At 41.3% G+C, this 144,179-nt stretch overlaps 2 protein-coding genes and 1 non-coding gene across 3 annotated transcripts; all 3 read right to left on the bottom strand.

Annotated features, from left to right (window-relative positions):
• Positions 1–769: 769 nt before the first annotated feature.
• Positions 770–13,007, bottom strand: LOC139658699 (endothelin-3). The gene is made up of 4 exons (XM_071536851.1): positions 12,932–13,007; positions 11,832–11,994; positions 1,038–1,160; positions 770–878 (listed from the first exon to the last, which is right to left on the bottom strand). Exons 1-4 carry the CDS (start codon positions 13,005–13,007, stop codon positions 770–772), a joined length of 471 nt encoding a protein of 156 aa, XP_071392952.1.
• Positions 13,008–65,897: 52,890 nt separating this feature from the next.
• On the bottom strand, positions 65,898–143,844 carry adgrg6 (adhesion G protein-coupled receptor G6; the record flags this gene model as incomplete). The annotated part of the gene is made up of 25 exons (XM_071536852.1): positions 65,898–66,432; positions 80,691–80,846; positions 86,221–86,322; positions 87,495–87,627; positions 88,304–88,454; positions 89,331–89,433; positions 91,402–91,670; positions 92,368–92,495; positions 93,204–93,310; positions 93,753–93,798; positions 93,947–94,063; positions 94,320–94,466; positions 94,936–95,101; positions 97,235–97,371; positions 97,494–97,558; positions 98,312–98,400; positions 102,509–102,620; positions 103,890–104,038; positions 104,663–104,695; positions 105,305–105,357; positions 106,541–106,629; positions 122,339–122,455; positions 128,457–128,537; positions 137,524–137,571; positions 143,671–143,844. Coding segments are annotated over 25 exons (2,984 nt in total), but the record flags the coding sequence as incomplete, so codon positions are not given.
• On the bottom strand, positions 100,823–100,895 carry trnar-ccg (transfer RNA arginine (anticodon CCG)). The gene has a single exon. It is a non-coding gene; the product is annotated as a tRNA-Arg (tRNA).
• Positions 143,845–144,179: the final 335 nt, after the last annotated feature.

The following is a 144,179-nucleotide window of genomic DNA, read 5'->3' as shown; positions in this document are numbered from 1 at the left end:
AAATGCACGGAAATCAAGCTAAAAAATAAAGCTGCTTTTCTCCTGAAAAGCGGACAGTATGGAGATGTGAGGTTTTCACAAGACAGCAAACGGTAAGTGCCTTGTTTTGACTGCGGATTAGAAGCAGAATTCACTGCAACTGTATAGGAAGAATTTATTATTATTATTGTCATTTAATACCAGAAGTAGTACATTTCTGGCGCCTCTTCCCCCAAGGCTGTAGAAGTATTTTGGCTGCAGCTTCAGCTCAAGTGTTTTCCATGCCTCAACTCTACAAATCAATTGGAAAACAGCTGCAGGGAGGCAGGGGGGCCGACCGGTTAGAGGGATCATCCAGTAACAGAAAGGTCACAGGTTCAATTCCCACAGCAGCCACTCTGTCCCTCCCTGCTCAAGTGTCTATGAGCAAGACAGTGATTTGTTATATGTAGCTCTGGATCAGAGAATCAGCTGAAAGACTGAATTAAAAGAGGTGAACTGGTCGCGGGTCAGCACTCCTATTCTAAAATACTTCATGATTACACACCAATGCAGCCACATTCACCATCAGCATCATTTACATAACACACACACACACGTTTTATATTTCCAAACCGCCATCAGAGCAGCCAAACAACCAAAAAGGGTCCATTTTTGTTATTCCTGATGCATAAAGGACATCCATTCAAAATAGCCGACACTATTTTTCTGCCTCCTCTGCCTCTCTCTCTCTCTCTCTCTCTCTCTCTCTCTCTCTCTCCTTTTCTTTATCTCTCTCTCCCTCTCGCTCTCAGGTCTGGTGTTTGTTGAGTGTGTGTCGGTTCCTTTTTTCCCAGAATGCAGCGTTGTATCTCCTCTGCTGTTTGGTGGTCTTCCTCTTGACTGATGCATTCTCCCCTCTGGCAGGAAAAGAGATGGAAAAACAATATCAAAGTTAGTGAAATAATCTGTGTCTGTGTGTCTTCTCTGCATTTCTAGGTCTTACTATGTGTGTGTATGCATTCTTGTCTCTGTATGTGTGTGTGAGTGTGTGTGTGTGTGTGTGTGTGTGTCCTTACTCTGTGTGTGTTTGAAGGGCAGAGCAGAAGTGGATACACTCGGCGTCCTGTGTGTCTATGCAGAGACATCGGCCCAGTTCCCTCCTCAGTCGGACAGAACCGACTCCATAAGGAACCACCTGGCTGGAAGACAGAAGAAGAAGAAAAAAACACCTCCTTACACTCTTATATATCGTCAATCTGTGAGTTATGTTGTGAGTGATTGTTTTGGTGAACCCATTGTCCCTCAACCTGTCTCGTCTACTTCTACTTCATCTAGTGATTTCCTACATTTCCCAGAATGCCCTGCTCCAACTCTCAGAGAACGTTCCTGGACTTGTTGTATCCAGCTGTGGGCTATACATGTAGGTGGAGAGAGCGATAACCCTAACCCTGAGAAAAAGTGAGAGTTGTCCCCCTTACTCAAAACCCAACCCGTCTCTCTGCTGCATTGCATTCTGGTCTCTCTCCTGCTCTTGTGGGTGTAGAAATTGGTCTCTCTTCCTCTTCTACGATGGATTTCTCCCTGTATGATTGTTGAACGTCTCTTGGTGCAAAATGGCGGCTCTAGAAAGACGCCGTCGCTCTTTGATTCTGAGGGACTGACACCAAAACCTGACGTTTACCGCTGATGTTTTACATCCTGAAACATTTTCTGATATCAAACCTCATTGTAGCTGCTGGAAACATCTGGAGGTGACGTCATCTCGTCTACGATTGGCCGGTTATCCACAGGAATAAGAAGAATATACTAAACAAAATGGACCCAGGAATGCAAGGTACATTGCAAATAGCTGTTTATGTGTTTCAGGGTAGATTTTCCCGTAAACTCCTCTTGCTTCAAACCACTTGTCACAACTATTTATATATAGAAATTGATGCAGTGTTTGTTGTTTGCCCCTAAAATGCAGCCTGAAGCCAGTTTTCTTCACAGTACTTCCATGTTGTCAAAACCACTCTGCTGCAGCTTGTTCCTGTCACACTGGTGGCATTTGAGGCATGAGAGTCCCCAAGAGCCTGCAGTCAGCTCCACCAATCTGAAGTAGTCAAACCTAATGTAATGTATTGTTTTAATATAATTTTTAATAATTCTCCACCTTTTTATCATGCAAAAATACAGCTGTTTGCACATCGTGTTAATCCAGGAATACATACTTTTTTGCACATTTTCATTCATACATTTTAACGCCCGATGTGTTACCTTAATGCTTTTATGTTATATAAAATATAAAATATAAAATTACGTAATTCTCCTATTTTTAATTTATTTTTTACTTATTTTTCTCTCTTGTTTTTGTAAAGCAATTTGTAACTGCATTTTGATAAGTGCTATATAATGTTTATATAGCCCCCATTTGCTATATCCTACTCTATTTTGATGTATCCTATTACTACTTGCTGCTGTAACAATCCAGTTTCCCCGTGGGGATCATTAAAGTTTAATGTAATCTAATGTAATCTAATGTAATCTAATACAAGCCTTTAGTAAATTCGACCAATCATGCAGCACACTAGCAAAAATTAAAGTCTAATCTGCCCAATTTTACATTTACATTGGATCATTTCTAGAATACGAGAAACCCAAATAGGATCAAATCAAAACATTATAGTCGAATCTTTACAACCAAGGCGATTAATTAGCTAATTAGATGTGCATTAGTGTGTGTTGGGTCTGGCCACTGCTGTACCATTACTGCAACACTAATGTACGGTGGCCGAGAGAGCTCAACGCACTGCAACTTAAGAAAACACTTGCAAATAGACAAAACACAAGCAAATTAAGAAAACATCTTCATCAATTTGACAACACATGCGCTGCAAATACACACAACACAACCAAATATAGAAACGTGCTGCAAGTAGCACAGACGACAACGGATCTGTTTCCAGGGGACACAAAAAAGTGATGAACCCGGCTGGGACACGCTTGTTGTTCAATGCTTTGTGACTTTAGTTATTGAAGTTATTGAAGTTACTGAAGTCGGCTACTCGTCAGTGGTGTTGGAAAATGAGCTAAAATGTACGTTTTTTTGGTTTATTCTAACATCATGATCGCATGATTCATTGAACAACAAGCGTGTCCCAGCCGGGTTCATCACTTTTTTGTGTCCCCTGGAAACAGATCCGTTGTCATCTGTGCTACTTGCAGCACATTTCTGTATTTGATTGTGTTTTGTGTATTTGCAGCGCGTTTGTGTATTTGCAGCGCATGTGTTGCCAAATTGATGAAGATGTTTTCTTAATTTGCTTGTGTTTTGTCTATTTGCATGTTTTTTCTTAAGTTGCAGTGCGTTGAGCTCTCTCGGCCACCGTACTAATGAAATGTGAACAGCCAGATGAGCGTTTCTTTTACTGCAGCCATAACGGCTCTGCAGTCGCTGCGAAGCGGCCGGCTCCTGATGCCAACTGGTGCCAGTGTGACCGCCGTAATGGCTCCCAGCCAGCCTGCTGCCTGCTGCAGGTTAAAGGGGGATACCGCTGGATTTGCAGGGGAGGTTAACTAGACCACAGGGAGAACTGCGAGCAGATGCCAGTGGCTTAACAGAAACTACATTTATGTCGAAACGGGGGTATACCTTCAAATAAAAAAAAAAAAAGGTTTATATCTCGACTGTTTGAAGAATCATTGTTTGTGTTGCATATTTAAACTAGGCAACGCTATTCCCACTTCAGAAAAGATGAGCAGTTTGATTTTTTAGTTTCCATCCAATTCTGACAGATCACAATGTTGCAAGGCTCTGTTTCTGAGAATATTTATTTTATTTTAAATCAAACGGCCACACATCTGGGTCCCATACACACTTTGTGGCTGTCTTCCTCCCCGTTCTTCTCTCTCTTTCTATCTCTTTATATATTACTCATGTATCTAAGGGTCGGTGGGAATACCATTTCATGCAAAGTTGCTGTTTTAAATTTACAGTGTGTGTTTTTAATGTGTGTGTGGTGTACCTGCCCTTGTCATATAGGTAAACTTATCCGCAGAGGGGAAATATTGTTTGGTTATTTCCAGTAAAAAGACAATGGACACATGAAAACATGAAAAAAAAAACACAATATACACAGTAATAAACGACCACTATATCATAAAATACACAGGTTAGTGAGGCAATGTTATGGTTCCATTGCACCAAACCCCTACTGCCCAATTCTATTCTATTTACCTGCTGTGGCAAGTTTTATTGCTGAGTTTTTATTGAGTGAAGAAAATTAGGTTTTATATCTTGCCATATAATTCTGCAATGCAAAAATCAAAATTCAAGCATGTGAGATTGCTCAAATGAAATGCAGGGGGTGGGAGGGTCTGTTTTTTAAATAATGATGTCTGTATACAGCTGTGCAAACCTGTTAACTCTGCCTGCCATATTAATAATTCTCAATATTTTCCCCTGGTACTTTCCGCACATGTTTCAGATGACACCAATTATTCCAAATAACATAAAAGCAGTGCGTGACAGATCTATAAAACAACTCCAGAGGACAGCAGTCATTAAAACCTTTTAAGTTTTCCTGAGTAAAACATCCTGCACTTTGTTGTCTGGCTCAGTGTGTAGCACTGGAAGGAACTTTGGGTAAAAGTCCCTTCAAATGGCAGATGTTCTGTATGAATTGAGTTGAGACTCCAGTGGATGTTTTGATATCCAGGAAGAGACTTGATGTTGCCTGTCAACCACATTAAATGACATTGCCTTTTTGGAAGGAAGAAATCCCTCATTTAACGTGACTCAGAATGAAACCTATTAAAATCATGCTGATAGAATGTGGCTCTGCAACAACATTATTTGTGTACCATAACAGGAATGCTCTGGTAATACATTTGCTAGGACAAATCGTGTTTGCAGTCATATTTTGTGGTTTGTTTTACAACTACTCAGGTCTCAGGCGAGTGGGGTTTACCACAGTGCACAACACAATGAGTGTGGAAAAGTTAGAGCTGCAACAAGCAAAATTTTCTGACCACTAGAGGGCGACAGAAACCGCAGCACATTTGTAAATAACACACAGCAAAGTCACTACACTATGGAGGGCTACTAAGGACAAACCTTGCAAAGCACCATGCATAAAGGCTAACAGCTAAGCTAACTGTACCTATGGAGAAGTGTCACCGGTTAGCAGTCTTTGACAGATCTTTCTCCTGCTGAAGGTTACATGGCCAACAATGACAAGTGAAGAGGCAGGAAGCAAGTTTACGCAAAAAAGTTTACTCAATCGCTTCATCGATTCCGCCATTATGAGAACCTTAACATAGGGAGGAGCCAAGCTACTTTAAAAAAATGAAAAGCTACTGAATGGAGCGGGAGGAGCTTAGGTAAGGTTAGGTAGTAAGATTAAGTTAGGTAAGGTAAGGTAAAGTTAGGTACGGTAAGGTAAGGCAAAGTTAGGTAAGGTAAGGTAAAGCTAGGTAAGGTAAGGCAAAGTTACGTAAGGTAAGGTAAAGTACAGTTAAGTAAGGTCAAGAAAGGTAAGGTAAAGTAAGGTAAGGTAAGGTAAAGTTAGGTAAGGTAAGGTAAGGTAAGGTAAGGTAAAGTTAGGTAAGGTAAGGTAAGGCAAAGTTAGGTAAGGTAAGGTAAGGTAAAGTAAAGTTAAGTAAGGTCAAGGCAGGTAAGGTAAAGTAAGGTAAGGTAAGGTAAAGTTAGGTAAGGTAAGGTAAGGCAAAGTTAGGTAAGGTAAAGTAAGGTAAAGTTAGGTAAGGTAAGGTTAGGTAAGGTAAGGTAAAGTTAGGTAAGGTAAGGTAAGGTAAAGTTAAGTAAGGTGAAGAAAGGTAAGGTAAAGTTAGGTAAGGTATGGTATGGTAAGGTAAAGTAAGGTAAGGTAAAGTTAGGTAAGGTAAACTTAGGTAAGGTGAGGTAAGGTAAAGTAAGGTAAGGTAAAGTATAAGGTAAGGTAAAGTTAGGTAAGGTAAAGTAAGGTAACGTAAAGTTAGGTAAGGTAACAAAGTTAGGTAAGGTAAAGTTAGGTAAGGTAAACTTAGGTAAGGTGAGGTAAGGTAAGGCCAAGTTATGTAAGGTAAGGTAAGGTAAGGTAAAGAAAGGTAGGGTAAAGTTAGGTAAGGTAAGGTAAGGTAGGGTTAGGGTTAGGGTTAGTTAGGTAAGGTAAGGTAAGGTAAGGTAAAGTTAGGTAAGGTAAAGTTAGGTAAGGTAAGGTAAAGTTAGGTAAGGTAAGGTAAGGTAAAGTTAGGTAAGGTAAGGTAAGGTAAAGTTAGATAAGGTAAGGTAAACTTTATTATCCCATGGGAAATTTGAGCTTTCAAGGTGCGATACAGACAAACAATGGATTAAGACACAAGTTAAAACACAAGCAGCACGTTAAAACAGTAAAGTAAATCAATAGATAATCTGTAGAGATGCAGCAGATGGGCAGTCACACTTGAACATCTACTTTTTGTCACCTGATAGTTGAGTATCAACATTGGACTATCCACATAATGTGTTGCAAATATTTTTTATGCTTGATATGTCAATGCTCTTCCAAACAAGTAACGTCAACAAGTAACACTAGAAGGGTCAAAAGATTTCAACAGATTCTACAGATTCTCGGTCTAACAGAAGGCAAACACACCATCAATTGAAGCGGGTAAATATAGCTATAACTTTCCTTGTGTGATTTTGAATCTAATAGAAAGTGTCTACAAAAAGTCACAGAGAAACTTTCAAAGCAGAGATATTTTGACGCTAAAGTTCAAAGTAGCAGTTTATAGTGTCTGTCCATATCCAGCGCTCCTCACCTCCCATGTTTGAAACAAATAACTTTATTTTTAGTCGGGTCTGCTGCCAAACAACACACAGCACAGAGGATGCTGTCGCCCACACAGTTTAGTGGGCAGTTAGTCATGGTAGGCATCGCCACTGCTGTTTAAAACTCCTTTATGATGAGGCAGGAAGGTTGCATTTTACCACACTGCTAAGTTTAGACTAAACCAACAATCTGAGACTTAGTGAGAGGGTCCCACCGCTGCAGGAGCTGTTTTTGGCTAATCTCTGGAAGCTATTTTGGTGACACCTCTCTCTCTCTCTCTGCCTCTCTCCCCATCTGTCTCTCTTTCTCTAGCCCTCAATTTAATTCAATTCAAATGCGCTTTATTAGCATGACAGGAAGGAAACCTATGTTGCCAAAGAGCAATATAGTCTATCAATTGAGGTAATATTATAGATATTAACAGATGACAAGACAAAAAATAATAAATAGCAGCGTTATCAGCATTGATATAATACATTAGCATTAAAAAACAATTTAATTCAACTTTTCTGAGTATCTCTCTCTTGCTATTCCTCAACTCGCACCATTTCAAATCTTATATTAATTGTATCTTTAACCTGTCTATCTTTATAACTGTATTTGCATGGAACTAGTATTGTGTGGGAACTTCATGTAATTAATGAATTACCCCCCAAACTCTGCTTTGTGACACGCAGTTACAAAGGATAATGAAATTCGCTGAAATCACCGGTGCACCAAATACAATTATATGAGGTCAGAATTTAGCAATTTGTCACTTTAGCCAAGCAAAACTTGAAGTTTCATCCATACGTTCTGCTACTGTCTCCACTTTTCATGAAGATAGAAAGTTAGAAATTGGGTGTTTACAAGAGGCAGAGGAAAAATAAATCACACACCAAAAACGATTACTGAAATTACTTAAAGTTCGATTTGCACAAGATTATTATTATCAAGGGACGTTTCTCTTGACCAATCTACGGAAGGTATTTTACACTGGAATTTTTACTTTTCAAACTGCAAACATAGCAGATTCGCACTGGATTAAAATCACTTCACGTTCCCAGGTGACATTAGTCCCGTGTCAACTGGGCTTATGACGTACTTCTAAGGTAAAGTGTTGTACTAACTGCTTTGCTTTGGCAATACTGATTCTCTTCCATTCATGGCATAAAAGGCTTACTTGGATTGAAGAAGCTGAATTGAAGTGACAGATTTAAGGAGTTAATTGGTTGTGGGAAGATCAGGGAACGACCACAGTGATTTCAGACCCAGCTCCTTGTGGTCTCCTTTGGTGGGTTCATGTTGAAGGGTTAGACAGGCTATTTAGAAACAGCAAGAGGAAACATGGCAGAAATTACCCTTCGTTAGGAAAGGTGCGCTTTCTTATTAGCTGCACCACATCTAACTGCTTACTCATTGCTTGTGCATACTGAACTAAAATGAAGTTAATTGCTGCCAATTGTGAAGGTAGCTATGTGCCTGTTTCCTATTTGAGGCTAGGCACTAAAGAATATAAAGAGTTTCGCTGGATAATGAGAAAGTGGCTCCTGCCCTACATAATGACTGCTGAGATGGATTTAAAGGAATAGTTCACCCAAAACTGAAAATTCTGTCATCATCTCCTCCCCCTCATGCCAGTTGAAACACAGGTGAAGTTTGTCCATATAACACACAGAGAGGCTGCAGCACAACTCCATAGCAGCCTTCTCCAAAACAACTGAAGTCAGTGGGGACCAGTTCTTCAGAGTTCCAAAAAGACCTACAGTATATTTACACCATCATTTAGTGCAAATCTTAACTACAGCTGATTGATTTGCAACAAATAATGGTGTATAGGTCTTTCTATTCACAGTGTGACTGTTTGGCTGTTTTTGTTTTGGAACTCTAAAGAACAGGTCCCCATTGACTTCAGTTGTTTTGGAGAAGGCTGCTACCAAGTTGTGCTGGCAACCTCCCTGTGTGTTATATGGACTAACAAATTTCACCTGTGTTTCATTTTCATTTTTGGGTGAACTATTCCTTTAAGACACATATTGGAGAAACATTCGAGTTTAGAGCTACTTTGAAATAATAATCCGCAACATTTTCTTATAAATTAATGTCTCTTCAGCTACTTTCTGCCACTGATAGATATATCTATATATATAACAACAGTGATTCAATTTATATCCAGTTAATGAAAGCTTTTACATTTGCTGTTCTAAACACCTGGTGTCTGGTAGCTCTTTCCCTGAAAAATCAGGTGACAGTTTTTCAGGTAACAATTTTGTTTTTACTAAAATGGATAGATGGCATGTTGAAATCTTTTAATTAAACCTCTCATATACAGTGTGCAAACAGCATGTCAATCAATACATTTTTTACACAACACTATTACTAGTGTGTTGTGTGATGAAACGATTATCAATATAACACTTTTACCCTGAAAATACTCAGTGTAGTGCACAAACATTCTGGAAAAAATTCCATGATTCTGTTTCTTCTGCATAAACCATGATGAAAAAAAAACTATTTTGTTAAATGAAACCCTCTCCCATCTGTGGCTCTGCTTTCCGCAAATCAAACCCATCCCTGTGTGCTTTGAACTCATCGCCATATTGTTTTTCCATGACTTCCTCCACTCACTGCTTCAACAAACCCTGGCTTCATTTAGTGGCATTACAACACTGCATATTTTATCATACAGCATATTTTATCATACATCCCATATGAGGGGAGGCATTTTCACATTGGTTTCATTCCACAGGCTAACTAACGCTACATTTCTATTTTGAAAATGATGTTCGTTGCTTAGTAATTTACACATGTAACAGATTATGTCATCTAACAAAAGGAGAATCCTGGCACTCCAAATATAAAAATATAACGAGGAAGGAAATATTTAAAAAGCCTTTATTGTAGTGGCTAAATCATTAAAAGGCTTTAAAGGTTTAAAGCCCTGAAGAAGACCTACGGTGGTTGAAACATGTTGGCTTTTTTAACGATTTAGCCACTACAATGAGGGCTTTTTAAATATTTCCTTATATTTTGAGTGCCTGGATTGTCCTTTTGTTTGTAGCACTCTTTTTTCCCCGTTTTCCAAGAGCACCCGACACATTTCTGATCCTAGTTTGACAATATAGAGCAACCAGTCATTTCCTTTTTTTCAGATTATGTCATCTATTTTGTAAGCAGAAGTCTTAAGATAATCAATATTCATTGGAAATCATGCTGATTGCTCAATATATATACATGTTTACATTTTTTTTCTTAACCTATTTTATTACTGTTAATTGCTTAGCTTTGTATGTCTACCATTTTGGTCTTTGTTTTTATTATATTTTTTTATGTAAATCACTTTGGTCTACATTTTGTATGAGAGGTGCTATACAAATACAGTTATACAGTTATTATTTTAACAATGGAACTAATTATATTATCTAAAATGTCAGCAACTTCTAAGCACTGGTATTAAGCTAACTAATAAGTTAAGTTAATGTCCATTTGAAAATTATGTTCATTGTTGAATAACTTAAATAATAATCCATAATGAGTCTAACATTCATGCTAGCAGTGTCAGGATCCACCAGGTTGGTGGATGTCTTACTTTAGCCTTGGTGGACCAGCAGTATGGTAAGAGCCTGGAACTGAAACCCTTGCATCACCACATGGGTTCAAGGAAGAAAAACGATGGGAAAATACCACCAACCACCAGACAAATTGTGGCTGTGGCTGGAGAGTTTGGGCTTTATCTGCCTCTTTGACAGGTAGCCAACAAGTCTGTTTTCTAGTCACATTTTAGGCATTTAGCTGATGTCATCCAGACCAATCAAGCACACTTCAACTGGAAAGTAAAACCACAGTTGCACTGACTGTTAATGGGCACACACTGGATGCTGGCTGTCTTTTCCATTGGAGCACAGCAGCTCCATTAAGATTGAAGATGCCAAAAATCCAGTGGCTGTGATCAGACAAGACGATTTATTCTCCTCATCGCTAGTAACACAGAGAGCAATAACTCAGAGGACACAAGCAACGTTGCATCATTCTCATTTTTATGCAACACAAAGTTTGACAAGGACTTTCAAGCTAGTGTTAGCTAGCTAACTTGAAGTAACAAAGCAGATAACGGTGTTGAAAATAAAAATGAACAAGAGAGCGTGGGTACATGACATGCACTTGGGGAGAACAGAGCATGGAGAGTTGAATCATCTTGTTCAAGAGCTCCGCTAAGATCGAAACTGTTTCACGGCCTTTTTTGCATTGACATGACGCACTGTGCGGCTGAAGTTGAGACTTATTTAACTTGGAGCGCCCAGGACAATGCTGCAAAACACCCTATGTCCACAACGCACAGTGCATAGTTCAGAGGAGACGCGAGCCTGCTGCGACCTAACCATTGAAAACAACTGTAAAAAGGTGCAGGCGCCTCAACAAGGTCTCTCTTGGCCCAGGACAGGGGCAATGTAAATTTTCTTTGAAAACAAAGAGAGGCCCTTTGGATCTTTCAGTTCAAAGCTCTTTACCCAGATGGAATAAATGAGGAATTTCATTTTAAATATTTCCATTAGATGTTTTCAAATGCCATACTGTTTCTGACTGTGAGATGGGATTTATGTGGAACCCTATTGTGCCTCCAACAGCAGCTGATAGCAATTATATATATTTTTTAAATACTGTCTGACTGATTGGTCCATGGGTCCTAAAGAAGACATTTTGGATGTCACTGAACATACTTATTGTTGCCATGGCTATTGCAGCTGGAACGCGTTTAATATTGAAGCTTTATCAATTGTTCTCCAAGAGTAGAGTAATTGTTTTTCCAATTGCTTTTGTTTTTTTCTATTCTAAAAACTGAAATAGTGAAAGTTGCTTTTAGTTTGGAATCCAGCCACTGTGTCTGAGTGCCTCCCAGCTACTGTTGCAGAGAAAAAGTTAGAAATTCCTTGGGGGATTTTTCTCTCTCTTGCACAGATTATTGATTGCCTCGCTTCTTTCTACAGTGTAAATCATCATATTTTATCTCTGTGACTGTTATTTTTATCACTATGCTCCCATGTTGTTATCACTGTCTAAATAAACCTCCTCTCCTCTCCATGGATCTGTTAGCAGGAAGCTCACCTGGGGGTGTTCACCCAGACGATGCCGATGTGGCAGAAGTAGACACACTCCTTGTCTTTGTGGTTCTCACAAGAGCACCGCTTCTCCCGCCGGTGGGCCTTGTGGGTGAGCTGCGCCAGGGGGCCCTCCTCCACCGTGGGGCCCATCACAGAGCTGGTGTAGGCTGGAAAGCACAGGTGGGAAAAGAGTCAATTTGATATTGATTTTTATTGCTTTAGTATTGATTATTAGCTATAGAATTATATTGCTCTTGTTGCTTCAAAACGTTAAACTGCCATTAAGTCAAATTTTCAGGAATTTTGTAAATAGCCTTCTTTTCTGATAGACAACAATGTAGTTCTTCAAATTATGTTATGGGGTTTGAATGGATTTCATGGCCGTGGGACTTGCTCTACCTATAAAGAACTACAAAACCCTAAAATTGTCTTTATCCCATGTGGTTTTGATTGGGTTTTGCTTTTTGTACACTGTTGTACATTATCTGTTGACAAATGCTATGTTTGTCTTGATGCTGCTTTCCTGACCATTTTCCTTTAAAAATAAATTCTTAATGTCAGCAGAATCTATTTTTAAAGGAAAATGGCCAGGAAAGCAGCATCAAGCAGCATACTTCTTTACATAAAGGTGAAATATAAAAATAAAGTAAGTAAGTAAATAAAGTAAAGATAGGAAAATCATTAAAAGTGTAGTTAGGAGGTTTTTCTGTGACAGCAGCAATATTATATCAACATTCCAGTAGGACCTTTTGGAAAAAAACGGGATCCAAAAGTCCCATTAGTAGAAAAAAAATGGATCCAGATAGAAAGTCCTGACAAAACTTGAAAGGTCTATTGTCCTACATGGTAAACTCCGCCCCTCTGGCACCTAACATGAAACAAACCAAGTGGTGCCAAATACTACTTGACTCAAGTCTGCCCTCCAACACCTGTGTCTGGCCTGCAGCTGGACACACACACACACACACTCTCACAGAAAGACAGAGATTAGATTTACACACCAGGCATGCCTGCACACATGTACATATGTATGCATCTAAAACTGCGTCCGTACACACACACACACACACACACACACACACACACAGAGGCCATAAACCTCACAGAGCCCACAGAGACCGCCTTTGATCCAGTTCTCAGACATGGAGTACACATAGGGGAATGTTGGGGTGTCTACCATGGGATTAGCACACACACATAAACAACACCTCAACACCTTTTTCTCACCATAAATGGTAAAAGTCTGTTCTTTATGTTGCTGCATTAACATCCCAGAGTATCAAGGCTGTTATTTGTCTTAAATCTCCTAAGACGCTGTTATTTGTCCAAGATGTTTGTATCTCAGCTTTCCCCATCCAGGATGTCATGTTGCACCGGCTTCATTCAGTATTAACATTTTGGGCATTGTTCTTATCCAGAGTGACTGGATAAACACTGTAAAGCTTCAATTCCTAGATCATCAGTGTTACAAGCAAGCAGTGGTGAAGAGGTAAAAGGTCAGAGGTCAGAAAATAAACCAAAATGATAAGAAATACAGTATGTAGTTTATAACAAATGAGTGTCTGCCACATATTGACAGTCAACACATTTCAAGCATTCAGTTCATCCTCTTATCTGAACCGTCTCTCAGTGAGTGAGTGGACAGGGGGTTAAGTGCCTTGCTAAAGGGCTCTTTGGCAGCTGGTTGCTGACGGACACACACCTGCGGAGGTTTTCTAAGCACCAGACCGATGTGTTCACCCGTCTGTTCCGGCGCCAGACAGACGAATCTATCAGCGGCTCTGACTCCTGCCAGACAGACATCATTACTCTCTAAAGCAAGATCATGAGTGAAAATAATGTAGCTACTGTTCTCCTTGGCCTCAAATTCACTGTGAATTTTTTTAGGCGACTTGACATTGACTGATGAGGGAAAGCCCGCTGACATTATTTTTCCCCCCTTTTATCAGTGCAGCTGTCTTTGTTATCTACAAAAACGGTGTAAGAAAGTGAGAATTTACCTACTTACCATCCATATTGTTAAATATAATCTTACTAATCTTACTGTGATTTGTTGCCAAGGAAACTACCTGGCTATACTGCTTTTACTGAGGTATTTCCCTAAACCTTGAATAATTTCAATTTTTAAAAAAGCATTAAATTTGAGCAAACAAAATTGAACAAATTCAAAACAATACGCGCTATTCTCTCACGTTTTGCCCCAAAAATGAATCTAGACATCAGTTTCATGAAGTTATGAAAAGGGCGGTGAGCTGGATAAAGGGGAATCTGTTGACACATCAGCTGAGACGGGCCAGGAATGTCAGCCAAACACAATTACTGTCTAAAGATACAAGATAGCTGTCGGTAATAACATACCGTCCTCTATGTCTCCCCTGAAAATGAAGTTTCCTCCCAAAATCATACCTACAATTAAAAAAAAATGAGACCTACTCTTGCAAAATGATTGATGTCGTCCTTTACATACTTGATTTTCTATATTTTGGAGATATGAGATCAACTTTGTAGAGATTTCTCCCCCACAACTGGACACATAGTTCTTGTGGAAATGAACTCTTAGATTACAGATCAGAGGTTATTGCCCTAACCTCACACAACCTCCTGGTCTGGAGGTCTTCTTGCAGCACGATTCATCTAGAGCAAACAAAGCCTTCCAGATGGTTTGTAAGGTTACTCTCTGCACCGCCAAGCCAAACTCAGACTGAACTGAGGTGTTTTGTGCTGATGCAGAGGAGAATGCTATGGGTTTTAATCCATTTGGCACAGAAATGCTACGGTTTTCATCCACGGTCCTCATATATCCTCCAAAATACACACACACACTCCTGCAGTATCATAATTCTCACAGGATGGTCAGAGCGCTGGGGGGTTTGCCTGTACTGCAGCCTTGCTAGAGGGCACACTGGACTAAAGAATCACGCTTGTGAGTGGAACAGTGCTGGTTCGAATCCCCAGACTGGCTCAGAAAATGTAGTTGGGGGAAATGAGTGAGTGACACTCTCTCCTCCATCCAGTTACCTTATAAATGCCTTGGAGCAAGGCACTTAAAGGTCCCATATTTTACACTTGCCAGTGTTTTATTTTCTGTCTTGAGGTCCATTCAAAGCTGTATGTGTGGTCTCATGTACCAAAACACTCTTAATCCATTTTCACACATTCATTTTCCAGCATCTCTCTGAGCCTTACCAAGAACAGGCTGTTTCTGTCTGTAAGGCTCATTCTGTGTCTTTAAGGCTCATTAATATTAACGACCCCTCTGTTCTGATTGGCTAACCGTTTCAAGAGTGAAACGTGAGACACCGCGGCCAGGCAGCTACAGGTAGGGAAAACTCTCCGGTAAATAAACAATGACAACCGCTCAACCGCTTTGAAAAAAACACTTTGTTAGTCTATTATTTCTTACAAAAGTGATAATGAGCGAACCTTTGTGACGCCACAAAGTTACGGAAGTCCAAACGGCTCGTTTAGAGGCTCGCTTTTCTAATATGGATTGTGTGGATTTAGTTGGCGACCGTGCGTTTTGATACTTTCACCATGTTTAGATAGACCATCCAACTCCTTTATCATCACAGAGGCAAGGGACATGTCGTTTTCTACAATATGGGACCTTTAAAGTCACAATGAAATTAAAATTACTTTTTTCAGGGACGTCCTAGTGGATCAGTAGTCTAAGGCGCAAAAGTAACCACAACATCCTGGGTTCAAATCTGAGCTGGGACCTTTGTCACAAGTCATCCCTTTCTCTCCTATAGTCATTCCTGTCTCTCTGACCTTTAAATCGTCTATGGCAAAAATGCCCCCCAAAAAAATCATTAAAAATGACTTTTCCACCTTGCGAGCTAATTCTCCATATCATAACGTACACCTATTTAACAATAATTGACAAAAAGACTTACAAATTTTTGTAAAATTACTTTTACTTCCTGGATTAATTTTTATTTTTAGTGGTACATACATTTCCAATCCTGCAACTTCCAGCCACTGTGTCCCAGTGTCCAACAGTAAGACTGTTGCAGCTCCCAGGTGTGACTATGTGGTACTGTGTGACTTTGTAAACTGTGTAAACGAACTGGTAAAGCAGGGTGATGATGAAGAAAGAGCATGCATGCTCAGTCAACTTCCTGTAAAATTAAAGTTATGGGAAAAAAGAAAGGTTAAAAAAATTTAGCATTCGCCTCTCTCCTGCTGTTAACTAACTCACAAAGTTAGCCACCTGAAAATTTTGCAGCCATCACCCGTCAGAATCAACTTGCATGCTTCCTTGTTTCCCTACCGATGTGATTTTGTATCATGAGAAACAGCTTCCCCTGGCAAGTGCAAAATGGATGAGAACTTGAATGGATAGAACGGTCCTTCCACTGTTTGCCATGGTAATTTGGCTACTACAGCATTATTATTGGAATTTTATATGGAATTTTAAGGGTTAGTTGCTATGGTGACAACACAAGTCTAAGTTAAGGCCATAAAGTCTGTCACACTTGCTCGAGAACTGTACAGATGAGTCTGTTACGTTAGCAACGAGGCTAACGTAGCTTTATCAAAGACTGCGCTTCTCTCTCTAGCTCTTCTAATCAACTTTAGCATGTTAGCAATACATGGCAGCAAGGAGACAGAGAAGCTCCATTTGGTTCTTGCTGCAAAGCCTCTTGCCTCAGTGATTTGCTGTAAGTCATACGGAAGCTAGCCCAACGGCTGTTCAAAACCTTGTAGCTGCAGACCGGACCAGATAGAGCGACTCATCAACCAAGTCCCTCGCAGTGTGAACGCCCTGTGACTAAAGTATATGAGTATACAAATAGTCACTCTCATACACGTATGAGTTGGCTGGTTTAATCACCATTCACAGTGCGATACTCCTCTAAATAATTACACATGCAGCAGCAATTTACCGAACACGTTATTTTCAAAATGAAAACTGTCTGGCTGCAGCCCGTGGCTCGACTTTAGAGACTCCAGTCGAACGGCAAATGACCTCATTACAGCCTCCTGCATGTGTGTGTGTGTGTGTGGCTTGCATGCGCATGTGTTTGCGTGGGTGTACTTGTGTGTGTAACTCCTTAACAGCCACTTCCGACGGTTGGGCTTCAGAAGTTTAATGACAGCAGGTTTCTCCTGTATTCCCACACAAACCACACAACCCCATCTAATCTATCACAAGCAATTATTTAATTCCCTGTGCAGCTCAATGCAGAGCGAAGCCGTAACACTGCCAGGGTTGGGGGTTCAATTCCCTGTGTGGCTCAATGGGATGCGGTTTGATTCCCACTGCGGTCATCCATCCATGCTGTTACTGTAAGCCACTAACTATACAGCATCAGTCACTGACCATGGTAAAAAGTGCAGTATATGGTGTAGAAATGTAAACAACTAATGATCACCTTTGCCTGTAAACATACATATTAACCCAATCCCCCTATTCCGAGAATCCATCTGCCGTTATTATTATTTATTATTATTATTTGTGTGGCCCCCAAGGGTGACTGTTTAAACATAAACCCCCTATTATTTTTAAATGAGCTTGAGTCAATTACCTGAGTTTATGAGGCTCACTGTAATTTCCTGCCTGGTGTCCAGCCAGGTAGTATTCGTAGTCTTTAGCACTTTCTGAATTTGCATGCCGATTCATAGCGGTCTGGCCGCAAGCCTATCCATCGCCAGTTAATCCTGACCAGTGTTGGGCAAGTTACTGAAAATTAGTAATTAGTTACAGTTACTAGTTACTTCTCTCAAAAAGTAATTGAATTACTTTACCAATTACTGCATAATAAAAGTAATTAGTTACTAGGGAAATGTCTGCTTCAATTCTCTTATTACACATAGCTATATTATTTTAGTGTTGCTGTGGCACAGTGTGGGACAAGACAACTCAGATTTTATCTATCATGGTACCCATTATCACTATGATGAAAAGTAAGTAGTGGAACAATAAAACAAAATAGATATGTTTTGATAGGTGTATTCGACAGGCCTTCAGATCAGCATTAGTACACTGTGTGGGCTAAGTTACCGCACCGGTAGCAGTGTTGCCAACTCTTTTCCAAGGAAAGTAGCTATTGGCTGCTCAGAAAGTCACTAGAAGTCACCAGATGATGTCATACGATAATTTGCATATCAATATGTAATGCTGCACTTGTTATGCACGCCGCGGCGTAGCCCGTTTTAATATAAGTGCCAGTTTCGGTGTACGCCAGTAACGATTACAAGTGGAACCTATCCTACAGCCCCTGCTGTGGGAAGCGCTCTGATCATCAGACTCTCTGGATTAGACAAGCAAGTAGAGAAAACCGGCATCAGCTGTACCAATTTATTTCCAAATGCTTTGGGATTCAACACATTAACATTGCTTCCCATGGTCAGAAAAAGTCGGCAGATTTGTCGCTCATCGCTTTTGAGAAATAAAGTCTCCAGGGAGGTTTGTAGTCTTTTGATTCACTTGCACCACCGTAAAGTCGGATGATCATAAACCGGATAATCCAGTAACGAGTAACGAGCCCATTTAAATTTCAGTAACTGTAATTGCGTTATTAATTTGAAAAAGTAATTAGTTAGATTACTAGTTACTGCCAAAACGCATTACTTTGTAACGCGTTATTCCCAACACTGATCCTGACAGATACTGTCCGACATTCCTGATTGGATGGTCGATGTAGGCGGGACAAACCTATGACGCCATCACAGAGCGCGACAGCGACTACAAAACAACACGGCGATACGACACGACAATAACAATGGGATTTGGCGGTCCCATTTCTTTGGCCACCAGAGGAGCGAGCAGGTAAATCAAGCTCTTGCCAAAACCAGCGGAAAGAACCATGAAGACATCCTGACCTCTTAGGAAAATATGCAGATTTGTTTTAGTTTTTTTACAATTGCTTAAGCACGATTTTGAAAACACGGCTCAAAACACTAATAAAACACTTTATTCAAAACTATACAGTAATTTATAAAAACCCAATTTTGTCACCGTATGGCACACACAGTTCATACTTTTAGTACATACATACAAAAGTGTGAGGCTGAGAATGTGCTTGTAGTTGTGCAGATCTGGGCTGAGGTTTTGCTCATTGAGTGTCAGGTTTCACTAACTGTGTGTTATTTTGAAATTGTAGTGTGTAAGAAATCATAAAAAATTGTAATCAATGCCACAAAGTTTTTTAAGCACTGACAAAATCGCTAAATCTAGCTTGCTATTATCCAATTCCTTGCAGACGCTGCCATTTTATCGTAAGATATATGAGGTTCAATGGGAGGTTAGCATAGCAACATTAATCTTTTGTCGGCCACTCGCTCTGACCTTCGGATGATCTGTAACTCAAGACTAGAGAATGTGAGAACGATAATAAAACAAGAGTTAACAGTCTCTGTATCTAAGGATTGTGAGGTTCAAGGTTCAAGGCTGTTGGGGTGAAAATGGAGCTAACTAAAGCTAATATTATGCTAGCATCATTGTTCTTATTAACTTCCATTAGTAGGCCCATGCTAATTAAGCTAATCACCATTAGCCTTTTTCAGTGTATGGACCGTAGTATCCATAGTAAGTAAATGGTTTGTCTTTGCAAGAACATTAGGGTCTTTCAAAGTAAGAGTACACTTTATTAATGGTTATGGTTATATGTGAGAGATTTTTCGAAATAGTACATGGTGTTAAAATATAAAATTTTCATTTCATAAGCCGGTCGAGGCAGCAGTAGACCAGCAACTCCTGTGTTCTGCGAGGTAAAATTAAGCAATATTACACGAGAGGGTGTGCGTTACTTCAGTGATGCTTACGGACCTCGGCGCAAGCGCCTTGGTCCTGACCGCATCACTGTCGTGCCAATAATGACGGTAACGCACACCCTCGAGTGTAATATTGCGATTATACAACAGTTACCAACAAAATAAAAGATATAAACAAAATGTATCGCTCTCAAAATAAAAAACTTTTTGCTAGTGTTATCCCCGTTTCCCTGGAACTACATGGGGTCTGACTAATAACTGGAAAACAATCAGTCACGTCAGTAGACTCCTATGTAATGGAACCTAGTTTACTACTCCAGCAAGTAGGCGGAGCCTTAGTAACGACCTAGCAACAGAGACCATTTCTAGTCCCTGTTGAGTCAGCCAGCCAACTGGAGCTAATGCTTTCTAGAGATCGCGGGATTTCCCAAACTGAATAAATACCACACATATAAACACAAAACTTCCTTGCTAGCTCAATCTTGTTGTAACTAAGATATCTGCTGAAAAAAATAATTTTTCCATGGACAGATTTAGCTACTATGTCCGCGAACTTCACATGTATTTTTAAGCTAGTAGCGCCGTGTCACCGACTCACCGGCACAGCTGATGGAGGATGCAGAGCGTCTGGTAACATCAAGGCTGAACAGAGTTAGCGTAACGTTATATTTAAATATATTGTATGATAATATGGCGGAGTAATATTTGGTGATGAGCACGGCTAGGTGTGCTGTCATGCTGATTTGAGCACGTTCTAAATGTCTGGTTGACCAATCAGATCGCTTGGTTGGAACTACCTGTTGTATAATTACTGTTTTTGTCAAAAGAGTCTGGTGACGATCAGCTTCAGTTCCCTGTGGGAAAAGGCTGTCTGACAGCAAGGTAAAGAGGTGAAAATATTCTAAATATAGCGTACACTTAAACTGATTTTTTTAGGTGGCTACAATACGTTTCGCTGCTGCCCCTGTCCACAGCAGTATATTGCTTAGCTTCTGTGTCGGTACTCCTGCCTGCTTCTCCAAACTGGGGCACCGCCGACCGCCATCTACTGTAGTAATATACTGACTATGGGTAAGTACCTCATACAACCCCACTTCAATAAATCTGAAATATCCCTTTAACAGAAAGCTGCAACACAAGTTGACATGTTTGTTAAACTTACATCTCAGGTTTTTTCCCCCCACAATGCTGAAATAAATGTTGACAGTGGCAAGTGTGTTGTTAGATCGTTATACCATTATGCTGTTAAAAAAATGTAAAACTGCAAGCCTGTTGTATTGTTAGACCATAATATTGACAAAGGGATTTTTTGTTGGATTTTTATGCTGCATCAAGGCAGTTTACAACTGCTAGTGTTGGACCATGCTGCACCATAATGTTGCCAACTGAAAGTATAGTTTATTGTAGGGCTGCAACTAACGATTGTTTTCATTATTGATTAATCTGTTGATTATTTTTTCTATGAATCGATTAGTTGTTTGGGCTTTGTGAAACTGTGATTGACATTTTTGACCATTTTCTGACATTTTATACACCAAGGTGCAACCTAAAGTGTCTTATTTTGTCCTGACCAACAGTCCACAACCCAAACATATTCAGTTTACTGTCATAGAGGACTAAAGAAACCAGAAAATATTCTCATTTAATTATTATTATTATTATTATTTTACTACTACAAATAAGATACATGTTGAATGGACAAATGTAAAATATGTAGCCTGTAAATATATTCTTTAAGTCCATCTAACATAACTGACTTAATTTGGGTAAGCTTAAATATCTATTGTTGATCAGAAGTTATTTTTTTTTAGTTGGCTCAATTCACATCACATCATCATTGTGTTACTCTAATACAAGTTCATTAACTTAGATGACCATAACATTGTTGCTTTTAACTAACCTAATACAATTTTGTGGAACCTGTTGACAAAATAAATTTAATTAAAGTCAGTGTTTCAATTTTTTGAGTGTAAGAGCACAGTGGCTTTCAAAATTAGAGTAACAACAAGAGCACTTGTGATTTTTGTTGTGTTAAGAACAACAGCATGTAAGGTTTTATTGATAATAGGTTGATATTTATTTACACTTACCTTACACTTACCTGTTGGAATGCGATTAAGAAGGTTGATGTTTATTTACACTTACCTGATACTTACCTGTTGTGATTGAGATCAAGAGGGATGATTTTTACTTACATTCCAGCTAGTACAAGTTAATGATTTTCATACAGAATAGTTGTGTTCTTGCTTGCTGAGGAAGCAGGATAGAGTTTTGAGAACTTTAGTTGGAGCTGATGCTGAAGCTGACTCTGTAATTTTATGTTTTCCTCAGAATTTACACATTAAATGTGTTGCCCCAGATCAAACAATGAGCACGTTTACATGGACTGCAATATTCCGATATTTACCCGATTAAGACAATACTCTGAATAAGACACTGCCATGTAAACAGCATTTTCTGATTACCTTAACCCGAATAAGGTCATAGTCGGAGTAAGCAATAGTTGAATTAAGACATGTGGAGTATTCTGATCTTAGTCGCATTATTGAAGTGCATTGTAGACATGTAAACACCTTTATCGCCCTATGACGTCCTATCATAGTTTTCGCAGCATTTTGCGACACATACGGCAATCCAACTGCTTGACGCATGCTCTAGCTTCCAGTGAGTGTTGCGCAACTTGTTTACAGAAGAAAAGATGACTGCCACCGGTAAAAACAAGTACCAACATTTTGTCCCGACCACGGCAGCAACATGACAGAAAACAACATGACAGAAAACAACATGACAGAAAGGGTTTTAGGTTAAATTCCGGAGGGAAACTCGGACATAGCGACGTAATGTGGGCGTGCGTCTTCAGTCATTAATCGGACTATACTCTGTAGCATTTAATTGGAAGGTGAATGGAATATTCTTTAAGCAACTCATGTAAACACCTTAATCGAAATATTGTCTTATTTAGAATAAGGACAATAGTCACATTATTGCAGTCCATGTAAACGTATAGTCATTGTGATTCTGTCTGTGCGGGTAACATTCGCTTGATTAAAACAGACAGGCCACCACAAATCTTCAACTTGATCTCTCTGGTCTTTTAATGGATACCTAAAATGAAGTTATCTTATGTATGTTGCAAATCAACAAGACAAACGTCTTCTTTCTGTTGAGAGGATTTGAGGTAACTCAGTCCAGGGATAAAAAAACAGTTTCTCTTCTATTCTAACTGAAGTTCACAGGTTTCATCCCAATGTGTCCATTGACAGCCGTGGGTCTTGTCAAAGTGTCAAAACAGTGTCACCTAATAGTCTGTAAAATGTTTATATCATCTTCTGTACAAATGAGAAGTGTGGCTCACAGCCAAACTCTTTGTATGGGAGAGAGCGTCACGTCATGCATGCTGAAAGTTGACAGTTTTATTGTTTCCTTGCTAACGGGCAAACATACATACCTCGTAGAACAAGACTTACGACTTTTTCCAAATCGTTGGGATCCCCTCTTCATTGTGGCACACGTTTAAACCTCCAAGCAGCCTTTAATCCAGTAAAATGTCAAATGGATTGCAATGCTCGCTACCTTTTCCCATGGTGTCTTTTGGTTAACATAGTCACACAAAACTTTGAAATGATCGCAAACTCTGAAACGCATGTTGTGGACACAAATTATGTGAATTTAACGCTCCTCCACCACAAATTGGATTATGTAACAATATGTAATATTTGTAGGAAAGTTAAACAATTATCGTTAGGATTATGGTTAAGGTTAGGCAACTAAAACAATTTGGTTGAGATCAGTGTAAGGTTTTGGTCATGGTTAAATAAGAAAAACCTTCACTAAAACTTAAAACTACACAGTTGAAAAATGATATATATGAGTTGGGAGCTGAACCCAGAATTGAAGGTACATGTATCTGCCACCCTGACCACAATGACCTGACTTTGCACCGCTCTATTTCAGTGTCAAACTAGCATCTGTTTCTAGTCTTGTCTCCTCCATGTAATCCTTTCGTGGTGGAAAAACATTCAACATCTCATTTCCGTGTATGAAACATTTATTTGCATTTTGAGACAGAGACCAGGCTCCTTTTGGTGGAAGAAAACAAAGGAATGCCTGGCAAAGTGTTGAGATTAAACTGCCAAATTTTGACCAGCGGTGTGATGTGACATTCTCTCCCATAGAAAGATATAAATAGAGAAGTGCAAGAGCCATTGACATTTCACAAGTTTGATCCCTTCGACAGCTCATATGTTCATCTAGCCATGTGTCTTTTTGAAGTGTCCTTAACCCTTAAAGAAGGAACTAAATGTCCGCTAAATGTCTGAAGTGTAAAATGTAAATATTACAGTATAGAAAGATTTGGCCAGGTTGTACAATTGGTGCCATTTTGCTGCAACTGTAAATGTTGGTGACAAACACTGTATTCCTGATGACGCTCACTCCAGAGAAATCCCTATTTATTTTCCCCAGTGACAAAACTTTGTCACAGAAAATGAACTGCATGAACTTTCTACAGCAGTCATTGCAGAGACACGGGCATAGAATATAATCTACAATGAAGCTCCCTGCAATGAAATACTGTAAAAACCGGATTTTGTTCTTAGCAGCCCACATAAATTACAATCAATTCATAATTTTTACAGTCAATATTGTTCAATTCAATGTAGTTTATCCTAATTTTAGGTTAGTTTCCCTCCTGTTTCTCTAGTTTCTCAACAGCACCGTGGAACGACTTTGGCTGCCTCTAAAAACTACAATGTGTCCGAGCTACCAGGTTAAAAACCTAATTCTTCTAAATTCTTTAACCAAGGATCAGACTTTTTGTCTCTTATTTAAATTAGGATTAGGCATAACACCCCCACTGAGGTTAATGTTTCAATTTAGACTCAGGTCTCTAATCTGTGGTTAGGGTTAGAGATAAGATAAGGGTTAATCAGGTGAGGGTTATCACCGTAACCCTCACCTAACACTTTATAAACAGTGAGGTTAAGGTTAGAATTAGCCTTAAAATGAGTGAGGTCGAGGTTAGATCAGCTGTCTAGGTGACAATTTCACTGAGTTTTGGCTTTGCAGCACAGCCAACAAGTTTACAACCCTGCAGTGGCCAAAATGTAAATCCAGCCCAGGTTCTGCTGTAGACCGAAGCAGATTAAAAAAATCAAATGTTAAGATTACTTTGTGCAAAGTTGTCTTCATGAAAACAGACACAGTCAAATGAATGGATTCGTTTCATTTCGAGCGTGCCAGTTTGTTGTGTATCAATTTGACAATAAAGACTTTGGATTACACCAAGGTCAGACCGCCCAAGGACTGGTATGTACTGTTTGACTACTGTGTGTGTGTGTGTGTGTGTGTGTGTGTGTGTGTCTGTCTCCATGTGCCAGTAGCCAGTATCCATGTGTGCAGGCATGCGTGTATATTGGCACCTGCATCTTGTTGTGTGCGAGTGCAGGTCTGTGTGTACTTGCATAAATGTGTGTGTGTATCTTGTGTGTGCGTGTGTGTGTGCGTGCCTGCCTGCCTGCCTGCCTGCAGGTATCCATGCATATTTGTAGTTCTGTGTGCGTTTGTATCCGTGGCTCCAGAAGAAGGAGGAAAAACCGAAGAGACAAAACCCCTGGTCAGTCTCCCAAGATGTCTGGAGACTGCCAAGCTAAAGTTTAATTTCTGGGCCTGTTATGAGAAGGGAGGCTGCTCGGCTCTGCAGGGTTTGACAATATTTTACAATATACAGGGACGGATCAGCTCCCTAATCCGTGACCTGGCAGTTTGGTTTGGCAGGAGTCGCCCACCCCCAAAAAACAGAGAGATTCGGTTACACATTGGTTTACAATGGCCTTATTCCAGAGTACTGGCATGCTTATGAACCTATGGAAAAGTATTGTAGGGTCGCAATATTGTGAAAGTAGTTAATCAACACAATGGGGAATTCAAACGTTACTCAATGCTTGGTGCACTCAAGTTTATTAGGGAGGCAATAAGGACGGATGTCACGGCCAGTTTAATCTTATAGCCTCCCATTCACGATGCTAAATTAGAGCTTGTGAAGCCCAAAGTTGGCCAGTTTGACAGGGTGAAAACATCTGATTGGGGGAAAGAAAATAAGACACACCCCCCTCTCCATCAACAGCTACTGATAAGGAGCTCTTGAGTACAGAAGTTAACCACAAAATGCGAGCAGCAGGTTACAGGTGGCCAACATTAGTGGAGTGTGCACCAGGCAGCTCCCAGGTGTGTGTGTGTGTGTGCGTCTTCCTCCCTTCCCCTGAAACTACTCCCTTGAGGAGTTATTCTTTTCAAAAATGATAAAACATGACATCTACTCTTTGAGTAAGATTGGGAGCAAGAAATGAAAACACATTATGATAAGTTTTGATGGATAGTAGCTAACATAACTCCTCTGCTGACCAAATGATAACATGATATTTGACAGATATTGAATAATGAACTGTAATTTTTTTTCACCCAAAATGGATATATAATGTTTTGTAAATAAATTGAACAAATTCTCTACCTGCCAAGAAACTGCTGCTCAATTGGATTCAAGAGTGAGATCAAAATTAAGCCACTCAAGGCAATGTTTTTACAATGATTTTGAAACAACTTGTTTTAAAACAATGTTGTCCACAGTGTGCCTAACAATCACTGTAAAGCATGATGTTGAGTGGCTTATTGCTTTCATGAAATGGCTGTAACATAATAATAAAAGACCGCAAATGTTCAATATATACTTCATTTTTAGTCAATACTGCTACTACTTCAGCAAGCAAGTTCTGTATCAGTGGTGATTTCAGTTTGTGTGTTCATATTTAAACTATTATGCAGTTGAAATGTATTCAATATTACTGGTGTAAGTTTATCAGGTAAATTACATTATCAGAACAAGGACTTCCAACTTGCCTTGTTAAATAAGGGTTAAAAAACAAAGTGGCGCCTTCACGATGCATGAAGACTTAATGCACAGATTGTGTTTTAGTATAGATTTAACTAGCTCAGTCAGCCATTCCTCCTGTTATATGGGCTATTAGGTTTTATTTAGTCTCCTAGGTGCTTATGGAAAGACACTGTTGTGTTGTGTCTTGTGATTTAGACAAGTGGTGTTTTGTGCATGCAGCTCTAATAGGCATCAGATGTCTGGCTGTAACAAAACTAGAAAAAACAAGAAAATTAAGAGATTTAGAAAGAGGAGAAAGAAAAAAGAGAGACAAAGAAGAGTAGACAGAGAGGTGGAGGCACATTGAGAAAGAAAAGGAAGGGAAAAGAAAGATGGGCAGAGAAAAAGAGATGAATGAATGGAGGAAAGAACGAAGGAAGTCACACAGGAAAGAAGCGAAAGAGGAGAGACGGGGAGTTGACAGAGGTGGGTTTGAGGGTCCCCCTGACACCCCAAAAAATGCATGTTCAAATGGATGGAGGTGACATCTGCCTCGCAATTCAATATACACAAAAAAAGGTCAACATTTCATCTCTGTGATAAGTGGTTCTCTGTGACACTAATGAGCGTGCAGAGAGTTGAACAAGAGAAAATGAATGGATCTGGGGTTGGAAAGTCAGAACTCTGTGAACCGCAAGCCCTATTTCATAATGATGAGGTAGATTTATGAAGCAACACACCTTTTCTTAGGCAGCATTCCAGTCTACTCTAACTGTATGTGTTGCTATGTAAGTACACTCTTAAAACTACACTGTAAAAGGAGCTTTGATGTCCCTTTGAGGGGTTCTTTAAATTGCAGCCTAAGGGGGCCTTAGAGGGTTACTTGAAGAACTCCTTTATAAAGGGATAAACCCTCTTTTCTAGTGACAAACCCTAAGTGTACTCCCCAAAACAGTGGTTTTCAACCATGTACCATCAAGGCCAAGGGTATTGGAGTAGTGATGAAAACCTGCATACATAATCCAAAGGGAGCCAATAAGCATCTTAAGGTTTATCACTTTCTCAAAAAATATCCCTATATGGTTCTGTGAACAATCCCCAAACGCTAGAGGTTCATGGAATTACCATCAGGATTCATGAAGACTTTATGAAGGGTTTCTTCAAGGAACCTTCTGAATTCTTCTGCAATCTGAAGAGTTCCTAAAGCAGGGAGAGGCAACTATGTGCCATGAAGGGTCAAGAGTATGCAGGACGTAATTCCAACCAAACACTACATCAGGTGATTTTCAGATTAGTTGGTCTTTCTCTGGTTGAAGGTGCTAATCAGTTGGTTGGAACGAAAATCTGCAGAATCTCACCACTCCATGACAAATGGTGTGACACCCATTCTCTAAAGGATCCCTGAAGAACTATGTCTTCCAAAAAGGATTCTTCAAATATAAATGATTCTTTATTTGTCTAACAAAGAACTCTTTGTTAGACGAGGAATCTTTTCAACAATCAGGGTTCTTCAGAGGCAAATAGTTCTAGGTAGATCCCTACCTCTCCGTAAAGAACTCTTTTCGAACCCTGATTTCTAAGAGTGTACTCTTGGCCGTTCATTGGCGTTACCTTTCTCGAAGCCCTTTTTAAAATGTATGATACTGACATGTGAAGACTTAATGGCCAAGTCAAATTCCATGTGCATTCACCATCGTTGATGAATAAACTCAACTCTGAAACTGTTTTTTTTTTTTTTTTGTCCCGTGTTTTAGGACTTTGGCATAACTTGGAAAGAAATGAAGCCCCCAACTTGCCTGTCAGGAATCCAGCCGAGGTCCACTGATTTTTTCATTATGCATATTCAGGTCATTTTGTGTTTGCCTTTTGCCTGTCTTGCACTGCTCTGTGTGTCTGTGTCCAGTTCCCATACATCCAGCCCCTCCTGCTTCAGCTCCAATGATTGGTTTACCTGTTTCCCGCTTTCTTCCCGTTCCACCTTGTCTCCACCTCCTCTGCATCATCTACCAGCCAATCTTCTGCCAACCCATCAAAGCACACCTGTCTCCACTTATCGTTAGCTAGATGATGTATACCTTGTGTTGTCAGTCAGTCTTTGCCAGTTCGTCCCAGTGTTTTCTCCTGTGTGTCGTTCCAGCCTGTTTCCTGGTTTTCTATAGCCCATAACTTGTTATGACCTTTTGTCTGCCTACTGGATTCTGTCTCAGCTCACTGTTTTTCTACTGTTGCCTGGATTGTTTGAATTATCTGGTTCTGACTTGGATTTGGACGGTTTTCGGCTCAGTAAAGACCCTTGAACTTTTACCCCTGCCTCTGCCTGGTGTGTTCCGCTTTTGGGTCCTAACTACAAACCTGGCACCTCCCAGTCTCAGAGCATAAACTCTGTATGAGCTGTTGTAATCTGCTGGAACTGGAGACTGATTAGGTGGCGCTGGCAGAGCAATGTCTAAAGCAGAACATGTAATGAATGACATTAAACCACTCCAAGTACTGGGGGATAGATTCAGTTCAGGTTCAGATACATGATTTCAACATTCGCAGGCTGAGCCAACATGACCACATCCGTCATTCTTTAGAGTGACTGAGTGGATTCTATGCTAGGTTTAAAGACATTGACATCCTTTTTCTGTTTCATTCATTTGTCCACAGAAATGGACTGTAGGAATTCTTATTGTTCCATGAGGGTAGAATGGCTTGTTAAAGGTGTACAACAATTGGCTATACCTCAAAGACCATATTATCCAGGTCAACAAACACCACTATAACTGTTATTTGTTAGAATTATCAATTGTTTTCATAGTAATACAGTCAACCTTGCTTACAAAAAAGCGAGTTATTTCTGCCGCAGTTTGCTTATGCTCGATTTTTGGGGACTTCAACATGAATGAGGGGTTTTATCACACAGAACTGACCATGTTATTCTCACTAAATTAAATCCACACATTCCAGCAACAGCAGCTGGGCTCAGCCACATTGTCCAGGTCATGGCACCACTGGAACAAATCACCACTCGCCACTTGAAGGCGTTTCGTGTTCAGCATTTGCCCTTCGTCTGGCCCAGACCATCAACCCTTCGCTCACCAGCACCATCGATCCACAGAGGTTGAATATGTACTGTCTTACCTGATCCGCCACATGAAAAGGACGTGATTCAAATGGTGAAGCGGGAGGATTTCTACTAGACATGAGGGGCCAAAACACACAGAATCAACCTTGCTACTGCATAATGCCACTCATGCTGACATTTACCCAATTTCCCCTTGTGGAATCAATAGAAATAATTTATTTGTCTCTAACCTGATGGGTGAAATCACTACAAAGGGTTCCCTTTCATCCAAGAGCATCTTTTTGTTCTCCAGTAGGATCATATACAGCCAAGAGTCCACAGGTGAAGCCTCTGGCAGCGAGATGGAGTGAAACTATTCCTTTTAGAGATCTCTTCAATATCTTCCATATGCAATCCTCCTAAATCTTGAAATCCCCACATGTAATGCATTCCTGAAGTACACCTTAACTTTTTCCTGGCTCACACGGAGAAGACTATAATTTCACATGCAGGTACAGCTGCTCACAAACAATCGTGTTTTCTTTTTTAACAATTAAGCAAAGCGTTACAAACCATCTTCAACAAAGTTTAATCAGTATTACATTTTCACAAAGCTTTTCCCCTGGTTCTAGAATCTCAATTTACCTTGAATATAAAATGCAGTGATGTCAAAGATTAGACTCTATAAAATCTACCGTTAAATGAAGAGTTATATTTCAAAAAACAGTATGTCCATTTTGGGAAAAATTCATTACTTTAAGTTCTGCATTTAATACCACTATAATATAGAGCATCCAGACTGTAAAAGTTACAATTTTCTCAACCAAGGACTTAAATTACCCTCTAACTTGTGTAAAGTACCATCATTTGTTTTAATTTTGTGCCCTCAGTAATTTAGTCAGGGTACTTTGTGGAGATCTCATTTTGGAACAAAACTAAAATATCAAACCTCGTGCTCAGCCCCTGACTTGGTGCAGATCCTTCGCACAACTGCTAAAGAATAAAGGTAGGTTGCACACAAAACTATAAATTATGCTTATCTTCTTTATTTTTTGGCACAGGAGAAAAAAAGAGACATAAATGTTTTGGGCTGACTGCCTTCGTCAGTGTGTCTTGGAACAAAACTCTTCAAAGACAACTGCAACTATGTAAACTGTATAGAGAGATTGACGCCCAGATTTATTTGTTGCAAAGGTAATAATGTATGCACAACCATCATAACCTGCTTGGTTCAGAATGCAGACAGAGAGAACACTTACACCACTGCCTTTCTTTTACCATTTCAACTTCTGAGTAACAAGATGTCAGTGTTAAATAATACAATTAAAAATATAATCTTTTCCAAAACTCTGTGGAAACTTTCTTCTTATTTCAGCTCTGTTTTGCCACCAGGCAACACCTCACCAATCCAGGAGCAAACTCCCTCTGCCTCTCTTCCCATTTCAACCCTAACAAGATGAAACGGCAGAAGCAGACATTGCAGACGGATTTACCTTGATGCTCGTGGATCAACATCAGAGCGGTGGTGAGGAGCCAAAAGTAGGTGAGGTCCATCCTGCTTTGCCCGGATCCCACCTCAGTGTCCAGATGAGAGATCTGCCGAAACGCCTCAGTCTTCGCATAAAACTCCTCACACCGACTCCCGTCTCCCAGTCATAAAAAAAAACCAAAAAAAAAAACCCGCAAGCTGAACCAGAGAGAGAGAGCCCAGAGACTTAGAGGTTAAAACACCACGAGGCAGAGGGTCCCGTTAAATCTTGCTCAAACACCTCGGCTTTTAAACGTTCCCAATTAACACCTTTCCAAAAAAAAAAAGTTCTTGTTGAAGAGTGTGTTTCCCAACAAATTTCTGCTAACAAGATGTTCGATGTTCGCCAAAAAAAAAACAAAAAAAAAACATCCACTTGATCCAGTCGGTTTTAATGTTGCCCAGAAGTCTGCCGCACAACACCGGCCACCCAGGTGCACGCAGCACTAAGCTAAAGTTTGGCTGAGGGAGCGGAGCCGTATCCTGAGGGGCCCGACGCTGCGGTGTCCAGATGGAGGATAACCTGAACTGGGAAGGGAGCGCAGCCGCACCGAGCTGTATCACAGAGGAATTCACTGCAGGAGAGGAGGAGGAGGAGGAGGAGGAGGAGGAGGGAAGACAGAAGAGGAGACACATGGGAGGCTGTATGTGCAGTAACACACCTCCACTGCTTGAATGCCATTAATCAGCCTCCTCCTCCTCCTCCTCCAGTGGCCAGTGTCATGCTCTCTCGCTCGCTCGCTCACTCTCTCTCTCTCATTTTGGCTCTCTTTCGTTCTTTCACTAATGGTCTCTCTCTCTCTGCAGTTCCCCCGAGGTCTCTACCTGGGGTCTCTCTACCACCACCTCTTTCTCTCTCTTCAAGTCTTTCTCTCTCCTTCCCTTTCTCTACCTCCTCCTCTCTCTCTGTCTCTTTCACTGAGGGTTTATCTCTCTTTCTGTCTCTTCTGCATTTCCCATTCTCTTTGCAATCTGTTGTCTCTCTCCCTCTCTCTCTCTCTCTTTTAAGGTTAAAACACCAACTCCACTCCTGCTCTCTCGCTCTACCTGTAACACCCCCCTCTCTCTCTTTATCTGCAATCTGATGTCTCTCTCTCTCTCTCTCTCTCTCTCTGTCTCTCTCACTCTCTCAATTCGATTCAATTTGCTTTATTGGCATGAAAGTTTACAAACAATGTTGACAATGCTCTCTCTCTCTCTCTCCCCCCCAGTGGTTTTCTTGTTATCGTTCTTTGTAATCTCATGTTTCTCTTTCATTTAATTTTCTCTCTCTCCTTTACCGTTTTCTTCTCTTTTTGTGTGTCTCTCTCTCTCTCTCTCTCTCTCTCTCTCTCTCTCTCTCTCTCTCTCTCTGCCTGGGGCTACCCTGGCGGAGTCCCCCACACATGTGGAACAGCCCCATGTGTTTTGTGTGTGTGTGTGAGTGTACATCTTTTCCCCATAAATGTATCAGTGTTATCTTGCCAGTGTAAAGATGTCTCTACAGCACATGTGAGTAATCAGCTCCAGCAATAACTGCGGTCTTATCGAGTAAAAATGCAAAACTGGATGAGCTGAGAAGCCGCAGAGAAAACAGTTCCATCGCTGTTTCCCTCCACGTGTCGTTCACTGGAAGCCTCTCCTCCACAGTGTCGGGACAACACACACACACACACACACACACACACACACACAAGGACTCAGTGGGAGTTGAACCCACAACCCTGGCAGTGTTAGTGCCTTGCTCGACCCGCGATTTGATCCATGCACCAACAGAGGCTTTGCAGTTGAGTTACAAATCTCCCGTTAATCCCAGCTTTGGAAAATGTGGAGAATTTGGCAGTTCACAAATAATGGTTAAATAACTTTTTGTGGTGTGAGTGTAGATTCGTTCATTAATCCTCTAATTAAAAAGGAATCTTCTGATAAGGTATATTTGTTTCCAAATTTAGGTTGCTGTAACATAGTAAACCATCATATGAACAGTAAATATATGATGCTTTGCCATGAAAAACCTTCTCTTCAGACCAAAGAGACACTTTGATGAACATGAAGCTGAGTGTTGAATAAATATAGCCAAAGTATTAGGAAATAGCTATTTTATGTTAACAAAAGCATTGCAGGCATTTTTTCCCTTACTTCTTAATTGAAAAATAACAGAGAAAATCAAATATTACTTTGAAAATTTAGAAAAGGCAAGGTGTCCCCAAACTTTTTTTTTTTTTTATTGCTAAGGAGTTGCCTGAAGCCTTTCAGTATCATACGGCACCACTTCCATGCTGTTTATGAGACCATGTTGAGGTTCATCTGGAATGAAGTATACCGAGCAGGAAAAAAAAAGATCTAACCACACTGAGGACCCCCTGTTTTTGTCTGTCTTTTATCTTTTTTGGGCGCTGTGCAGGGGAAGCTGTCTCGTTGTCTGCCTGTCTGTCAGTCTCACCAAGAAAAGCCCACTGTGGTAGACCAGATTCTTAATGAGATTAATGAAGTCAATCCAAACATCTGGGTGACAGAGATGCTGAGCTACAGCCTTTGGTTGGGTTTCCCCCAAAAGTGCTTCAGCTGATCTGCAGCACCTACAACCAGCAGAGACTCACTAAATCTTGCGAAATAAGCGATGCAATGTGTCAAAATGACCTGACATCAGGCTGGCAGACTCACTGCCTTCAGAAAACATATTTTTATCGGAAGGCCTTTTTATAATCACTCTACTCTCTTGTATTTGTATTTTATTTATTTATTTTAACCCTCATCCTACCTCTGGGGTACCCGCAGACCCCAGAGCTATACTTTTTGTCATATCTCACAGGTGCTTTATACTATCATTCCAATTTTTCATGACTTTGTCAATCAATTTGTTCCTAATGACTTCATATCATTGTTTTCTGTTTCTGTTTTAATTAGTGCTTTTTAAAAAATACCAATGTATTGGGGTCCTGGGGGACCCCGGTCAAAAGCACCCAATTCCGCCCATGCAGTTTTAATAGATGGAACTATTTATTGAGTTCATGTTTGCCGTGGGTCCTAATTTAAAGTATCACACACTATCAGGGGGGGTAGGGGCTCTCTGTCAGTCATTTTGAAGGAGGCAGACACAGATGCAGCAGACACAGATTTCCTCATGTGCTCTGTGACCCTAAATACTGCTCTTCCTAAGGTCAGATGATGTTCAAAGTCACAAATACAATACATAATTTAATTAACTGTAACTTTCCTAAAATAATAATAATCTGTTTTTTTTTTCAGATGACATTAATTACATAACTAATAATGTTTTGAGAAGAAATAAGTTCGCTATGATGGTTGTTTCTTACAGTAGTTTATTCTTGGGACCCCAGATGGTAGTCCTTGTATGTTAAATATGTTGGTAGGATGAGGGTTAAAATAAACTTGTTTTACCTGAAATTTTATCTGATGAATTGGTGTGACTGTGCCACCTTTTGTTTTGATCTGTTTGTGTGAAGCACTTTGTAACATTTGTTTCGAAAAGTATCATTATTGTTATTATAGAAAAATGCAAATAAGGTACGTAGACATCAGGGTATCAGATGGGTGGAGACATTTACCTTCAGCTTTCACAGCCCAGGCTCAATTCCCAACTCATGCGAGCAAGTTTTCTACCGTGAGTCAACTTCTAATTTCAACATGACAACAGCAAACATCTGTTGGTAAATCTGCCAGTATCCACGACATGGTGAGAATATTTTCTTGCCAAGGAAGAAGCTTTGTATGAGGATGATGAAAACGCTGTAGCTTGTTTGTTTGCTGTATTCTTATCTATATTATATTCTTTGCTGCTGCAGTGAGCCAATTTCCCCTTGAGGATCATTAAAGTACAGATACAGTATATAGCATGGTGCAGCATCCATGGGTTCAGCAGTTAGGGTTAACGCTGGGTTAAAGGTTAGGGAGCAAAATAAATCAGTGGAATACAAACAGTGTGTGTGTGTGAGAGAGAGAGAGAAAGAGAGAGAGAGATGCATTCTGGGCATTGAGGGTTAAACCTGTCGACCAGGTGTGTGTGTACAGAGTGTGTGTAAGTGTGTACAGCTTAATTCTGTATAATATTTGAGTCCTGTGTACATTGTAATTTCATTCAGCGGCTGCAAATAAACCATTTGAAGAGTGTGAGTGTGTGTGTGTGTGTGTGTGTGTGTCTGCATGTCATTTAGCCGGCTCTTTGACTTGTCATCAGGTCTTCAGCGGAGATAATTAGAGAGCAGAGGGAAACTGAAAACAACAGCCTGTAGCTCCCACCGCCCCGGGACACACACACAATTATAGAGGAGGAGGAGGGGGGGAGATAACGGGGGAGAGGTGGAGGGGTGGTGGAGGAGGGGGGAGGGGGGGGGAGTAAAGGAGTGGCAAGGGAAAGGGAGGAGGAGAGAGTGGAGGAAGGAGAAGGAGAGGGAGGGTGAAAAAGGGGAATGGAGATGGGGAAGAAGTAGAAAGAGGTAGAGGTAAAAAGTAGAGAGAGAGATGAGGTAAAGAGAAAGAAGAAGGGAAAAACAGAATGAGAGAGAGCGAGGAGGAGGGAGGGACAGGGAAAAGAGAGGAAGAAGGAGACAGTGAGGAAAGGCGAGAGGTAGAGTTATGGAGAGAGAGAGGAAGAAGAAGAGAAAAACAGGAATAAGAGAAAGAGGGGAGAGGGAAAAGAGGAAGGAGAGAGAGGGTGAAAGAAAAGTAGGGGATAAAGATGTGGAGAGGGAAGGAGAGAAGAAGGAGTGAGAAGAGATAGGGAAACAGGTAGAGAGAAGGGAGTGGAAAAAAATATAGGAGGAAGAAGCAGACACTGAAGGAGGAGAGAGAGAAAAAAAGTCGGAGATAGACGAAGAGAATGAAAGAGACAATGTAGAGAGAGAAGGGAGATGGAAGGACAAGGGGAGGAGAGGAAGAGAAAGAGGGAAGGAGAGAAAGAAAGATACATGGGGAGGGAGGAGAAAAGGTAGAGATTGAGAGGGAAGAAGGGAGGGAGGAAGAGAAAGAAGAAGGGAGAGAGGACGCAGAAGGACGGAGAGATTGGAAAGGAGAAAGAAGAAGAGAAAGAGAAGAGGTAGAAAGAGAGACGTGGAGAGACATGGAGAGGTAGAGAAAGAAATGGGGAAGGAGGGAGAGAGAGTCGATGTTGAAAGAGATCGCTGGGGAAGGAGAGAGAAAGAGAGAGAGGTGGAGAGAGCGAAAGGAGGGAGAGAGAGAGAAAGAGAGAAGAAAAAATAAGAGGCAGAGAGAGATGGAGAGGCAGTAAGAGAAGATAAGATGAAAGTTTAATGATTCCTGAGGGAAAATAAAGTCGTTGCAGCAGCAAAGAGCAACAGGATACAGAAAAGAAAAACAGAATATAAATAAGAGGAGAGCAGATGGGGGGAAAACATAACAACCAACAAATCAACACCAAGTAGAATTATATGAATGGAAAGTCTGAAAAAACAGGAATTACAAAGTAAAAGCAGTAGCAAAATAATGAAAACATGTACAATATGAATTATGACAAAAAAAGGAAACACAGGTAATATGAAATAAGCATGAATTCCTAAAAAACAATATAATGATATATGAAATATATAACAAATAAAAAGAAAATTTATTAGAGCACGTCATGCAACAGCGTAACTCAAAGTGCTAAAAAAACAAAACAAAGAAAGTATTCAAAGTTCAGCTATAAAAACAGAATAGTGTCACATGTGAAATCTGGTTAAAGGAACTTAATGAAATGCAGCAGCAGGGAAGGTGTGGTTCTGATTTTCTCCTAAAACCATCTGAAGTTCATACAGAGATATCAGTGTGTGTGTGTGTGTGTGTGTGTGTGTGTGTGTGTGTGTGTGTTGGGGGTGTGTGTGATTCATTTCTGATTTACTAGATAATGTACAGAGAGAATAAGAGGAAAGATGTATGCAAAATAAAGAGAAAATGACAAGCGACAGTGGTGATAAACTGGACCTCCCCCCCAACACACACTCACACACACACGCACACACACACACACACACACACACACACACACACCCCACCCCATCGTCCACCGGTCCTCATCTGGACTCCAGGGGCTGAATATGCTTTGGATTGCAGCCGATATAAAAATCACATGCAGATCACGTTCTTTTTTTTATTTGTTCCGAACGGGCGATCATCACTTCATCTGCACTCATTCTGTTATTTTGACATATTGACATTAATCAAGAGAAATTTATTGAAACCAGCTAGATTACGTGAGATATTTTGACAAAAAATATGAAATGACAGATCTGGAAACAAAATAAAAATCACTGGACAGTTGCCATTGTTTGCAGTGTAGGTTTTTGCCTAAATTATTCGCTGCAGCCTCCCCATAGTCTGATTTATTTTTTTATTTTTACATCTGCACATGAGCACAAACGTCACCGGATAGAGAACAAAGTCCCAGGAGGCAGGAAACTAACTAACAGCCTGGTGATTCTGCTCTTACAGAGAGAGCTAGAAGGATTTTTGTTCAACTGTTTTGTGTTGTTGTTGTTTTGTTGTTTAGTTAAGCAGCGCAAAGTAATGAGACACAGAAACCTGACCAGATGAAAATAAGCTGTGTGTGACATCATGTTCAAATTTCCAAAACAGTAGGCAGGAGGTTTGAGTTTCACGTCCTTAAGGAGAGAAATCCAACATCATGTAAGCTGAGGTTTTCCCTGTTATCACATTACTAGAGTGCATGTAAACACATCAATCAAGTTATTGCCACAACCTGATTATTCCCAGTTACCGGGTTATTAGTGTCATGTAAACACTCTCATTTTCTGCTATCAAAGTCCATTGTAGCTGCTGGAAATATCTGGATGTGACTTGAAGTCATCTGTGTTTGGTCAATTATCCACAGGAATAAGAAAATGTGTTTGTTTGTTTGTTGGTTTGGAACCTTTATTTACACAGGGAAAACATACTGAGAGCTAGTCCTCTTTTACACATGTGCCCTGTTTACAGAATAGCAATAATACAGCACAATAAGACAATAGGAAAATAAAGGGAAGGGTGACAACAGATAAACACCCACAAGCATACACACACACACACACACACACACACACTTAACCTCTCTCTCATTACGTAACACATAAACATACCTAACTGCCAAAAATATGTCCTAATGCTACAAAAGAAACTATTTTTACATATCTCATGTTAATAATGAAATAGCTAGGCTAATAGAAAACATAATAAGAAAACATTATTATACGTAATAATAACCACAGATAAGTGAAACAAGAACACTCAATAATAAATGTTGTGTCTTAGAGTTTATTCCATTTATATGGTGGAAAAAAGCTGAATGCCAATATTCCTAAATCAGTTGAAACATGTGGAAAATACACCACCAAACAACACAATTGGTTATTGATTGATACATTGATACATCACCAATAGCTGCTTTTTTAACAGGGTGTTTTAAGGTGGATTTTTCCTTTAAAGTACAATGAGTGTATTGTACATCTTGGTATGGGTGGCCCCAGTGGGAATTGAACCACTAGCAGTGTTAGTGTTAGTATCCCATTAATACAATGATAACATTATGATAATATTACTGTTACATAGATGTTCTGCTAGGCCTTCATGGAGACTCCCTGTGTTATGCAGGGCAGCAGGGAGAGTCGCTATTTCAACCAGAGAGCAAGAGTTCAAGACCCTTTGATGACTGGCCTCTCCCTGCTGAAGTGCCTTTGAGCTTCACACTGAATGACCCTGACCTCTGACCTCTGGAGGGTTCAATAAAATATTAGAAACAAATTATGTTACTATGTTTGTTTTTATTAGCAGCAGTTGTGCAGTAGCAGTAGAGGTTGTTGTAGCAGCAGTTTGTCATTGTATTAGTAGTAGTTGTAGTAGAAGTTGTAGCAGTAGCAGTATAAGTAGTTGTAGAATAGTAATAGTAGTAGTGCTGTAGTAGTAGTTGTAGTATAGTAGCAGTAGTAGTAGTAGTAGTAGCAGTAGTATTAATAGTACTAGTAGTTGCATAGTGTTACGGCTGTAGCTGTAGTAGCAGTTGTAATAGTCATAGTAATTATTTTTTTGTCATCCTCCAGTACTTTCATCTGATTCCATTTCAATTATTCCCACTGTTCTCTCTCTCTCCCCCTCTCTCTCTCTCTCTCTCTCTCTCTATCTCTTAATTTCAATTCAATTCAAAGGGGCTTTATTTGCATGGGAAACGTACGTTTACATTGCCAAAGCAAGTGTGAAATAAAAACAAAAAATTTACGTACAATTAAAGATATACTAGAATAAAGAAATGTGTAAACAGAGCTGTGTAACATTGCAACATTGCAATCAAATATATAAATAGGAGTAGGTAAAATTAAATTAAAAATACAAAGAGAAAAAATGTGCTTTTGCTGTTAAAAAAAAAATATATATATATAGTATATATACAGTATATATACAGATAAGTAAAGATAACTTAAAATAAAAATAGAAAAATGTGGACATTGCAGTTAAAAAATATAAATACAAATAAGTGTGAACTGTGTAAACACTGCAACAAATTATGTGCATTATACTACAATATATAACAACAATAATATCTATATATAATAATCTCTCTCTCTCTCTCTCTCTCTCTCTCTTTCTCTGATGGTGATCTCCACCTGTAAAGAAATGGCTGATTGATTGGCTTTCTTAATGAGACTTGTTGTTGCCTGAAGGCGGCCATTCTCAAATTGCAACCATTAATTACCTCATCACCAGTATCTCTGTATCTCCATTAATTAGACAGGCCCCACGGTCTTTTCAACAATGCAATTAAACAGGTCACTGCTTCTCGTTGACTCTGGGCCTTTTTCTCCCACCAGTGACAGGGAGGAGGGATGAACTGATTCGACTCGTCTTGAAGAATAACAGACATCGGGCTTTTGGAGCTAGCTTAAATGTTACGCCAGTTTGTCTTGGCTGTAATAACCTTTGTCAGGGTTACAGGATTTCACAATAAATATTGTCCATGACATCCTAAATGGGCCTCAGGGTTAGGGTTAGACCAAAGCAAACAATTGTTGAAAATTGATAAACCCCTGTACTATTGAAAAAGGTTTTTTAGGGTGTTGCTGGCAAGTGCAGGAAAAAACACTGTTGCAAAGTATCGATGTCTCTAGAAAAAGTTCCTTAATTTCACAATGTTCACTAAACATTTTCATCATGTAAAATAAAGGAACTTTTTCTAGAGATGTGGTGTGCGGCAAGAATCAATACTATAAAACAATTGTGAACACCTGGTGTTTTAAGTGACCTGGTATGGGGATAAAATCATGGCTTTATAATGCAATTATGTGCATAATAATAAAACAGTGAAAACACTAACAGCTTAAAAACAACATAACTGATACAGTTGGGTATCTAATGTACAGTTACTACAGTTACCCTGGATCTGTTTATGATGATGATGATGATGTTAAACATTTAGCTGCGCCAACAAAAACTATATTGAAGACAGCGAGAATATATTTCACTTGGTGTTGAAGTAGGGAGTCTCTCTCAGGAATGATGCTGTCTTTGTGTTTATCTTCCTCCTTCCTCTTTATGTCTCCTCTGATTGGCTAAGCATCGAGTTCAACTGGGCTGCGTTCCATTCTGAAAAGCGTCACTTATTTGCAGATCCTGATGCAGCACAACAGGGACAAAATTTGTGCTTACATAATAACTGTGAAATTCAATAGTTGTAAATGAGTCGAGAGCTTGACAGAGACAAAACTGAAGACATCTGAATACAAATTTGGATTTATTTTTTGGTAAATGTGTCTCACTTTTTTGCACGACAATGTGCATGTGAATATCAGTATTTCAACACTTCAAATCTTCCCACACAACTCTACACATGTGGATACCCATTTGGAAATATGACATTACACATTTACAAATCCGGTTATTACATGATCTGGTTATTGTTACATTAGCAGCTTGTGTTGCATGTTCACAAGTCTGAGTACATATTTCCAAATATGCCTATATCTGCAATCTGACATCTCTCTCTCTCTCTCTCTCTCAATGGCTCTCCCTTCCTCTCTCTCAGTGGTTTTCTTGTTCTCTTTCTTTGTAACCTGATGTTACTTTTTCATTTAATTTTCTCTCTCCTTTACTATGTTTTTTTTTTTTTTGCTCTTTTTATGCCTCTCTCTCTCTTAATTCAATTCAATTTAAATTCAATGAGCTATATTGGCATGTCATACATGTGCACATGTTGCCAAAGCATAGATATAAACATAACTGAAATAGAAAGTAAAATAAAATGAAATAAACTGCAGACTCTCTCTCTCTCTCTCTCTCTCTCTCTCTCTCTGGTCTTTTGTGACCTTTCAAGGCAATGTGATGTTTCTCTTTCCTCTGTCTCATTCTCTCTCTAATTCTCAAATTCAAAAAGCTTTTGCCAGAGTAGCTGACAACATGTCATCATGTAAACCAAAACACGCAATGTTTTGGCCACTAATTTTGGCAATAATGTAATAAATAATAATTGACATTAGACACGAGAATATGATCAGCAACAGATGAAGACAGTGACATTTCCTTGGAGCAACTCTCTGACCCTTTCACAGTTGGCATGATGTGATTATTTCTCATCAGATGGAGTGAAAATGCTTTTTTATTTCCAGATGTAAATTCGCCCAAGACGCACTGAGGGTCTGTACACACTTGGCCACATTAAAGGTGCATGTGTAGCATCTTTAACTATCAATTGTCAAATTAGTTGTGATAGGCTGTGTGTTTGAACCTGATCCAGAGATTGCACTATTTGGGTTTTCTCTTTCCTTACTAAACCACAGTGTTTCCGTGCAAAGCACTATTATGTATGGAATGGTAATTGCAAAGAAAGTAATTTTAAGGCTCTGGAAGTCAGATACTGTGCCTCAGTTTAAGACCTGGTTAACTGAGCTCACTGGTATATTACATATGGAGAAAGTTCGATATGGCATGATGGACAGTCTTAATACATTTTCTGATATATGGCAGACATTTCTGGATCACCTTGCTCAATGTGACACTGAACCTGACCAGCAACAAAATCCATAGTGTGCCGTCCACCTCTTTCATTTCAATACTTGTGCTAAGACATGTTGTGCTAGTGATGCAGCAGTGTAATTCATTATTTTCTTTAAATATGCCCCGTTTTGTTTTTTTGTTTTTGTCCTTCGCTTCTACTTTGTTCTTGTTTTCTGATATGTGTCTCTGTTTTCTGTACTGTATTATGGAAAATCCCAATAAAAATATTATAAAAAAAAAAAAAAAAAATGAGTTGTGATATTTTGGTATAATGTAAACAGATGAGCCCATGGTGGACAGCCTCTATCTCACACCGTTAGTATTTCTCAAAATCTACATTTCCCATGAACCCCGCTGCTAGTTGCTACTGCTCCTCCTCCTCCTGCCTGACATTTATTTCCCCTTTACTGAAGAGGATCAACAAGTTGGAAGTGATTTTTTTTCCATCGTCCTTTCTCTCCTTCAACCATCAGCCATCGCCAGAAACTCTGAAAGCTTTAGCTCCGTTTGCTCTGGAAGAACAGCGCCCTCTTTCTGTTTCTGTTTCTGATTCCAGTTTCCTACGAAATTTGATATCCAAGCATAATCTGAAAATCAGAAGCATGTTAAACGGTGAAAATCAGGCCTCTGTTTCTCTCTCTCTCCCTCTCTCTGTCTCTCTCTCTCTCTCTCCATCCCTCGCATTTCCCAGAAACGACATTATCACATTTACAAATGCTGGGCTGCAGACTACGCACAGTGGGAGAAAAAAATGTCAGTTTGTATTTACAACTTGCTGCTGGCACCTTAGAGTTCTTGATGGGTTTAGTGAGTGTTGTGCATTTTTAAGGTGATTTTAGGTACTTTTCCTTCTTGTTTTCGCTGTGTGATGTTCAAGTACATCAAAGGTTTTTGTTTTTTTTTGCGTTGTTTGCCATGAAGTGTTGTTGAGAGATGGATGGAAATCAAATTCCTGCAGGGAACAACGCCACGTCCGCCCCACCCTGCTGGCAACTCTGACAGAGAGAGTCTGCATGCAATCTAAGCCTGAGGAGATAGACAGACAGACAGATAGATAGATAGATAGAGAGATAGACAGACAGATAGACAGACAGACAGACAGACAGGTCTGTCTGACCCTGATGAAGGCCACAATCCGAAACGCGTTGGTCTAACAATAAAGTTGTTCTATATACTACAAGTGTTGCTGGAGTTTTGACCTCTTTAGACAGACAGACAGGTAAATGGATCCTGATATAATTATTCGTTTGAAGTAGACAAGACAGAAGAGAGACAAAAATGGAAGCTTTGAACTCGATGCCCACGAACAGAATGTCCTGCTGGGTTTGAGCACCAGGCCGTCTAATTCTCCCTGCAAATCCACCTCATATTTACTGTCCACCAGTCGAGCGCCAGATCAACATTCCTGAGATGGAGGAGAGAGAGAGAGAGAGAGAGAGAGGTTTGATCTTTTGTAATGAAACGTCTCACAACAAGACAAGAGAAAAAAAATTACTGAAGGCACCTGAAAACACCGTAAGACACCTTAAAAACTCATGCACACACTCACATGCCTGCACACTCACACACACACACACACTCACATTCATGCACATAGCTATACACACACACATGCACACAAAATAACAATCTATCCATTTTATCTCTCTCCTTGGCTCTTTTCTGGATTTGAGCGTCAGCTAAATGCCTAAAATGTAAATGCAAAATTGAATATGTCAAATATGTCAGCAGCCCATGCAAGCAAATACAGGTGACATTTAAAGGTGCTTCATGTAGCATTTTAATGTCAATACATTTTTACCACATTAATTTTGAGACAGACACACTCTGCTAGACACAGAAATCAAGTTCTTGTTGTTTGCAGATGAAGGTTTTCATGGAGACTAAACATACTCAGTAGCTTCTGTAAGACCTGGACTCTGAAAATGAACATGCACAAAACAAAAGTAATGGTTTTCCAGAAAAGGTCAAAATCTCAGGAAAACACTTCCAACACTTGATGTAAATGCTATTCAACACACTCAACATTATAACCACTGAGACACTGTCATTAGTTCTTCAGGTAACTTTAACAAGGCTGTGAATGAACTGAACGAGGGTGTTAGAAGGGCGTTCTACGCAGAAAAATCCAATTTGATACGGAAGAGGATTAGGGCCACACATGCAGTGGCGGTGCTTCCTATAGGCGACATAGGCGGCCACCTAGGGCGCCATCCTGAGGGGGGGGGGGGGGGGGCGCCAAAATTGTGCCCAGAAAAAAAAAAGTTCATCAGTGAGTGATCATCATAGTCAGAACATGCTAGATCATTGATGGGTATAGTGGAGTGTATGTGGGGAGCAAGAAAATGAAAAGGCAAAAGTACAAAAAAAAGAAAAAAGAAGCAGACGACAAACGTTGCTCTGGAGAAAGGTATGCAATTTTGATTGTTAACTTTGCATTTTGTCATGCTAGAATCATGTAGGCTAATCATGCTAGTTAGCTAATGTAAGCTAGCCAGTGCTGGGGTCGAGGGGGTGTGACGTTAGCTAACAACATAAACGTTATTGCCATTCAGTCGAAACTGTCATTAGACTATTTGGAGCAAAACATACAGTATAAAGTGTAAGTACTATACAGTAATTTGCGTCATTTTTGTTGTGTCATGAAATTTAAATTTGAGTAAACAACGTTAAACTAGTTTTGGTGTGGTGTAGCGAGCTATAGCCAGTGTGTGTGGTATAAGGTTAGCGTTAGCTCAGCTCAGCTGGTAACGCTACGTTACCGTTACCTCACACTAACCCTGTCAAAAGGTGTGTGTGTGTGTTTATTCTGGGTTGGAATGAAAAAAGTGTCAGGGCAGGCTGTCCAAATTAGGATTGGGAACATGTACACGAGTACACGTGGACTCGCTGGTGAATTTATAATCGTTTAGAAAAAAACTGTACATGATACTCTTTTTTTTTAAATAGACAACCCGTGCACATATATATGAACAAAAGGAATGGATAAAGAAAACCAATAACCGTTGCTAAGCAATCGCAGATATGGTCCTACAATCTAAACAAAAAAAATTACTCATATTGGAGGAAAATGGACGTGTACTCGTTTACAAAAAAGTGTAAACGTTCCCAACCCTAGTCAAAATACACCAAAATGAAAATGCTTAATAACTTAATAATAGCGTAGCTACATTTAACAAATGGAAATTATTCAAATTTTGGTACAATTTTTACACATTTTTGTTAACATTGTTATATCATATTTATCATTTTAGATTCACTTTTAAAATATCTGGGACCACCGCCTGCTGCATCAAATGACAAGGAACAGCCTGTGCCGGCTTCCTCAGGTGAGTGCAATGTGTCAATATATGTTAAAGATTTTTAGCTATAAGCCTAATTGTCCTCATGTTTTATTTATCTCAGTTGGCTCAAGGATGTTCTCTTTAAAACAATATTAGGTTACGCTTCATTAACTACATGAACCATTCATTATGCAGTCATACACTAACATTAGCTTGCTATTACATATCTCATTTGGAAACATTTAATAAATACTGTTTTATATATGTGAAAGTGTGCTTCATGTGCCCTCCAGATGCAGCAAAGACAGATGATCCACTACCAACCGATCCTGCTGACTGGCCTTCACATCTCGCAGACAAAATGAGGACAGAGTTTGTTAGGAGAGGACCTGGACCATATCAGGTAACACTTGACACCATATTTCCAAGGAGAGATGATGGGAGAAGTTGCCACCACCAGTACTTCAGCAGGACCTTAGTAAATGGAGAAAGGATCAAAAGAAGTTGGCTGACATATTCAAAAAAGAAAAACATTTCTTTTTTGTTTTTGTTGTAAACTTTTCTCTGCAAACAAATTCATTTAACAAATGAAGGACTGTCTGATTGGAAAAATGCAAGTGCTGTTTTGAACAGCCATAAAAATAGTCCGGAACAACTGAAAAATGTGGCGTCATGGAAAGAACTGGCAATTCGATTAAAACAAGGTACAACCATAGACAAATGGAGCTTTAGCGAAGGTTCAATTTGGCGTCATGGAAAGAACTGGCAATTCGATTAAAACAAGGTACAACCATAAACAAATGGAGCTTTAGCGAAGGTTCAATTTGGCGTCATGGAAAGAACTGGCAATTCGATTAAAACAAGGTACAACCATAGACAAACAAGAGCAGGCCCTCCTTGACGCAGAGCAGAGTCGGTGGAGAGCAGTGCTAACACGACTGGTTGCTATTGTACAGTCTCTGGCATTGTGAAATATGGCGTTGAGAGGAAAGACAGAAAGACTCCACTCTCCTTCAAATGGAAACTTTCTGAAAGAGGTTGAGCTTTTGGCGCAGTTTGACCCAGTGATGAAAGACCACGTCCACAAGATTGAAACTCAAACATCACAACATTTCAACTACTTGGGCAAAACCATTCGGAATGAGTTGATTGAATGCATCAGTGGAAAGATTCTATCAACAATTGTGCAAGAAATAAAGAAATGCAAGTACTTTTCCCTCATTTCAACCACACTGAACAGCTGTCAGTAGTGATCAGAATTGTGTCATTGGAAGAAGAAGACCCCCAGGTTAAAGAGCACTTCATGGGATTCCTAGTGGCAGAGGAGTCCACTGGTGATCACCCTGATTTTGAAGAGGCTGGAGGATTTGCAGATTGCCTTTGATGACTGCAGAGGACAGTCTTACGACAACAGCGCAAATATGAGAGGGAAGAACAAGGGAATACAGGCCAGGCTACTGCAGTTGAACCCAAGAGCTTTGTTTGTGCCTTGTGGGGCACATACACTCAATCTGGTACTTTGTGATGCTGCCAAAAGCTCCAGAGATGCCATATCATATTTTGGTATTGTGCAGAAGCTATACTGCCTGTTTTCTGCCTCTACACAGAGATGGGCCATCCTCAAAAAACACGTCAACCTTTCGCCCAAAATGTGGTCAGAAAGGTAGAGCCTCTGCGATATGAAGCCGCACCTGTGAGAGAGGCACTGCTTGAGGTGAGAAACCAGGCCAAAGACCCAACCATCCAGGCTGAAGCCCAGTCTCTGGCAGAAGAAGTGGGGTCATTCAGCTTTTCACTGTGCACAGTGGCCTGGTATGACATGTTGAGTCAAATTCAGCAGGTGAGCAAACTCATGCAGCCCCAAACAATGCAAGTGGATGTAGCAGTAAGTCTACTGAAAAAGCTCTCGAGTCCTACAGAGCCACAGGCTTTGTGGCTGCACAAACATCAGCCAAGGACATGTGTGAAGACATGAATGTGGACGCAGTCCTTCTGCAAAAGTGCCTGAGGTCCACAAAGAGGCACTTCTCATACGAGTGTCCTGATGAGCCATTGCGGGATGCCTTGCAAAATCTGAAGGCAACCTTCTTTAACGTGGTGGTGGATGCTGCAGTGTCAGCACTAAAGGAGAGGTTTTCCACTCTTGAAGATGTGGAAGACAAGTTTGGCATTCTGTCAAACTTCCAAGACCTGCCACAGGGGAGGTCTTGGAAGACCTCCCCTGTGGGAGGGAGCTGGGGGGGAGCTGGCTCAGGAGTTGGAAAATTTACCTGACTTGACATCAAAGAACATGACATGACTCTTGAGTTGTTGAAAGGGGAAAATTGCCTAGGACACCAAATGTGCTAGGTCCGGCCCTGCACACATGAACACATTATTTCTGAGTTCTGACTTTAATCTCAGAATTCTGGCTGAACATTTTCAAACCATTTATTGAACTGATTGTACTATATGGTGAAGTTTGGGGGCCAAAAACAAGACAACATTTTCAAATTTGAGAGAAGCGACCACCATTTCCAGAGAAATGCCCCAAACTCATGCATGCAGGGCAGAATTAGACCATTATCCACCAATAATCAATATTCAAATAACAAATCATCACATTTTACAATCATTTAAAAAACAGCAACCCTAACTCCTGCCACTACAAAGCCCTGAAATACCAAGAGCTGAGCAGGGAGAGTCCTGGAGCTTCATCCAGTCAACCAGCCTGCCTCACCTGGCAGTCATCTGGCAGAACAAATTCTAACAAAACTAAAAGAAGAATATGAAACATATTGGAGAGAACTGACACAATCCCAAAGCAAAGTGGAAGCGTGTTTGGCCCTCAGCAGACAGTACAGACGACCTGACCATCATGACTGATAACAAGCCGAGAAAACATTCTGCAGAGATATTTGCCTCATTTTGAAAACCTTGAAACATGAACAAAATATCAAAGTATCATTGTTTGAGATTGCAGAATTTATGCATTTAGATTAATCGTTTGATTAATAATTGATTGTCTGACTTATCAATATGATGACATATTTATTTTATAATGTATTGTTTATTGTTACTGTCATTTGGTCAGCTTTGGTTACTGTCATTTGAATTTGAATTTGCTGACTTTGCTTTGGCAATAAGTAGCCTACTTTTGTATTTTATGCCAATAAAGCATGCAAGCAACCTATGAATTGAATTGAATTGAATTGAATTGAATTGAATTGAATTGAATTGAGAAGTGGAAGCTTGTTTCCATATTGTAGATCAGACTCTTACTTGTTTTATATCGGTGTATAAGTATATAGGTGTGTGTGTGTGTGTGTGTGTGTGTGTTTTAACACATGGGTATAGCTCTGAAGCTTGTCCAACTCACACCCAAAAAGCATTCCAGTGCAGTGTGTGTGTGTGTGTGTGTGTGCAAAAATGCTATGATTTGTGTGTGCTGGTATTTATGCATGTGTAGTCCATGTGCCATACCAGTGTGTGTGTGTGATCCTGCATACATTGACAGATGTGTTGAAGTCTGCCAGAGGTTTCTTTTATATAAATCACAGATGCGTCAGATGCGTCAAATATGTCGACTCATTCCTCAGATACCTGGCAGAGAACTGAGCGGTGCATCTCATTCGTCTTCCCTCAGCACTCAGCACCCCGGGGTGTAGTGCACCCAAAAGTCTTTGAAAGGCCACAAAATACATGTCCACAATGTCAATCAGGAGAGAGCATAGCGTTGTGATGGGAAAAGCCCTGTACACTAACTTCCCTTTTGTTGATTGTCATGTTTTAAAGGACAATTCCCTCACTGTTTTACATCACTGTAGTTTTCCATCTTTTATCAGGAGATATTTGCTATTTTTCTTTGTCGTAGAAAATATTTTGAAACAACGCTGTCTAAATATTATGAAGAGAATATAAAGAAGAGAGCAGCAATTTCATGCTGCAATTGTGCAAAATCTAGCTTTACTGTAATATGCATTTTACAGACTGAAGCTGGCCAATGCGTCTTGCTTTGGTTTGTCTGTTGGCTTGACTGGGATGTGATTGACAGGAGGAGGCGGGTCCTAATGTAACCACAGAGAACGTTAGCTATTGGTTGAAAGATGAAGTGGCACGTCTTTCAAAATGTAAAAGTTTATAGCCCGATATTAACGTCCTGATGCAACTTTGAAAAACGTGACTGTTGGCTTCTTGTTCACAGTGATGGATCACCTTCACTGACCGAATTAGAAGTTTCCAGATGTTTTCTATACCGTTTGGAATTGAAAAGGAGTGAATGAGCCGGAGAGGTTTGGCAAAAACCGATTTACAAAATATCTTTTATCGTGGCGCGTGCATGTAAAAACAGTCAGAACTAACATTAAAGGGATGGAAAACTGAGCTGAAGGATTGCCTGGTCCTCTATGGGATGAAACTGAAGAGAAAAGGAGGAAAACCCTCTCAGGTCTCAGGTTTTCTCTTTGCAATCTGATGTCTCTATCTCATTTTCTCTCTCTCCATCACTCACCATGTCTCTCTCTCTCTCTGTCCATGTTGTCTCTTTGAAGTAGGATGTCTCTTTTCCTGTTCTCTCTCTCTTTCTGTCACGTCTCACACATGTTAAGAGCTTTAGCATATGGTCCGGGTCAGGTAGAGGTATCAGGGAGATAAAATGTAAAGTCTTCCTTGTGACTTCAGCTGTTTCTGCATGATGGACCACAGTGGATATTCCTAAGAGGTCCTGCCTGCTGCAGTCACTGAAAGACATTGTGCACATGCTTGAAAAATGAACTTTTTTTTCAGCTATGTATGCCGATCTCATCTTCTTATTGGAATAATTGGAAACACACACACACAGCGAGAACAAACACAAACACACACCATCACAGGGTCCAAAAGGATCTGCGGCTGTCTGGCCAGGTTGCCTGCTCCATCTGGGCTCGTGTAATTATGCCTTTGTGAGGTGGGTTCGATCCAGGAAGTGTTTCTGCCTGTTTTTTCTAGCTTTGTTGTTTGGGTGCGTTTGAGTCGCGGGCCGGCGGTGTTCTGCTGGAGAACGCACCACATCACACGGTCTGAGGCTGGGAGCAGACGCTTTTTGGTGGAACGCATCTCCTGCCCTCTGAATACCAAACACACAGCTGAAGCCCACAACCCCCCCCCCGCACACACACACACACACACACACACACACATACACACACACACACACACACACACACCCCACCCCCCTCCTAAAAAACACCTCAACCTACACTGCAAAAAACATCCATCTTAACCAGTCATTTAGTCTCATATTCAGCCTTCAAATCTTATTTAGAAACATTCTGCAGTGAGGAGAGATAACTCCACTTGTTTCCAGTGCAGCTTCACTTCTTTCAGGAATTTTCTAGAAATGAGTGTCAGTCTGTTGAAACCAGTCAGAATAAGGCAGATCACTGCACTGCAAGAAAATGACTCTTGATTCTACAAAATTCTTGAAACAAGATGATTTGCATTAGAAAGTGAAATTATCTAATCCCACTGGCAGATTTTTTTTGCTTTGACACAGAGGTGGCAAATTAGCACTATTTCCCAAGAAAAAGGTATTTATTACAAAAATTAAAGACATCATTCATTTCCTTAATTTAAGTAGGAAGTCTCATTGAGATCAAGTCTTTTTCAAAAGACATAGAAGTTCATTCACATGTTGCCACACAGCAAATAATCAGCAAACAAAGACAAATCAGTGGAAACAGTTACAGTCAATGTTAAGAAAATCGGTAACACTTTACAATAAGGGTCACCAAGTTAACTAAGTTAACTAATGTGTCTGGTAATCATTTACTTATGATGTTTATGTTAACAAAGGTATTAATTTATACATTATTTAATAGTCATCTTTATAAACTATTAAATAATGTATAAATTAATACCTTAGTTAACATGAACACCATTAGAAAATTACAGATTAGTTAACTGTTAATTAAGCATTAACTAATCCTTAACTTAGTGACCCTTATTGTAAAGTGTTACCAGAAAATCATAGTTTAAGAACTGAATTTTTTTAATAAGGGAATAATAAATAAGGGAAGACTTTTACAAATCATTCCATTTGTAAGGCGCATAGTATCAAGTATTATAATAAATGTATACACTCAAAATATGTTTTGTGTGTGTGTGTGTGTGTGTGTGTAAAGGGGATGGAGGGGCACTTGACAAACACTGCACTAAGCCACCGACCCACCAGCACATCCAGCAGAAGAAAAACAGATTCGTAAAAAGTAGTTCCCACAATCCAAAACATTTCCACAGTAATGCGTTAAATATGAGGCTAACAAGCTGCACATTACGGGCAAATTAAGATAGCTTAAGCAAAGCCCACAGCGAGGGCAAGGAAATATTACTGACCCAGGCAAACCAAAGCTGCCAATTTGTATTTTATAGCAAAGGAAGAGAAAGCGGCAACAGGCCTTGTTTTACTGTGAACAAAACAAGATGTCCTGTTACGCCGGCGATGTGAAATGTTGAAACTCTAAACGGTGGAAACCTTTAGGAACGGCTTACACTGATTTATATCTACGCCCTCGAAATAGAAAAAGGCTGAGCTACCACAGGAAGCAGTAAAGAGGAGAGGAGCGCTGCGAGCCGTCACACTGAGGTGTTTTCATGCAGCTTTACACAACGAGGATTTCCAGACAAGCAACTGAGACATGGTGATAATCCCATGAAGGTGTTAATTGGCTGCTATGGTAACCAAGCAGCTGGTTAACGATCTTTCTCGCTTTCTCCTGGATTTGACTCTTATGTATGAATACTACTACTACTACTACTACTAATACTATTTGAAAAGTTCTCACACAGTACACATGCATTAGTAACTGCTGTATAAAAACCATAATACACTTCAGGACTGTGGGTGCTTCCTAGCTGTCCACAGTTTCACAAGATCTCCATCCAAATTATATTATTGTCACTTTGTAATGACATTTTTAAATTGTTGTTTACATTCTGGCAAGCCAATGACGCCGCGGGAAAGATTTGTGGCTCAGAAATAAACTGAATTCTGCGGAGTCAGACTTTGCTGTCATTGAAAACTTTTATTCATTTCATCGTCTCCTGGTTGTATCGAATGTCACGTATCGAAACGCATCATGAGATAAGCATATCGTCCCATCCCTAATATACAGTATGCTCTAAAAGATTTAAAAGTTTCACCACTATAACACTTTAGCAGCACCTGTATCTGTCTGCATTACCACATAAAAGTGCTATTATTTACCTCAGGTTTCCTTCCCTAACCTCTCTCCTCCTCTCCTCCTCCCTCCCACTTCCATACATTCATCGGCTTCATTTAACCTGAGGAATGGACTTGGTTTACCAAAATGGTCGTTTTGTGAAACCCTGCCTCCCCCCCCCCTCCCTCCGTCTCCCCTTCCTTCCGACCGCACTTTATATCGACGGTATATAAGGGTTTATGAGGTCTGAGGTAGATGTTTGGTCAACCTCATCCCTCCCTCTCCCTCCTCCTCCCTCCTTCCCTTCATCCCTGTTTTATGTGAAGCAAGACAGCAGCTCAGTTTGCTGTTTTGAACTCGGAATTCAAAACAGACAATATCATGCATTGCACTCGACCGCGGATGGGTGACCATGTCTGTTTCTCATCACTGCCTCTGTTTTTCCTGCAAACAAAACAGAACCAGGAGAAGAAAGGATATTGGATGAGGGGAGAGAAGAGAAGAGAAGAGAAGAGAAGGAGAAAGTCTGTTTCACCTCCAACAGATCTGTGGGGCTCCAGGTGTCAGTCTATATGTATTCTGACCTGTTTTCCCTTAAACACACACACACACACACACACACACACACACACACACACGCACACACACACCTGCAGTTATGCAAGGAGGGGTTAAGGGTGCATGCCAGTATAAAGCCTTCTCTGTTTGTTTTCCTCTCATTTGCCATGAGAACAGGAACAATTTTAGAAATTATTGAGGATTAAAAGAGATGAAGAGAGAAAAACAAGACGAGATGAAATGAGAGGAGAGGATATGTGAGGAGGAGAGAAGAGAAGAGAAGAGAAGAGAAGAGAAAGTCTGTTTCACCTCCAACAGATCTGTGGGGCTCCAGGTGTCACTCTATATGTTTTCTGACCTGTTTTTCCTTAAACACACACACACACACACACACACACACACACGCACACACACACCTGCAGTTATACAAGGAGGGGTTAAGGGTGCATGCCAGTATAAAGCCTTCTCTGTTTGTTTTCCTCTCATTTGCCATGAGAACAGGAACAATTTTAGAAATTATTGAGGATTAAAAGAGATGAAGAGAGAAAAACAAGACGAGATGAAATGAGAGGAGAGGATATGTGAGCAGGAGAGAAGAGAAGAGAAGAGAAGAGAAGAAGAAAGTCTGTTTCACCTCCAACAGATCTGTGGGGCTCCAGGTGTCAGTCTATATGTATTCTGACCTGTTTTCCCTTAAACACACACACACACACACACACACACACACACACACACACCTGCAGTTATGCAAGGAGGGGTTAAGGGTGCATGCCAGTATAAAGCCTTCTCTGTTTTCCTCTCATTTGCCATGAGAACAGGAACAATTTTAGAAATTATTGAGGATTAAAAGAGATGAAGAGAGAAAAATGAGATGAGATGAAATGAGAGGAGAGGATATGTGAGGAGGAGAGAAGAGAAGAGAAGAAGAAAGTGTGTTTCACCTCTAACAGATCTGTGGGGCTCCAGGTGTTAGTCTATATGTATTCTGACCTGTTTTCCCTTAAACACACACACACACACACACACACACACACACACACCTGCAGTTATGCAAGGAGGGGTTAAGGGTGCATGCCAGTATAAAGCCTTCTCTGTTTTCCTCTCATTTGCCATGAGAACAGGAACACTTTTAGAAATTAATGAGGATAAAAGAGATGAAGAGAGAAAAACAAGATGAGATCAAATGAGAGGAGAAGATATGTGAGGAGAGGAGAAGAGAAGAGAAGAGAAAAATAGAAAAGTAAAGACAAAAAGAGAGATGTTGGACTCAGCATATACAGTAATAACTGTTTGAAACATCACAAAAGCCAGTAATGTAATAAAACTAGCCTACAACTTATCAAAAAGCCAAACAAACCCTCCGTTCCCGCATGTGAGTCCATCATTACAAACAGGTTTTGCAGCCAAGCTTTGTTCAAACCCAGACCCATAATGCATCACTTCACACTGTGGCGGTGTGTGTGCTAGACGGCAAACTGGATGTTCCTTCCTTTTCAGTAGAAACAGAATCACGTAAACTCCGCCAACGCCTGTGGAAAGTGCCGCCTGCAGCGCTTACCAACAGAATTTGAAGACAAAAGTTGGACGTTCCCAACGTTTGTCTTCCACCGCAGAACAAACTTCTTGTTTATTCACAAACTTTATCTCTGTTGGAGGAGACAAGAAGAGGAGGCGACCAAACTTATGTGGCTGCATCCATTTTGCAGGATTATTCAACATCTGGTTTGTCTTCCCACTAACCATTGTGAGAAAATGAACATTTCGCCAAATTTTTGTGTGGCCAAGTTATTCCAAATCCTTTTGCATGTCTGTGTGTGTATGTGTACGTGTGTGTGTGTGTGTGTGTCTATACCATACATATTTGAGAATATCACAAACTATGCATCTTGGCGTCTCATCACCTCAGTACACTTCTCCCAAGTCAAATCAGCATCACCTCATTCTCCTCCCTACTTAGATAAAATACAGTCAGTCCCATTGTGCCGTTTCAACACAACCATTTTTATTCAAGGGCTGTTTTCACTCTGCAGCATTAAGGGAAATTTATAGTACAACGATTTATGATGCACATCGCTACAAAGTCACCAGCATTCCATCATTGCTCAACTTTGATTTTGGATGCTGTCACTCATAAAAAGTATAAACACTAAAGCGATTATAGAACGCATCGCAGAGGTTCAGTCATTTGCTCTCATCTAGTTACTTTACTTTGTTACTATAGTTCTAAATAGCAACTAGTTACTTTACAAAGTTAGTCTTTATTAAAAGGAACTCAGTCGAGTGCTTTCAAGTTAGAAATCATCACCGAGTACACTGCTGTTATCTACTTATCTGTTATCTACTTATCTGTTATCTACTTAACAAGCAGCTTTCATTCATTCGGGGTCTGATTGTCTTTATGGTAAACTAGTATGATCACAGAGGCAGCCTTGATTAATCACGTCTGGTCTAAAAAATAAACAGCGGATAGCGCTCACAACACATTGGCAGGTGCTTTCAGTTCTCAGATGTAACAGGTAACAGTAATGTTCTTACCCTTTTCTTCCATCAGTTCAAAGTAATGCAAATATTCCCAGGTTGTGAAGTTTATTGTTGTGTCCGTTCTGAAAGCGAGTCGGAGCCTCCAGACTCCAACCAGCTGCTGCAGTCTGCTTTTAATAACGCCATGTACCAAAATCTATTTTCTTAATTGCACTAATTGAAAATTTAACCATTTGAAAGGAAAATAATAATAATACAGTTTCTAAACCAGTCTGCAGAATAGCCTAATGTACCTACATGTTATGTAACTGCTTTTGCAATGTTATTTTTCACTCTTTCTTTTTAAATAAGAAGTTTCATTCGAGTAAATCTATTGTCTTTATCCAGGTCTAGATAAATAGCATAAATTGTCTCCTCAGTGTACGTTTTATTCTACAGCCTATTACAAAAGTACGGTCTTCCAGAGCTGTTGATTACCCTTTAATTTGAGCTCAGAGAATTCCATAATGTTGACAACTGAGCCAGCGAAGTTCAATCCAATTTAAGTCTCAGCGGTGGGCGCAACGACCATCGCAACGATGACAGATCGCCTGTCGCTGGAAGTATAAACAACATGTCATTGCGACCGACGACAGAATATGATCATCGCCGGTGGTGAGGATCATAAATCGCTGTACTATAAACTGCCCTTTAGATACACAACCATTCCTTCTAATTATACTGTCAATTATAATTAGAAGGAATTCCAGTGTTTTAATATGTGGAATATGTGGGATCTCTAAACTGTCAATGTAAATATAAATACTGTAGATACAAGCATAATTTCTTGAAATAATGGTTGATACTTGGTGTTTGTGTTAAGATAAGATAAGATAATATAGCACTTTATTGATCCCCTTGGGGAAATGCAGGTGTCACAGTAGCAATTGACGGACAATACCAAAGAAGTAAAGTAAGTCAAGTACAGGTAATAAAGAAATAAAGGGAATAGCTACTAACATAGAATAAAGGTAGTGAACATAATATACAACAATAGAAGAGTGCAAATAATGCAAATAAATGCAAATAATAAATGCAATTCGGATAGTTGCATGGATATATTCCTGTTGCTCAATGGGCAGAGCAAGGCACTAACACTGCCGGAGTTGGGGGTTTGATTCCGATCCAAAAGGTACGTTATGATACTAAGGCAATTCTATTGTAAATAAATCTGCCCCCATAACCTACTGTTATAAGACTCATATTATAACCTAACCTAACCTCAGTCTTTATCACCTACTGAAGGTGCTTTTTATCACCCTCTAATGGTCAGAAAATGTTACTTATTGCAGCTCTAAAGGGACATTAAGTAATCTATCGCTTTGATGGACCAGTGGGAAGTGCAACAACATTGACAAGTCACTGGCACAGCTTAAGCCAGAAATGAACTGGAAGTACATTTTCAAACGCACCGATTGCTTTCAATGGGGGATCCCCCATTGAAACTCCAATGGTTGGGCAGTTTTTGCGGGCTACAAAGTGAGATTTGAAAGACAGAAATCTCAGCACCTGGTGAAGTAATCGTTGAGTCATTGATATTGATTGACAACCCTATCAACCCCCCACAGATATATAATGCTCATTTTGTGCTATGGGACACATTAAAGTGAAAATCCATGCTTGTATGCAGATCGGTCTGTTTGGCTTCATAAATCTAAGTTGGTTCCAACATTGAAGTATCACCCTTGGATTTCACTGATACCAGTTGCGGGTTCTATTGTTCAGATTCCTGTTCTTGCTCCGCCCTTCACGCATCACAGATTTCGACTCATATCACTGGGGTAAAGTGACAAGACGAATTTCTGTCAGTCAGCTTAATTGGTTTGAATTGTTCATTGGTTTTAGGGTTGGATGATAGATGAGGGGTCCCAGAGTTTCCCTGCTGCCAAGCCACAGCGATCTGATGCAATGACTGTAATGGCTCCACTGTCAAATCAGAGCCTCCGCTAACACAGTGAATGAATGTTGACGGGCGGAGCGGTTTGGCCAGGTCTAGTCATTTATTTATCCAGTTTCCAAAGGGAGATGCAGTAGCGTGCCATTATCAAGTAGTTTGTTGTTGTTGTGATGAGGAGGGACGGGAGAGTCAGGATAAAGAGATGCGAGTCAAACCAGAAAGAAGTGATGGAAGTACACAGTTCTTCCTCAAGTCCTTACTCAAGTAAAAGTGCTAATGCTCATCTAAAAATATACTCTGGTAAAAGTTGAATTACCATTTCAAATCAATCAGCCTTTACTCAAGTCAAAGTATAAAAGTAAAAAGTAAATGTAGTCGTTTAAAAAAGCATTTCTAATGTTCTAAACGGGTTTTCTGTTGAGCGTTCCTCTGAATGTTCCTCCAATGTTAACTCTGACAGCTGAATTCACTAACGTTAATTCTCAGCTCTCTTGTTGCTTCTCTCTTCTTTCTGCTGCTTCTCTCTCTCTGTCCCTTTCCCTTGTTTTTGGTGTCGCTTTGCTGAACAAGCAGCCAATCACATTTGGCTCTCGATCGGCTGCTTCCCGGGATGGAAGCTGTCTGATGCGGGAAAAAAAAAGAAATTGATTTTTTAAGTTATTTTATCTTGTATCTAGGGTTAGATTTTTTTTTTGTGAAATCATCTTACCGCTTTTGACAAATTCAACTTTTTTTTTCAGGAGAATGTAACTTGTTTCAGGACATTTACTTGGTAAAAATGAAACTGTCTTGGAGAAAGTTTCTTGTTTCCAGATTTCATTGTTTTATGATGATTTCTTGAAAGAAGTCATATTGGCATGAATCAAGTGAATTTTATTGAAACCAGCAAGATTATCTGCCAGTGCAGTGAGATAATTTGACTAAAAATATCATGAAATACGCTTGATAGGTCTGGAAACAAGTTAAAGTCACTGGACAGCTTGTCACTTGCAGTGTAGCTGACCTCTGAACTCGATCAATAAGTTATTACATTATTGTTTCACTGCAGTTGGTACAACATGGTTGAGTCACAAAGCACACAGTTGAATCAGGCCCGTTGAATCAGTTGACTGAGACACGTTGGACTCATCTGATACATCTGTGATTTATCTAAACAGCCGTCTGGCAGATTCAGACTCACATAAGCATTCAGTTAATCCAGAGAGTCAGTCTGTCATTACTGGCGTTGCCCCAGGCTGTACATTTTCATGGCAGACATGATCTGCTTCCTAGCTTCAGAAAGAGTTAATAAAAAAAAGTGGCTTTAAATTCTTTACCTCACATTTGTTGATTTTGCATATAATTTGCGTTATGTAACATATCACATCATGAATATCATGAATATGTTACATATGAATCTCAGGCTAGCATAATTGGCATCATCTTTTAAGTCACTTCTTAAAACCTACTTTTATGTAAAGGCCTTCTCTTAGTGTTTATTTTAACTTATTTTATTCTATTTTAATTTATTTTATTCATTTTTTTATTTATTGTATTCCATTTCATTGTAATCCTTCTATTAGATGGTGTTCTTTTCTATTTTTTAGTCCTTTATCTCGTATGATGTTTTATTGACTTTTTAAACTCTTATTTTTCTTGTTGTAAAGCACTTTGTAACTCAGTTTTGAAAAGTGCTACATAAATTAAGTTTATTATATCAGTATCACCAGTGTGTACTCCATCAGGGGCACTACTGGGAATTCCAGGTCCCAAGGGTGACACTGGGACTCCCACCTTGGAGCGGCTCAGTACAGTATTGCCTCTCTGAAGAGCTTCCCTTCACTCTAGGGCCCCCGAAAATCCTCCCATATCCCCCACTAGCAGCTCCTGTGACCTCGGCAACAGGTTTTTCCTGCTTGGCCCCAGCTTTCCTTTTGTATCTGTTGCCTCTTAGGATAACAGAGAAAAAAAATAGAGGCCGGGGACAGAGTTCCTCTTTCCAAACCACAGAGCTTTTCCAGATATCGTGGGATTAAAAGCAATTTCAGGAGTCAAGAGAGCAAAACCATCGAAACCAGAGCATCTCAGGAGTTTGTATGAGTGTGTGTGTGTGTGCGTGCGCGCGTGAACGCGTGCTTGTGTGTGTGTCAAACCACATCATCTTCATATTGTGTGTGATAAATGATTTGGGGGAGTTTTTGTTTTCTCTCCTCTGACTCTTGGCAGGAATAGAGGACCGACTCTGTCTCCCCTCCTTTGCTTTCCAATTGATTTGCTACCTAACCACATAATGGACCTTGGGGATGAATCCCGGTGTTGTGAGGGCTCGTTGAGTGAAGAGGGCATGGCCTCAAGGCAGCAGGAGAGGTGGGCAAACTGCATGTTGCCTACCAATACAGGCTTTGCAGTTGTGTCACAAATCTCCAAGCAACCACCGCGGATGTCATCATGCTCAAGGTCCACTGAGTATTGGCTGTGTGCAAAACAATGGCTAAAATAGGGCTACAAAAAGAGATATGTGAAAAAGATTCTTGTGGTGTACCTGTAGACACATTCAGTAGCATAATAACAAAATGGTCTGATAAGGTAGATTCCAAATTTAGGTTATTGTAACAAAGCAAACTGTCTTTAGCCCTAGTCTCTACCCCTAGTCTCTACTCCAAAACACTACATAGCTTGTTATAGTTTAAGGAGAGTCAGCTCAGTTAACCTAATCATTTTTTTGCATTGTAAGCACGAGCCAGCATGCTAATTTACAGTAGAAAAGAAACTGTTGTTTGTGTTAACAAAGAAGTAGCTACTACTAGCTAGCTACTGTATGTGTTAACATACTATGGTTAGCTAACTAACAACAACACTATTTAAACACAAAAGCGGTCAGATGTAGTTGGCAAAACATTCAGTTCCCAGTCAAAAACAGAAAAGTAACAAAAGTAACCATGTCTTTTCCATACTGTTGACACCTGTGTTGCCAACTTTCTTCCAAGGGAAGTATCGGCTGCTCAAAAAGGCTCTAGAAATTGATATCACACACTAATTTGCATATTGATGTATTTACTACACCACCTTGGTCACACTCTATATGGGAAGCGCTGTGAATCAGGCCTCTTAGACTAGACAAGCAAGGATGCAAATCAGTATCAGCTGTGCCAATTTGTCACCAAATGCTTTGTCAACACGTAAACAATTTCCCCAATGGCTCGAAAAAGTAGCTAGATTTGTTGCTAGTCACTTCTGACAAATAAAGTTGCCGGTGGGTCTGAGAAGTTGCTAAACTGGCAGTAGTTGCCAAGTCAGTTTAGAAATGAAATTAGCTATTCTCAGCCATTGTTGCCATGACCTAAGGACCTCCAATATGGCCGCCAGAGGGCCTCTTACCTCACCTGAAAGCAGGTGAGGTAACAGGCCGTAACGCAACGTATTTATGCAAACAGGCTATCCCTTGTGGGTCTAATTCAACAAAGCATCTGTGATGGGAAGTGGCCATTTGATAACCCCAATGACCCGCTGTCATCCACCGTCCCTTTCCTATATCTGTCTGCCAAGTTAGTTACATCACATTCTGTAGACTGGTAAATGTCATTATCTTCGCTACGGTCTGGTTTTGGCAATAACTTGTGGCACGAAATCTGTTGTGAGTTTCCACATTCACTGTCTTTCCTTTTCAAAACACTGGGAAATGACAGCTTGCAGAAAGCCAAGCAGCCTCTGTAAACATTTCAGAAATTTAATTCCCTTTAATGTTGAGATGCTGAAGTGAGCTTCCAGATAGTAACATCATTGACAAACCATTGTGGAAAAAAAACAAAAACATAGCTGGGTGCAGAAAAGTGTGTACAGAATAATAATAATTATAATAATACAAATAATAACAACAACAATAAAAAGCCAAGATCAATTATAATCCTCATCAAAAACATATCTGCATTTGGTACAATATTCATTTGGGGTGCGATCCCAACAACTAGACATAGTTCAGAGTTACTACAGAAATATTTAAATTAAACGGAACTGTACATATATCATGGAAGAGAAAAAAAAAAAAAAACTGGGCTCACAAGGTAGAGATTTGTAGGGTTAGAAGAACTTTACAAAACAATAATTAATTCTTCATTTCGACATAATCAGGGTTCGAGAGGTTTGGAACGCCATAAAAACCATACCGTCTGGACGGTTTCGCCACGTTAATTGAACTTTCTTATGAATACGCCCTCGTAAGGTTTTTTTTATTTCTTTACTTTGAAGACGCAGTTTGTGCAAGCACCTCTTAGAGGAAGCAAACTGATACAGAGGCTTGTAGAAATTCTCTCTCTCTCTCTCTCTCTCTCTCTTCTGTCCCTACAAATGAAACTACAGTGGTCTACAGAGGTTTGGCATCATGGAACTGTTAGGACCAAAACAGATGAAGCGAGTTTATTCAGGGTGATTTCTGTCACAAATCTGAGCGGCCATTGACTGTAATGTTACTTTGGTGCTGTGGAGCTGCCAAGAAACTGTTTTGTAAAGTGGGATTCAGGCACGAGTTCATTGACAAATTGTAAAACTTTTCTATAGATCCACACAGCTTGGGTATCGGCGAGGCAAAGCTATCCCGCTACTGCTGCTACCAGTCTCTGTTTCTGTCTGTTAGCGTTATAAATACAGTATATCACTTCTTAGCATCTTCAAGTCTGTTGACTGCAGAGAGACAAATATGTATCAGTGGCAACATCATGACAGGCTAAAATATATGCAAAACAGATGCTTAGATTTGGTCCACAGAGGATCTACAAACACATTTTTAGATTGGAATCTATAACTGTGTACCCTGCTGATGACTTTCCCTCTTTTGTTTGGTGGCCTCAAGATTTTTTCATCTGCTGTTCAGATGGTGTTTTGGTCTGTGGGTAGTTCAGGCACGTATCTAATGCTTGAAACAAACAATTTTAGCCAGCACTAACCTTGAATAAATGGAAGCATAGGGCCAACATGTTTGAAATTACACACAGAATTGTCCACATGTAGCAAACAACAACAAATGTTGCTAATTTAAAGGTCAATTAATATTCCTTTTATTCTTTCATTTAGTGTCAGCAGGGGGTAAATATAGCTGTGTGTATGGACCAGAAAACAAGGCCGTGCATTGTAGTTTCACCTGGTTCTTCGGCTACTTTTGGGCCAAAGAACCATCTGAATGCCACATGAGGAAAAAAAGGAATTAGGAATTATCTTTTAAATTGTTTTCTCCCTCTGGTTGAACACAGGCCAGTAACTATCCTGAGCCATGAAAACCAAGCTATGCCATCGTAGCGGCCAAACGGGCTTCTTAACTGCTCCATCTCGGCTCCTAATCACTTTATAATCTGCCTTCCTTCCAGAGCCCATTTTACACCACAGAGGAAATATTATCCTGGACATTCTCCGTCTCCTCTCACAATCCCAAGGGATTTGTTTTTGAAGGCTGATAAATACATTCCTCCGCTACTCTGGGCAAAAGAGAGGAGAAACGTCGGCCAGGGTGCCTGACAGTTCGTACAATGCGCTCTGCTGTTGCCTAGACAGTCATGTTTTGTTGTGATCGATGTTGGTTGAGAATGAACACCCGAGGTCTAGTTAGCCAACAGTTGACAAGGTGCAGTCCACAAACCCCTAGCCTCACCCCTATGCATGACAAACAGATTCAAGACGGGTCTCTGTGTTTCCCCTCCATGCTTCACCTCTCAGTAGATATGACTGTCAGTTGACAAGGCTGAGATCAGCTAAGGACTGACTGGTAGTGAGAGAACTGAGAACTTGTACATCCAAAAAATAAATAAAAAGATACCACACAGTAAAAATGACAGGTTTGCCCTATAGCTTCTGAAAGACGGTAAGCTAAAAAAAAAAGAAAAAAAGACAGTACTTAGGAAGGAAAGGAAAACGTGTTCAGCTATGCGTGTTTGACAAGAATAGGTGAAACAAACAGAAACAACGATGAAAAATCAGAGTTCACCATTATTGTTACAAGAGCTTTTTTATGAACAAAAAATGAATTGTCTGTCCCTTTCTGGAAAATCATCCATCTTTACAAGAAATAATCTAACAATTGCATTGTATGGGTGCTGCGTTTGTCTACTTTCCCCTAATTTTGGAATGATTCACTGGACATTTAAGATAAATGCGTGTAATGACAAATCATCGTCATAAAATCATCCAAAATGACCAAAATATCCTGCATGGGAAGAGCAAAGTAGCGATGGAAGATAGATTTGATAACACAGTGAACCAAGAGTTGAACCAAGCGACAAGAAAGCTACATCCCTTTTCTACAGAGTCCAGGTTGTCAGTAGTTGTGCATATGGAATCCTAACAGACGGTTAAGAAGTAAATATGAATAATAAAATAATAATTTGTCTCCGAGATGAAAATTTCACCCTGGCAACGATACAGTGAGCGCATTTCTTCATGTTGGGACATCTTTGTGGTAACATAAAAAACTATTACTTTGTTGAACAACATTTAAACAAGAGACAAGCTTCACAGACAAGCCATGAACAAAGAGGCGACGGTGCTCCCTTCAACAATAATGCTGCTGTCTTAAAAGACACCCTCTGCAATTGCTAAACTTTGGCTGACGTGCAAGTGTAACTGAGCATCGGCGGCCACTGGCAGCAAGTTGGCGTTTTTACCCTCAGCCTCACTCAAACCGCCAATCGTCTAGTTACCCGCACCTCATGACTTGATTAGCACTGTCTGCCACATGAAAAGGATCTAATTCAAGTGATGATGTGGAGGGTATTTCACCTAAGGAGCAAGCTTTCGACAATGGGCTAAATCATGCGGGATGACAGGGTGATGAGTGACCAGAGGACTATAGAAAGTTCTCAGCATCAAATGTGATCTGAGGAAAATCCTACAAAAATCCTTTAAAGGTTTAGGGGTCTAAGAAAAGGCCAACAAACTGTCATATGAATGGGGTAAAGATAATTATAACTACTATTTTCCTTGCATGATTTTGAAAATCGAATAAAACTGGTTGCGGGTCTAGGAAAGGTCATGGAGGACATTTTGAAAGCTGAGATATTTCCATTCTAAAATTCAAAACAGCTGTCAACTGACCATTGCACGGCCTGTCTAGTGTTAGAAAAACCAGCTTCACGTTTCACAAACCTTGAACTTGGGAGACTATAGATGTATTGTGATAATTTGTCATTTTATTTGTGATTAATCCCAGAAAGAACTTTAGCTCTAAGATCGTCTTTGTCCACGCTTCCTTGGGGGAAGAAATAACCTCTGTTCTTTCTACTCTATTTTGATCTATTCTATTCTACAGTTTTGTTCTGTTGCGTTTCCTCTGTTATTCCTGTCCATTCTGTCCCAATGGGTTGTTTCTCAGCGAGGTAAAAAGGGCACTAGGCTCTGCGCCTGCATGGCATGGGGAGTGAAGAATGTTTGAGTTTGTATGTACAGTCTCTGTGACCTTTCCAGGACCCCACGAAGGCAAGAACAAAAGCAACCATCCAGACACATACAGTATAACACTATAGAAGAAGGCACATAGAATAGACCATCAATATTTACAGAGGATATGGCTCCACACACATACACAAACGGCCAGTTTTAACAATTTAGCATCACAGTATTTAAAAAAAACAAAACAAAAAAAATGCCAAAACATTTAGCGGCCTACTTTTTCTACCAGAACTATACATTTTTTTCCACCTTGTGTTCATCCTTTCCCCCCCTCTCTCCTTTCTCCTCTGCTCCCCTTCATTTCCTCTAAGATCCAGTCTGGCAGCCAGGTCAGCCAGTTCTCTAGAGAGATATGATACAGTAGAACCACATCAACTTCCTCTGACCACCCCGTTGCTCTCGGAAACCCCTTAGTCCCCGGGCGACAACCTTACTAATGTATTTAACATGACAATGTGTGACTTGAACCATTATATTCCATATTTTCCTTTCTATTTCTTCATTATATTAACTTTGTCTTTTGGTTTTTAGCAGTTGTTTGGTGTGAAAAGAATATTCAGAACATGCATCCTTAACATGATTTAGCAGGCACTTTTATACAAAGCAATGAGATCGGTCCCCCTAAACTACAGTGGTAGCCATTGTCAAAGTCCCCCTTCATGCATTTATCCTGAATCTATGCTGCATTAGTACTGTGGACAGTTGTTTCTTGAACATTCTACAATTGAACCAAATTAGTATATTGTCACACAAAGGGTCTACTGCCTCTCAACCAGCTAGCTCCCACACCATTCCTCGTAACTTCTGGTTGGCTGGAAAAAGAACAGATGGACCCAAAGTATAGCAGCAGTCCAACTAGCATGTCAGAACCAACTGGGACTTCCACATTGACTACATCTGTCTATGGTTTCCGATCCAGAGTTCCAGGGCCATGAAGGAAGGAGGGAAGGAAAGAAAGAACATTGGAGAGAGAAAGCGAAAGACCGAACATTCTTGAACTCCATCCTGTGACCGAAGCTGTGTCTGTGAGAGGGAGTTAGGGAGTGTTCTAGAACTTAGAGGGCAATTCCAGAACACAGAGGAGGGTTCTAGACATGTCAGTCATTCATTGAGAGCAGCTCCAGAACACTGGTGAGGGTTCTCAGAGTTTGGGGGTCATTCCAGAACCCAGAGGAGGGTTCTAGAACATCAGGGGTAGTTTCACAACACAGAGGAGGGTTCTACAACATCTGGGGAAGTTCTAGAACACTAAGGTGGGTTCTAGAATGTCCCCAAACTTTCTACAACTGTCCTCTGTGGCTGAAATTGCCAGTATGAGGAAGTTTAGGTGTGTTCGAGAAAATCCGGGGCAGTTCCAGAACACAGAGGAGAGTTCTAGAAGGTTGGGCGCAACTCCGGAACACCGAGGATGATTCTAGAACTTGGTGCTGTGGCTGAAGCTGTCGGACATGATGATGTTCTTGTAGAAGTTGTCGGAGCGCGTGGAACAGTAACCTTTGACCTTGTCGATCATCTGGCTGACGGGCAGGATGGAGGACGAGGAGGAAGAGGAGTTGGGCTCCGCCTCCGAGGAGGAAGAGGACGAGGAGACACACTTAGGGCTGGTCTGGTTGGAATAACATTTACCTGCATCCAGGGAGCAGAGAAACAGAGGGAGACACGAGGATTAGCCCTTAATATTGGATTAATAAACTAAGAATGATTCATTAGATGATCAGTAATTAAATATATTATAATTTAGCCTGTTCTTGATGCTGCAAAGATGCAATCACACAAAATAAAACATTTGAACGCTTGTTATTGAACACTTTAGTAATCATATTATTACAAGTTTAATAGTTTTATTACAAAAACAATATTACAAGTTTAATTAAGATGGTATGTTTTAAGAGCCATTCCACATAAGAGGATAATTCATAATAATTTCACATTAAGGAAACATTACAAGGTTTAAATTACAGTTACATAAACATTACATAGTTTAATTTATGAACTTATAACACAAGAATATAGGAATGTGACTGAAAACAAAATGGCCAAAGCACATACACAAAATGTATTATTCTACATTTGTGTGAGTGTAGGAGAGTAGAGGTGTGCAGTAATATCTGGCGCCAATCGTTTATACAGAAACAATGTCTGCATAGGTAACTCAGCAACAATGTATTGCCTTCATGGTTGCTTTTAGACAAAAAAAAAAAAAAAAGCGTATCTCCAAAAAATATGTTTTTCAGGAAATAATGAAAAAAAGGCCTATTAAAGTTGCACCAGATTTTAATGTTTTCAATGGTTGTGAAACTCTCAAAACACACACATGATCACATACCCTTTTATTTAAAAAAAGAAAAACAAAAACACCAAAATTGTCGTTTTGAGGTTTTGTGATATGCTTTCAGTCTCCAGCTGAGTGTTGACTTTTCTGTGTTGAGAAGTTGGTAAGATTTGTTTGGTGCTATAATCCCTGTTTGGAATATGAGAATCTGTGACGCACAAGCACAATGATGGACGGATAGGGTGGTCCAAGCAGAACTAATCTGGATTAAAAGTCCGATCTAGACATTAGCATTGGGTGACCATTCATTCTTGAGAACTGATCAGGGCTCCATGTAATTGAGGTCAAGTAGAGCTGAATTCATTCTCAGTGTAGTTTTTCACATCTACTTCATGAACAGGTTTTAAGGTACAAATGAGAAATAATGACTTTGCCTATCTGATGCTTCTGACCAAAGCAAATTACACTGAAGTATCAAGTTTTATTTGTAAGAAAGGGCGCACACACGAGTATTCTGCACTGTGCTCACCATGAAGTAGGCCCTAGGTAGGCTTGTCATAATGGAAGTGAGCATGGTAGCAGGAAGGTGGGGAATATAAAACATGTAGGCAATGCCAAATCGTCTCTTCATTGTACATTTGTACAATGTTTCTGAGCCTAGATCAAAACAAAGCCTTAGCAGTTGCTTTTACTGGTCGTCACAGATAACACACTGCACAAAAAATATTAACAAGTAAATTAGTCTCATATTCAGCGTTCAGATCTTATTTTTCATTAAACCAAGTGAAACATTCTGCCAATGAGGTGAGATAACTCCATTTGTTCTCAATGCAGTCTCACTTCTTTCAGGAATTTTCTAGAACTGAGTGTCAGTATCTTGAAACCAGTCAGACTAAGGCAGTTCACTGCACTGCTATCAAGAAAATGACACTTCTATAAAAATCTTGAAACAAGTTGCTTTGCATTGGAGACAAGTGAAATTATCAAACCCCATTGGCAGACTTGTTCACTTATTTTAAGACAATTATGATTTTAGGACTCAATAATAGACTAAATGATGTGTTAAGATGATGAAAGTAAAGTTTGTCAAGTAAAGTTTGGGTGCATGAGGTTTTGTTGTCACACAAGATGAATTTCTGTCTTTGTACATCAACGCATATGTTACATAAAGCTGTAGTCTGACTAGTGTTTTGGATGGTTAGCTGGTTCATGTTTGGACAGTTTTCACTAAGAGAATGCACCTCTGCCTCAGGTTGCTTGAAAACAATTCTTTTCCACTAGCTATAAACTGTGGAAATTTTGACGCCAAAGGCAGCGCTGCGTCTGAGTTGGGCGCCACCGCTCTCAATGACAAAACGATTTTGCTGATGATGATCTTTACTGGCCTCAAATGTCTGGATATCTAGTTGTTGTCTGATGTGAGTTCTGTTTTGCCAAGTGGGGTCATTGGTTTGGCATCCTTCCTGCCAGGGCCTTGCAATTCCAACGGGTGTCAAAGCCAGGATAACACCGCCAGGCCAAGCCAAGCCGGGTCATGTCAGGACTTCATACCAGCAGTCTCATTTATATTGGATTTCATTTTGTACTTGATCCTAAGATCAATTTTCAAACTGTGTGCATACCTGATTTAGAAAGACAACTAGGAACATTGGTATGTTTGGATATTATTATGCTGCGGTGCATTTGGACCTTGAAAGCTCTCAGTTTTGACCGATTAAAGTCCAGAGAAGAGGATGGGAAGCGTGTGGAAAGAGGGGTGGTACACATAACAATTACCATGCAATGTCTGACACACAAAGCTTCATGGTCAACTTAATTTTTCAGTAGAGTTATCCAATAAAAATAACAGTCAAGATCTAGCCCTGATCTGTTTTGAAACAGATCCTCTAAATCCAGTGAAAAACTGTACTTGACTGGCCTTGCCTGGCGAGTATCCTGTGTCCCATCTGGCACTCCTGGCAGGCAAGTGGTGAAGATATACACTATAACATCATAAACCAATCATATATATATACCATTTAGACACTTTATACAAAGCCGCTTACAGTCCTGTGAGTGCTTTGCATAGGTAGCACCAGTGGAAATTAGCACCCCTCTTTAACCACTGACCTACGCAGGGAATCAAACCCCTAAGATTGGCAATGTTAGTGCCTTGCTCTACCCATTGAGCTATATTGGGAATGGAACAATTAATCCAGGTAGTGTTACTGCCTTGCTCTAGACCCACTGAGCTCAATTGGGAATGGAACCAGAAAGCCTGGCAGTCAGTGCCTTGCTCTACCCATTGGGTTGCACAGGATCACACAGTGTTCCAGTTAGCGTTTAGAAATCCCAAATTGAAACTTCAATATCATAGTTATTTCTCATAATTATGTGACCTTTGAATTGTAAGGTTCCATCTGACATTTTGGCCACGATAGAAAAGAAAGGGACTTCAGCCATATAATTATAGAAAGTAGTTCTTTTTAAACAGGTTTTTGCTTTGAAGTTATATATTTTTAAATGTTTAGTTAAGTGGATAAAAACTAGAAATCTTAGAGTTAATATTAGCTTGGCTTTGTGGGATGTGAAAACTTTAGCGCTCAACACCTCAAAACTCCTCTAAGTGCAGATGGAACCTTATAATTCCAAACTCTGGATTCGACTGAGATGGAAACTTAAAGCGTTAATTAGACAAGTAAATATAACAGCGGGGCTCCACCTCAAAGCAAACACTCTGAGCATGCAGAAGTGATTCAATCACTGTTCATCCCAGATGGTTCTTTTTAAAGGAGAGGGGGCCCTGATAGTTTTTTCTTTATCGAGACAGACAGTAGGAAAGTCCCGAGTTCACCAATTTTTTTTCATACTGTTCGAACATCTGTGATGGTGTCCAACACTAAATGAACTAAGAATCAGATCCTAAAACAATATCCCCTCTGAGAAGGCGGATATGGGATTCAGCAATGACAGCTCCTGACTTTTCTCTCTTTCTTTCTCATTATTCTCACATTATTACATATGAGAGAGTGGATGTTGAATGTTAACGATACTTAAAGCTGCACTATGCAACTTTGCATTTTAGTGGCTGTGAGAAATAATTGTTGGATTTTTTGTTTTTGTTTGTTTGTTTGATTTGAAAGTTTGAAGGACTTCATTACCCAGAAATCTTCAAATCGGTGTCTAGTGAGGGTGAAGGTGGCAAAGAGGTTCAACTATCGAAAGGCTAGCCAACACTTAATTTGGGCAAACAGGGTGAATATACAGCATCTCAATTAGTAAGGATAGGACGCTCTTGTTTGTTGAAGCCCCATTCCTGTTTTAGACTGATATGGCTGGTGTATCTTGCCTAGTCCAGCTTCAATGTACTTCCAAGGGTATAACAGTAAAAAAATACACAGATTGTTGTTAGTTGTTAGATTAATTGTTTGTACTTACATTGTGTTGTTCCCCTCTTCTAAGTAAATGACGCACATTATGTATTGGGTAAATATTCATTTACTTGAGTATTATTATGTATTTAGGATACCTTTCCATAAATTTAATACCATGGAATAAAACCACTGAAAGTAGTAAAATACTACCACATGTTATCATATGAGTTAAGTGTACAATAGGTAGAATATCAGGGTTCCTACTCCTAACAATACAGTCAACCTTATGCTAAACAGACAATAATGGTAACTAGTGTTAGATTGATATATATCGATTTTACCAATATTGGCCTTTCAATAAAAATTGGATATTGGCCAGTAAATTTGCCCACCCATATGATTTAGGTGAGGATATACAGTATGTGAGGATATATTACTCAATAACTTCATGTGGGCAAGTCTATAAAACCTGTAATAAAACCTGCCTCCTCCTGCCATAAGGAGCTGCTAACCAACATAAGAATTTCATTAGTCTGGGTTTCAATGGAGAGTTTTAGTGTCCCATGGCCTAAATGCTTTCTTGAGGCATTTCTACCAGCAAAGAATGAAATTCAAATTCTTGTATATTTTGGTAGTTTTTTGGCATGACAATGACCAGATTTAAATATAAAGAACATCAGCACAAAATGTCTGACATCAGCAGGTTCAATCCAAACTAGTCCATACCTGGGGATGCACACGCCACAACTCCGCGCAGACTTGCCAAAAATGCGCATAAACAGCGTACATTTGGGAAAATGGAAAAATCAGCTTCATCAGTCCCTGCCTATGTCAATGCTCAATGCCTATGTGCAGTTTCAGATTGATTGGCCAACCCATCGAGGAGCAAAATGGATGCAGACAGACAGACAGACAGAAGGACAGAGTTTTCCTCATTTTATACTAGGAAATATCTGATCTGGTATTGGAATTCAAAAACCCTAATGGAAACCCTAATGGTAACCCTACACCATTCTTTATCTCTGTCAACAAGAATAATGACTATTATATGGTTTCTGTTAACGCACTGTCCCTAAAATACACTCAGCAGGATGTTCTGGCTTTCAGTGAAACACAAATGGATTTCATAAGTAATGACAGAATTGATGTGGCAGTGCAAAATGTAAGTGGGGATTTCAACAGAGAAGTTGTTGAAAAGGACGAAGGACAGAAGAGATTGAAAAATAATTACCACACGATAGATTTTGACTGCCTCTCCTCCAGATTCAGTCCCCTAGTGATGCCTCTTGGTATGCAGCTTGTGTCACATTCAATTAATCATCGAAAAGACAAATTTTACAACTGTAGAAAGCTCCATGTGTAATACTTAAAAAACCAACTATGCACGTTTTCATTCCAAAATGATATATACAGTAAAATGCTCTCCTGATGCTCATTGCTCAGTATTCCAAAAAATGTGCATTAAAATGTTGTAAGGGTTCAAAATAGTTGATAATTTCAATAATATTCCACATTTTGTAATCCAACTCTTCATTAAAGGGCTTTTTGAGTACATAAGGACAGATGTAAGTACATGAGTGTAAGAAGTAGGATCAGAATATTTTGACATTAAATATATCGTCCATGACAAACATTTTTCTGCTCCAAGAGTGGTGTTTATTTTAATTACTAACCCTAATGAATGGATGATATTGTAGTTCTACTTTACTTTATGCATGAAACAACAGAATAACAAAGGCAAAAACAAAGGGTTCATTGGTGGCTCATTTAAGACCCAAAGGAAACCAATAAGCAGCTTACAATTCCAAACTAGAAAAAATATCTCCTAAGGACATTTGAGAAAAGTTCATCCATTCATGAAGAGGTTCTTCATGGACCCTTCTAGCTTGCACTTTGGATCCTTTGTGCCTGCAATCTGATAAACCCCTTAAGGTTTCTCGAAGCTCTTTTACTTTCAAGTGTATTTTTGTCTGAGGCTATGATTCCATGGCAATTTTGTCTACTTGTTACCTGTCAAACTAAATTCAAGTAATGTCATTACAATCAAGCTTTTGCTTCAAGGTGGTGCGATCTGGACCAAGTCTAGCAGCCTTGAGAGTTCTGCACATTGGAATTTTCTTGTGGAAACTGAGCCAAAGCAACCGTATGAAACTGTTAAACGGCTTGGGCCAAGTCAAGCAGATCTTTATGTTTGCTGGCACTCCTGTACGATCACAGCTTTGAGTAACGTCGTAAAACAAGCAATAACTTGATGTGCCGCGGAATCATGCTGTTCCGCTTGGTGTGCCTCGCCAACAACAAAAGCTCATAATTACTGTTCTTTGTCATCCTTGCCGTCTGCGCCAAATTAAACAAATCAGGGATCATGTTGTCATGTTGTCATGCACAACATATTGCCATGAGTCCAAAAATGGCTTCCAACTGGTGTCCCTGCGCAACATGAAGATGTACATGAGACACAGTTGCTTGTTGGCGTGCACTACGATCACGATTTTCCTGATTCCCAGGTCCCAGATCACACTTTACTCTGTACACTGTGACGGCACTGATTTTACCTCTGCTTCCCTGAAGTAATTAGCAACTGGCTCTGTCCAATAAATTGGACTCTTGAAACACCCAATGAGGTCAAATTTGGGTGTTTGTTTTCGTTTCCACATCCTCCCTAAAATACACATACATTATATTCTCTTTCACCAGAGTACCGGGTGCAATATCTACAGTTCTGCACTTAAGACGTGGAAAGTGATTGCCACCAGGGAGGGGAGGGGGGACGGGGTGTTGAACCTGTGTCCCGGTACAGTCTCTCTCGAAGCACCGGACCATGACTACATGTTGGGGGAGGTAAGGATCCTCTGACCTCAAACATCTGGAAACTATAGAAAGACAGAGAGAACCTGGCGCAGAAACTCAGACAGACTCTCTTTACAGCGGTGACCTACCTCAGAGACACCAAACGAGAGGAGAGAGAACACTCGACATATTTGGGATATACAGTGCAGATGCTGACCGATGTTTAACATGTTGAGCGTTACCTTTGGAAGCCATCCTGTTATCTTTGCCATAAGCTACGACTGGAATTTTCTGTGGAATATTACATATCCTGACAATTTCCTGTAAAGACGTCAGACTCCGTGGGCAATGTTACCCTTCAGAGTTTCCCAACAAGTGCCACTATCCAGTAATACTGCATACCTGTTTTATTCCAGTGTATTAACCTATGGAAAATATCATAAATATACCATGATACTGTTTAAGTATTTGAAATCTCTTGTACTTAAGGGTGGAACAGCACAATGGAAGCACAAAGTGTACAGATGGAAGAGTATGTACACTGCAAAAACTGACAGACTGACAGAAGTTATTTTATCTTGTATCCAGACTTCTGAAGCTTATTTTAGGATTTTAGATAATTTTACCAGTTTCAACAAATTTGACTTTATTTTTTAGGATAATGAAATAAGTTTGATAAGTATTGAAACAAGATAAAATCACTGGACAGCCTGTTATTTTTTGCAGTGTATTTACACTGTGCAGTTGTAAGTACAATATGTATTAGGGAGATTTCAAGTACTTACACAATATTATTGTGTAAGTACACTTTTTAATAGATTGATATGCAGGTTAATACCATGGAAAAGTGTTACCCACTGGTCAAAAGTGGTGAAACCCCAAGTTAAAGACTTCCTTCAGTGACTCATTATAACCTAGGATGTTTTTTTTCTAGTATTGTCTGGCTCCACTCCACATTTATCCAATCTTCTAAAGAGCTTTCTCTGCTGACATCATGCATCTGAGCGATCATCTCGAACAAGAAACAGGCTTTTTTGCCTGTTCAATTCAGGTTCAAATTCATATTTTTAGAATAGGTCAGAACCTCCAAATGATGGTTGGTTAGCTGCTTAAACAGCCGGTAAAATAGACAAACACACCAAAGAGGTCAAATATTCAAATGCATCAACATTTGGCTGGTTGCAGTTTCTCACCCTGATTTAAGATCTCCCACCAAGGTCATATTTGTTTATTGAGAAGAACTTGGCATTGTGGCTTGAATCAATAATCCCTGGGTAAACATAAATGCCTTGATGATGACGGTTTCATCCTGGACGGCACCGTTCTCATTAGGAAATAAAAACATTAGCTAGCCTTGCACCTGCTAAGGATGACTGCATAGATTCCAGGCCAGAAAATTGATTCCACAGATGTGTGTTTTTCTGCATGGTGTGTGTGTGTGTGTGTGTGTGTGTGTGTACCAGCAGGGTGGCCTAGCAATGAGTGACGCCATACCATAAAGTAACAGGTTCCATCCCTGCAATAGCCAAAGTGTGTCCATTAATGGCCATGTGTTCTGACAAAGGCTGAAGTAGAAGTAGAAGAAGTAGAAACAGATTTGCACTTTCTATTAGAATGTCCAAAATACGAAAATATACAAAAAATATACTTCCCAAAATTTGAAAGTGCATTTCTTAATTCCTATTCCCTCCCAAACTCACTCCAACTCCCAGTAGTTCTTGGGAAGGAGGAGAAAACTATGATGCTGCCAGATGTGTTTCACTGTGTTATAATATAATTATCTCAGGAATGATAATTAGTGAAGTTGTCTAGGATGCATTGCATATGAATATTGTCCATAGCATTGCATAGAATCATATTTATCATATGAACAATTTTTAAAATAGAGTTTTTATAATTAGGAATTCCTATATTTTCAAATATTGCCTATAATTCCTACATTCATCTTTTATCCTGTATTTTATCCTGTACCATTGCAACATGTTCTGGCAACACTCATCACTACTTGATTCCTGCCAAAAAAGCTTTTTCTGAATCTGGATCTGAATGTGGTACAAAATTGGATCCTGAGGCATTCGACCGACATGTGACTTGTGTTTGAGCGCTCAAATTTAAATTTGTCAGCATCGCCATGACAATAAGTAAATCCCATGTCATTCACCGGAGACAATTGCCATAATTTTCATACCCATGACAGCTTGGCTGAGCCAGCGTCGGCATGGAGGACAACGAGACAAAACAATGGGAAGAATAAAAGACAAATAGCCGACTTGATTGGTATTTGGGGAGACACTTCTCTTGGTTATAAATATACACAAATATATACAAGAGGAGAGGAGAGACAAGGAGAGGAGACAAGGAGAGGAGGACAGGAGAGGAGAGGGGAGGGGAGAGGAGAGGAGAGGAGACAAGGAGAGGAGGAGAGGAAAGGAGAGGAGAGGAGGAGACAAGGAGAAGAGAGGAGGAGAGAAGAGGAGGAGAGGACAGGAGGAGAGGAGGAGAGGAAAGGAGAGGAGAAGAGGAGACAAGGAGAAGAGAGGGGGAGAGAAGAGGAGGAGAGGAGACAAGGAGAAGAGAGGAGTGGAGGAGAGGAGAGAGGAGAGGAGACATGGAGAGGAGAGGAGGAGAGAGGAGAGGAGGAGAGGAGAGGAGACAAGGTGGTTATAAATTCTAGTTTGTATATATTTGTGTATATTTATACCCAATATTTAGATCAATTAAATCCAGTTTGTTCAACACAATGCAAAACCTGTGTATCAACTGGAGTTAGAAACAATATCATGCTTAGATTGTGCAATTACATATGCTGTGGAAAGTGACAGGGGTGTGTCCATTCATACGGGTCTAGGACACACACACACACACACACACACATTGCATGACATTACATTGAGATGGTGCAGTGCAAGCCTTCAACTCTTGTGTGGTCTGGAGTGAAGCACACACAAACCAAACATCTAGATGTGCGGCAACATTCAGTGACGCTGACAAGCAGCTTCCCCAAAGCCTCCGAGGAGGAAAAGGAATCTGTTGACCGTCTCGCTGACGAGCCACAAACTGCCTGTTTTTGCTCGAGCAGTTAAGTGGAGCGCTGACTGTTTGATTGTGAGGCTGGAGCTGCATGAGGCTGCCAGAGAGACGGAGCAACAAGCTGCTTCCATCACTTTGAGGGAGCTTTGGGGAAAACCTCTGCACACCCAGCGAGAAAGACAAAGGACCGCTCCTCCCCGGCTCCCTCATCACCGTCACCTGGGTGATGCGGTCGCTCAGTGGAAATACACTTTTAGCTTTTATTTTTCACCCGTGTTAGCAAGATATCTCAAAGCGTTCTGGATGGATTTGGCTGGAACCTAACGCTCAGCTGATTAGATTTTGGTGATGATCCGGTTCTGGGATTTACGCCAGTAGGCGATTATCTGTTTTTTAGTCATAACTATTACGCTGCGTTCATGTACCGGTGTTAAACTCCGATATCCGGGACTTCCAAGTCGGCTGCTTGACAGCGTTCAGGCTCTACACTGCAAAAAAAAATGACAAGTTGTCCAGAGATTTTAACTAGTTTCCAGACCTATCAAGCCTATTTCATGATATTTTATTATTATTAAATTATCTCACTGCACTGGCAGATAATCTGCTGGTTTCAATAAATGGTAACACTTTACAATAAGGGTACATTAATTAAGGGTTAATTAATGCTTAATAAGCATTAACTAACCCTTAGTTAACAGTTAACTAATGTGTCTGGTAATCATTTACTAATGGTGTTCATGTTAACTAAGGTATTAATTTATACATTATTTAAAAGTCATCTTTATAAACTATTAAATAATGTATAAATTAATACCTTAGTTAACATGAACACCATTAGTAAATTATTACCAGACACATTAGTTAACTGTTAATTAAGGGTTAGTTAATGCTTATTAAGCATTAACTAACCCTTTATTAACTTAAACCCTTAATTAACAAACTTAATTATTGTACCCTTATTGTAAAGTGTTACCCAATAAATTTCACCAATATGACTTCTTTCAATCAACTGAAACAAGAAACTTTCTCCAAGACTATTTCACTTTTACCAAGTAAATGTCCTGAAACAAGTTACATGATCCAGAAAAAAAAACAAAAAAGTAAAATTTGTTGAAACCGGTAAAATGATCTGCAGGTGCAGTAAGATGATTTCACTAAAGAAATCCTAAAATAAACTTGATAAGTCTGAACACAAGATGAAATAACTTTACAATTCCGTCGTTTTTTGCAGTGTATTTTCTTGGAAAATCAAACCCGGAAGACAAATGACAGACAAACAACCCGTTACGGAGGCTGCAGCTTTGCGAGGCGGAGAATTGTTCAGCGTCTGCGTTCCAGTTTAGTAATTACATCACTTCTCGCACATCTGTAACCGAATTTAATAAAAGCAAGATCAAGGTTTGCATTCCAAAAATACCGCCTGGTGCTGGAAACGAGCAAAAGAAAAACCACTTAAAAGAAACTTTATCTTTTCCACGATGTGTGTCAGGAAGTAGAGTTACCGTGTAAGTTATCAATATGTCACTGACCAATTATTGTGCTTGGCAATTAATGTGATTTTTGTTTATTTTTTTCTCATCTGGAAACCTTTAAGGGTTCTTGCAGAAAATTGGACTGAGATAGAACCTTTTTTCTCTAACCAAACATGGTTAGACATTAAATCATTCCTGCATGATTTTTTTTTTTAATAGTTATAGATGAGATGGGGGAAAAATGAATGATATGAATGGATGTAAAATCTTGACTTTGTTCTTAATTTTATACTGAAATAATGTATGAAATATATGTACAAATGTATAAAAAAAAATTAAAAAAAAGACTGCAGTCTTTTTGGAAACAAGCTTTGATGTGTCAGTCATGATTGACAGATCAAAGCTTGTTTCCAAAAAGCCTCTGGGCACAGAAATAAAAATAAAGAAAAAACAAAATATTATAAAACACTAAAACCCTAAGAAACAATGCCAAGAGAGAGCTTTACCCATTTTAGGAAACACTGAAGGGCCTAAATGGAATGCTTTTTTTTTTACAAACCATGCATGCCAAGAGATTCTTCCTGTCCTTTATGGTTTGAAAATCATATCCATAAAGGCTTCAAGTTGTCAGGAGATGCTGAAACTATTTTGTCTAGAGCCTTTTATTAAAAAGCAGCCCTCGCGGCTCTTTTAGCGGCGCTGCACCTTGCTCAGCGACACGCGGCCCAGACGGGACGGGACGGGGCGGGACGGGGCGGGAGAGACGCTCCTTTCTTCTCACTGGGAGTTTATTACTGAGCGCTGTGATATCTGGACTCACTCAGGCGATCGGAACAAAACGTTTGGCATCACAGTCGGGTCCACTCTGTGCCAATATCATCAACATTTGGGGTTAATTTCAATGAGCACACACTCATTATCACATCAATTACTGAAGCTAATGCAAACCACAGCATTAGCCTGCTATCGCTTTGTTCTTTGTCAAAACAAAAAAACAAAAACAGGAGTTATGAGGATAAACTCAGCAGATGTTAGCTTGAATGCAGTCTGTCGTGGCGTGCTTGTTTTGTCAACCTGCGGTAGTCTGGGTGGGCGGAGTTAGTTTTAGTCTTTTGCACCAATGGGGGAAAAATGAAAACTCCTCCCACTCAGCGTAGCTTCAGGTTGGTAACAAGGTGGCGTGACCCTGTATGACATCACAGTGACCGGCCAATCACAACACACAGATCAGTGGCTGCCGTCCCAAAATGTTTGCCACCAAAGTCGATCTTAATTCTCAAACAATAAAAACACACACTCACATCGAACAGATGCACATAAAGTTTTAGATGTTTTGTCTCGTCCAATTAAAGTTTAAATCGTCAACAATGAATTTTTATTGCCTAATAAAATCATTACAGATTGGTGGTTCGTGCGAGAGAGAGAGAGAGAGAGAGAGAGAGAGAGAGAGAGAGAGAGAGAGAGAGAGGGGAAGAGTGGAAGATCGACTTTGACCACAAACATTGTGGGAAACACAGAGCGGATCACATGGTGCTGGAAGCAGGAAGTCAATCAGCCAATCAGCTTTAGCTTTACCTCCGCCGGTCCTCCACTCCTGCTATTGGTTGGAAGAGCTTTCTACACACCAAACACAGAGGTAGATACATGAGCATGAGACACGATGTCACCTTCCATTGTGACAGTGACAAACAAACAGCTTCATACACCAGACACAATGTATCAATACAATCAGATCACATCAAACAGGCTCATTTAGAGACATGAACTCAAGTAGGATACAACATAGAGAGAAAGGAAAATAAACCAAAACTCATATTTACTATTAGGGATGGGACGATATATTGACATTTAATATATCGCAATACAAAAATGTGATGATACATATTGTGAGGCAGAAAAATAATCGCAATATTAGCCCCATTGGTAACACTTTACAATAAGGGTCACTAAGTTAAGTTAATTAAAAGTTAACTAATGTGTAATTTACTAATGGTGTTCATGTTAACTAAGGTATTAATTTATACATTATTTAATAGTTTAGAAAGATGACTATTAAATGATGTATAAATTAATACCTTAGTTAACATGAACACCATTAGTAAATGATTACCAGACACATTAGTTAACTGTTAATTAAGGGTTAGTTAATGCTTATTAAGCATTAACTAACCCTTAACTTAGTGACCCTTATTGTAAAGTGTTACAGCTGCATGTTATTCTGCTGTAGTAATCACAAATGAGACGCTTCACCATCACAGTTTCACAAGCTCTCCATCCAAATTATATTACTGTCACTTTGTAATGACATTTTAAAATTCTTGTTTACATTCTAGTGAGCCAATGGCATCGCTAGAAAGATTTGTCTCAGAAATAAACAGAATTCTGCACAATTCACAATTCAAACTTTTATTTCTTACATCGTATCACGGTTGTATCTAATCATGAACTCCATATCGTGTATTGAATCGTATCGTGACATAAGCAAATCGTCCCATTCCTATTTACGATTAACAATATGTATTAAAGCAATGAAAGGATAAAAAAAAAAAAAGGTATGTTGACATTTTGCTGTGGAGAAAGTCCTGGACTACAAATCAAGTTGGAGAAAATCTTTCATTTTTTTCAGACTGAGCAAACTATAAGCATTACGATCTCATTTAATCTCTTTTTTTTTCTTTCTTTCTTTTCCTCTCCATCTCTCTCTCCTCTCTCTCTCTCTCCTCCTTTTGTCTTCTTGTTTCTAGTGTGTGTATGTATGTGTGTGAGTGTGTGTGTGTGTGTGTGTGTGTGTGTGTGCGAGAGCTGGGTTGTTAGGTTTTTAGTTATTTTTTCTCTGTCTTGAGAGATGATTCACCAAAGAAAATCTAAATTCTCCCTCTCTCTCTCTCCATGTTGCTCTCTTTTTGACATGCATATCTGAACGTGTGTGTGTGTGTGTGTGTGTGTGTGTGTGTGTGTGTGTGTCACCTGTGTTGCTGTGTCTTTTGGTGAAGGGGTTGAGCGTGGCCTTGGCCTTGGACGTCCAGTTGGCGGTGCTGGATCCGAAGGAGCTGGAGGAGAGCGACTTTCCCAGGTTGTCTGAGCTCACCTTCTTAGTGTTGTTAGTGGCCGTCTTACTCCAGTCTGACACACACACACACACACACACACACACACACACACATTAATCAATCAATAACTGATCGATTGATGGCCACTCATGAATGGAGCAATGTTTCAATATTCAATATTCGGTAATCCCACACGTGAATCAACACTGATTAAATATCGCCATGGAAACAGAAAAAACACACAAAGCAGCTCGTTCACTTCCTCCCTCCTTTCCTCCTTCCTACCTTTCTCCCTCACTCCCTCCTCCTTCCACCCTCTCTCTTTGACCGACCGCCTCCTTCCCTCCTTCTCTCCTTCCCTTCCTCCCTCCCTCATTCCCTTCTTCCTTCCTGCCAACCATTCCTTTCCTCCTTTCCTTCCTCCCTTCTTTTCGCCTTCACTTCCTCCTAAGCTTCCCTTCCTCCTTTGACTGGCTGACTCGTTCCCTCCCTCCTTTCCTTCCTTCCTTCCTTCCTCTTTCCTTCCCACCTTCTTTTATTGACAGACTGACTCCTTCTCTCCTCCCTCCTTCTCTCCATCTTTGACCGATCCCTTCCCTCCTTCCCTACCCTCCTCCCCGAAGGAAAAAAGGAGGGAAGAAAGGAATGAGGGAAGGTAGGAAAAAAGCCAGGAATGAAGGTAGACAGGGAACAAATCAAGGAAGAAAGGAAGAATGAAGAGACTGAATGAAGGAAGGAGGGAAGGAAGGGACAAGGGAACAAATCTACTAAGGAAGAGAGAGTGAAGGTAGGAAGGATGGCAGTAAGAGAGGGAGGGATGGAAGGGAGAGGAGAGATAGGGAGGGAGGGAAGAAGGAGAGAATTAATGAGTCAAGAAAGAAAGAGAGAGAAAGAAAGGAGAGAGAGAGTCAAGGCAGAGCAGAGATAAGGAGTGAGGTTAGGAAGGAAGGAGGGAAGAAAGGATAGAACAAAGGAAGGAATGAAGGAAGAATGGAAGTAAGACGGGAGAAAATGAAGGAAGGATAGAAGAAAGGATGGAAGGAAAGAAGGAGAGGGTAAGAAGGGAACAAATGAAGGAAAGAGAGAACAAAGGAAAGAAGGCAATGAACGAAGGAAGGAGGGAAGGGAAGGAAGGAGGAGGGAAGGGGTGGCCCTTCCCTCCTCCTTCCTTCCCTTCCCTCCTTCCCTTCATCTTTGACTGACTCCTTCCCTCTCTCCTTCCCTCCTTCTTTGACCGATTCCTTCCCTCCTTCTCTTCCCTCCTCCCTCCTCCCCTTCCCTCCTCCTTCCTTCCCTTTCCCCCCTCCCTCCTCCCCCCCTCCCTCTCTCCCTCCCTCCCTCCCTCTCTCCCTCTCTGACTCCCTGCTGTTTTGTGTTTTGTTGTTTATTAACAAATGTTTGAGGGATGAATCTCTCCTCCGGACTGACCGACAAAAGTCGACTCATTTCCTCATTTAAAGTCTCAGATTACATAAATTATATGGCGGATTTCCTGTCACAGCAGGGAGTAAACACACACACACACACACACTCACACACACACACACACACACACACACAGACAAATTTGCCTTGGGCTAACACTTATGCTATTTAATTTGATTTCTTGCTCTCCTTCCCTCCTGTCTTCCTTCCTTCCTTCCTTCCCCTCCATCTCTCCTTCCTTCATTATCCTCATTCCTTCCTTCAGTTGCTAAATCCCCCTTCCTTCGTTCCTTCCCTTCCTTCTTTCTTCGTTCCTTCTTTGGTTTCCTTATCCATTCGTTTCCTCCCTCCCTACATCCCTATCCTCTCTTCCCTTCCTTAACTGTCTTCCTACCTCCGGCCAGATGTTCCACAACTTCCTACCAATTAAATAAAAATAAGTGAGATGTTGTTGCGTTTGGTCGTCCAAATGCAACAATCACTCAGGCTGCTTCAGGATCATCCCACTACTATAACTGGAGAGCGGTTTGTTCCCGAGAGGAGAGGAGACAAGGAGAGGAGAGGAGAGGAGAGGAGAGGAGAGGAGAAGAGAGAGGAGAGGAGACAAGGAGTGGAGAGGAGAGGAGAGGAGAGGAGAGGAGAGGAGAGGAGAGGAGAGGAGAGGAGAGGAGAGGAGAGGAGAGGAGGAGAGGAGGAGAGGAGAGAGGAGAGGAGACAAGGAGTGGAGAGGAGAGGAGAGGAGAGGAGAGGAGAGGAGAGGAGAGGAGAGGAGAGGAGAGAGGAGAGGAGACAAGGAGTGGAGAGGAGAGGAGAGGAGAGGAGAGGAGAGGAGAGGAGAGGAGAGGAGACAAGGACAGGAGAGGAGAGGAGAGGAGAGGAGAGGAGAGGAGAGGGGAGAGGAGACAAGGAGAGGAGAGGAGAGGAGAGGAGAGGAGAGGAGGAGACAAGGACAGGACAGGAGAGGAGAGGAGGAGAGAGGAGGAGAAGAGAGGAGACAAGGAGAGGAAGAGAGGAAAGGAGAGGAGAGGAGAGGAGAGGAGAGGAGAGGAGAAGAGAGAGGAGAGGAGACAAGGAGTGGAGAGGAGAGGAGAGGAGAGGAGAGGAGAGGAGAGGAGAGGAGAGGAGAGGAGAGGAGAGGAGAGGAGAGGAGGAGAGGAGGAGAGGAGAGAGGAGAGGAGACAAGGAGTGGAGAGGAGAGGAGAGGAGAGGAGAGGAGAGGAGAGGAGAGGAGAGGAGAGGAGAGGAGAGGAGAGAGGAGAGGAGACAAGGAGTGGAGAGGAGAGGAGAGGAGAGGAGAGGAGAGGAGAGGAGAGGAGGAGAGGAGAGGAGAGGAGAGGAGAGGAGACAAGGACAGGAGAGGAGAGGAGAGGAGAGGAGAGGAGAGGGGAGAGGAGACAAGGAGAGGAGAGGAGAGGAGAGGAGAGGAGGAGACAAGGACAGGACAGGAGAGGAGAGGAGGAGAGAGGAGGAGAAGAGAGGAGACAAGGAGAGGAAGAGAGGAAAGGAGAGGAGAGGAGAGGAGGAGAGGACACAAGGAAAGGAGAGGAGGAGAGGAGACAAGAAGAGGAGAGGAGAGGAGACAAGGAGAGGAGAGGAGGAGAGGAGACAAGGAGAGGAGAGGAGGAGAGGAGAGGTTATAAATTCTAGTCTTGCTAATCTGTCCACCTGAATGGAAAACCTGCTGCATCTGACTCCTCTGCTTTGAGGACGAAGGTCAGAGGCTGGCTGAGTTCGTCTTCCTCAGACCTTCATCACCTATAGATCACTGCAGCTCTCTCTCTCTCTCTCTCTCTGCTCCCAGACAAACTTTCCTCTACTGTCTGCAGCTGCTAGACTCCTAACCACATCCAGGAGTCAGGATCGTCTTTCACTCTCCTCCCTAAACTGGGTTTGCCGTTTCATTTTTGATTTGACTGTGAGATTTTACTGATAGTGTTTAATTCACAGTGCGGTCTGGCCCACAGATACATAGCAGACATTTTCATATTTCAGCTTCAGTCAGAGATCAGGCTGCCAAAATCAGCTTTTAAATCTTAACAGTATAACAGGCCCTTTGATAATTTACACTTTCATTTTTAGTGTTTTATCTTTTTATTTATTGCACCTATTTTGTTCTATTTTATTTTCTTGTTTTGAATTTTTATCTGTATGATTTTATTTATTCACCTGTATTTTGCCTTTGTCATGCTGTACTATTATTATTATTTCATATCTTCCCTCCCTCATTCTTTCCTCCCTTATCTATTCATTCCCTCTTTCCACCTCTCTCCTTTCTCCCTTCCTCCCTTCCTTCCTCCCTTCCTTCCTTCCTTCCTTCCTTCATTGCCTTCTTTCCTTTGTTCTCTTTCCTTCATTTGTTCCCTTCTTACCCTCTCCTTCTTTCCTTCCATCCATTTTTCTATCCTTCCTTCATTTTCTCCCATCTTATTTCCATTCTTCCTTCATTCCTTCCTTTGTCCTATCCTTCCTTTCTTCCGTCCTTCCTTCCTAACCTCACTCCCTATCTCTGCTCTGCCTTGGCTCTCTCTCTCTCCTTTCTTTCTCCCTGCCTTGATTTATTCATTCTCTCCTTCCTTCCTTCCCTCCCTGTCTCCTCTCCCTTCCAACCCTCCCTCTCTTACTGCCATCCTTCCTTCCTTCAACTCGTTCTTCCTTAGTAAATTTGTTCCCTCCTCCTTCCTTCATTCAGTCTCTTCATTCTTCCTTTCTTCCTTGATTTGTTCCCTGTCTACCTTCATTCCTGGCTTTTTTCCTACCTTCCCTCATTCCTTTCTTCCCTCCTTCTTTCCTTCAGTCATCTGTCAATTCAGACCTTTCATCATTCATCTGTCAGTTATACAGCAACACACAGAAACAGAGAAAACTCTAACAAGATTTTTGAGCGATTTGCAGGACGGGATCACACTTGACAACAAGGATATATTTTAATGTTTCATTCAGTTTCATGACAGACAAAAAAGGATTGTCTGTGGATGAGAGTGACTGCATGAGAAGTAAAACTGAGAAAAAATACTCAATACTCAATGCTTCTCAAAAGGCAGCGTTGGTACACAAGTCTTGTTTTATAGCATTTATGGGTTCCATTTGTACTGATATCGAGTTCAAACCCTTGTCATGACCTTTGACCTATAAAATACATAAAAATAGAATAGAATAGAATAGAAAGCCTTTGTTATCATTGAACAGAATACAATGAAATTAGGAGCGCTACTCCTGATCAGTGCAATTAAAAAGTGGTTACTGCTGTTTAGGGTTAGACGTGTATATCACTTTGCAATATTGGCTTTTTATTAAATATCAGACCAATATTGCCTACCTCCAATATGATGGATGTGTTGTTGTATATGTAGATATGTATACATATATACGAATATGTATTCTCATGCATATATGTATTCTTATTCTTATTATCCTGGGTTTCAGTGCAGAGTTTTAGTGTCCCATGATGGTCTAAATGCTGTTTCAGAGGCTTTTCCACCTTGACAAGAATAAAATTCACTGACTTCTTGTGAGTTTGGGATTTTTTTTTGGCATTAAAATGGTCAAATTGGTAAAAAAAAAGATTATATATATATATATGTCAAATATCTGCACAAAATGTCGTCTATCGTGAGCTTCAATCCATAAATATCAGTATCGTATTAGTCTTCAAAAACCTGCAACAGTTGCACCCTACTACTGTTTTCCTCTGTAGTGCAGTGTAGATCAAGAAGCATGAAGGTACCACACCGACTGCAGCCTTCCTCCAAATGAATTGGCAGCTGTACAGCTCATATAAAGACTAATCGCACCTGGACCACTTCCCGGTCTTTTAGAGATGACTCGGTTTATCGTGTTTTATTAGCTGCAAGCCAAGACGACTCAGGTTTTATGTTTTAATAAAGCATCTGTCTCTTTTTTTTTTGTTGCTTTGGGAATCTGAATCTGAATCTGAATCTGAACTGTACAGGAGTCCACTGGACTCCTGTACAGTGAAATGAGATAAATTAGAGAGAAAGACAGACAAACAGACAGACAGGTACCTGAGTTGTCCGCCAGTCTGAATCGGCCACAGCACAGGTATCTCCTCCACTGCTTCTGGACGTTTTCTTTCAAGGCGCAGTGGAAGACAAATATGAACAGACCTGAAGGAGAAAGAAAAGAGAAGAATATAGTAAAAAGTAGAAGTTCTAGCTGTGGTCGTGGAAATACTCATGATACAGTCTGGGATGTAGTGGATGGCAAACCCACCTGAACTCAGTTTACCCACCTTTTTTATTCAAAGAAGAGAGTTTACTCATCTTTTTAGGCTGACATAAATACTTCCGACATTAATTCACTGTGTTTCATAGTAAGTAGTATCAAACTGATGAAGATAAAACGAGGATAAAGTCTTTATAGGTAGCCTCGCAAGCCAGATGAGTCTGGTGAGTCGATCACACTGCGAGAAACATCTGGCCTCCCTCCCTGATAGGTGGATACGAGTTAAGGCGGGTCCTGCTGCAAAGTCAACGGACCAATCACAGTGTTGGTTGATCCAATGGGGGCGACATAAGCGAAACTGACAACAACCGACAGACTTGAGTTTTAACAGAGCGAGTAGAGACGTAAACAGCAATGGCGCCAATGAAGTACGCAGTGCTGACTGTTGATGAAGCCAAATTTCTGTTATTTCAGAATTGGAGAGGTTTTAATGAAGAACAAAGAACCACACTGAAGGCTTTTATTGAAGGAGAAGATGTTTTCACTCTTCTTCGGCAAGCGTTTGATCTGTCAGCTAGCTCCTTGGTCGCTGAATGATAAATGGCAGAACATGCTCCACATCTACACTGTATCAAGAACTGATTGGGATTGTGGATGAACTTCACCTCACATACAAATGGTAAATATTGCTCGCATGCGCTGATCTGCTTAACATTGTTTAGCAGCTAACCTTAAGCAGTTTACTAGTTGCAGCTGTATTTATATCTGGAAAAGATTCCAGATAGGTCTGTAGCTCTGTATTTGCTCAGTAGGTTGCTAAAGAATGTCAGAAATCTTTCCATGACTGGTTGTTCTGACTGGTTTCAGGTTTAAGGCCCCCAAGAGAAATCTTTTAGGCGGAAAAAGCATGATTTTTTGTTTATATTGGTGGTTGTTCCGGATCACGCACTGGAAGTCCTAGTTTAACCACCTTTTTATTTACCACAATATCACTATCACAACACAATCAGAGCACATACAACTAAATACCTGACAAACTAACTAATGGGCCAAGTTAACTCTGCCAAGACAAAGAGAACTATCTGATTTAGTAACTAACTCATTGACTAGTTACCTTGTAGTGAGTTGAAGATGGCGAAGAGGTACATGAAGGCCAGGTTGACCGGGCCCCAGGCGAACAGAGCGAAGCCCCAGGTCATACCCAGCAGGAAGGTGAGGCTGATGACGCTCCGGAGGTTTCGTAGAACCTGAGTCACATTAGAAGAGTATACAAAACTTTATGGAACCTAATCATTTTTTGCCTGGGTCCAGACCTTTGAATCCGCCCACTCCACCGAGTTGGCTGATTCTGGTCTGGCATCGTGACATGAAACAGTGGTCTCTCGGTTGAAAAATGATCGGTCCAATGAGCGCCGGGGGGGGGACTAACGATTAGCCAATCAGCGCCACGGGCGGGACTAACGCCGTTGTCAAGCTGTTGTCAAGCTGTGCGCCGGAACCAAGGAGGAGTAATAACAACAATGGCGACCGCTATAGACAAGATACACGCTGCTATCAAGGCTGTTCTAAATCCATTAAAAGTACCAATTACTTTGAAATCCGAACAGCACTCTGCTTTGAAGGCATTTATTCAAAGGGGAGATGTTTTTTTCGCATCAGTGTCGACTTAAAATGACGTTAGATTCAGGCGGATACGTCGGTCTCTAGTGATTGGTTAGGGAAAATCGAATCCCCCTCCTTCACGGAAATCGGTTAGAGCGGAGGCAATGTCAGACTGAAGATGGAAATGGAGTGTAACGAGTTGACAATTCTGTCTGATATCAGGCAAAATAATTTTTGGCGATGCAGAAAATTTCTATGAAACATGTCCCGGATCATTACTTTAAACGAATCGAAATGTGATGAAGGATCTTGAACTCGTACCTCCTCCCGGAGCGTGCGGTTGCTGCGCTTGCCGTTGCGGCCGCAGATCTGCAGCATCACCACGATGAACATGGCCACGTTCATCAGGAACACCAGGCAGAAGTAGCCGACGCAGGTGGTGTAGAAGACCACCGAGCTCTGGATCCAACAGCTGGGGAGAGAGGACACACACACAAACACAGATAAGTACTCAAATACACAGCTAAGCCACACATATAACAACGGCTTAAGTACAAAGTGAATCAATGTAATACAATAAAATGAGTGCTTACAAAAAATTACTCTCGAATAACAAGGAATACATTTGGACTGCCAAAACATTTAGCACAACTCAAACATGGCAGCATAGCTCAGGTATTAGGTAACAAAGTGAGTAAGCAAATATGTAAGTCAATGGTTCTCAACGTGGGGTCCGTGGACCACCAGGGGCCCTTGAGGGGGTTCCAGGGGCTCCCCAGCAAATTGATGAATTGTTAAACTTCACCATTATTTCATTTACAAGAAGTTAACACAATTAGAGAATGTAGAAGAATGACTGTTTTGATCATAGTGTCACTGTCATCTCTCTGCCTACAATACAGACAGTCATGGAAGTCATGGACAAAATCATACCTGACAATAAAAATATTCTCAGATTTGGGTCCGAGAGACAAAATCTCATCAAATGGGGGTCTGTGGCCCAAAAGTACACTAGATTAGGGGTCCTTGATATGAAAAAGGTTGAGAATCACTGATGTAAGCTTTTGTTTTAGAATGTTTGTGCACTTTGTACATCCATTGTAACCACATTATAATTAATATTATATTATTATTTTCACAGTATTATTGTATACTTACAATACATTTCCATAGGTTAATACACAGTTAAATACACTGGAAAAAGGTCATTGAAAGGTAAAGTGTTTCTGAACACTCTCTCTGCTTTCCAATGTACCTCTGAGCCCAGTCAAGTACATTAAGACAAATCTGTTTTCCTAAAAAGAGAGAATAAATGTATCTTGTCTTGACTTATTCTGATGAAACTTACAACTCAGAGGCTCCCTGCCCGGACTCTCCTCTGCCGTACTCCTGCCTGCCATAAGAGTTTTTATCCACAGCGACTACGATTCCAACCAGCAACGCAGGGAGACCTGGAACAAAACAGATCAATAAATTAAGAAACACAGTAGAGACACAGACTCTATCTCATGAGAGGTATTCCACCCAGATACACCCGTATTAGTTGTTGTTACTTCTGCCAGTGGAGTTGGAAGGAGGCTGTTTTCACCTGTCTGACAGCCGGGAGGTCCCAGTCAGCTGCTAAACCATGTTGCATTCACATGCTACTTTGTGGGAAAATCAAACCCTGAAGACAAATGATAGAACTGAAATGTGGAACTGTCCACACTGTATGTGGTGAGAGTGAAACCTAAAACAAACAGAACACTGGCACTCACAGAACAATAGTCTTCTTATTTATTATGGGCAAAAACGAACGCGTTTCATCTAGAAGCCATCATCAGTGCTTCAAAATAATCAAATACATTGAATATTTTGCTTGACCTGCACCTCAGCCTCAACTGCCAAGCTAATTATGGGCGCTGCCAGTTAGCACAATTATACAAAAAAAGATTGAAATCACAAATTCCAAATGGCAAGAGGCTGCAATTGGAAGTGTGTTACAGAAAGCTCTCTAAAGTATTATTGTGTTGTGTAAAATCCCTGGCCTACAAATAAAGCTCCACATCAGAGAAAATAGTTTATTTTATTCAAACTTGGCAAATCTTACAGCTGCACTAGACAAGATTTTTATGTAAAAATGCAGCTTGGTCTTATCAGCCCAAATCACAAAGTGGGGCTGCAACAGAGAAGGGTGTAGATTTGCTCTATTTGCTCAAATCAATTTCAGGTGTCGGGTGTACAGTCACTGGCGGGAAAACTTCTCGGCTCACAGAAAGTAATGAATCAAAAATCAGGAGAAAAATGCAAAACTGTCGCCTACAAAGCAAGCTCTCTCTCCAGAGAAAGATGGAGTGGTAGAACCTGCTGCAAAATGTTTCTTTTTCACCATCTCCACCCCTGTCAGCCACTTAGAACGAGACATTTATCTTAAGCCGCTTTTCCACTGCATGGCCGCATGGCTCAACTCACCTCGACTCGACTCTACTCGCTTTTGGTAGTGCCACTTGGTTTTCCACTGCAGATAGTACTCAATGTGCCCCCCCACCCGCCCCACCACCCCCCCTCCACACACACACACACACACACACAACTGGTCGTCATAGCGACGCCGCATGAAACTGCCGACTACAGATTTTATTTCAGAACAGACTGAAGGCAGTGAGACAACAGACTGCTGTCTGGCTGCTCAAAGGCGACGCAAGAGGGTAAGCTAACCTGGTAGCTAACGTTAGCATATATGTCCCGTGTCGCGCAATGATGACAATTCTCTCTGACCAATCAGTACTCTGCAGTGTTTTCACGTCACCTTTTGGTATCGCCTCAGCTCGCTTGGAACCTCGACCATTGGGCAAGTACCAGGTACCAGGTACCATATTACCTGGTACCTGGTACCTGGTACTTGCCCAATGGAAAACCAAAAAAGGCGAGCAGAGTTGAGTCGAGTTGAGCCGGTACCATGCAGTGGAAAAGCGCTATTAGAGGACATTTTAGGTCCGAGGACTGATTTCACGTCACATAATTTCTGGGTAATGAAGTACCTCAAACAGTTATCTCCTGCTGTCACTTAGGTGCAAAGTTGACAAGTGCAGGTTTATACGTTGCTTTGTATTGTATCATATCATATAGTATCGTACCGCATAGTACCGTATCGTATCGAATTGAATCGTATCATATCATATCGTATCATATTGAATCATACTGTACCATATTGCACTATAGCATAACGTATCATATCGTATCGTACCGTACCAAATCCTACCTTACTTTGTCGTGACCAACAAATGAACCACTCACTTACACATCATGTGCACTGTTGCTTTTTACTTGCCTTTACTTGCCTTACTTGCCTCAGGAACATAAATATTACAGTATCATATCGGTAAAGATCGTATTGCTTTGTATTGCATCATATTGTAACCAACCGATCAGCCACCCACCCCATCCGCCGATGCAGAACTTGAGGATGTATCGGCGTATGTAGGTGTTGAAGACCTTGACGAGAGCGATGTACATGTGGATGGACTCCAACCCCATCCAGGTGAAGGAGGTCAGCAGGAAGTAGTGCAGGAAGATGGCCACTGACACGCACAGCCAATCGGTGTGCAGACTGGCCAGCCAGCCGTCCAATAGGAACACCATGTTGAGGAACAACAAGGACGTGCTGAGGTTCATCAGGATCTTGGACGGGTAGTCGCGCCGTAGCTTTCTGTGAGGGGGGGGAGTGGGGGAGGGAGGAAGAAATAAAGGAGGAAAAGAGGGAGAGCTTAGTATAGCTTAGTCATTTTTTTCATTTAAACTTCTACATTAGCTCAGGAGTTCCTAAAGTGAAGTCCGGGGGGGGGGGGGGGGGGGGGGGTCCTTCAGAGGCTTCAAGAGGTCCCCAAGTGCAATAAAGAAGAGTTAAGTTTCATTATTATAGAAGCAGAGTAGGGGTTACTGGCACAACTTCACCTACTTCCAAGTTGCATTGAGAAGGGAAAAAGGTCTAAAAAGGTCAAAACTCCAGCAAAACTTGAACTTTATTGTTAGACCAGGTCTAGGTCTAACAATAAAGTTGTTCTATATACTACAAGTTTCATTATTATCCCATTTACGAGAGGGCAGCCCAAGGAAAGAGCAGAATATAGGAATGACCAATTTCTGATTAAAGATTTCACTCTCGCCACCTACAGTATAAATTCTGTACCAAATCCTATCTAACACTAAATATCTCCTGAGGAGGTGGATGCCTTGGAGAAAACCCTTGGGGCAACATCTTACCCAACAGGGGCCTTAATGCTTAATTATTTAGGGATCCTTGAACTGAAAACATATGGAACCCTATGGGAACTAACCCCAGGCTGCTGTGACCCACCACAGAGTTTAATGAACGACACAGTGCAGCAGCTAAAGACCAGACTCACTCGAAGGCGATGTAAGTGAGCAGCGTGGCAGCAGAGAAAATGGCGGAGATGCCACAGCCGATGTAGGTGATGAAGGTCAGGATCCTGGTGTTCCTCTCATCTATCTGGGCTGCAGCTCCAGAGATGTCCTGGAGAGAGACAGACAGAGAGGGATGGAGCAAGTCAAGCCAAATTTAGTTTTATAGTGCTTTTGACACAAAACACTTTGTTACAACGTGCTTCAAGGTAAAAGTGGCTCTTTATTTGATTGTTAGAAATGGCTGTTCTGCTGACATAACACTTTCAGCAAGGTTGTTCCACAGTCTAGGGGCTGTAAAAGCACTAGAGCAATCACCCTTTTTTTTTTCTAAATAATAAAGAGCTTTCTAAATAATGAGCAAGATTTTAAAGTCAAGTCTATAGCTGACAGGGAGACAGTGAAGGGACACCAACAGTGATACAGTTCTTCTTCTTTTTTTTGCCTGTCAGGAGCCTGGTTCCTGCATTTTGAATCATTGAATCATTTTGGATCATTAAGACAGCTTTTACAAAAGTCTTACTGGGGTCATCCTGGTGGCTTAGTGGTCTAAGGCACGCATCACATAACTGTGACATCCTGGGTTCAAATCTGGACCAGGACCTTTCTCCCATGTCATTCTCCTCTCCCTCTCTCTCTCTCCTAATCTTTCTTGTCTATCTCTACTGTAAAAACTATCATAATAAATGCAAAAGCCCAGAAAAATAATCTTTAAAAAAACAAAAGTCTTACTGTAAGCATATCAACGAGATGTACGATTGATACACAAATGTACATGCACACACACACACACACACGCACGCACACACACAGGTCTTACCATGAGGATGCCAAAGTGTGTGAGGTGGTCACAGAGGCAGATTGTCTTGTTGCTGTTGGATTCAGGAGCCACTCTGCAGCCTTCTCTATTCCAGCCTCCAGCACCATCTAGTGGACAGAGAGATGCATTACACTAAAATCACCACAGTACGTTATCCTGCTCAATCCAAAAGCATTTAAATTTGTTTGTTAAAGATGGTTTTGGTCATGCATTATGAAAGAAATTTGAGTGGGTTTTGCTGTTGAGAATAAACTATTAAAATGATTTAAAACACCAATATCACCAGTACAACATTTGGATCACCAATACAACATTTTGATTTTTTGTCAAACATGCTTTCAATTGTGCGTTATTAACAGGTTGAATGGCCTTGGGAATGCCTGCTTGTATCTTACCACAGAAGGTTATTTTATAGAAGAGAAAAACAATAATAGGAATCTTTAGGGGTTTTTCAAACTGCAACTACAGGAAAATCCCAGAAGAACCACTTCCCCATGAGTAACCCCTGGGTTTTACAACAGAAGTAGATAGAGGTGAACAGAGACTTACTTTTCATGGTGAAGTCCCAGAACATACAAACTGGACTCGGGGAAGGCTGAGAGGAAGTAAGAAAGAAGGAATAACATCAAGTTCACTTCTGCAGCCACATAAAGGCTCAATCCAGAACCAGCAGTATGGCGCCCCCTGTTGAGATTGCTGCCCCACTACTGGCTTTGTTTACATGTTTACACTCACATCCCTACCTGGTAGAAGAGGTGAGCTATCTCGATCTCCACAGGGTCCAGTAAGCTACTGATGGAATAGTTTCCGACACTGCTGGCCACAACATAGCTGTTTAAAGACAGACCGTCCTGCTCGTTCTGAAAAACAACAACAACATCAGCAACAAAAACAACAGCCTAAGCCTTTTTGCAATGGTTTATGAGTGTTATTCTTCAGTATTTAGCTTTATTTATCCTGGGAAAGTCTAAGTCTAAGTGCGTATGCCTTTTTCCAGCAACAATCAGCTTCACAATTATAAAGTACCACACATTCACACCTGGGAACTACAGTCTTCTGCTGAACAGCTCTACTGCAGCAGATGGATGCGAGGCGCCTTGCTCAAGGGCAACTGACCTGGAAGAGGTTGGTTTTGCTGAAGAACATGAAGTTGATCCTGGAGATGGTGGATCTGTCCGCCTCGGTCAGGGTGAGGTTGGACAGCAGAGTGGCTGGAAGAGTCACCTGGGCCAGAGGGTTGGCTCTCTCTGATTCAAAATGAATCTGAGGAGAGGAGAGGAGACAAGAGGAGAGGAGAGGAGAAGAGAGGAGGGAGAGAGGGGAGTGAAGAAGAAGGAAATAAGGCAAGGGAGAGGGGACAAAGTAAGAGGAAAGGAAGGGAGAGGAGAGGAGTGATGAGAGATGGGAGGAGAAAAGGGAGAGTGTAGGATAGGGGAACAGATGGGATAAAAGAGGAGAGGGAAGTATAGAAGAGGGTAAGGGAGGTAATTATGACTCAGAAGACTCAATACTCAAACTAAACTCTGAAAAGGATAACCTTTAGGGATTCTTCAAATTGCAACTATGGAGATGCTTCAAAAGGTTACTTGAAGAACCCCTTTATGAAGTGATGAACTTACTTCAAAGAACCCTTCAGGGACATGTTTCCTTGTGAGGAAACCTAAGGTGCCCCAAGGATCCCTTTGGATCTTAGAAAAAAAACCCTGATGAACCGTTGGTTGTCAGAGTGTACCTGTGGGTCGGTGGTGTTAGGAGAGATGAAGGCGCTGAAGGAAGTCCCGTTGAACATGGTGGTGTTGAGGGCCGATATCCCCAAGGCCAGGTGCCTGGAGGTGATGCTGACCGACGGGCCCTCGAACTCTATCTTCTGGACCAGCTCATCCACTGTCTTCAGAGCTCTGAGAGAGAGATAGAGAGAGAGAGAGAGAGAGAGAGAGAGAGAGAGAGAGAGAGAGTTTAAAAATAAAGACATGAGAGATGAGGGGGAGAGAAGAGGAGAGAAGAGAAGAGAAGAGAAGAGCAGAGCAGAGAAGAGAAGAGCAGAGAAGAGAAGAGAAGAGCAGAGCAGAGAAGAGAAGAGAAGAGAAGAGAAGAGAAGAGAAGAGCAGAGCAGAGAAGAGAAGAGCAGAGAAGAGAAGAGAAGAGCAGAGAAGAGAAGAGAAGAGAAGAGCAGAGAAGAGAAGAGCAGAGAACAGCAGAGAAGAGAAGAGAAGAGCAGAGAAGAGAAGAGAAGAGAAGAGAAGAGAAGAGAAGAGCAGAGCAGAGAAGAGAAGAGAAGAGCAGAGCAGAGAAGAGAAGAGCAGAGAAGAGAAGAGAAGAGAAGAGCAGAGCAGAGCAGAGAAGAGAAGAGAAGAGCAGAGCAGAGAAGAGCAGAGAAGAGAAGAGAAGAGAAGAGAAGAGAAGAGAAGAGAAGAGAAGAGAAGAGCAGAGAAGAGCAGAGAAGAGCAGAGAAGAGAAGAGAAGAGAAGAGAAGCTGACTACACAGGGCAAAGTGAAGAATGAAAATAGCGCAACAGGATGAACGTAACATAACGCAATGTCACCAAACTCCAACGTAAGTTAAGGTAGCGTAACATGATGTGACATAACGCAATGTAATGCAACAATAATGGAACATAATGCAAGGTAACAAAACTGTAATGTAATGTAACAGCACAACACAATGCAACGCAATTCAAGAATAATGGAACATAACATAACATAATGTGAAGTCACAAAAGTCAAGGCAAAGCAACAAAAGGTAGCCTACCCTAACAATAAAATTCCAACATAACAGAACATAATGTACAGTAACGTAACTCAATGCAAAGCAACAGAAGGTACGGTAATAATGTACTGCAACGCAGCCAACATCGCAACAACAACATAGCAACGTAACAAAGCAAAATGTAGCATATCGAAACAAAATGTAATGTAACCCAACGCAGTGTAGCACAATGTAGCCTAATGTGACATAATGTAACACTCAAATATAACATACCATAAGAATAGTGCAAAACTAGAAATAACCGCCTCGCGGTTGTATGCCTCCGCCAATAAACTTTGTTTTATCATTGCAAGGACAGACTTTATTTATTGAACATATATAATTAATGTGATTATTAGGTCAACTTAAAGGATTTTGGTGTCTGCAAAAGTAAGTGACAGCACTTCCACCGTTTTTGTAGAATGACCCAAGATGGTTTTCTCAGCTACAGTGGTAAGCAAAACATTATGATGTCACAGTGAAGTTGACCTTTGAACTTTTGGATATAAAATGTCATCACTTCATCATTTTATCCTATTAGACATTTGTGTGAAATTTTGTCATAATTAGCATATGAATTCTTGGGTTATGGCCAAAAACGTCTTTTGTGAGGTCACAGTGACCTTGACCTTTGACCTTTGACCACCAAATTCTAATCAGTTCATCCTTGAGTCCCATTGGACGTTTGTGCAAAATTTGAAGAAATTCCCTGAAGGCGTTCCTGAGATATCGCGTTCATGAGAATGGGACGGACGGACGGACAACCTGAAGACATAATAATAATAATAACATAATAAATAATAATAACATAAAGACATAAAAATGCAACGCAATGCAACAAAACGCAAAGTAATGTGACCTAACGTAACACTCAAACATAACATACCATAAGAATAGTGTAAAAACATGCAATGCAACACAACGCAACACAGCATGACAGATCACATCACACATCTTGATCAGTGGTTCTCAACGTGGGGTACGGGGACCACCAGGGGTCCTTGAGGGCATTCCAGGGGGTCCCCAGCAAATTGATGAATTGTTAAACTTAATTATTTCATTTACTAGAACAATTACAGAATGTAGAAGAATGACTATTTTGATCATAGTTTCACTGTGGAATTCTGGCTAAAATCATATCTAACAATAAAAATATTCATCAGATTTGGGTCCAAGAGAGAAAATCTCATCAAATGGGGGGTCTGTGGCCCTAATGTGGACTAAGTTAGGGGTCCTTGACATGAAAAAGGTTGGGAATCACTGCTCTAGATCATCTTGGACCTACGTCTCGGAGGCGGCAGCCAGCGCGGTCTCAGAGCTGGTCATGACGTTGGAGATGATGGTGACCACGGTGGAGGCTAAGGTGGTGTTGATCTTCGCCACGTTCACCAGCTCCTTCACCTTCGTCACGACTTTAGTCACCTAAGACAGAGAGGAAAGAGACGAAGGGTGAAACGAGGAAGGATGTATTTCGTCTTCTAGGGTCTCAGGTCGGGCTTCTCTGTGGTTTAGTACAGTCGAAGAGAGAAGTTTTGGATTCCCACCTCATCGTTGGACAGCTTGTTGTTGGTGATGTCGGCGAGCTGCACTGCTACCTCAGCAGCATTCTCTGTACACACACACACACACACACACACACAGGGACACACACACACACACACACACACAATGAAAGATAGAGTACAAAGGAAGTTCTTCTACATCTTAATATCTGCTTGCGTCTGTGTATATCTACTGTATTTGTCTGTTATATTTAGTCTGCTGTCAGTACTGAGTTAGCATAATACAGTATCTGTCTATCTTTTTTAGTATCTGTCTATCTGTACTGCAATAAATGACATGTTGTCTAGTGATTTTAACTTGTTTCCAGACCTATCAAGCTTATTTTGTGATATTTTCAGTCAAATTATCTCACTACACTGGCAGATGATGCTGCTGGTTTCAATACATTTTCAATAAATTTCACTTGATTCATGACTTCTTCCAAGAAATCATCATAAAACAATGATGAAACTCTTGACACAAGAACAAAGTAAATGTCCTGAAACTGCCAGTCCAGTAAGATGATTTCACAAAAGTAATCCTAAAATAAGCTTGATAAGTCTGGATACAAGATAAAATAACTATAACAAGTTTGTCAGTTTTTACAGTGTGTATATCCATCTGTTTTTCTGTTCTGCCTACATGCCTGTCTGTCTGTCTTGGGATCTGCCTGTCTTTAAATCCACCTCACTTTCTGCCTTAGTATCTGCTCGACTGTCTGTATATCTACCTGTCTGTCCTACTATCTGCCTGTCTATCTTCCGTCTACATCCGTCTGTCTCTCTGTCTTAGCGTCTGATTGGCTGATGGCGGTGCGTACCTGCTGACACCTCGATGCTGTCGATGTCGGTGCAATTACTGAGGTCCGGAGCCGACCAATAGGACGAGTAGTTCTGCGGACTGATTTCACTGGGGGAGAGACAGAGAGAGACAGAGAGAAAGACATGGAGAGAGAGGAGAGAGGAACGAGAGACAAGAATTTATACATTTCCCCAAATTTAGACAATTTCCCTTGTTGTGCAACAATTTTAAACATGATGAAGGAACTAAGAATGAACACAAGCATAAGGAGCCAAAGTGCAGCAAACAGCCCACTCCACTTCTTTTTCCTGGATTTCATGTATTGTTGAGTTTTTTTTTAACACTGGAAAAACCACAGGCCTTTTCAGGTTTTATAATATTTGGGCTTTTTAAGCTGCAGCTGAATGCAGACAGCAGTGTTGTAAATCCCTTCCACACAGAAAGGTTTCTTCTTTTAGGTTTCTTTTGGTTAAGGTAGAATTTTCGATAAAACAGAGTCAAGAACCCTCTGATTTGTTACAATAAAAATAAAACTCAGAAGAAAGAACCAAATGTTGTCCTTAAAAAGTTCTATTTATTCTACTGATTTGGAACATTAAAGGGTTCTCTGCAGCACCATAAGGGTCTATGGAGAATCATTTCAGCATGGTGCTACAGTAGTAGAGAAGCTTTCTAAATGCTCATTTTAATGGCTACATTTATATGTGCACAATAATGTGACTGCAGCCAATTATGCGAGTAAGACAATAATTCAATTAAGCTGTTTACATAATTCTATAATTTGATTAGAATCCTTTTTACATGAGTGAAGTATTTATTTTGATTATCCTGAGGGAACTGTGGGAGCCAGGGGTTTTATTACTAAAAAAAAAACGAATAAAATTTCATTACAGAATTTTCATTTCATTCGAGGTGAGGGAGAGTGTGTGTCAGAGCCACTGGTCGTAGTCTCCAGGCCTCACAAACTCGACACAAACACACACTTGTTCTGACAAATCCAGCCTCCTTAAAATGTCACCATTACAGTTCGTACACCTGTCTAAAAACTGCATGATATCCATGTATGTACAACTCTTCCAAACTCCAAAAGTTTTGGCCCGCCATCTTGGTCTAGTCCAGTACAGACTCCACTTCCCTCCCACCTCCATGTTACACAATAAGCTGGGCACACGTGTAACTTGGCCACAGTTCAAGAATAAGCTGTAAACATGTCATAACTGGTGTTTATTAAATGAAATTAAATCACAGTTCTCAAAACAGCGATCATGCTTACTTGAACTAAGAGCATAACTGCATTAATATAATCAGAGCGAGGTCTTTACATGGGCTCTGCCTCACTGCAGTTACAATTTTGATGTGCATGTAAACATTACTGAATGTTTTTAGGTTACTATTATTACAGTGTTTCTGCATCATTAGACAGTGCAGTTTAGAAAGACAGGAAAGAGGGAAGAGAGGGAGACGATGCGAGGTCTCAGGCTGGATTCGAACCGAGAACGTCACCATTTCATGGTAGGAGCCTTAAACCACTGAGCTACCAGGACTAGGGTTAGGAACTGATAAAATTCCTTAACAATTCCCTCTTATCGATTTGATTCCTTAACGATTCCCTTTATCAATTCCTTAATTTATATATTACCTTTATAGCACCCCAAAAACACTAAGTCTGTAATAAAAAACCTAGCTATACTGAATTGAATGAAATTCTGCTATCAATCCTGTATTTGAACAAATAGAAAAATATGAACTGTACAGCATACTCTTTTCAAAACTTAATTTTTCCTTTCTCCATATTGTTCAGTTCATTCAACAGTTTTTTTGAAAGAAAATGAGCTTGTCAACTTTCTCAGGAAAGATCCCAGCCTGCTCTTCACTGACTGTCTGCATATTAGCAATTCTGCAAATAAACAACATTCTAGTTTTATGGATGGTCAACACAGTTAAACATGTTAATTTTCTTATTTAGTATCACTATGTATCACTATGTACTACTGAGTGTTCATCATCCACCAAGGTTTGAGAGATCCTAACATTCAACAACTGTAATCAAATGGAGCTTTTGGCTGCTGCATTTTCTAAGTCAGTGGTTCTCAACGTGGGGTCCGGGGACCACCAGGGGTCCTTGAGGGCATCCCAGGGGGTCCCCAGCAAATTGATGAATCGTTAAACTTCATTATTTCATTTACAAGAACAATTATAGAATGTAGGAGCCTGACTATTTTGATCATAGTTTCACTGTTATCTCTCTCCCTACAACACAGATAGTCATGGAGTTCTGGACAAAATCATATCTGACAATAAAAATATTCTCAGATTTGGGTCCGAGGGACAAAATTGCATCAAATGGGGGTCCGTGGCCCTAATGTGGACTAGATTAGGGGTCCTTGATATGAAAAAGGTTGAGAACCATTGTTCTGAGTGATGCAGTTGAAGAGAGCTGCTGCCTGCACCCTGCAGCCTCTCAGGTCATGACGGCACATGACTGAAATCCACCACCCTGCTAGGAATGTCAAGGTAAAACATCCAAGACCGACCCAGGCGGGACTCGAACCCACAATCCCCAGCTCCGGAGGCTGATGCCTTATCCTTTAGGCCACTGGGCCACCGCAGCTGCCTCAGACCCACTGAACCACTTTCCATTATAACTCCTGTCAGTGTTTCAGCTACAAGCAGAACAAATACAAGTTTAGACAAACTAATCAACAGCAGACTATGAGGATGTAATTAGTATTCATGCCACGTCTTCCGCTCCATGAACCTCTGGATGGTCCCCCCCCCCCCCCCTTCCCGGCTTCATCACTGACAATAGCATTTCTTCTGCACACGCTGCTGTTTTTTTCTATCAGAAGTGAAATTGGCCATCTGTTACCACAAGGCCTATTGTTTGTCTATCAATGATTAATGCAGGATTAACGTGCTATGTCATGTTCCTCCTGACAACACAGAGGGAACTCAGCAAATTAGATTTCAAGGGTGTCCTGTCCTGGAAATACCACGGATCAGGAAGATCCTAATGAAAACTGTCTTTAGTTGTTGTCTCTAACGGAGAGCAGAGAGGAGACAAATTTATGCGTGTGAGTGATTAGAGTGAGTGAGAGTGATAAGATTAGAATTAGGATTAGATTTAGGTTTTGCAAGGTTTAAGGTGAAGGTTATGGAATGAATGTAGTCAATGGAAGGACTTCACAAGTATAGGCAAGACAAAAGTGTGTATGTACACAGAAAAAGGAGGGTTCTTCACGGGTTCTTTGGTCAAGGTAATGGGTTCTATGAGGAACCACAATGACTCAAAGAACCCCCTGATTTGTTAATGTAAGAAACTGGTAAAGCAGAGTAAAGAACCCAGTTTCAACCCAATTTCATGCATTCTTTAGGATTCTTTACAGAACCATTGAGGGTCTATATAGAACCATTTGAGCATGGTGCTAAAGAGAACCTTTCTTAAAGGCTTCTTTATAGCACCAAAACAGGGTCTGCTATGGTACAAGCCTGAAGAACAGTTTTCTGGTACTATATAGAACATTTTTAAGGGTTTGCTTGCATTCATGCAAGCATACTGTGCTCTGTGTGTGTGTGTGTGTGTGTGTGTGTGTGTGTGTGTCTGTGTGTGTGGGCATGCATGCAAATATGTTTTTACGTGAATATGCACACAGAAATAAGGGTTCTTCGGTTAGGGTAATGGTTCTGTATGAAACTGTAATGACTTACAGAACCCTCTGATTTGTTAAAATAATTTAAAAAAAAAAACTTGCAAAATAACCCTGTGTGGTTCTTAAAAAGTTAATTTTAGTCGTGATGATTTGGGAGATTCATGCATTCTGAAAGGGTTCTTTACAGCACCATAAAGGGTCTATGCAAAACCATCTGAGCATGGTACTACACAACACACATCTGTATTATTGTTCCATGCAACGTGTGTCAATAACAACACATAATGACTGAAATAACCTGTTGTTTTTGACATATGTTGTGTTGACAAGAAACACACATGTGAGAGTCTAAAGCGAACATAAAGAACCTAAAATGGTTCTTTATAGCACCAAAAAGAGGTTCTGCTATGGTACAAGCCTAAAGAACCATTTTCTGGTACTAGATATTACCGTTTTCCCCCCGTTTTTTTGCTTGCATTCATTCGATACTGTCTGCTCTGTGGGTGTGTGTGTGTGTGTGTGTGTGTGTGTGTGTGTGTGTGTGTGTGTGTGTGTGTGTGTGTTACCAGGTCCTGGAGGTGTTCTGCTCCTTGTTGGGGAAGCAGGGCAGGTACTGGGTGACGGTGGGTCGGCTCTCAGGCCAGCGGTAGTGGAGCGGGTTCTCCTCCGGACAGTTCTCTGCAGGAGGGAACAACACTCACTTCAGGATTCAGGTTTTAGGTTTACACATCTAAATGATAAAAAAAAATAAAATAACCTGAATACAGACAGAAATACAAACTGAGAAGGTGAGGAAGAGAAATTGTGACAGGCTGATGAAAACATCTCACCTCAAAAGAGAAGAAGAGAAAAAAAGATGAAGATGACAAACAGAGATAAATATAAATTGGACAAGTTAAACCTGAAGCCATAAAAACTCCACACAGAGGAGAAAAAACAACAATATCTATGAATAACAAATAAAGGGAATAATCTCAAAGTGAGATGCAGGGAACGTGAGAGAGAGTGTGAGTGTGTGTTCAAAGAGAGAAAGATAGAGAATGTGTGTATTGTGCTAATTAGACGTTTTCCCCGGAAATAGCAGAAGTTGTGTTGCTCTGATCGTGGTGCGTTTAGAGTCCTTGGAAAGCTTGGAATTTCTAGTTTCCAGCGATACCAAGCATGTTATTGTAGACTGGGCATTGGAAACTGTGGTAGGAGGGGAAACAATCAACATACTGTATATCTTATATAGGCTTACTGCATGTATTAGGACCAAGTTCTTCAGTTTAGTTTAGTTTGGTTTCATCCAGACAGATTAAAACAGAAAAAAAAGACGTACAAACTGTGCATGTGAAGGACTTTCAAAAACACTTCATCCCAAACGAAGAGCAGAAAGATCGAAACTCAACAAGGTGTAGAAATGTACAAAAGCATCAAAATGAATTAACAAAATAAAACTGTCCTCTAATTAGCTATGATGAGAGCCAAGCAAAAGTAATCAGAAAAAAATGATGACTTGCATGTAAATGTTTTAAAGAAAGTAATGTAATTAATCAATATTATTATTTTTTTTTAATAAATAATATTTTTAAATGTAGTAATTAACTAATCACGGCATGAAGGATAATGGAAAGATAAAACCAATTAACAATGAAATAAACAATTATATAAATACATGAGGGACCAGACAAATTACTGAAAAAATAAATTAAAATAGACAAATAAATGACTATATAACAAACTAAATGAATAAATTACTTCATTAATCAATCAATCAATTAATATACTATACAATAATTACAACATTGATTGACTGATTGATTGAATGATTGATTGATTGATTGATTGATTGATTGATTGAATCGATTGACTTAAATGAGTAAGATATAAAACTAAACTAAACAAATAAAGCTAAACAAAGATACAAAGATACTGTGTGGTGTGTGTCAACACCCTGCACCTTACCAATAGATTTGATATCGATGGAGTTAGACTGGATCTGCAGCTTGTCACCCACGGGTGCCTCGCTGCTGGACAGCCTGGCAGACACAGCAGCCTCACCCAGACTCTCATTGGTGGTGTAATGATAAACCAGCAGGGCCTGGCAGGTGTAGCTGGACAGGAGAGAGAACAGACTAGAGTCTATCTAGTGTAATGTGGTCCAGTCTAGTAGAACAGTATGTTCTATACAGTGACAGACCAGCAGAGGTGGACAGTAACTAAGTACATTTACTCAAGTACTGACACTTTACTTGAGTATTTCCATTCTGTGAGACTTTCTACTTTTCCTCCGCTACATTTCAGAGGGAAATCTTGTACTTTTTCCTCCACTGCATTTATCTGCCGGCTGGAGTTACTAGTTACTTTGCAGAATAAGGTTTTACATGCAAAACATACGATGAGCTCATAAAATATGTTGCATTGTTAGAGTTTAAACTCCCCAACAGTATATGGAGCAGTTAGACCGACAACATTAAAATACTTCTTACAGGTTAATGCTTCAATAATTTAACTCTCTGAAAGAATGAGGACTTTTACTTTTCATACTTCAGTTCATTTTACTGCTAATACTTCTAGACTTACTTCAGTAAACTTTTGAATGCAGAATTTTTACTTTTAATGGAGTATTTTCCCATTAGAGTATTGCTACTTTTACTTAAAGCATTCAAGTACGTTTTCCACCACTGCTGCACAGTGCTTTTGTATATTGAATTAAATGAATAAAGCAATTATTTTACCTTAGACCTCTATCCAGTGAAGCAGGCTGCACACTGGAGAAAAGAGAGGCAGAAACAGGAGTTCAACTGAACAGTATTTGCAAAATCTTCTTATTAACCTACGTAGATGTCAGGAGACTCTGGTTTGCCATAAAGGACAATACAATCAGTAATAATAATAATAACTTTATCATAGGATGAAAACCAAAATGAACAGAAAAATAGAATAAAAGTAAGATACAATTAAGACAGAGTTAAGATAAAAGACGTAAAAAGACAATAGAAAGATGATAAAAAGACAATAAAAAGCCGATAAAGAGACAATAAAAAGCTGCTAAGAGATAAAAAGCTAAAAAGACGATAAAAAGACGACATCACATAAAAGCAAGTCTATAAATATGGTATCACAAAGGTCAATCACAGTAAAGTCAATGTATTAAACTTTACATGATTGACAGTTTACCTGACAGATTTAAACCACACTGCAGCTTAAAACAAGCACTAATAATTATTATTCCACCCTGGTCTGAATGACACACTAGATGTAGTTACATATTCTGAGGAAATACAGTTTTATCTACTGTAGAAAACCTCCTTCATGCATCTGTCCTGCATGTGTCCTGCATTAGCATCACAAAGTGTTTGTCGAGTGTTGTTTCTTACCTCAGGTAGCGTACAAAGACTGCATGGGTCCAGTTCTGAAACGTTTGATTCAGCTGTAAGAAATAAACAAATCAAATCAATTCAATCAGTCAGTGAATCTGTCAATCAGTCAACTGAACAATCAGCAAGTTTATCTGTTTGTCCGTTCTGTTTGTCTAATAGGTTTTGTCTTGTGTTACTCTATAGAATCTGACAAGCGAATCGATTGTGAATTAAGAAATCAATCAGTATTCTACTAATATGATTAGTTGTCCCAGTTAGTAACGCACTTGGAGAAAAGCCTGAGTCCAGCAGGTCTTCATGTTGGACCCTGACAACAGCTCCTTCAAAGGTTCTTTGTATTTTTTAATTCCGTGGCTAATGGGAAACGTCTATTTCAGTAAAGTATAAAAAGATTAATGTTTTTAAGAATTTACAAAAAGCAGGTCCAGCAAGTGATGACTTGCCAGTAGAAAATAAACTGGATTAAATGTTTCCATACCTCACTTTTTACTTCCAATGTGTTGATACACCCTCATAAGTTATATTAATAACTTAACATTGTGCAGTTTTATATTTTATATTATATGAAATATGGTAAAAGATGCCTTCCAGCTGTGCTGATAATTCCATTAATGCACAGCTAGTCATGATTTATTTCTTGCCATGTCAACTTTTGTGTTAATCAGTTTTCTATCTTTCTTGTTTTATCCTGGGTTTTTTTATTCTTATGTATGCTCACTATTTTGAAGAAAACCTTTTAGACAGTACACATGTGTTGGTAACTGCTGTATAAAAACCATAACACTTTTAAGGATGTTATGGCAAAGAATACCCTCTTGGGTTTTATTCTTATGACGGAGATTTTCATGTAGTAGTTACCCAATATTATTGTACACTTACAACAGGTTTCCACAGGTTAAAGCTGCACTAGGCAAGACTGTAATAAAAAAATGAAAATACACTCGTCTTATCAACCTGAAACACAAAGTGTGGCTGCAACAGAGCGTCCCAGAGAAGCTGTAGATTCATCCTATCTGTCCAAAAATTTAAATTCTGCTTGCGGCTACGGTCACTGGCGATAAATCTTCTCGGCTTAAAAGGAAGTGACAAATCGAAACGTATAAGAGTGAAATCCAAAACTGGCCGGACCTCTGAAGAGAGCGTAGTTCTGAAGTCTTACAGCTCTCTCGCTCTCTAACCTGCAGCTTTACCCCGCAGGTTAAATGAGCAGAACAGGGGCGGAGTGTGTCTTACCCAGTGATCCACAGCGCGCTCCACATCCGCCTCGGCCAGCTCCGAGCCCTCGTCCTCCACCACAAAGGAGATCCGGTAGAACAAGCCCTCTGCAAATGAAGAGGAGCGGAGAGACAGAGAGAAAAATACTTCGGTCTCAATTTGGCACAGGCTATTTCACAGACTTAATGGAAGACATTTTTGTATGTTTTTTTTTTTGTTTTTTTTCTGTGCCACACAGCAGGAGATGAATCGAGGGGTCGGAAGTAATCAAGTTATGTAAAAATCCAATTTTACACTGTAAAATGATGAGGGGAAATGTGCTGCTTGACAGATAACAACAGCAGAGAGAGGGAGAGAGCCGTCATTTTGCTTCCCTTTCTTGGTGAATGGGACAGAAATGGCTTCATTTCAAATGTGTTATGAATCAGAATGAGCGGCAGGAGAACATGCTTCTGCCCACTGCAGCAGTTTAGAGATGTGTATGATATTATGATTATTATATTATGAACATCTCCACTTTTGAGTAGGATTTGTTATTTTAAAAATGTGTGTGTGTCTGGTCTTACACCTCACACATTTGTGTTACTTTTCAACATAACATGAGAAGAGTTTCATCCCAAGACACTATATATCAATTTTGGAAAAATGTTACCTGAAATTCATCAGTCAATATTTCAGAAACACAGACGATTATATCCCCAAAAACATAAATATTTTGTAAACAAAGGCCTTAAGGTGACTTGTAACTTTAATCGTAACTCATAATGTGCTTTACTTTCATGTAAGAGCCGTCAATCATTTCTGAATATCTCCTTTTAGAATGAAACTCTTCATATGTTAACAGCAACACATGAAGACGTTCATTCCAGAAAGCTCTATGTGTAATTTTTAGGAAAAAAAATGTTGAAAGCTTTCTTCACTCAGTAGTTAAAATATAGATGACTCCATCTTCAAAACCGATTGTATCTGCCAGGCAAATGTTTAAAAAAAATAGCTAATAACTCCATTTAGCCCCAAATTAGCTTTCATTTCACATCAGCAATCATTTTCCAAGAGGGGGGGGGGTTTGCTACTTTATTTTCAAATAGTTGATGTCTCATTTTGGAGCACATCTCCAAATCCGAATAACATGTGTATAACCTGCTGTTATTCACCTGTGTTGAAAATAAAGTGTGAGTTATCCCACAGCAGATACACAAATGTGTTGAAAATCATCATTTTTAGTGTTTATGAGACCCAAGCAGAAGGTGCTGCTGATGTTTCTGCTGTGATGGGGCGTTCTGTCTCCTGCTATGCCTCACAGTGGCAACTAGGTGGCGCCCCGGTCTCTATAATTGTTAGTAGGAGCTACAGTACAGTCTCTACTCCATCAGCTCTGGTGGGAGACTCCGCTAGCTGCAGAACCTGAAGTCGTATTTTTTCTTATGAAGTTTAGGGAGCATCAAAGATTTGGTACGTTCAAACAGTCGGCTGGACTTTACAGCAGTCTGTAAAATGGAGACGAGTTGCCTGTTAAGTTATTTATTGTCAGACTGTGATAGCAGCAGAGCAGGACGTCTCGACCACGAAGCTGAGGTGATTGAGAGAGAGAGAGAGAGAGAGAGAGAGAGAGAGGGAGAGAGAGAGAGAGAGAGAGAGAGAGAGAGAGAGAGAGAACAGCAAGAGGATAGCAGATTTGTAGATACAAAAAAGGGAATAGAAATGAGAGAGAGAAGGTACTACCTAAGTCTAAATAATGTAGAAACAGAGAGATGAGAAAAAGAGAGAGAAAGATAGAGAGAGGTAGATACTAGAGAGTGAGAGAGAGAAAAGAGATAAAAAAAGAGGATTACAGATAGGTAGAAAAAGAAGGGAATAGAGAAGAGAGAGAAGAGGTAGAGGTAGAGAGAAGTCTTTCTCACTATGGTAGATAATGTAGAGATAGAGGTATGAGAGAGAGAGAGAGAGAGAGAGAAGAGATAGGTAGAGCATAAAAGAGAGAGAGAGAAAGAGAGAAAAGAAGAGAGGGAGAGAAAATCCAGAGATAATTCACCGTTTCAACTACAAGTACCAGACTAATCTACTGCAACGTGATTGGACAAAGTTCTACACTCCATGTTAATGTCCTATACCCGGCCTGGAATCATGGAGAACCAATCAGCGGCCTCCAGCAGAAGAGGGGACCCGCCCATTCACCTGATTGACAGCTAGATCCACCACTACTGTACGGGCAGCAAGCTACCAAAGCTAATTATTGACGAAAACCAACTATTCCACTACTACACTGCAAAAACCATTCACCTGAACAATCATTTAATCATATTCAGTCGTAAAATCTGATTATTTTTAAAAAAACAAGTGACATAATCTGTGAACTGGGAAATTTCACTTACACTACCAGTCAAAAGTTTGGCCCCACCTGATTGAATGTACTATATGTTTCATTCTCTTAAAGCCATTTTGATCTAAAAGCTTCTGCTTAAACGCTTGAAATTAGTTTCTTAGACAAATATAAATAGTGAAGTTGATCCTATGTATGAATTTCTTTCCAAAGCCTTTGCCTTTCCATCAAGGCAAAGGGCGGCTACTTTAAAGAATCTAAAATATAAGATAGTTTTGATTTAACACTTTTTTGGTCACTGCATAATTCCATTTGTGTTATTTCATAGCTTTGATGTCTTTACTGTTATTCTAAAATGTGGAAAATAGTAAAAACAAGGAAAAACAAGTGTGTGTCCAAACTTTTGACTGGTAGTGTTTTACTGAATCAAGCTACAATATCTTGTGATGAGTCCAAGCTTATGTCACTTTATTACGTCATCAATAAAATAAGATTTTAAGACTCAATCCTAGTTGTCGAGATGAATATTTTTTACAGTGCAAGCTACTGTCATTACAGATAATCGTTTTTTTGTTTTTTTTTATTCTCTACTTCTACAGTTGGTGTTACTGCATGACATACTGTTCCCCGATGACAGTCCACACAGACATGTAAAATGAAAGCGATGTTTACATTGGCATGGCAACGCGGGCTTGGCGGCGAAACCCACGGTCGTGGATCCGGGGGTAGGGCGCGCCGTGGCCTTTTTGAGGCCGCCGCCGCCGCCACCGCCACCGCCACCACTGAGAGTCGACGTACTGACAGCTTTGAACGGAGCGATCGGTGAGGAGGATGATGATGATGATGAGGAGGAGGAGGAGGAGGAAGAGGGGTTCTCTGTGTGAATAAAATGGTGAGCATCGACGGCGACAGGCGGCGTATCTCTGTCTCTGACATCGTCGCTGCGCCCCGGATTCACACCGCTGTGCGCCGATATCGCTGAACTCTGATTCCCGCTGTGATCCGACACGCTCGAACCGGAGCTCACACCGGGCTTTGAACCCGCTGCGTCTGGCCTCCCCGATCCGCTGCTCTGGGACGCCGCTGTGCTCGCCGCGTCCGTCCGCGCTGTGGCGTTTGTGGCCTTTGTGGCGTTCGTTACTCCAGTCACAGCGGTCGTATTCGGCCTCGGGGTGATGAGGGATGAGCTGTGTTTAGGGGCCGGCGGTGTGTCTCCGGTGTGGCTGTCGCCCCGGGGAAGCGCCGGCTGCTCCAACCCAGAAACGAAGCCTCGATCTGGGGCGGCAAGAGGTGAGCCGGTGGGGGGGATCTGGAGGCCGGGGGCGGAGGGGCGGGTATTTAGGCCAGCAGTGTGTGTGGAGTTGAGAGGAACTCGATAATAATTGGGTTCAGAAGTGGAGCGAGGGGGAGTAGGTTGCATATTAAGAGACACTGATTGTGCTTCTACATTCACACTGTCGTCTGTTACAGAGTCCAACAGCTCATCCAGAGTGTCACTGTGGTTGGCAGAAGCCGGTCCCACAGCAGAGGAGGGATTATCCCAATATGCAGCATCGGAGTGAGTTTTCGGAACAACGTGCGCAGGGTCAAATAAAGCATGTGAGGGATGTGAGCGTTCTCCAGCTGCCGTGAAGTTACTCGAGGCCTCAGGACCGCCGGTAAACCCGGACGCGTTCGCTCTCTGCTCCGGTAAAGCCTCCTCCTCCTCCTCCTCCTCCTCCGCCTCAAACACTTCAAAGGGCCGAACCGGCCGGCTGAACAGGGCAAAGCTATCCGACGGCTGGACCGATTCCCACTGGCCGGCAGGGATTCCGGAGGCTCGGTCGAGAGGTCGTGATTGGCCGACCGTGGAGGATTGCCGGAATGTCCCTGGTGATTGGGTAATCGGGTAGGCGGAGGGCGTCTGGGAGGATTGCGAGCGGCCGGCCGGAGGGGATCGGGACGCCGTGGGCGGGTGGAATGCGGCAGTCGGCCGCGTGGGCGAGAAGGCGCCAATCCCCGCCCCGGCCGCGCTGGCAGGCTCCGCTGGCGGTGCCACCCGGGCAGCAGAGGGAGAGAGAGGAGAGAGGGAAGAGGGGACGGAGGGAGAGAGAGGGAGAGAGGAGACGGCCGCGGAGGGAGAGAGAGCAGGACGGGCGAGGGAGAGAGGAAGGTGAGGAGAGGGAGAGGAGGCTGCGAGGGAGGGAGGAGGGGTGAGGGAGGGAGAGAGGAGGGAGGGAGCGAGGAGGGAGGGAGCGAGGGCAAAGGAGGTGAAGTGGGACAATAGCTGCCTCTGCTGTCCAACGCCAAGCAGTGTGTGTGTCGCTCCAGCAGTGTGTGTGTGTGCAGTGTGTGTGTGTGCAGTGTGTGTGTCCGGCTCCAGCCTGTGACTCATTTCTCGCTCCACACTCGCGGCTGCGTCCAAAAACAGAAACTCGCTCGGGTCCGCCCGCGCTCCCGAGTGTGTGAGCGTCTGCGTGTGTGTGTGTGTGTGCGTCGGACGGCCGGTGTCTTCCGCGTGTGTGTGTGTCACGCCCGAGCGGTGCGTATAATCCGGCCCCGAAGCATGCTGGGGGGCGGTGGCGGTGCCAGGCCGTGGCGCCCGGCTGACAGATGGATTTGCCGACGGGGAAGCGGGGCGATCAGATGCGTGGTCATGGTGTGCGAGGGCGTCGAGTGTGTTTGAGCTCATGGTGTGTGTCCGCGAGACCCCGGGGCGTGTGTGTGCGCCCGCGGCAGTGTGTGTGTGCGCCAGGCTCTCGCCGTGTGTGCGGGAGAGTGTGTGCTGCGCCCTCCGCGGGTCGCTGTCGGAGCCAGGGCCGACAGTGTGTGCGTCTTGCGATCCGGACGGAAAAGGATGAGAGAACAGAACAGGAGAGTTTTCAGCTACAGGGGCAGAGGGGGACGAGGAGGAAGATGTCGCGGTTTCCCCTCCCTCTATTATCCGCCGCGTCACCGCGGCAACCTGTGTCACCGCGGCGATCTTAAGAGTCTCTGAAGAGGCGGCGAGCGACGGGTTGTCAAGGCGGTGAGAGAGGGGACTCAAAGTTGAAAGGACGAGGGAAGAAGAAGAGGAGGAAGAAGAAGCAGAAAAGTGCAAAAGTTGCGATCCGTCTGTCCGATCCGTACTGTTTTGTCTGGGTTGTCGGAGCGTGTCGAGCGGCGAGGGCAGAGCCGGGGTGCGCTCAGAGGTCCGACCGGCGGCTCTCGGCTGTGATGTAGAGCCAACTTCAGACCGATGCGCCGCACGTGACTCGACAGGCCGGGTCGGATCAAATATCCCGCCGAACTCTCTCTGATCAGACTGAACAAACCACCGACTCTCTGACAGCCCGGCTGCATGAGAGGAAGGCCACAAAACCACCGGCGAGTCCAGCTCAGGGCCAAACAAATCCAAACGCAACCTTGACGGACTCAGCTGCATTTGACTCTCTAAATCAAGTCCGACTGCCGCCGAATCGGACGCCAAAGACTCCTCTGATAACCCTGAGGCGGTCGGCTCAATTTGACTCGCGGAAAAAACCCCAATCGAGGCGGTTAATGGAGCCGACCGGGTATTGAGGACGCGATTACCCCGGGAGGAGGTCGACCGACTCCTGAGCGGCTCCGTTAAGCGGTTGGAGGACTCTGTGGCGGAGGGTAAAAGGTAAGCAGGAAGCGGCGGGCCATCGAGAGCCGGCGTGTAAGACGCAGCCGGGGGGGGGGACGCCATCTCGCCCTTTGTCATCTCAAAGTCCCTTTGAAATGACAGAAATGAAGGCTGAAAGCGCCCGCTATTTCCGTCCGCCTCCGCCGGCCGGACGTGAGCGGAATCGACAACGCTTACCGTTTCTAAAGGCTCACGCTGGGCCTGCCGGGAGGGGGAGGGGGAGGGCGAGGGGAGGGAGGCGGAGGGAGGAAGAGGAAGAGGAGCGGTAGCGGTGGAGGATGAGGAGGAGAGGGGAAGGGAGGCTGACGTGGGGAAAGCAGCAGCAGCAGCAGCAGCAGCAGCGACCGGGGAAGAGAGGGAGAGGGAAGATGAGAAGGCAGATAGAGAGGCGATGGCGGGAGAGGAGGTGAAGGGAAGAGGAGGTGGAGACGGAGAGGGGGAGAGGGGGGACGATGAGTAGCGAGGGATGAGGGGGGGAGAGGAGGGGAGAGCGTGAGAGGGATGAGAGATTTCCGAGAGAACAGGAGGAGGAGGAGGAGAGGAGAAAATCGAAGGTCTGGGGAGAAAAGAGCGTACAGATGAGTGTATGTGTGTCGATTCGGGCCGGTGTGCGAGGATTTCTATGGCTGTATGTATGCCTGCACTTGTATATAAATAGTCAATGAGTCTACTTCTGGCCACTGTGGATTCTACATCACTTCCAGCACTGTGTGATTCATACACAGCACTGTCCTGTGGGTACGTGAACTTCACAGAAAGCGAGGAAGAGGGCTGTGCCTGTGCCGTTTCCTCTCTGAGCGGCGGGGCGTCTACCGTCCGCATCTCTTCCTGGACTGGAGAAGGGGAGGACGTCGGCGCGGGGGAAATCTCCTCCGCGAGAGAAGCGGAGGAGGCGAGCGGTGTCGCGAGGAAAGACGGGGTCGGCTGCGAGGTGAGGAGGAGGAGGAGAGGTGAAAGGGGGAGAGGAAGGAGGAGGGACGGTGCAGGTTGGAAAGTAGACGTCTCCTCTGGCTGAGTGGCAGTTTGTGTGCGTAACGTATAGGAACTTCTCTCTTGCATTCGCCCACTCGGACTCACACTGTATAAAATGCCGTGCTGCGTTTGAGCTCCTGGAAAAGTCTGAGGAGCGGTCGGCGAAGGAATCAGAGTTCTGCTAATGTGCGTAACCGTCTCTGCCATCGAACTGCCTTCTGATTGGTTCAATGAAAGCTCCCTTCCTGCTTCGAAGCCACTCAGCAGGCTTCCAGTGTCATTGTCCAAGTGCAGCCGGGCGAGCGAATGTTCATTCCCTCCTTCAGAGCCGATCGGTGGGGGCGCGGCGGCGAGGGCGGCGCCGTGAGGCTCTGATTTGTTGAATTTGTTGTTTCCTGCTTCCTGGCCGCCGATCGAGGCCGGGCTCTGCGGCTCCAGAGGCGGGACGGTGGCGGGTTCATCCTGGGAGTAGGCGGAGTCAAACTCGTACAGGCTGAAGGGCGCGCCCCCCTCGGCGAGCTCAGCCAAATCGTACACAAACGACTCAGTTCCCGACGCGTACTCATCCACCAGCGGCTCCGGAGGATCGGTCCAGTTACCGACGGCGACCGTCCCGTTCTCCTCGCCGCTCACGCTCAGCGGCGACCACTGCGGCGCCGCAGGCTTGTTCTTCCTGTTACTAAGCGACGACGATGGCGACAACAACGACGATGACGACGATGACGCCACGGCTGCCGCTCCCACCGCCGGGAAAGCTTCCTTCAGATCGAATTCCTTGTCTGCCTGTTGCCGTGGAGATGACCCCTGTGACGTGGGTGCAACCCCTAATTCAGGAAGTAGTTTGGAGTCGGTGGCGGGTGGCGATGTGGTCGTAGTCGTCTCCTTGTCGGGAGCAGGGGGGGGCCGTGTGATGAGCGGCTTGTGGGAGGAGCTTGGCCGAGACGCAGTGTGTGTGCGACCGGGAGTGTGTGTCGCGTACATAAGCCCTGATGCGTGTGTTGGGTCTTTATTCCCAGGTGTGTGTGTGTGCCCAGCGGTGTGTTTGAGTCCACTTCTTTGTGTCGTGTGCGCGGGCCTGGCTGTGGATTTGAGTTCAGGTGATTTGAGTTCAGGTGGAGGTGCAGCGGGTTTGGTGACGTGAACCGGCGCTCTGGGCGGGGCTCTGGTGGCGACAGGGCGTCTTCCTCCCTCCGGCCTCTTCCTCCCCGGCCAGATCAGAGGGGTAGAGATGATACCCAAGGAGGGCTTGGAGCTCCGATGTGCTTGGGGCCGGGGGTGAGAGGCTGGAGGTCTTGGGTGAGAAGCTGGAGCCAGGGCTGGAGGACCAAGATCTGGAGATAACATCCTGGGTTGATGCGCTGGAGCTGGGGGACTAGGGGCTCGGGCCGGGGGCCTGGATGGAGAGGCTGGGCCTGGGGCTCGGAGGCCAGAGGCTGGGCCTGGGTGATGGGCATGTGACCTAACTGAAGAAGCTGGAGCTGGAGCTGGAGCTGGAGCTGGAGCTGGAGCAAGAGCAAAGGTGAGGGACCGCCGGTGAGGGGCTCGACCAGGACGGGCAGCTGATGGCAGCCTGGTTTGTGAGGCTGTGGGGGCCGGAGGAGCTGGAGGACTGGGAGCTTGAGAAGCAGGAGATCCTGCAGCAGTAAATCCAAAGAGTTTTGCCTGGGGAGCGGCTTCACCAGCAGCCAGAGGGTCGGACCGGGGGGCAAGGTGCTCCGGCTGCTGGGGAATAACTAGGGTGGCAGCAGCAGCAGCATTGGCGGCAGCTTTGGTTGGAGATCTGGAGGTCTCCTTCACTGTCACCAGAACACAGCACGTCAAACCGGACGCCATTTTGGTGAAAAAGGAGGTTACAGATTACAAAAAAGAATATAAAAATGTTTTCAAACAAAACACTACTACACAATGCAAATTAAGGTGCAAAGCACTGAGTATCCCAATGTACAAGCTGCTGAGAATATCAAAATCCTGACACCTTGACATGAGGCAAACCAGTCCAAAATGATTTTATTATGATTAGCGTTAGTATAATGAAACCGTACCTTGATTACGAGTAGCTTGTTAGTTAATTTGTTTGAGAAAATACACAATTACAGGAAAAGAAGAAGGAAAATGGAAAGAAAGGTTGAAAACAAAAAAAAGAAAGAAAAAGAAAGAAGGAAATACAAACTAAAAACACCACAAAATGCTATATTTTTATATTCTGTTCCACTAAGGTTGAATAGAACAACATCTACACAAGATATACAGTAACCACATGAAGGGAAACCAAACCAAGAAGAGTGTTTATATGTCTATGTTAGCTTGTTTTAATGATTACATCTTGTTGGTGCAGAGAAGTGAGAAAACGGTAACTGTCGGTGCTGATTACTAAGAAAGCTATACATCAGTTAATAATGATAATATTAATACAGTGATAATATTAAGTGAAATATGATTTAAGATCTGTTTATTCATGAAAGAGGTGGTCTAATGGTTGCAGAGGATCACTGGTTCGAAACCTAGCTGGGAAAAACTTCACCTCCAAACTTTGCAGGTGAGAATGTGTGCGTGTTGTATGAATGTAAAGCAGGGCGGTGCTGTAAAAAAGCGAATCTTCCCTGGATAAATGAAAGCATAAAAACCTCATTTACAGGCTTGATAGCACAGGAAGACTGTGGGGGGAAGTGAGAAAACAGACAGACGAAGGTGAGCGGGAAGACAAAGAGGGAAATAAAACTTGACAGAAGGAAAGAAAGGCTTATTTACAGTAAAGAGAAATGAACAAAGAGAGAGGGGTGTAACAGTGAGGCAGCTGTTGCAAAGCCTTAATGTAAATGGGACAAGGCATGCAAGTGTGTGTGTGTATGTGTGTGTGTGTGTGTGTGTGTGTGTGTGTGTCTTACCCTGAGAGGAAGCAATAGTGACAGCTGTGTTAGTAGCTGGATGGTTAGTAGTTGCTAACAGCAGCGGAGGAGTCTGTGCTGGAACTGTTAGTGGAGAGGAGAGAGGGAAGGAAGAAGAGGAAAGGAGAGGAGAGGAGAGGAGAGGAGAGGAGAGGAGAGGGGAGGGGAGGGGAGAGGAGAGGAGAGGAGAGGAGACAAGGAGAGGAGAGGAGATCAGAGGAGAGGAGAGGAGAGGAGAGGAGAGGAGAGGAAACAAGCAGAGGAGAGGAGAGGAGAGGAGACAAGGAGAGGAGACAAGGAGAGGAGAGGAGAGGAAATGAGGAGAGGAGAGGGGGAGGAGAGGAGAGGAGCGGAGGAGGGGAGGGAGAGGAGAAGAGACAAGGAGAGGAGAGGAGAGGAGAGGAGACAAGGAGAGGAGAGGAAATGAGGAGAGGAGAGGAGAGGGGGGAGGAGAGGAGAGGAGAGGAGAAGAGAGGAGAGGAGGAGGGGAGGGGAGAGGAGAGGAGAGGAGAGGAGAGGAGAGGAGAGGAGAGGAGACGAGGAGAGGAGAGGAGAGGAGAGGAGACGAGGAGGGGAGAGGAGAGGAGAGAGAGGAGAGGAGAGGAGAGGAGAGGAGAGGAGAGGAGAGGAAACAAGGTGAGGAGAGGAGAGGGAGGGGAGGAGAGGAGGAAAAGGATGGATTGAAGAGGAGAGGAGTCAGAGGAGATCATTGTATTCTTAGCAGGAGTTAGCAGGAGTTGTTTTAGTAACGCTGCTTTATTAGCAGAATGCAAAGCTTTCAAAGAGGATTGACTGATTACAACGACTATGTTAACATGTATGGAGCAACCCGGTTACCGGCCATACTCTGATTAAAGACTGTTGATTAAAGACTGTTTGAGTTAAACTGTTAACATGAGCCTTTGATACCGAGATTGAGTCTCCCTGCTGCCACACAGTACGTGAGCAGTTTAACACAATATTCCTGTCTGCAGATAAAACGGTCTGCCAGCAAGAAAGCATGAAAAGACGCGGCTGCCAGCTTCCCCCTCTCTTTGACTGAGGAATACTTCAAATACATGGGAAATAAATTATCATTCCAATAGTAATAGTTGTCGAATGCGCTGCTCGCTGCCATGTGTTTTGCTGACATGAAAAAGTACCCATAATGCTGTGTGGGTCTGAGTTTGAGCAGACAGACAGCAACAACCTAAAGTGAAAGGAATAAGATATTTAATGTACCCTGTTTAATATGCAAGTAAACCAGGAATTTTAACCAGGTTTCTCATAATCAGAGTATGAGCTTAACTGGATTGTTCTAACCCTGTTATCACGTTTACATAAGACGATATAAAACCGGGTTAAGAACAGAATTCTCCATGCATGTAAACACAGCCGATGAGGTTCATTAGGCTAAATTTACCATGCAAAAATGCAGTTTCAAATGTTGAGAACATCACAACCAAAAACTATACCCATAAAAGCTATTAAATTATATGCAGTCCAAACCCTTTTATCGGGTCAGGAGATAAACTTTTACTTTATTTTTCTCAGTTTTACTGCTCACACAGTTACTGCTATTTTTTGGCTTTGCAAGGCCGTATTAATTTGCAGCTACTATTTTCCCCAGGTCGAGGTTTTGGCAGCACTGTGGGGCCTGTATAGTTCAGGAGTAGAGCATAATAACACTGCCAGGGTTAGAGGTTCAATTCCCAGTGTAGCTCAGATGGATCCTTTTAAGTCAGAGTTGACATAATGATGAGAAATAACTATGAAACTGGAATTTTTCACCCTCTATCTTTTAAATATTAACCGGGAGACAGGGTTAGGGGTTCAATTCCCACTTGGGTCACCCCCCGTACTAAAACTGTATACACTCATGGTAGTATAAGGCACTTCCACCCATATGTATGCTAGTCATTCTTAGCAGTGGCTCGGCTCTTACCATGCGCTGTGTGGTTAGTAGCTGGGTGGTTAGTGGTAGCAGGTGAGACAGTGGGCCTGTCACTGGCTGGCTGTTGGGCTACAGGGAGGTAAACAACCACAAAACAACAGTCAACTAAACACACACATGCTGTATGTCCAGTACGTGAGCAAGTTGTTCTTGTGTAACACCTGTATGAAATGGAAAGCTCCTTTTTTTTTTTTTTTTTGCCACCGCTGACCCTGATTGTTAATCCTTTGGACGTGTGTGTGTGTGTGTGTGTGTGACGGGTGTGGAGGTGGGTTGGGACTAGGAAAAAGGGAAATCATGTATATTATTTTTATAATATAATTTCTAATCTAATTTGCAATAATTCTGTCTACCATTCAGATTTTTTCTCATGGAATATGCAAACAAACAGCTTCGAAGAAACACACATTCAGCCAGTAATATGTGGCCAAAAAATGGTTTTAGATTGAGAGTTTGTGCTGTTTAGTTACTCTCTCAAAATGCAAAGCTGGAACTCTTAACCTTAACTCCTAGCTTATAATTTTCATTTTAGCTCACCCTAACCCTAACCTTTACCTTTAGCTCACTTATGTCTCATGCCTAACCTTAACTCTAAAGGTGCTATGTATGTGTAGCATGTGTTTCTCAGTATTAAGAGAAACACAGTACCCTTGGCGATGGTTTTGTTTGTTTACGGTAATTATAACAATGTCTCAAAATTGATGTTAAAATGCTACACAAAGCACTTTTAAACAGAAACTAAGAGGAACAACAACAATTTTGGCCAGAATATGAAATCCAACTAAGTTCTACCTTCTGCCTTCTTCTTGATACAGAAATATAGCTTGTAATGTCGCTAATTCTACTTATTGCACTTATCCTAAGTTGCTGCAGAGAGCCTCAGCTGAATGACTAAAATCTAAAAAATGTATGTAGCGGCCCTGTCCTGCTCTCAGTGAGGTGTGTGGTGATGAAGCTGTTGCCCGGACGATTCACGACCCGTCACGAAGCCATGGAAACCCTGACTAACAACAACTACCTGTCTGTGGAAAGTTCCATCCTGTTCAAGGTTAGCGATGCTCTTCAAACTCTTTTTTTTTTTTTCACACATCCATATATCTACGCGGACAAAAGCGTTGTGCATCCACCATACATTCAGTCACACACATACGGATCAAGTGAACAGTTGAATAGGAAAGGTTTCAACAGAGAGTTTTAGCGTCTCGTGGTCTATATGTGGTTTCAGAGACCTTTCTACACCACCAAGAAACATATTCTGGGGGAGAACACTGACTGTACAGACTGTATAAACACAAGCACAAGCACAAACATATAAAGCAATTATCTACTGTATATAAGTGCATCAGCAGCAGAGCTATTGGACTTATGTTTGGTGATGAAAAGAAATCCACTGCTTTGTGTTCTCTGCATTGCTTTGCACTTTTTAATACTACTACTATGACTACTACTACTAATAATAATAATAGTATTATAAGAATAAGATGATGATGGTTATGATAATGCAGATGATAATGAAGGGGATGGTGATGATTATTATTATTTCCATGAAATTCTTGACAAAGTGCTTAATATAAATGAACACCAAAACAATTTATCTGAAGAAAAAAGACAAAAACAAAATCGTCATTACATCAGTCATCAATAAGACAAACGGGATAGCACAAAATCTGAACGCTGACTTCGGAGTTTAGCTACTGACAAACGGTATAGTTACGGTTAGCTACCTTACCAGTCGGTGTGCTGGTGACTGAAGCAACGTTAGTGGCAGGAGACGCGGCGGTAGCAGCGGTGCTGGAGGCGGTGCTGGTAGCGGAAGGCTTAGCTGATTAGCAAAATAAGTCGGCAGGTCAGTGACGTTAACACAGAACACACAACCACACTGTGTTAATGGGATGAGCTTCGAACCCGTTTGGTAAAGGGAAAAAATCTCAAAAGTCTTTCTTTGATTCAGAGAAAAAAATGTTTGTGTGATCAAGGAAAGCCTTTTGGAGATGTCGTCCCCAAACTGGGCTTCCCAAAAGCATCTTGACATCGAAGTCACTTTGGTTTCACATTTGCTTTGTTTGTTTTTAGCTCGCTCATTCCAGTGTGCGTTCACAAACAGGCAAAGTCATGCAGCCCTACCAGTTGGTATTATCAGGGTTCCTACACATTTTCAATTAAAAAATTCCATACTTTTTCCAGACCTTGATTTGTTTTGAAGATTTTGTCTGGTGTTCAATATGATTTACGCAGATAGACATCTTGCCCCTGCTAACTAGGTCATATCACTGTATAGATGAAGATTGTTCTTCACAGCGACAAATATCTGAATATGTGAGATGATTGGCAGGGTTCCTACACGGTTTCCATTTTAAAATTCCATATTTTTCCCAGACCATATGTTCTTGACTGGATTTGATTTTGGTGGGTATTTGATATAATGCATGGTGACAGCGGCTGGGTAATAAGAGCGTCCCTCTATCTGAACATTATTCTTCACATCAACAAAAACTGTGGACTCAAAGTGGCTCTACAACAACATAAAAGCTAGAATTATGTGTGTATCGGACCTGAACCGCAACATTTTCCATACTTTTACAGACATTTTTTCAAATTCCCAAACTATTCAAGAGCTGGAAATTATCAAATTCATTTTTAATACTTTTCCAGACCTGTGTAGCAACCCTGTATTATCAATAATAATCAGTTAATTTATCACTTAATTTCACTTAATTTATCACTTAATTTATTCTGCATAGAGTTGACAGTGTAAAACAGGACATTTCCATGGCTTATCAATATAAACAGGAATCTTACATATTTTGTATTTATTAAACTTACTGGGGGAAAAATATTCTGTCACCTGGGTGCACACAGGTTGCATGCATTTAACTGAATTTGAATAATAGCAAAAAAATAAGCATTTGTCTATTTTTATATTAGCTGGTTAGCAGGTGACATGACTTTAGAGCTGACTACAGGCTGCTGGGACCCAAAATGAATCTGCCTTTCTTATGCTTATCAATGCATCTAACACAGAGAGCAAGTTGAAGATATCAAGAGTTCAAGAGACTAAAGATAACCATATCATTTTTCTGTAGTCATAATAACCTTTATAAGAAACAGTATATAAGAACAGTTCATAAGAAACGGTTTTGCTTGCAGCAGTAGATTAAAGGCTGACAAATGAGTATATAGTCAAAACCCAGAGGAGGAGGTGGGTTTACACCATAGAAACAGGAGTATACTCTCCACTACCCGCTGCTGCTGAGTACATTCAGCTCCTGGAGCGGCTGATGCAACTGTTTGTGGAGTCACACTGAGCTGAGCGTACCGAAAAAAAAAACAGATATGTTGTTTCAGAGTTGTTTCCAGCTGAACCACAAGAAAGCAAACAGAAAAGATCCAGTGCGATTTCACCAAAACTCGCCTCAGCATTAAATGACATTACAACATGAATTATTTGTTCCATCACAAGCCAATCATGCCAAGAAGGTGATTTTCATGCTAAGATGGTTTCAGTAAACTAGAGCTAGGGTTAGACTGATATTTATTGGTTTGCCGATATTGGCCTTTTATAAAAAATTGGACATCGGACAGTCAGTGTCATCCACTTCTGATATGATGGATATGATGCGATTTGTTTGATTATATATTTATTGTAGAATTGATCAACACTACACTGGTTGCCTATGGGAAGCCTTTAACCAAAATTGATTGTAGTGCCACATTTTGATTGGATTCAACACAAGTAGTACATGAGTATGTTATAATTATAAATTGTCAATTATTATCCTGAGAGAGTTTTAGTGTCCCATGGTCTAAATACAGTTTTGTAGGCATTTCTACTGTAACAAGAATACAATTCTGGGGGAAAAACATAGAGAACTCACATAAAAAAAAAAAAAATGTTGGCATGAAAATGGACACATTTAATGATATTAACAGATATCAGGAGCATCAATCCAAAAATATCGGTATCAGCCTTCAAAATCCCATATCAGTCAAACCCTAGCGAGAACATTCCAGTTTGTTCTTTGTGGTTCATGGTAAGGTGCTGATGGGGAACAAAGCAGTGAAGCAGATGAAGCCTTACCAGAGGAGGAGGAGGAGGAGGAGGAGCTGCTGGAGCTGCTGCTGCTGCTGATGCTTGGGGTTAGAGGCATGCTAGTAGTAGGGATGATGGATGGAGATGGAGTGATGGGAGGGAGGACTGGAGACGACAAATCAAAGGATACAGCACAAACAGAGGGACCACAATGGAAACAAATGGTTTTAATGCTGTCAGGTGTTATGCGTTGGGTGCAGATATGGATATTTCTAACATGTTCATCTTCTTCAAACATTTTTACGCGCTCAGGTGTCAGAATCCACACGCTGCACCATGCTTGTTTCAGAAAAAAACAAACAAAACAAAAAAAAAAAAACATCATAGTGGACTAGTATTGGTCAGAAAGTCTTCACTATCGCCTCAAATTAAGACTTTAATTGAACTGCATACTTAAAACTACAAGAGTCCATTGAGAACAGCATTGTCCCTTGTTAGAAAAAACGTATTATCCTAATCAAAAACCCAGAGCAGATTTTCACACATGCCTGGGAAAATCTGTTCACCGCCACAACTTTCCAGATGGAAAAACTGACAGCGGGGGTTAATTGACTAATGAAAGATTTGATGAACTCATTTCACAGGTTGGTAGATAATATTTATCTAATCTGCGTCCTCCTGAGTCAAACACATTCATCCCGGACCCAGAAATAGCTGAGTCTCCTCCCAGACAGGTATATAATGAATAATAGAGTTGAACGCAAGGTGCAATCGAAAAAGTAAAACAGCTTTGAGCAACCTTTTGGGGTCCTCTAAATCAGTGGTTCTCAACGTGGTGTCCGGGCACCACCAGGGGTCTTTGAGGGGGTTCCAGGGGGTCCCCAGAAAATTGACAAATTATTCTACTTCACTATTATTTAATTTACAAGAAGTTAACAGAGAATGTAAAGGAATTACTATTTTGATCATAGTTTCACTGTTATCTCTCTACCTACAATACAGACAGTCATGGAGTTCTGGACAAAATCATACCGAACAATAAAAATATTCTCAGATTTGGGTCCGAGAGACAAAATCTCATCAAATGGGGGTCCGTGGCTCTAATGTGGACTAAATTAGGGTCCTTGATATCAAAAAGGTTGAGAATCACTGCTCTAAATGTCAACCAGAGGATTCCTTAAAGAAGCCTGTTTCATAAAGGAATATAACCTTCTTCAAAGAACCACTAAGGAATCTTTTTTCTATTGATAAACACTAAATTACAGCTTTGACCAACCTTTTGGGGATCTTTAAACATCAACCAGAGGGTTCCTTAAAGAAGCCTGTTTTTATAAAGGAATAAACCTTCAAACCTTCAAAGAACCACTAAGGAATGTCTTCTCTGTAGTGATGAACCCTAAATTACCCATTAGCTTAAAAGCATTGTGTCTAATAGGGGACTAAAGTGAGCTTTGAAGCTTGAGTGTCTATTGACCCAACCACCCCACAACTGATTTCATTATGGGCTACAAAAGGCAACACACCATCAATTGATCATTAACTTAACCATCACAGTTTATCAGCACAGCGGCTGAACAAAATCAAAGAGCATCATGACTAGAAGGACAAGCAGGAAAGGGAGGACAGAGGTGGAGGAACAGGAGCATGAGGTGGAGAAGGAGGAGGAAGGGGAGGGTAATCAAGAAGGAAAAAGATGGATTTGGAGCGGAAAGAGGAGGCATGAGAATGAGGAAGGAGTGTGAGGTATCATATCGTATCGTACCGTATCTTTCCTTCCATACTACACAAGGAGGGAAAAAGAGGGAAAGAAGCTCAAGAAGATCAAGAAGATCAAGAGGAGGTAGAAGGGAGGTGGAAGGATATTAGGAGGACGGGTTGCACAAGGAGGAGGGAGAGGATGAGGGTTGCTTACCGTGGGTGGTGGCATTAGTAGCATGGATGATGTTAGTGGAGTCAGTGGATGGGGTGGTGGGAGAAGAAGAGGCTGGTGGTAGCGTGGTAGGGGTTGGGATGAGAGAGAGAGAGAAAGATGAGAGAGGATGATGAATGGTTGTGAAGCTGGATGACGACACAGTGCAGAATTATCAATAGTACCAGGTACAAATCACGTAGCATGTAGCACAGGTGTAGAAATACTTTGTTCCAAGAAGCTCTTTGTATTTTCTCTCTCGTTTTCTCACAAAACCATGACAAAACAATCGCAATCACGCCCAAATTCATCATAAAAGGTAGATATAGAGGACATGAGATGAAAATCCAAACAAATGGCTAATGTTGTTAGCCAAAAAAAAAAAAGCTGAATCTTCTTTGTTCGTGTTCCTTTATGTGCTAGATGTGATTTTGAGACCTGTTCCTCCATACAATGACAGTGAATGGAGAGTGAAAAAAAACGCAATCTCCAATCGAGCAACAGATGACAGAGGATCACAGATTTTGGGGTTATATCATGGCCAGAAGCTACACAACGCAAGGTAAAACCAAAGTTCAACATCACTTTAAAGAACCTCCATCATCTCACCGCTGTCTCATGCCCTGTTGACTTGCTTGGGCTGTGTAGTAATTTATATTCTTGAACACAGGCCATCACTGAATAGCCTCTACTCCCTTCCTCCCATGTGCTAAATCCCACAAAAACTGACCTTTGAAAAAATGTCCCTCAGAGGCCTCCATAGATCAGGGTAGTGTGAGAACTGACATTTAGGGACGAGGGTTGGGTCACGTCGTCAGCTGACCCAGAGCTACTGTTCTGATCATCATGTCAACACACCACGGCAACTCCCATTGGCCATTTCCAGATCACATGACCTCCAGGAGCAAAGGTCCTTGGCTAGGAAGTCCAGGGTGACATTCTCCTTTGGCGATGATCTGTGGTCAGTTTTACAATCTCCCTACTAATGGTTTTTGGCTAGGGAAGCGGGCCAAAGAACTGACCCTGGTCAGTGCTACAGGAGAACCTCACCCTGGGGTGGTTTTCCTTTCTTTGGTTCCTTGGTGTTTGTTCTCTTGCAATCTTCTGAGGACACTCTCGGGTCAATTGAGGAGAATGAGATGAATAGAGCGGGCCTGAGGAGGCGTTCTGCCACTATTCACAACAAATGAATGTGACTCATTCATGTTTGGTGAGAAAGAGTGAGTAGTATAGAGTAAAAGCTTTTACATTTTCAACGCTGCCACCCTCTTTTCTTGACTCAAGACACTTGACCTTGAAGAGAAGGGTTAGCTAAAAACAAGAAGAGTGGATTATTTGTTTATTTTTCAATAATTACGTAATTTCAACTGGCTTCCTCAGGTTCTCTGTCCTTGCTAAACTATTCTCTTCTCTTCTCTTCTTTCATATAGATCCATCTCTTTCCTTTCCTCTCCTTTCCTCTCCTCGTCTCACACTCATCTCCCTCTCTTTTCTTTCCATTCATCTATTCGTCCTTCACATGCTCTCTTATCCTCAATCTTCTCCTCTCCTCTGATCTCCTCTCCTTTCCTCTTTCCTTTTTCCCTTCCTCCTTCTCCACACTCCTGTCCATCTTCTCACCTCCTTCGCCTATTCCATCCACCCTCTCTACTCTTTCCTCTCCTCCTTCGTCTCCTCTCCTCTAATGGAGTTCTCACATCTCGTTATTAGTTCCGAAAAGTTTGACAATACATGGGAAAGTTCAAAGGCTAGTATATGGTTGGGACTTGGGGGATGTGGAGGCTCTGCGAGCCAAACCAGAGTACGGCTGAGGTTAGAAAGTTTCCCTTAACAAGACATCAAAAATCCATTTGAGGGGTTAAGCAGCTTTAGGGGGTTCAGGAAACTTTGGGGGCATTGGGACTCCGGAGGTTCCTTAACAAGGCATAAAGGCTAGAGACTGAGAGCGAAAACTGTGGTCTTCTGAAGCTGAATGGGAACAGCGTGGAACTAATACTGCCAGGTTTGGGGATTTGATTCCCATCGGGGTCACCCATATTATGCAGTCATGGTGCTGTTAGAGACTTTGGAAAACCACCGTTATGTAGGTCATTCTTGGCAGCAGGTTAGTTCCGATGCTTAAGGGTTCCATTCCCTGTGTAGTAATGCGCAGAGCAAGGCACTAACACTGCCAGGGGTTGGGGTTTGTTTCCCAGTAGGGGCCACCCACTGGGCCGTGGTGTTGCGAGGTGCTTTGGATAAAGCATCCACCAAATGGTTCCTATTAAAAAACTCCTTGAAACATTCTGAGTGACGTTTATGTGAAACTAGGCATGGAAGTGACATAATCTACAGAAAATTATCAAACTGTAAAAGTCCCATTTTTGAAAGCATGCTTGATGAACCATTGCTGCACTTGGCTCCATCCCCAAGAGGAATAATTGTAAAGTTTTGCACTCTTTATAGGACCTGAAATTACATGGAATGGTCTGGTTTATTAGTTGGTTGATAGACACCAGAGTTTTGGGTTACAGTATATTAATTTGGTTTGTTCTACTGTATGATGTTACTGAAACAATTCACAATCTGCAGCATTAATGCTGGATGCAGTGTTACAGTTTTTCACAATTGCTTACACACATTTTCTGAAACTCTAAACACAAAACACAAAACCACTAACACAAAATGCAAAACTCCACAAATCTCTTGCAAAATGAAACACTGCATTCAAAACCATTTTATCTCTTTTCAAAATGTTATTTTGCAATAAAATGACACACACAACCATCATATGAATACATCTTTCTAACAACCGACTACACACTGATGTGCTCAATGGAAAACACTATTATGAATATGCATCCTGCCTCCTCTTTGGGTCTGACCACAGCACCTCATCTACATCACAAGCCAAGTTCACACAGACTGGTCGTCTCTCAGTTCTGCAGAGGATCTAAAAAGAATGATGTGATTGGTTGTGGTACAAGAATATTTCTATTTTTCAATATGAAATGACACATTACTGTAACATTGGCCAACCATCACTGAGGAGCAGACGCCTACTGATATGTAGGACTATAGTGTACTACAGTATACAGTAAAGAACAGTAGCACGGTGTAGAGAGGTGTAACAGGCATGTAGCCTACTCTCTACAACATGCTACTGTTCTTTATACTGTAGTCCTATTTCTGAATGTCTGGATGATGGAAGCAGCAGTGAAGCTCAGGTTGGTCTGGACTCTCTGCCCAGCCTCCCTCATGCTCAACCCATGTTGACCACATGGTGAACCAAAGTGACCCGGATCTCATCGGAGATAACGGTTCTCTTTGCTCTTCTTTGTCCTCTTCCTACTCTTCCTCCTCTTACTGTCACTCCTCTTCCTCTAGCTCTCACTGCAACATTGGTTTCCATTGTTCTCAAAAACACGAGAGCTCACCTGTGGCCTTTTTTATAGTGCTAAAGCTCTGATTTCTGAGTGAACAATTCAGATATTAGTGTTAATGTGTGATGAGTGGCCAGGTGGTAAATGAAGTTAAGCATTTGGGATGGCAGTGCTTCCAAATGAACACATGCGATTTTAGTTTTTGAATGTTGTGCCTAATGTAGAGAACGAGAGAACACTACACATTACTGTGTGTAGTGTTTTGCAAAAAGTATGACTGAGAATCAGACTGCAAACTGAGTGAAAAGCAGAAAATGTGCTTGTAGGTTTGCAGACTTGGTTTAGGGATCGGATACATGAGTTCCAGGTTTTAGTGATTGTGTCCCAAGTTCCAGTTTTAGTGTGTAAACAATTGTGAAAAACTGTAATGCATGAAGGAAGACGTCTGCAATGGTTACCAATGTACAACCATTTTTGAAAAAATGATTACCTGAAGTTTATCATTCAATATCCCTAAAACATACAGGATCTTATGTGTAGAACTATCATCATTTTGTCAACAAAATACTTTTTCTACTCTCCGCTGAGAAGTACCATCATTTTTGTAATTTTGTGCTTTCAACCATTTTTAAGAGTAGGTGTCAATGTTTTCAAATAGTGGATATCTCATTTTTGAACCAAACTATCCAAACAGGATTCAAATTTCTTAGTTTGCATCAGGCAAAAACCACTGAAGATCTCAGAAAATATCACCCAAAACAAGAGGTTTCTCGGAGACATCACACACAACAAACAGAGATTATGGGGAAGAGATGAGGCAAGTTTTTTTTTTTTTTTTTTTTCCAGCCCTCAACTTATCACATCAGTCGCAAAACAGTATTCAAAACAGAGGTGCGTGTGTTTTCCCTACCTGGGCAGCCCAGTCCGGGGGAGTCACAGCTGGTAGTGTGTGTTGTGTAGTTCGGCAGGGACGTACCTACAGGACGGGGTAGGAAGTTTAAAAAGAGAAAAAGTTTCATCAGTTAAAATTATCATCCAGCGTGATTCTCGGTGGTGATAGGATAGTAAGAAAACATTATTCACAAACAATCATTTTAATTAATTAATGTTAAGTGAAATGCATTCCAACACAAATTTGGCTGCTTATCATACGTGTGTACAATGTATGATAAGCAGCTGTACATTTCAAATATAAAATTAAGTTAAATACTTGATGTATGCTTGATTTCATCTGTTGAACTCAACAGAATCAGTGGGATAATTTCATTTTCCATTTATATCCAAGGTACTGTAAGTGGAAGGAAACCTGCACACTCTCAGAAATTATGGATGGGAGGTTTCTTATGCAAGATACACAAGCCCTATGACTTTTTTCCAATGTGAAAAAAGTGGTAAAAATTCACAGCCTGATGACGGTTTCCTGAACCTTGGGCTGCATTATTACTGTATAATGTACTGTATAATCATATATCTAGATTTTAGTTTCCAAACATAATATTGTGGGATCAGGCCATATAGAAACATTTTATTTCATTGAGAACGGGGAGTCACGATGTTTATATAAAATGGTAACATTGCACTGAAATAATTTTATTCCCCAAACAAGCACAGTTTTCTTTATACAATATGATATTATGGCATGGTAAAGATTCACATGAAACCAGCTTTGGGAACAGTTTTGGACTGATATCAGAAGGACATTTAGGTCTTGATTTTCACAAAACAATTCAGGTAGGAGCTATGGATGTCATCTCAAGTTTCATTTTGGCACTATATTTATGAGTTTTTAACATAAGTGCAGGCTATTCAACATCAAAACTTTTTTACACTTAAGAAGAAAATGGATTTGCATGAAAAACCACCCATCAACAAATTTTTGAAAGTGTGCAGGATTCCAATAAATCACTGCACTTGGATCCATTCAGGATCCAACTTTGGGGTTTCATTCAACATATTTTAGGCATTTATCTGACACTGTTATCCAAATATCCAGTGACTGAGCAGGAATTTGGTTCAGCATCTTGCTCAAGGACACAGTGAATGTCGATGGGAGACATATTGGTGGTTTGCAGGGATCAAACGTGTGATGTTTTTAGTCAGGGGACGGTCTGTCTAACCGAGTCTGCGATGACGGCAGCCAAAATCAAGCGCTCCTCAAGTATTTTTGGTCCATTTGAAATGCAATATTCAGCCTGGCTCTGGCCCACACATATATTCACAAGCCTCCAGAGCGAGTGGGAGAACGGGCAGGCTGTGAAAGCAGAGCCTTTGTGGAGGGACAGAAAGTACACACACACACACACACACACACACACACACACACACACACACAATGTGTTCCAGAAAATGTCAGCAAATCATCTCACTGATCAGCAGAGTGAAAAAGCAGGAATTCGGTAATCGTGGACGGCATGGGGTTCAAAAGAGGCGACGAGCGCTCAGGATTGTGCCCAGTCACACTCTACCTCTCTCTCTCTCTCTCTCTCTCTCTCGCTCTCCCTCTCTCTGTCTCTCGCCCACCCTCTATCTCCACCTCTCTCCCTTTCTTCTCCCTTTCTCTCTCCATCCTTCCTTTCTCACCCTTTTTCTCCTGTTTCCCTTCTCGCTTCCTCCTGCCAACACTTTTTCTTCCTTACCCATCCTTACCCTCCCTCTCTCTCACTTTCCCTCTCCCTCCCTCTCTCTCACCCCCCCACTCGTTCTCTCTCTCTTGCTGTTTCTCCTTCCCTTCCTCATTCTCTTCACCCACCCTCCTCTTCCTCTGTCTCTTTGTCCCTCCCTCTCCTTTTCTCTCTCTCTCCTCCATCCTCCCTCGTTCTCTCCATCCATCCATTCATGCATCACTATCCTCCCATCTCTTTTTCTCTCTCTCTCCTTCTAACTCTTTCTCTCCCCCTACCCCCTTCTCCCTCCCTGCTTTTTTCCCTCCTTCACACTCACTCTCTCATTTCTTTTCAAAAATTCATGCTTCGGTTGCATGACAGTGAACAATAAACCTACAATTGAAGTGTCAATTAAATTAATAAATACAACAATTATACTCACTTCTTCTCTTTTTCCCTCACCTTCCCTCCCCCTCTCTCTGTTTTTCTTTTTTTCTCTCTCTCCTTCTCCTTCTTGCTCCTCTCCTCTCTCTACCCCCTCTCTCTCCAACTCGCTCTTTTTCTCTCCATTTTTCACCCTACCCCTCCCTTCCTTCCTCTTTACCTCTCTCCCTCCACCTATCTCCCTCCTCCTCCATCTCTCTCTCACTCTCTCTTCCCGTCCCTGCCAGTTTGAATCTGTTGAGCGGCATGTTGTGATTAGGGAAAACGAATGCTGCTTGATGCCGCTATGCCGGCCTACTGAGCCCTGAGAGAGAGAGTGAGAGAGAGAGAGAGAGAGAGAGAGAGAGAGAGAGAGAGAGAGAGACTAAGGGAAAGTGTATCAAAGACGTTCCACCCTCTTGCTGGTCGCCGCAGTCACTTATAATGGGAAGAGAAGGGTGTTTAAAGTGCTCAAAATGCAAATTACAGAAAAGAAAATAATGAAAAATACACTTCACTTTCTATACTAATAAAAACATTTACTTTGTAGCATCTAGAGCAGTGATTCTCAACCTTTTTCATATCAAGGACCACTAATTTAGTCCACATTAGAGCCACAGACCCCCATTTGATGAGATTTTGTCTCTCGGACCCAAATCTCAGAATATTTTTATTGTCAGATATGATTTAGTTCAGATTTCCATGACTATCTGTATTGTAGGTAGAGAGATAACAGAGAAACTATGATCAAAACAGTCATTCTTCCACATCCTCTAATTGTGTTAACTTAAATAAAAAAAAGTATAACAACTCATCAATTTGCTGGGGACCCCCTGGAACCCCCTCAAGGACCCCTGGTGGTCCCCGGACCCCACGTTGAGAACCACTGATCTAGAGGATCACCACTTTAAATAATTCAGTGTCTTAAAATCAGGCAGTAGACCATAGTTCACTGTGTTTTGCGGGGGCTTTATGATCCTGGACCAAGCCAGCTGAACAGGGATTGACTCTCATCTTAATACATTACTTCTGATTGGTGGAGCTGACTCCAGACTCATTTGAATTCAAATACCCAAAATGCCACCGATAGAAGCCACAAACTACAGTAGAAATGCTGAAAGAACGTGGAAGCAGTGACACAAATTGGCTTCAGGCTGCGATTTAAGAAGAAACAACAGAGGTGACATTCATTTGTTTTTAGATATATATCAGTCTTCTTCATACCAGTGATTTGTACAGACAGTATGAACCTGCTGCCCTCCTCTCTTTGTTTTCCAGCAAGCATAATGTCTGTCAGTGTGTGTGTGTGTGTGTGTGTGTGTGTGTGGCAGTTTATTCTTGACAGTCTGGGGGCGGGTGTTTGAATGACGACTATCCACACACACAAACATGCACATGTACCAATGGTCTGTCATTGTCATGTCTTGACTGTAGTAGCAGACAGTAACAGCAGGTTCCTGATCATCTAAAAGTGGGTAGTACCTAAAACCTGGCTAGTAACTCTTAACTAACTTCTTACAGTTGTACAGTTTCTGCAGATGTGAACCACTGTTTCCTGCAGGGTTCACTGCAAAAGGCATCAAACGTAATGTGCTGTAGCCTAATAAATAAGTGGATGAATAATGTGATATTTTACATTCATTGAGCTTTCATTCAGCTGTTCACAGGTACTGTTGCTAAAGAGCTGAGGACCTCCAATTTGGCCGCCAGCATTACATCACCTGAAAGCCTGTGATACCATTAAAAAAATAATTGGGATAATGCAAAGCTAGGCTGAAAGTGTCAGCATGTAATGTAGAAATTCATACGGAGGAGAAACTGCCAGTCGCTCAAAGTTAAGTTGATCAAACAGTCTGTTTGGCAAAAAGTCGAGATATTCCTTTAATGGAAGATTAAGGCACAGAGACAGACAGGCACCGCCGCTGTTTGTGTGTGTGTGTGTATGTGTGTGTGTGTGTGTCTGTGTGTGTGTGTGTGTGTCTGTGTGTGTGTGTGTGTGTGCGCGCCGTCCGTTTGTGTGTGTGTGTCAGGTTGTCTTTCATCTCCCAGTGATGCTGGAGGGGAGAGATGGACACCTAAAGACACACACAAACGGACGGCACACACACACACACACACACACACACACACACACACACACACAGCCCGGCAGGCGCCTGGCGACAGCCCCCCCCCCCCCCTCTCTCTGTACCAACACTGGTCTCATTACCAGACCAAGGAGAAACATAAAAACGGCTTCAAATGGTCCAGAACACTTTGTTAGCCTCGTAAAAAGAAAACAACATTTTCAAGGTAAACAAAATGAAACGCACCTCTCTGCGTGGAACAAAAAAAAAAAATTGTGAAATGTACTTGGGAGTTGTCAGGTTCATCGGTGGACTAAACGTTCACTGGAAAGAGAAACGGATAATCAGGCATGTGGTGAACCCCGGTCGTTAGAGTGGAAACCTCATTTATTAAAATGTACGCGGATTTAATCTTTAATGAAATCTTGAGGTGATTTATCATGCTGTGTTTACGGCTGATTTACAAAAACATCTCAGACTGAATAATGCTGTGTATGCTCATTTAAAGCAGTGTACCTGTGTCTGTAATATGTACATCACAAACAAAGCAAATTTGACCGATCGTCAACACACTGTGCCATCAGTCGGACTTGTCATTGTCCTATAAATAAATACATTCACTGACAATTGTTTTCTTAGTAGCTGACTATTTATAGGACATCTTATCCTGTCTTTAATGTAAAACATTGTGGGGTTGATAATGAATCTTGCCTTCCTCATGCCTGAATTTCTGGACACGACCAATCATTGGCCTCTTAATATAAAGTTGTGAGGACTTAAGATTCAATCATAAGCCTATCCATTTTCATGGGGGTTCAAGCCTGCAGTAGCTCAGTATAACCAGCAGGTAATTTGCGTACGTCAAACTTAACCTGACGTGGAGCTACGACTGTTTCCACATCAAGCTGAGGTAAATAGCTACTTGATTGCCATGATTTATTATAAAAGGTAGAACATCTCAAAGCCCTGAGAGAGAGAAACAAGTTGTAAAACTGTAAAACTAAAACTTCCATTCTGCTAGGATGGAACATTTCTAACCTTGCCTGTGCAAACACCCCTGGCTTAACTGTAGCCGTATCTTATCTATCTGGTCTGGTCAGTGCTGCAGCTCTGAGCCCTCTGTGTGCAGCAGAGGCTAAAACAGACCGAGCAATAAAGACAATCCCCAAAATGTTCAGTCTCCTACAGCACTGCCCTGTTTCTACTCACTGCTCTGGACTATATAAATCTATGGGCCTCATGCAGGAAGCGATATACAAACAAATGTTCTCTTATTTTTGCTCATATCCACGATTTGTTCTTATTTTGTTAGTACCCATTGATTTCTGGGATTCACCAATGTTTTCTTATTTTTGCTCTTCTCTTAGGTAAGAGAAAATTTTCCGAGTGGTCGAGAGCGCTCTTACCAAGATACTCTTACGCAAGGAAAGAAGGAAAAAGTTTTAAATTTGAGGAACATAAAAAAACGCATGAATATCATATAATCAAATTTAGATTATTATATGTTTAATTAATAATAGTAATTATTATAATTAGCAATTAGTAATTAAAATGATTGGGTTATTAAATTCGTGGGCTAAAGAAATACTATTGGTCCATTGATCCCAATTAAGACGATAAAAACCCTTGGATGATATCGCGTGCGTTCAGCTTCTGAATGGCTTACATTCTGCTCTTAGATGCTTTGGCCATCCAGCCTTACACAGAGAACGCATTTTTAGAGATCGCACAGATCTATCTGATGAGGTGGATGAATGGCTGCTGAGCCGGTTCAGATTGCCAAGAGCACCTCTCTAATTCTTGGCCATGCACAGCACCTGCCCTTATATATGATGTTTAGGGGGCGTTACCTATGCTGATAACAAACAATCGGCCATGCGCCTCCAATTTCTGATCAAGTGGGATTCATCATTCAGCACACCTGGGTAAGAGCAGATTTGGATGGTTAAGAACGTTTGGTACATCTGGAGTTGACTTCTCTTATTTTTTCTCTTAACAGAAAATTCAGAGAAAATATAAGAGAAATTTAAGAGAATGTTGCTGGTTTATGTCTGTGCTTAGTTCTACACTGCAAAAAAATATTGAGTCCTAAAATCATAATTTTCTTAAATAAGTGGAAAAAAAAATCTGCCAGTGGCGTTCGATAATTCCACTTGTTTCCAATGCAAATCAACTTGTATCAATAATTTAGTAGAATCAGTAGTCATCTTCTTGACAGCAGTGCAGTGATCTGCCTTATTCTGACTGGTTTCAACAGACTGACACTCATTTCTAGAAAACTCCTGAAAAAAGTGAAGCTGCATTGGAAACAAATGAGGAGTTATCTCTCCTCACTGCAGAATGTTTCTCTTGGTTTGAGAAAAATAAGATCTGAAGGCTCAATATGAGACTAAATGATTTGTAAGATGCACGTTTTCTGCAGTGATGAACACCTACTCCAAAACCCAGTGTTCCAGTGTGTGTGCCATCTGTTAATATGGGAATAGTCAATGATATTCTGCTCACACACTCTTTGCGCACGCCTCTGAACTATTGGTGACATCGGTAAATATTTAAATCTGTAAACAGCAGACATTTGTAAATCTAGAGTCAATAATATTACCCTTTGTTCTCCAAACTACTCCTCCATTCTTTGCTGCTGTAATCACCCAATTCCCCCTCAGGGATCAATTAAGTTTGTCTTATCTTATTTATTCTTAATTCCAAAATGAAAGCAGCCCTGGGAGCCTCTAAAGCCTGTGAGACTTGTGTCAGGAATTTGTGTCACTGTTTCTACCGTCTTTCTTTCATATATATTGCTCTATTCCTTATTGGATATATGCTATTTGGAGGATTTTTTATCCATTTTATATTACTTTTATCCATAGTGCCTGACCTAAGTATCGTGAATGAAGACATTTTACTACAGCGTTCACACAGAGAAGAAGCAGACTGAGGCTAAAGAAAACCCAGAGACTGATGGCACTTTGAACTATCAAGATGGAGCTCGTAACGCACGTTTGCATGCATGTGTGTATGTTTATGTGTGTGTGTTTGTGTGTGTGAGAGAGAGAGAGAGAGAGCGAGAGCGAGAGAGAGAGAGAGAGAGAGAGAGAGAGAGAGAGAGAGAGAGAGAGAGAGAGAGAGAGAGAGAGAGAGAGAGAGTGAGAGTCCAGGCTGTGTGTCTGTGACGTTCAGCAGGGCGTCCTTGAAGTGTTTCTTTTATGAAGCAGTCAAACAGAACCAGGAAGCTTGAAGCTGCCCCACATACAGCCTGCACTGCACTGCTATCTGTGGAAACCCATTAACTCCAAAGTTTGTGAAATTGTGATATTGATTTTGTTTTTTTACTTGCATCAAAACCCGTTCAAAACACACTGTGAACATGAATCTATCTGAAATGTGGCCTTTTTTCCTCTTCATGCCTGAAAATTCTGGTCACACTTAGTTATTCATGTATTCATCTATCTATTACAGTAAGTTATGTATTGACATGAAAATAAATACGGGCCGAGCTGGCTTGGTCCAAGATGCCGTTGCGTCAGTCAGTTATGGTCTACTGCCCAGTTTGGAACGAAGACATTATTTTACTGAGGTAATGAAATAAGACAAATAAGACATAGGTAACACCCCAAATACAGGCACTGGAAGTATAGAGGCTTTGCAGTCCTGCCACAAATCTCCAAGCAACCACGGCTCATGGAGGTCCATCGGAGTATTAGCTATGCAAATAATATTTAAATCTATAACAACCAGGCTAGAAACAGAGAGCTGGCTGAAAAAGCTTGTTGTGGTGTGGCTGTAGATCCATTCAGTAACGTTCTCAGTAAAAGTGAATAGTGTGATAAGGAGGATTTGTTTCCAGATGTAGGTTACTGTGACACAGTAAACTGTCTTGTCTTTAGGCCTAGTCTCTACTCCCAAACATGAAGAGTTGTAGCTTGAGAAGAGTCAGCTCAGTTAACCTGAACAAACTGTTAGCTAGCTAACTAGCCAGCAGGATAATTTAAAAAAGCAACTGTTTATGTTAAGTTGACTTCTCTTATTTTTTCTCTTAACAGAATATTAAGAGAAAATATAAGAGAAATTTAAGAGAATGTTGCTGGTTTATGTCTGTGCTTAGTTCTACACTGTCTTGTCTTTAGCCCTAGTATCTACTCCAAAACATGAAGAGTTGTAGCTTGAGAAGAGTCAGCTCAGTTAACCTGAACAAATTGTTAGCTAGCTAACTAGCCAGCAGGATAATTTAAAAAAGCAACTGTTTATGTTAAGTTGCAACTACTAGCCACTGCTTGCTTGCTTCTACTGGATATGTTAGCTAGCACACAATCAGATCTGTTTACAACAAGAACAGCTAACCACAGTATCTGGTCAGCTAGCTAACAAGCCGACATTATGTACACACAATTGATCAGTTCCCAGTCACAGAAATGAACCATGCCTGTTCAATTCTATTGAGACAGAAAACATTGTATGTTTAGAAATACAATCAGCTGTTCACAGTCACTGCTGCCCAGGAGCTGAGGACCTCCAATATGGCCGCCAGAGGGTGTGTTTCAGGCTGAATAACAATGTTAGGTGTAGTTCATTGTCTAGTTCATCCAAAACAAACAAAATAAAAAACTAAAACAGATACATTCTTTAAAAATACATTAAAAAAAAAGACAACACCCATTTCAGCAGTTTACAGCATGTGTTGAATTGAGAGATGGGATAAAAAAAGATCCATCCCTTTTAAGAGAGAACAATAGCAGGCCTGGGGTTACAGGTTAACGCATTCTGCTGCGTGCATCATGGCATTGTTAGCGCAAGCAAAATTATACACAACTACATACAGACTTACACACACAGACTTACACACACGCATTGGCAGGTTGTTAGCAGCACTCACCACTAGTTGGCGCAGCAGTAGTTAAGTGAATGCAATGAGGGTAGCAGACTGTGAAGAGAAGAAGAGATTAGTGGACTTCAAGTGGGCCATCAGTCAAATAAGCAATCAGCTAATAACGGATAAAACTTGGGCGGTCAGACAATTCAGGATAAGATCAATTAAAACTTTTGGAGATATCACAGTAATACAAGGTCAATCAGTCAATTAAGCAATCGGTTAATAACGGCTCCAACATGGGAAGGCAGTTAATTAAGCAAAATGACAAAATCAGTTAAAGCTTTATGACAAATGACATCAACACAAGGTCAAACAATCCATTACACAATCAATTAATAACGGACAGAACACAGGTAGTCAAGTCGTTTAAGCAATCATGTAACAATGAGTTGGACATGGGGAACAGTCAATTAAGAAATCAATTAATAACAGACAGTTAATTAAGCAATCAGTCAGTCAAGCACAATGTCAACGGCATTTGAAAGTTTACAGAGCTCCAGTGGTTCTCAACCTTTTCAGCTCGTGATCCCTCAGAAACTTTGACAACTAATGATTTTTATTTTTTAATTGCTTTGCTTGATTAATTATTGGAAGACGCCTAAAGGCTCCAATGTTTTCTCCCATCCCCATGATTTCTCCCATCTCTACACCTGATAATGTGACAAGCTGCACACCCACTTGAACCTATAGATGTATCTTTATCTCTTCCTTGTTGTATTATTTTCAGTACATTTGGATGTTTAAATTATTTGTTGCAATTATTTGTTGTATTATGTGACAACCCAATTTCCCCATGGGATCATTTAAGTTTCATCTCATCTAATCTACTCGAACTAGAAGTCAGTTGGTAGAGAGCAAACCTCCACCAGAGCTGAGCGATTCTCCAATTTGCCTCCAACAGTTTGTTTTGTTTATCATTTGTCTACCAGGTTTAATTTTCCAACAAAAATCCCAAATGTCGAACTTTCCCAGCAGCACATGAACGCTGCATTGTAGTTGTGGGTAAAAAACTATGGTCATCTATTGGTGGAAATCAGATCTGGATCACCATTAAAATCCACTAAACTGATGTTTGGGCCAAAGCATGAGCCAAATCTGTTTAGAACTTTTTGAGATGGAAACAAATTGACAAGCAGACAAACAGATGGTTATGAGGAAAAGCTGGAAATAACCTCCTTCCAACTTCTTTGGTAAAGATAATACAACTACCATAAATCCACCTGCACCCCCCCCCCCCAAATCACTTCGCTTTATGAGATATCATCAACAAGAGCAGTCAGTCAATTAAGCAATCAATTAATTATTCAACCAATGAATGAAAGAGACAAACACTGAAGCAGCCAGGGTCAAACCAATAGACTCCTGTAGAGCAAAGCAGAGCGGTTAATCGACAGTGGTCACCCCTGTGTGTGTGTGTGTGTGTGTGTGTGTGTGTGTGTGTGTGTGTGTGTGTGTGTGCGTGTGCCTGCAAAGTGCAGAAACCAAATTTTACCAATCAGAGGCTACAGGACTGACTGATTCACCATATTAATCCTGGCATGTATGGGAAATTCATATAGAATTAATCATATTCTCATATTTTCTCATTCATTTATACTGCATATATCTATGTTTTAATTCATTTCTGTGCTGCATATATTCTCATATTTTCATACATTTTCAGAACACATTTTTCATATTTTCCATTATTTTTTTCTTTGTCTCACTTAGTTCTACTGCTGTCATTTTGCTCAATCTGCATATATGCGGCGAATTAATATTTTTTCATTTTTTTTATAATGTTTAATAACCCCCATTTCATCTGTTCTGATTATATCGTATTCTTCTGCGCTGCATTAGATTAGATTAGATGAAACTTTAATGGTCCCCGTGGGGAAACTGGACCAGGATCATTAAAGTTTGATCTAATCTAATCTCGCCGAGGGAGAATTCAAAAGCCTGATGGGTTCTAAACTGCTCTGCTGTCTGAGCAGCAGGGAAACAAGAGACTCAACTGGCAGAGTCAAAGTCTTTGTGTTTTTCAGTGTTGGAACAAAGATCTTCAGCTGTGGGAACCAGCGGTGTTTCTGATCCGACAAAGACTACTTTCTCCGTCAGCCCCATTCTCTACCTCTGCATCACTTTCTTTCTTTCTCTCTTTCTTTCTTTCTGGATCCTTTGTTTGGCTTTTACCATGGTGCTGTGATTAAATTCAGATCAGTCAGGGTGAGATACTTCACTCCTCTGTGCCTGTACACCAGAGGAGTCCCAAGTCAGTCTCAAGTCTTGAGGCACAAGTCAGAAGTCAAGTCTCAAGTCTAAATGTAGATCACCAAGATCAAGTCCAAGTCAAGTCCATGTCATTAATGTCAAGTCTCAAGTCTAAATGTAGAACAGCCAAGTCAAGTCAGAACAAATCAAGAGTCAATTTAATCAATTTAATATCTTAAAGAAAACTCAATATCTAGGACTTTTCAATGCAATATGGTTTTAATAGGATAAAAACTTGGTAAGAGCATCATGAGTTTGATTTCTATAATCAGTTTCAACTTCAATAAATTCAATCATTCCATACAAATTCAGAAAACAGAATTTAAATTCAGTCGTCTGCTGGAACAAATCTCATCACTTTCAATCTGAGTCATTTACACAAACACAAGATCTCAAGTCAAGACTTTAGAAACCTTTTCAAGTCATCAAAGTACAAGTCAGAGTCAAGTCCCAAGTCACCAGAACCCAAGTCAAAGTCAAGTCTCAAGCAATTAAAACTGGAACTCAAGTCCAAGTCATGTGACTCGAGTCCCCACCTCTGCTGTACTCTATCAAACTACATTACTGGGAGGTGAAAAGTTTGCAGCTTGTTATTCTCATATTTTCACAACAATACATCATGTTCTTCCTCTACAGCTGAACACTGTCAAACTTCTCTGCAGTTTACAGCACAGAAAATAAGATTGTACAAGTACATGTTGTGTTGTTGTGAAGATGTAATGTTAACTATGAGTCTTCACACCTGAGCTGCCAATTTGTCACATCCCATAATCCTCTTTGTGTATTGAGAAAGAACTTTGTGTCAGCGCCACACAGAAATGGATTGGGACGGGAATGAGTTGGACTTATTATTATAGTCTTTTCTGTGTGTGTGTGTGTGTGTGTGTGTGTGTGTGTGTGTGTGTGTGAATGTCTTTCTACTCAGTTAAATTCAATTTAATGCAACTCAAAGATACTTTAGGACTGTAAAAAAACAATTATTCCCAAAGCAATTCAATCAAATAACATACTGTGGTGTATAATGTGTCTTTCTGTCTCTCTCGCTCTCTCTCTCTCTCTCTCTCTCTCTCTCTCTCTCTCTCCCTCTCTCTCCCTCCCTCCCTCAGTCTGGATCACAGCAGATAAGATTTCAGGTAGAGTAAGAAAAGCTAAAGTGAGTTACCTAACCATGGGCTTGTTACTGTGTGTGTGTGTGTGTGTGTGTCTCTCTCTCTCTCTCTCTGTGTGTACTATACCTTGGAGACCTACAGTGGTTTCAAGAAATGCATGATTCTGCACTTAGTTTCCTGGTTCTCTTGTGGGCATACACACACACACACACACACACACACACACACACACACACACACACACACACACACACAGAGGCCCATTCTCCAGTGGGTACAGCGTTGGCAGGCATTTCACTGAAACCACTGTGGCTAACCTCCTGTGGCTACACACACATTTACAGCGCTTTTAAATAAGATGTACTACTCTGTGGACACACACACACACACACGCACACACACACACACACACACACACACAGCCTCCTCTCCTACCCTCTCTCTCTCATGGTTAAATACTGTGTGAAATCTGTTGATTGTGTAAGCCTGGTTTGAGTTTTCTCAAGTGTGTGTGTGGGTATATACACTGGATCCATGTGTGTCTGTACATGCATGTGTGTGTGTGTGTGTGTGTGTGTGTGTGTGTGTGTGTGTGCGCGTGTGAGTGCATTTTTATTGTTCATGTACTTGCAAAAAACTTTGAATAACATAAATATTAACTATAACTATAAAATCATGTGAAAGCATATGTGCATGTTTATGTGTTTGTGTGTGTGTGTGTGTGTGTGTGTGTGTGTGTGTGTGTGTGTGTGTGTGTGTGTGTGTGTGTGTGTGTGTGTGTGTGTGTGTGAATAGAGTGGGACTCCAAATGCTGGCTGGTTAGCTGCCAGACCGGCTGCTGCAGAACATTAACTCAGCAGACCGGCTGGTTGGAATCTCCCTCCCTGATAGCAACCAGACTAAAACACTTTCTACCCAGAAGCCATCAGACTCTTGAACGCACCATCCACCAAGGTCACATGACCACTGTCTCAGGACACTCAAACACCTCATGTCACTTTGCATTACGTCATTTTGCACTATACCGTATTATGTTCTTATGCTTTTTTTTTTTTCATTTTTATTTCATTCCTCCTAATTTGTGTTTTTCTATTTTGAATTGATTCTTAATTTATTTTAATTCTTTATTTATTTTTTGTGAATATATGTTATTGCTATTCTTTTTATACTGAGAGGACCCAGCATATGTCTCTACTTATTGTATCTTACCTATTTAATCAATGTTTAGACTGATGGAATAAATCTTAAAGTCTTAGGACCTAGTAGTACTTTTCAGGGTCTTAGGTTAGTCTTAGGTGTTTTGTAGGTTGTAAATGTTACTGTATAATACATGCGCTTTTTTAAATCTAGACGTGTTAGTAAACATATATTTTAAATACTATCTGCTTAGTGTCTGTTCTATTCTCAAGCTTCAGATAGCTTATCAGGGTGTCCCATTTCACATATCTCCATTATGTCTCATGTGATTGAACTTGTATTTTAACTGATTTGTGAATAAACTGAACTGAACTGATACAAGCATTTCACTGCAGTGTTTACCTTGTGTATGCAGAGTATATGACAAATAAACACACTTGAACTTGAATTTAAAGATTCTGCTTTTGTATTTTAGTACATTTTAGTCCTTTTTTTTCCCCCGTTACTTGAAAGGCAGAAGGTTCTCAAACACCACATTTGTCTGATTTTGACAAAACCTGCAGGGCTGATGCATCTTCCAAAAATGACACTGACTGGCCTGATGGGGGCGCTGTAATCAAAAGTCACAATTTGAACTCAAAACTTGATCAAAACTGAAACTGGATATTTCAGACACCGCCGGTCTGATTTTGATAAAAACTTATACAGGGAAGAAGAATGGATCTTTGCTGTTTGTTCTGGAGTTTCTAAAGATCAAACTGACTGGCCTGATGGGGGCGCTATAATTAAAAGTCAATATTTCAGACTTTAACCGCTACACCACTGGTCCAGTTTTGACAAAACATGGATCGGTGACGCATCTTTCCTTCCTTCTTTCATTGCTTTCTTTTTTCAATCCATCCCTCTTATCTTCCTTCCTTACTTCCTTCCCTCCCTCCGTCATCCCCTCCTTATTTCTTTTTCTTTCTTTCCATTCTTCCTTCTGTCCTTTCTTTTCCTCCTTTCTTCCTGCCTCTCTTCCGTACCTTCTACCTTTTTTTGCTCTTTATTCCTCCCTTCCCTTCCTCCTTCCTTTGTTAATTCCCTCCTTTCTTCCTGTTCCTTCCCCTCTTCCTTTCTTTACCTCTTACCTCCCTTCTTTCCCTCCTTCCTTCCTTCTTTCCTTCCTTCCTTCCTTCCTTCCCTCCCTCCGTCATCCCCTCCTTATTTCTTTTTCTTTCTTTCCATTCTTCCTTCTCTCCTTTCTTCTCCTCCTTTCTTCCTGCCTCTCTTCCGTACCTTCTACATTTTTTTTTGCTTTTTATTCTTCCCTTCCTTTATTCCTTCCTTTCTTCCTCTTCCTTCCCCTCTTCCTTTCTTTACCTCTTACCTCCCTTCTTTCCCTCCCTCCTTCCTTCCTTCCTTCCTCCCATCCCTCCAGCGTTTACAAAGGTTACACTGATTGGTATTTTTGAGTTTTTGCAGTGTACATACAGCTCTTGTATGTATACTTGTATTTCTGTGTTCATGTCTTGTCTGCACATAATGTGAAGTCCTGTTCCTCGTGAGTCTGTCCTGTATTGTGTAACAAACTGCTCAGGTCAAACTCTCTGTGAACCCGCTGCACTCAGGCCAATCCCTGTGAAGCGGGCCGTGACCCTTGACAGATACTCACTGCAGCTGAGCGTGGAGTCGGTCTGGGCCAGCGAGGACGGGATGTCCCAGTAGCTGTTGTCCCAGTCGATGATATTCCCCACGGCGTCGCAGGTCAGCGCCGACAGCTGCTGTACTGACATGGCGTAATCCCACAGCCGGAAGTTATAGACGGCCCCGTCGAAACTGTGCTGCCCTGGACAGGTAGATGGAGTCAGTTTGGAGTGAACACTGCTGGCTTATATCACTCTCATCTCTTATCCATCATTCTGTAATTGTTATATTAATACTAGTCCATTTTACCAATGGCTATGTGGTCCTATGTATGCCCTGTAAGCTACTTGAATGTAGTTTGGTTTATTATTATCATTATTAACATTATTTTCAATGTAGACCCAAGGATTGTTTGGGGTTGGTGGGGGTGATGAGGGAGGGAGTGGGGAAAAGGGCGATGGGTATTCTACTGTCAATGTAATTGCATTAAAATTCAATAAAATTCTATTGGAAAAAAAAAAAAAAAAGAAAAGTGAA

Source organism: Centroberyx affinis, unplaced genomic scaffold (genome assembly GCF_046629955.1).
Source record: "Centroberyx affinis isolate AG114_WGS23_722 - 3 ecotype Tasmania unplaced genomic scaffold, CSIRO-AGI_Caff_v1 ptg002952l_1, whole genome shotgun sequence".
Taxonomy (NCBI): domain Eukaryota; kingdom Metazoa; phylum Chordata; class Actinopteri; order Beryciformes; family Berycidae; genus Centroberyx; species Centroberyx affinis.
Note: the sequence above shows the minus strand (reverse complement) of the source record. Positions and strands in the feature narration are given on the sequence as shown.

Excerpts from the sequence above, each read along its gene's own strand:
- LOC139658699 (XM_071536851.1), bottom strand. The coding sequence starts at position 13,007 with ATGGTAGACACCCCAACATTCCCCTATGTGTACTCCATGTCTGAGAAC. Across the intron at positions 11,995-12,931 it reads AGGCGGTCTCTGTGGGCTCT|CCTACACCAGCTCTGTGATG; the intron begins GTGAGGTTTATG and ends TGTGCTTTCCAG. Across the intron at positions 879-1,037 it reads GCCCTTCAAACACACACAGA|AGGGGAGAATGCATCAGTCA; the intron begins GTAAGGACACAC and ends TTTTCCTGCCAG.